The following is a 122,154-nucleotide window of genomic DNA, read 5'->3' on the forward strand; positions in this document are numbered from 1 at the left end:
TAACAGACGCCATTACACTTGTGAATTTATCTAGCTGAAAGATGTTTAAAATAGGCGCCTGCATTCAGTCTAGATTCCGTACTGCTAATAGATTCATGTAATACAAACAAAAAGAAGAACTACTAATCTCTATTTGTAGACTAGGTATTCTAGATTGGCTATTTTGCATTCTGATCTAAACTGGATACCTGGGTTAGCTAGGATAAGCTTGTTTTGTATAATGTTAGTAGACTCTTGTTTAACTTAGAAAGGTTCCAGATGTGTTTCTAAGTAAAATACTTAGTTATAGTTTTTCACTTATTTTATCAGGTTTCAGCATCTACCTCTGCAGTGGATTATCTGCTCTTCTTGCATGCTTTTCAGGTCGATGATTTGAAAGTCAAATATTCATGTTTATTTACAAATACTTTATTTTTTATTGTACTCGGTTATTCCTTCATCGATTACTATTAGACAATTAATAATTCATGAAACTTTAAAAAGTACGTGTATTATCTACGTGCATTTATCAACGAGATATTAAAATGTATCTTGTTATGAAAACTTACATAATAATTTGCACAACTACTGCTTAAGTCATTTATGATAAAAGTTAAGTTATAATTTGTACTAATAATATCACGAACTATAGTAATTAGCAACTACGGCAATCATTCACTTTTTGACTTCATAATTAGAACACTTAAATGACAGCCTCAGTTATAAACCTCCAGGTTATTTACTTATTACGTGGCTTCCGCGCAAGTTGATAACTGCATTATTTCACATATAAACAGGTATTATCTTTATCTGAAGTACCTGAGTGCTAATGTGCACTTGTCTCGAACATCAAAATCAAAGCTACATGGAATTGCGCCTGATGTTATCGCAACCGCAAGGCGTGGGTGCTATATTTAACTCTCAAGAAGTCTGTCAGGAACCTAAGCTTGGAGCTGAATTATACTGTTAAAATATTATGTAAATACTTAATGTGAAACATTCATACCGAAACTCTAACTTAAAATTGTTACTTTAACTTAGGTAATACCTATTTTAATTTAGGCGTCAAACTGATTTTACTAAAAAAACAGACATACAGTAGGTGCAGATGAGATCGTGTAGCTAGTTGTTTTAAAGTGAATAATGACTTTCCTGCAAAAGAAGTTACAGATATTAATCCTTTAACAAATTAAATTTCGTTTAATTCACACTTTAATTAAATATAAACGCCTGTGTATTTCTACCAAGCAATCGTTTGCTCAATACAGTTCTTGCTTATATTTGAGTTGAAAATTTATAATAATTTAAAAACATTTGCTTGCGAAGCGCACTCGAATAGTTAATGTACCACTGTACCACTGTAACTTAGTTACAATTTTATTAAAACAAACAAATAAAAAAATGTCACAACGTCAAATAATTTAATTACTTTCTGCAAACTGAACATCTCAATTACGATAGTAGTCAAGTTATCTGTTTCTGTTTATATTTGCGTAGTATAATAACTTTAATCTTTGAGGTCCAACTCCCGACCCAATCCAAATAGGTACCTACTGCGTAACGAACAACGATATTATAATTACGAAGATTAATTTGATACTACTTTTTTTTGTTTCTTTATTTTTCTTCCAACGAAGATATTTTGTTGTGATGGAACCTATAAACTATTTAAATAATACGAGAAATGGTGAAATATGAATATTAAGTCCTAGATAAACTACCTACTGAAGTGAGTAAACAAGTGGTTGGTCTAAGTACCTAGCTAGAAAAGCTACATAATTATTATTTAATCATGTTTAAAAATAGAAAAGCTATCCATTTCTATTGTTATTGATAGGAATGCGGTGAATTTGCGATCAATAGAAATATGAGATTTAGTATCGACGCATACACACCACACCATGATGATACACCATGATCCTACTCAACAAATGGACTATTGCGTTATGCTTGTTTTCCATAAGTTATTAGTACGTAATTTAGTTATTATGGAAGTAAATAGGCAATCTTTGTTTATGTAATAAAGAGGAAAAACAAGTAGGGAATTTTAAAAAATCCCTTAGGTACTGGTAGAAACAGTGTTTTTGAGTGTCATAATAGTATATTTTAAAAGCTTTTCGATATTGTACAATAGGTCAAATCAAGTGGCAGGTTCATTAAAACGACAAAATAACGATCTTTCCGCAGATTTTTTTAAATTAACTTAGGCACAGGCCATAAAAACCCGATCCTTTATAACATGCACGCAATTTCAGTTAAGACAGAAGGGTTGTCAGACATTGAAATAAAACTTGTTACCAATTACCTACCAAATTCAATATGTTTACTGTAAACAACAAAATATTTGCGACAAATAATAATTAACACAAACAATACGCAGAAATGTATCTTGAAAGCAAAGGATATAAAATACCTAGAATTCTCTCCCGCCAAAACCATTTTCGAATTTCGAAGCTCTATTTCAATTACAATGGCCGCTTTTGTTGGCCACTTATCTTGATTGCAGAATCCATTAACCACAGTCCCAGTGGAATACCGCTTCAAAGTTATTAAATTTTCACAACAAAAACTTTCAAAATATTTTCAGTAGAATTCAGATTTTTTATTTATCTACATTCATGAAAGTAATAAAGTTTAAAGAGGTTGAATACGCTTTCATAGTGAAAGAAGGTTTGTCATGACAAAATCCGCAGACAATATTTTTTTAATATTAGTGTTGAGACCTAGTAAAGAACTAGAAACAATCCAAGTTAGGCACCATAGACAAATATAGACATATATTTTAGGTTACAGCCTTGATCTGAATTGTGACAGCCTTGAACTATATCCTAAAGCGTTGATCAGTAGCAAAACATGATATCATCGTGGCAAGGGTCGGATAACACATGGCGTGATGGTCACGCGCTGTTTCTATTACCTACAATGGCCGCAAAACTGTTGTTTCAGTTCTTTGAAACCTTCAGGTGGTTATGTAGGCAGCTGGAGGTTTCATAATACCTGTAACGAAAACATGAACGAGTAGTTCAAATTGATAAACAAATTGAAGCCTGACTCGTAGCTGAAGATTTAGTTTTATTTTTTTTAAGTAGAAAAAAGCTTCGATATTGTTGTTCAGTTTTCCTAGAAAGAGGTTTATGTGCCTCTATTGAACCTAGTGGGTGCATTGGAGAACAATAGTTACCGTTAATTAAGATCTGTGGGTGTGTAACACGAAACCAAAACTTGTCCAAATTAATATTTAACTAACAGTTATTTACAGATTCATCTACCTACGCCCGGCATTAAATGACTAAAGCCTCGCTGAAGAGGAACTGATCTTAGTTTACAGTACGAGGTAAACACGAGGTACCTCCAATTCAATGCACGTCCAGATGAATCGCGCAAGGCCTTTGTTCATATTTGTCATAGACATAACAACGTCTCTCTATGGTGAAAATAGCAGAATGCTGCACCGTGTTTACGTGTCTCGTAGCCTGCTTCCAGACAGCCCGGCACCTCACACAATTCATCAGAAACCTTTATTGATTCCAACATCGGTCGGCTTACGTTAAACGATTGTTATGAAAATAAATCGCTTCTTCAGAAAGACGCGTTAAATGCCGCAAAGTTAACACTTCGATTCACACGCTTTTTGTTAAGACCTTATTCCGTAAGCATTAAAGATGGTAATTGCGCGTGAGTTGATGAATTCTTTTTAGTTCGACGGAACGTGGAAAATGCTGAATGAAGTGGTGAGTACGTGCGTGCGTGACTCATAGTGGAGCCTCAAGTTACGGATTCCTAGGTAATGGTAACGGCCAGCACGTGGTCGAAAACACTACATTTACAGCTCCTGAAAAGTCAATAAGTGCGTAATATTGCATTGTACACAACCGGTTCGGATAACAGTCATTAGTCAAACAACGTAAAGGTTTTTATGGGTAATAGAGTGCTGCATTACAGAGTCGTATAACATGTGTTTTATAAAGTTATGGTGGCCAGTCTTACCTAAGAGTATTGGGTTGCCCGGGTTACTGCCCCTTGTAAAACACTGGTGCTAGCAGGTTAGCTGCATGTGTTTATAATGTGCAAATAGAAATACGAAACACGTAAAGGAAAATTGAAGCAACATAGAAAGAAAATTCATTCATCATTCATTCATTTTTTCAGGCTCGAAGTGCACTTAATCAACACCATATTGATCGAAACATATGTAAAGTTCTGCAATCAAAGCAATAATTTTGTTTATTGTAACAGGACAGGAAAATTAAGCAACTTAGAAAGTACATAAGTCCTTCTGTATTGTTTTTAAATAAGCAGAAGAATGAAACGCTCTCAATTAGATACTCTGTGCATTTTTATATGTACCAAAAACCTCCTACTCCTCACTCCTCACCTACTCCTATTCAAAAGTAGGTAACATTATTAAATCTAAAATAAACACGAGAAATGCGCATGCACCGCAAATTACGTGTTAAACATCAAAAAGCAATGTCTATAATAGTAAACAATGTATCGATATCACTTCTCCTATTTCATAGATCGATCAATATTTCCAATAAAATCGATAAACAAGCAAAATGACAGACGCAGCTATTACATAATTCAACTCGCTTACAATTCGGTCGCGGAAATGTTCTAATTATTCTCACTGAGTAATTTCTACGTAATAATAGACTAATGTTATGAAATATATGTTTTGTTTGATGACTGCAGTCAGCATCCTTCGGCCTAGAAACTAGATCAGCGATTTTAATAGGTAAATATTATGGAATGGAAACTGCGTCTTTAAAACTAGGCAATTGAAAATCGCGTGGTAAAATGCAACGCTTCAATACTAATTCAAAACAAACAAGAAAATACCTTCTATAAATCAACATTGAACTAGATTGGTACCTGTCTTTGGGAGCAAAATCAGCTGTTTGGAAAACATGCTTGAAAACATTTTCTATTAATCCTTGATCAGTGGGTCATCTTTCTTGTTTCAGGTTCACATTCACCTATTGCTGTGAGATTGTTCGAAAACGTTAACGCGGCACTGGTACCTAAAGGGCTTAAGAAGAAACATGGTGGGTTTTGGATAGTAAGAGTCCGACACTCCCTCACGCTGCACCCGCAGCGAGACATTTGATTAAGGTGCATCTACACGGTGCAAGTAGCTTGCGCAAGTTACATGCATTCTAAAAATACCTACCCACATGTTTTTGACACTTGTCACTTACGTATGTTAACTTGCTCACATGCACCGTGTAGAAGCACCCTTTTTTCCCAAAAAAAGAGGTTGACATTCACCCTGTATCCCCGTTTCTGGACGGTCAGTCTTATTAAGTAGAATCGTGTTGGCAAGGTGACTAAGCTGAGATCAAATATTATTTTAATCAAAGCAGTCAGTCTTAAAAATTATGGTACTCAACTACATTCCACGAGATTGCAAGCAGGCCGCAACATACATAGTTCAGATAATGAGAAGCAGATGATGAATAGCCTGTTTCCTTGACAACTTACGTATAATTTCATGAAAAATATATTTAAAAACAAGTGCGGTCGTTCAACTTGTTTCTGACTTTTCTGATATATTTTATCAAGCAGACAAAAAACACAATAAATGGAAAATTATTTTTTACTCGATTAAAAGGGGGGGAAATATTGCCAATGTAGAAAAAAATCTAGCTCTCAACTCGTACTCCTGCTCGGGCGCCAAAACAAACCTCATTTTCAATTTGCAAGTCTGCTGACCTCCATTTCATCTTCGAACTAGAGTTAACATGTAACGTGACCGCCATTTTTTCAACTTTTTGTCTTTCGAACAGGCTTTCACTGGGGCAAAGGAGATGTGACTGAGCCTAACGGTGCGACCTACTTACACGAGGACCACAGTTATAAATAATAAAGAGAATCCGCTCTGTGTAAATGAGTTCCGAATTTTATTTACCTTTGTTCCTTGTGAGAATTTCACCATCCCTATTTTCGTAATAGGTACGATAATAGTAGTATGATGGAAAAAACATTTTCAATCTTTAAACTGATAAAAAATACCTTTAAAAATCTCTTCCATTAAAAAAAACAGATCACATTAAATGACTGACATTGCAGTTTACAAAGCACAGCCACAACAAAGTGATTCGTTTACCATAAACATGAAAGGGGTTTTTTGTTCGGAAAATATTCTGCGCGCACGGATATAAATTCATACAGGCTGTCGCGTGCACTCGGTTTTCCACTACGTTACGACAGCTTCACTCCGCCCGAGGTCCACCTGTGGCTGTTTTGTATGTCGCTTTTAACATGTTGGTATATTACTTATGTATTTTATTTTTTTTAATACAAACTTCAGAATTGAGAACCTCCTTTTTTTGGAAATTCGGTTAAAAACAAAAGTAAATCTTACTATCTACTTATACCTAATACGCAAGAAGTAGGTAATTATGAGGATATTCGTTATTCTTTCACGCTGAAACTACTGCACGCTTTTTGACAAAACGTTATACGTCGAAAGTAATAATGAAACATGGGCTTCTGCTTACCCTGGTGCGAATTGCAGTAACCACAGGGTGGGCTTGAAACATGGTTCTTTCTGTACGGTGATTAATACCGAGGTCCGAACAGGAACAGCTAGTAGATAATCCTATTTGCAGGTGAAAAATTTGTAGTTAGCTCTTTGAATTACATATTTATCAGTAACAAATGCCCCAATTTTTATACCCCCATGTACCTACATAACATATACCGAGGAAACACAGACGTCTAACCAGTTTAACTTGATCCCGGTTAGATTTTCAAGAAAAGAAATGAAACTCGCTAAATTAAAAGTTTATTTGAGTCATTAATTACCATTGAATCACAAGTATGATTAATTACCTAGGTACATACTTAGGTACTAGGTACCTACTTGGTAGGCAGGCGCCAAAAGGCACATATTTGTATTGTCATTGCAGTTGCAAGAATTTATGATAAAAAAACTACTGAGATATAAAGATTATCTCTTATCTCCGGTAATTGCAATTATCTGAGTAACCTGAGTTGACTTAACCCAGATGGCATAAACCTTTAAGTAATTGTACTTTTATTTTTTTTCTTTTTTTCGTTTTCATTGCTCACATTTCACCGGACACATTTTTCATAACAATTTATCATCAATAGGTATCTAAACTGTGACTAGTGATAGGGAAAATGGAAGAAGAAGACATATGGCGCCGACCCTAAATAACATTGAGAACAGGGCAGGAGGAAGAAGAAAAAGGTCTCTATATTGTTTGTGATCAGCTACGTGTCTATGAGGCTTTTCCGAAATACAAGTCAAGTAAAACTCATTTAAAGTCCACAAAACAGATTAACAATGAATAACAACGTTTAAATAGATAAATCTGTCTTTTAAACTAGACTTAAGAAAGCCAACGAAAAAGCAATAAAATACCATTTTTCACTCATGATTAAGAAACAAAACACAAACATCCTTTTAAGAGCCTTCTCCTTTTTCGGAAGTCGGTTAAAATTACAATACTTCAATGAACATCAACAGTAAGCAAACATTGTTCCATTAGTCAACCTATTGACACAATCACCGTTACGATCACGTAGTACAGAAGCCTACATGAGTAAGATAACGTTGGCTTCAGAAAACTACTCGTTCAGCACTTTAGTTCATTCAACCTTTTTTCTACGTTATCTGAGTCATAGGCCGCCTTAGAGCGTTTAGTCAACCGGAGCGGCCAGTAACACAGTTCTGTTTGCAAAAAATCTGCCAATTCACAGATATGCTTATTGCTCATGCTTTTTCGATCACATCGGTTCCCACACACACACACACGACAAAATTGAGCAACACAATCATACATACTCTTGACGTATACCTGTATGTACTCATACGAGTATAACCGTATGCCAGCGCTCGGTGCTGGTCCATTCTGGTAACAGCTACATTTCCTTCGCGTTGCTTCAATTTGCTTTATGTAGCTGTTACCCGAGTTGACCACCACCGATAAGTGATGGACCACCTTTACCAGCTTTAGGGTCTTGTACCTTTAGCAGAAGGAGATGAATGCACGTCAGTGGCGTCTCCGATTAGTTAAATGCTCTAAGCAGGCCACGGCTCAAACTTGTGCATGCCGCTATTTCGTAACAAGTATGTTTTACATTGTTTGTTTCGCATGAATCTAGCTGAAGGAATTTGCTGAAATGCGTTTCCTTTCGCGTTACGCAGCGGATGTCACATAGACCCGTGTGAACGTCACGCCATAAAAACTTTCGACTTTTTTGTTGCAGGTATAAACTCATTAATTTGCTTATTGCATCCTTAATTTAAGCTAATTAGTATAGAGCTAATAAAAACGCAAATATTTCTAAAAACAGCAATCTGTGAATCCAGTTTTATATCTTTATCGAGTTTATGACAGGTGAAAGTGACTGTTTGCAATTCGAACGGTAAATGTACCAAAATACACTCATAATTCTTTAGGAGGTGCTTGACCCTCATCACAACAAATGACAACTTTATGACATGTCTTCTCTCCTACTGCTTAGTAGATACGGGAAGTTCCTCACACATCATGCTGCCCTGGTACCTAATGATATCCAAGCAGCCAAATAAAACTTCCAAATTCAAACCAGTTCACAACTAGGTCAATTTAAAAATAAACAAACTTTGGCAAGTATGGACATAAACTGCAACGCAACGACCGTAATCAATCGACAGATACTGTAATCTAATCACTACCTGATAAAATCTGTGCAAAAATGTGGCCAATTTGTACATCAAAGATCTGGTTCAGGTAATATTGACACACTTACTTTCCCAAATCCTTGAAAATCATTACCGGTACCATCAAACTCTATGATCAAACGAACTTTTCGTCAGAGGTTGATAAAAGTAGGTTAGATCAGTCTATCTATGTCACGTTTTGTCAACATGGCCATAACCTAGCCATAACAGAAATGTGGGGCAAATGCAGAGAGTCATTGGAGTTATTGGAACAGCTAAGCTGCAACTGTCAGGAAACAAACCTGCACCAAAGCTGTCGAATTCTTACAGCATGATTCGTTATTATTGCAACATTGATCAAGAAAGTTACATCTGCCGGCTTCTACCGTTGTAACTGTATCTTGGAAAATCGAAAGTGATTATCGTGACACATAGATTTTTGTATCTATTAATAGATCCATCTAAACACACAATTATAAGAAGACGACATAAAAGATTAGAGGATCGTTAGAACGATCTGTTAATTCTAAAACTGTGGTGACGATATACATAGAAATGTAAGTTTTATAATTCCTAGCAAAAAATACACTGAAAGCCATCCCGCGATTATAGTAGCACACTACAAATAAGTTATAAGAGTAGCTTTGGTAAGGCCACACAACCTCATACGAACTTAAATTAAACCACCTGTCCTTTGGGCAAGATCCCGCCCACTTCAATTGATACTAATTTAAGTTTAATACAGGGCCCCGATTCTCCTAAGTTAATAATGTCAAAATCGAATAGAAATCGAATCACAATATGATCGTAATAGCAGTTTTAACCATATCGGACATTCTGCTACTAATAAAAGACCAATCGTATTCGATTGACATTTGATTGGTGTGCGATTGGTCTGCTATTTTGATGATTTTGGTATATACGGTAGTTTGCTGTACAATCATTTTGCAATCGTAAATCATTTGCAGACAAAATGATTCATAATTGAATGACAGAAAAGGATAAAAACGTTTATTTAAAAAAAAAAAATAGCGGAATGCCACATACGCTTCAATCGTATTCGATTGGATCTCAGTCGAATCGAGTCGAACGTCAATCGAAGGGCGCTTAAGTAAAATTAGGAGAATCGGGCCCCAGCTTACCTCTATTCCGATTTAGGTAAGTACGTACTTGAGATGGATAGGATATGTGTGTCATACATATCATAGTATCGATAGATACATATAGAGGAACTATTAATGCGGTTTTCATTGTCTGTTGTATCATTGATGGCGTGAAGCCTCAAACAAGTTGCCATAGCTAGGTACTTTTAAGAAGAAGTACGAAATACTTATTCGGAGTCGTAAGTTTTTGAATATCTGATGGAGATTTAAGATCAACGAAGATCAAGGGAAATTCACTTGTTTTAGTAGCTTTCAATAAGTGAATTCCTCTCCCATTATTGCTGCAAGGAAGAGGTGGTCATGAACAATTTAGGAAGCCATAGTCACGAAGACAGTTAAAAAACTTAAATTATCGAGGCTCATAAAATTATTTTACTTATCCAGGTAATTGCATTGCTGACAATAATTCTGCATTGTCGTTACCAAAAACAAAAGAGGTCAGTGTAACAAAGCAAGGTTCTTATTGGAATAATGACTGTTAACATAGTGCATTTGATGCGTGAGTCAAGTCAGACTGCCGTCCCCGTGAGTCACGCAGCTCCAATTTCTTCACCAAACATACACTCATTAATTATTCTAGGTAATTATAAAACTAATGTGATCGAGACAATTATCGTTTGTAGTTAGCTGACGGTTCATATTTAATACGCGCGTTAATTTACTAATTATGTACTGCTTTAGCTCTTAATTAGGAAATGGAGTTGGACAAACACAAAGGGATCGTTTGCCCAACGCGACATTCCTATTAAAAGCTAGTGAGAATTCTTTTGATTACTATCTAGCCTATTGACCACTAATAATACCTTCTACTGATATCCTGAGCTTAGTGTATACAACCTTTCATCTAAATCGGTTCAATGAAAGCCAATACCTACGCTTGCCCAGTTGCCCTCCGTGTGAACCCAGCAATCTACTAAATCTAGTGAAATCGGATTCTATTCTCGCCCTAGCTGTAAAAACATGGTTGGTATGTACATAACTTCGCGAAATCTTATGGTGCACTTGGGCTCGTGCAGAAATAGAAGCGTCTACAGGGCTGGCTGGAACTTACTCGGGATGCTATGGACTAATAATATTTTAAAGCTAGCTTATAACCGTGATTGCACTCCCGTGGTATTCCTATAAAAATTGGGAATCAATTTTTAGGTTTCAGCATATATTGCTAACTGCGAACCTCATTTATTTTTACAAGCTTAATAAACCAACCTCCCTCGGTAGACCACCAAACAAACATTTTTGACAGACTTCGCAGCCATGAGGTCAGACGCGGGGAGCCCAGCACCGCCAGCATACAAAATGCTGTTGGAAAACAGATAATGAGCAAGACGGCAGGCAATGTAGGGGAGCTTATTATACTTAGTGGTTTTTCCATATTTATAGGCAACATAGGCCCCTTATACCTACAAACTACTGTCGGTTTCACTAATTAATTTTTATCATTTTACTGTCAATTTTGATTTTGTGTCATTTTTCCTCTTTCTTTGAAATCAGCGAAGCCTGCGCCTGAGTGAAACGGTCCATCCACGTAGGCAGTTAGTAGGATTTGTTTTTTCCCATACACAACAAATAGTTTCATAAAAATCTCAAGTAGGTAGACCCCTTTGTTTGAATAACGACGCATTAACGTTCAAGTAGGCAACTACTGGGTGTGTTATTTTTTCTATAGAAGCCACCCACCACTTCCTTCACGTGGCAACATTTGCAGATGCGTCTGTAATGTTTTTCTAACATTCCACAATAATAACTGATCAATAAAAATAATTACAGTTAGTCATTTTATTACGTACCTACTTATGATAATTGTTTATGACTATCATCACTGTAGTCTTGGACTTATTAAAAATAACTAAACACGAGATACCGGGGTAAAAAAAGACGCTGATGCAAAATTCAGCTAAATACTTACGCAAATAGAACGTGCCTGGCTATAAACGCATGGCAATATTTACCACTGAAAGATGTCCAAAACGGTCGCTGCATCCCTAAAGCAGACTATATCCGTCACAGGCGAGATAACTAAGTCTGAGACGGGAGCAGCTGGGCCTGCATACCAGCGCGAATTCGCGACAATGTTTCTCAATGTGCATTACTACACGAGATTCCCAATCACCGCGTTTGTTTTGTGAACCAAGCACGTTTGGGCCACTGCCGTTCGGGTAATCACCTGGCGGATAAGGATTTTGAGAAACACGATTGGCTAAGCCATCATAAAGGTAATATCCAGGTAAAGTATTAAAAAAAAGGTTGAGCTTACAACAATGTCAAGTGTTGGAGTCCATTGTGATTTTTACTGCAAGACCCAGGCCATAAAATAACTTATGAAATATTTAAAAATATCTAGGTTGAAGCACTCGCTAGATATTTAGTCATTAACATTTTTGTGGTTTTAAATAAGAGATAATCCTTTTATTTACTTAGCATCAGAGCCGAGAGGGCCACGAATTATATTAAAACAGTGACATCACTATACCTACTTACCATTTTGGTATGCCATCGAGGCACAAATTGTCAATGATATAAAAATCCCCGAAATGTAAAAATCTTATCACCCAGCACCCATTTTTTTTTTGGTGAAGGTACGAACCATTTAATAAAAATACTTGGTTGATAATGTTCAACTGCTTATTATAGTACCTATCTATAAACTGTTTCCGTATTCCTTATAATTTTGAATTAAGAAGAAATTTAATAAACAATAGACTAAAGACTTGTTTGCATGAGTAATTAGTCAACATCGTATCTGCATCACTATTTGCTGAATGGGTTCAATTTCAGTATTTACCTACCGTGTTTACGAATAAAACCTTTATAAGCATGCATGCCTGTACCATTTCATTAGTAAAAGCTACCCACCGTCCAACGGCAAATATACCCCCGCTTGCTAATCGCGGTCATTCCGCATTCACTCGCTCGCTAGAATCACATCGCTGTTCGTACGCTCAGTTCGAATTTGGCGCGCAACCGGTACCGGTCAGGCAGCAGCGACTTGCGCGCCCTTGCAGAAGTTTTATAACGAAACAAGTGAAGGACCGTAAACTTTTGTTTGTTGTGTTGTGTTTACTTTTTTATTTTCGAAGTCACCGAACTGGTTTAACTTTATTAAAGAAGACTTTAGTGTAGTGTAAATTATAGTAAAGTATTGTAATAATAGATAGTAAATACCGTGCCAACGGCTATATTGATGGTATGTAATGTGTGTTGTGATTTTTTATCAACAAGCGGTTATCATGTGCGGTCAGTGTGAACTTATTTGAGCTTTACATCCTTTGTTTAGGTATCTCCGGCGACGCGTACGCTTACGCCCCAATAGTAGTACATCGTACTATAAACAAGTTATCGTAGTATTTACTTACAATGGACGGCGAAAGGAAAATCCATATGAGCGAGGGTGTCCCATTGAACTCACCAGGTGCGGCTAACATTTTTCTGAATACTGGTAAAAATACGAAAGTAAATTCACCCGAAGGGACTGTCATACATCTCAATACAGGTGACTTATTAATTAAATAAAGTAAATGAAATGTATAAAACTGAATTGTATGTAAATAACGTGGTATTTTATTTATTACAGAGAAACCGTCAGACCTCGGCGTGCATATAAATACGACGTTCTCAATAGCGTCTTCCAAGAAAATAAAGCTTTTGTTCGTGTTGAATTTTGTGTTGAGCGTAACATGTATGGTTATAAGTTGTTCCATAGCGTTCTTCTACTGGAACGAAATGATATCGATGAGGAGAGAGCTGGACATGATAAAGGACCATTTTATCATACATAACTTAAACCAGGACAGACTGGTGCAAAGTGCTCTGGTGGCGCGCCCAAGGCCGTCGAGTCTCGCCGAAGCGCGGGAGCCACGAGCGAGGTCATTCGAAGACGACGAAGTCCCGCAGAATGCCAGGAAATACTATGTCGAGGACCTGGGAGAAGATATGTTGCTGGTAGACTCCAAGAAAAAAAATGCAAGCAAAGACAATGCTCCTGTTTATGACTTAACATTACTACAAAAAGGTTGTTATTATGTTCAGTAAATGTTTAATAAAATTTATAAATAGAACATATGTGTCATGTTCAGTACAATAATGGTTGTTTATATTGAATTTCAGAATTAGTGGTGGCTCAATTCAATGGTGCTATCCGAGAGTTCAATTTGGGGAAAGAATGTGAGTATCCATATGGATTATGTTTTTTATTGTTACATATAGTAAGTATACTACTACTAATAAATGTGTAGAGTTATAATACTGGTTATGTAGACAAAGCTACATTATTATAAAACACGTTATATAAAAACGATACAACCATAAACCAGCTGCAGATATTTTATGCCTATTAAATTTGCATATAATATAAATAGATGTGGATGTAGGCACTTCATGACATAATAATAATGCATAGTATCAACAGACTAATCACAGTTTATTCATCAATCATAATGCTAAATAGTCATTACTTTGTGTCTAAGCTTCATACTTTATAAAAGTCTTGCAAACGCCTGGCCACAGATGCCACAAGGGAAACTTTAGCATCTGTTTGGTATAGACCAAATGAATATACAATTCTCAATACTTACTACTAAAGCCGGCTGGCAGCTACACCTTTTTTTGGTGTTTAGAACTTCATATACAATACCTACATAGTTTTTTCTATTCCATCCTGACTGCTTTAAGACCAGTAAAACAAAAGAACAGAGATTTTTATATAGTTGTGTTGTGAATCAAACTAATACAACTGCAAATATGTGATTAAAATGATAATTTATGTGTATGTGACACAGACAGGATACGCCTAGATATTTGCATTGTGTACAAGTCAACTACATACAATTTTCACCCTTATATCATGCCCATAAAGTAGTTATTTCAAAGTACTTTTAAGTTACAAGCCTGACATAGTTTGTGTAAAGAAACTTGGCTCACTTGACTATGTGGTTGTAGTAATTAATCCCCTCATAGTAATTAAGCATCCAGACAATGTTACATAATTCCTTTTGTATATCATCTGCATTCATTAATTGTGGCTACCAATTTATAGCTAGCTGTTAATTAATATTTATTTAAAGATCTCGCTTAGATTTGAACCGCGTGTTCTTAACGGTTTTGCGCGCGAACATTTTTATTATTTTTGCTCTTGACCTTTAGAACTGTTGCAGTAGTCAAAATAATTTTAGTCTACACAAGTCATTATGCTTTGTTTATTCAGTAATGAGGGCAAATTGACGTCTATTGATTCGAGTATAAACTTGTAGCTCGTAGATACACCTTTTCCTTGAAACTGATTGACCCCATTCAGCGAAACTCTGCCAGTTACAAATGCAAAATAATTAACTTTGGTGCTAGAACAGAGTTACTATGATAAATATAACACAAGGTCATTTTTATCAGTATATACCTATTTTTTAACAAGGCATTATTATTTGTTTGGCTATCAGGGGAGTCCCCTGAAGGAAGTTGACTACAATAATGAATACTAAATCGTTTTAATGTTTCGTTCTGTAATGCATCCTGAGGCTACTGGATATTTTAGAAGCATCAACCAATGCAATAAATCACTGTTTAAAGTAGAAAAAAATATCCAAGCAGTGTTGCCTGTTTAAACAATTTGCAATGTAAATATCTTATTGAATATTTCATAATTGGCATCAATAATGGGCACTTGTGAATTTCTAGATAACACGGTAATTGGAATTGCTATCAAAAGTGAAGCAATTGTCAAGAATAAGACAAGTGGCTCACGTCATTGTACTACTTACAATACGACAGTGTTAGCAGTATTGATAGAAATTGCCTGCTATTTCTTGAAAAGAAAAACTATTTTTAATAAGCATATAATTTTTTTTATCTTCTTTATTTAAGCGATTTTTGCAGATAAAACCTAAAATATAGTTAATGTATTGGGTTTCTATATTTTGTCCCTTTTAATCCTGGCAAGACTGCATCATATGGATTAGCCCGAGCATTCGAATTTTAATAAACATAAGTATGATATGTATTTTTGGAAAAATATGTTAGGCATACTGATTCTTAAATCCCTTGAACAAAGCACTTGCAAAACGAGTTTCTTATTAAATTAGCATTGGTTACTTCAAGACTGTTGTTTTAAAACGATTGAATTAAAACTAAAATCCGCCTTTATTGTCAACTTTATTAGTCTTGAATGTAGTTTACCCTAAAGGAGGTTGAATATAAGGCTGCTTTTCAAGTGGGAGTATAATGAACGGTCCGCTTGCCTAATTACATTTAAAAAAACATAAATTAAACATAAACAACCTGTACTAAAAATCAAAGCATCAAAGTACCTACTTAGCATTAAGTTTAAAAAAAATACATTGCCTATTCGTGAAACGTATTCAATCATTGAAAATAAGAATATGATATAGGTACTATGTCTAAACCATATCTAAACACACTGACCTCTTTTACTTTAATCTATTACGATTTATTTACTTGCGTTATTTTCCTTCTGATAGCGTAAAAATTACATAATTGATGATTGCTATTAGCATGAGTTTTCAATCCTTAATATTAAATTGATATAATATTAAATGCTAATAATATTTAATGACGTACCTACATGCTTACGAAAAAAATTGACAGTTCCAAATGAATAAGGCTACTCTATTAGTTACACAGTAACACATTTTTTTATATGTAAACGCTTTTAATTTGTAAATATTTTGTTCTTAGCTGATACCAGGGGAAAGGCCCGCTTATTTAATCTCTATCCTTATTTGTTTTAAACATTTTTATCAAGTAGTAATGGGTTCATACGGGTCATGCGAATTTTATGATACGCTCTCCAATGGAACAAAAAGCTCAGAATGCAGTGTTTTGCACGGAACGATACCCAGCTTTATAAAATTTTACGTGTCAACGTTCTTTAGGCACTAATCATATTTAGTCAGTATACGTATGCCTGTCTCGTACAAATGTGGCAAACCTGTATGCAACACAAAACCTAACGCGACTGAATGAAATTAATATTCAGAGCCGTTATACTTATTTTGTCAAGTTTTTTAACATGGTGTTTAATATTATTAGCTTGGGAATCCTACGTTACAATAGCCAGTAGTAAATCGATGTACAGTCAGCGTCAAAAGGAGCTGAACAAATTAACATTTTCAGAAGTGTCTAACCACGTGAAGGGTCGTAACTTCTTAACAATACAATTACCAACATTTACTTACATTTTAAACTTAAAACAAAGTATATAAATACACCCGTAAGTTATCCAAGACACAGTGCTAGCAGTTTTGAAAATTTAGATTTGTTCAACAACTTTTGAAGCTGACTGTACAAACTAGTTATTCTTCTAAATAAGTACTAAATTATACACCTCGGAATTAATTACCATCAGGAAACCTCAAAATTAATTTATCTTTCACAATTTTTTTCCCACACGAAAATAAAATCAACGTGAATTAAACAAAATTTGCATATCATAATCCAAGTATCCAAAAACGTTAGCAGCTTATCAACAAGCGCCCGCGCATATAGAAAGATCACGAACTGTGTCAGTAGAGCACAATGTGTCACTGTTTACTATCGTTACTATCGAAACCGATATATTTTTATACATTATTTTAAAACGCAAAACGATAATACAAGATAAGTTTAAGAAAGTGTAACTAGGTATGCGTTACCTGGACAACAATTTAGAGCGAATTTTACTACTTGTTAATGTATGAAAAATCTTACTAGGTATAGAACTGTAAACTTTACGATTTTTTATTACAGGCTTACATACGAATACTAATCTCTTTCTGGAAAACTTTATAATTTTAGTAATTTTTAAGAATTTACGCTGATGCTAAAAACAATTTTTAGGATTTTTCGCTGACGCTTTTAATAAGAGCAAAAGTATCAACCCTCTAACCAATGTTCCAAAAAAACCTTGAAATACCCAAAACCTTTCTATTCTAATATCATTGGTCTTTGTCCTCAGCTATCATGGGTCCTTGGGTACGCGACATGGAAGTCTCGTCGAAGAACAGCGAAGACAAAATCGAGCTGAACTCGAATTACGTCACGATCAAAGAAGGCGGCTTATACTTTGTCTATGCCCAGGTATGTATAACTGCATGCTTATCGAGTTATGAGAAATAAGGAAATCTTCACTTGACCTTTTTTATTCTTAATGGCATGAGCTATGTAGGTTGCCAGGACTTTATTGCTAATATGTTGATGTACTACTTCATGGATAAACTCTAAAACTACTGGGCCGATTTTAAATATTCTTTCACCATTAGAAAGCTATATTATCTGCGAGTAAAATAGGCTATATTTTATCCCGGTGCGGGCAGTAGCTCCCACGGGACGCGGGTGAAACCGCGAGAAAACGGCTAGTAGTAGATATAGTAACTAACAGCAAAATAATTACAAAAATATCCGAAAAGCAAAGAAGGGCTTAATTTACTTATTTTTTTAGTACGAACTAAAATATCTTAGTTCCTAATATCCGATAGTGCCACAGACGAGTTACGTCTGTCGTATACACAATATTATAGGTCATTGATATTTACTAAAAAACAAGATCACTGATATTTGCTAAATGATAACAGACTATCGATTTTATTATCTGTACATGTTGGTTATAGACTAGACTAACAGTCCATTTCAAATAGAGTACAACAATATTTTTTTAATAATTCATTCTTGAACATATTAAGCCATTTCATATAATGGGTAGTAACATCATATGTTCTGCCACGAATCAATGGGATGGTTTTACAAGTATATTAGGGAAAAATATATTGAAAAACCGTTTAATTGTGTCTTCTGAAGCTGCCTACTTCAACCACTATTTATGAAATAATTATTACATAAACCAAACAATACTACATATGTATTTGGGTAGTAATATAAATATTCAGAAGCCAGAAAGTCTGACACCAGTCTAACCAAGGGGTATCGGGTTGCCCGGGTTACTGGGTTGAGGAGGTCAGATAGGCAGTCGCTTCTTGTAAAGCACTGGTACTCAGCTGAATCCGGTTAGACTGGAAGCCGACCCCAACGTGATTGGGAAAAGGCTCGGAGGATGATGATGATAAATATTTGTTTGAACTTTATGATTCATTGACCTAAACCAAATGAGTATTAATTATGTAATGGGAAATTTGAAGGGCTTTCAGCTGCGTGAAATACATAGTGGTTGGTTAAACCGCGTAAAACAGCTGTTCATATAATAAATAATTTAATAGTTGATTAATAAAGTAGGTCTACATTATACGTCAGCAATTAATCAAACTTGGAGTTTAAATATGACTACCACACATGGATAAAAAGAAGCTCGTACATGTTATTCTGACATACAAACTATATCCAAGTTCAATGAAATTCCATCCAGTAGTTTTAGCGTGTAGGTGCAACAAACATACAGACACATACATACATTCTTTTCATAACAAACTTTCACATTTATAATATAAACTAGCTGTTGCCCGCGACTTCGTCTGCGTGGGCAATATAGAATTTCCAATTTCGTTTATTTTATCGTTCATTGCTCAACTCCTGTGGGTGATAGCGTGATAATATATAGCCTATGTGTTGAACCGGCCTCCAGGTAATAGTTATGCAAAATTTGATTTAAATCCATGCAGTACTTTTTGAGTTTATCCGGGACAAACATACAGACAAACAGATAAACAGACATTCAGAATCGATCATGGATCACCCCCCAAGTATTCTTTAAAAAAAATATTCAATGTACAGTTTTGACTTTCCTATCATTTTATTATTTATAATAAATAATAATACATTTTTACGTGTATTTATTACATTGTTATCGGCAGGTGCCATAGTTCCCGTAGTTTCCCCATTCCTAGTCCATTAGCATCCCATCACAATAGCCCAAGTAGTTTTCATCCATAGTTAGCAATAGTTTAGCACAGAACCGGGGATTGTCCTTGGGTACATTTCTATAGTGTATACAGGGATAATCGTCGGTTTTGTGTCACCATTTCATTAAAGTTGTCTCAAAAGGGCTTCAGCGTGTTGGCTTCGGCCCCACGTTCGCCTTCCAAAAATCCGGGACTCTGTAGTCCCGTGGTCGGTTAGAGACATACAAAATAATAATAATATAATATAAATATATAATATATAATATAAATTGGTTGTAATTATTTTCCTTTGGATCTTATTATTTATAAAATATATTTTCCCTATACGTAAGCAATCGTAAAAATGGGGCTTAATAATACCACAAATTGATGGGGAATTTTAAATTGTACTTACTTACCTATTTATCACAGCAACGTAATACTCTGTGGTTTGCTACGTTACATTTATTGAGTAGTGATTTTGTAAATTATATTCTGTTATTCGGTTCTTACGCATAACTATAGATATAATGAAGCCTTAGGCATATTTCCCTCTATTGTTAAGTTATCATACAAGACACCATAATAACAAAAACCTCTATTATCTTCTCCAGGTGGTGTACCTAACTAAAGCTCCAAACTGCTTCTTCGTTTGGGCGCATCTAACCGGCAAGGAGCCTCGTTTACTCTCCACTTGCGCGACCGGCGACGACACGAGCAATCGCTCACTAAGCAGGTCCCAGATGTCATGCTCCGTTCAAACCGTCGCCAGGCTGTACAAAGGAGATACCGTCAACATTGCCCAAAGAGAACCGAATAGGACAGTGTTGCTCCGACCAGGGTACAGCTACTTCGGCTTCGTCAAACTTAGTTCCTAATAGGCTGTGAATTAGTTAAGGTAAGGAAACTTTGAAGCCCCGAGCGTTCAACTGTGTGAGTCAGGATTTACGCATACAGTGGCAACTTTACCACAGTGGTGGGGGGTATTTTTTCTAGGTCTCAATATGCCTAAGAGGTCATTGCCGGGGAATTAATGAGGTTTAAGGACCGAGTGATGGGAATACCAAGTTGTGACATATTTTGAACTGTAATTCTGAACTAAATGAGACTTAGCTCATGCTTACTCCATTATTTAAAATAATAATCTGAAAACAGAAAGAATTTCCTCAGGCTCAAATCGTACTTTACGTACTTAAAGTGAAAATAATAGCTAACTTAGTTCTCTATGACTGTCTCATTAGTTTGCTTGAATAATTTTCGCTAAGTTAAGTGGGGTGTGATATTCATCACTGCCAGTTTGAAGAACTACTTAAAACTTATTGCTCAAAAGCATTTTTTGCATTGATTTTTGACATGTAATTATACAATTTGTAGTTTAGTTTGTATGCAATATTAATGCTGTAGGTACTATGCTGAGTTATATTTAGTATAGTCTTAAGTTACCATTGTTTGGTATTCACCGTTTAGACATAAGGCAGTAGACACAGATAGAATGCCGGCAACATACACTAACTTTCGTGTCTTCGAACTATTCTGGATAAAAACAACAATTTAATTACCCTCTGTGGTCTACTGTAATAATAAATTAGAGACCTTACAATGATCTTCATATACATGAGTATTTAACTATATATTTAAGGTGAATGTGTTTTTATCCAGAAATTGAAACACTATGATGTTATTGTATGCACAATAAGAATTTGCTATAACATGGCATTTATCAAGTCTTTCGTTAATTTCATGGGACATAGACTCATTAAAATAATCCACATATTCTTGCAAAAGAGAGAGCTTACGACTTCTTACGAATTAGCTACATATTTAATTTTTCATTGGTATGTGGATTATTTTAATCTTGCCATAATACCCAGTTGGTGCTGATACTAGTTTATAAGTTAATGTTAACAGTCAATTACAAGTAGCTAAAGCTACTATTTATTGTGCCTTATAAATCCAGTAGTAGTTAGTTAAGCCTAGGTATATATGTAATTGTTTTGAAGATGGAAACTACAATTCTAAGAACCTCTTTGTAGAATAGGATTTTATGTTTGTATAGGATATTTGTTTGTATGTGTATAACGTAAAACTAGAACTACATGAGCTTTAGATTTTCAGTGTAAAATATTTAAAAGTCAGTATGCAAATACATTTCCAGTTTTGTTTTCGAAATGATAACTTCGCATTTATGTTAGATTTAATTATGTAAAGGACTCAAGTACACAAACAAGTTTGTTTGAAAAAGTAGGATTAATTGTTATAGAAATGTCTAAAACTATTCTAAGTATAACTAGCTCAAAATGTACGATATTTTTTTAAATCTTGTATATTCTGAGCTTGATGGAACAAAACGAATATTCTGATTCAAAGATGAATCTGAAAGTAGAAATAACTAAAATAAAACTAAGTTTTGTTTTGTGTGTCACAAGTGATAAAAACACACATTTGTAATTACATTGAGTAATTATTTAATTATAAGTTTTTATATAAAAATGTGATGTTGTTAAGAATTAATTGAATATGTATAATTTCTTAAATTTCATTTTGTAGTTATTTCATTGTCTACTTAAACTTATTTGGAATATGTGATAATACTTGTCTTTGTGTATAATAATAATTATTATTTGGAGATTTCTCCCGTCCACAAATAAATGTGCCATATGGTGCCTTACCAGTAAACTTTGTGTATTTTATCTCCTTACCCCAACAAACCTCGCAGATATCTGCTGAATGAAAATAACGATACATATACCTATTGACATAAAAATTGCATTTTTTTATCATAATTGAAACTAGAACTTATGTTAAAGAATTCGTGATATAATGGATACGTAGAGATCGTGCAACATTTGTAACGATTGATATAAATGATTACAAAATACGGAAATCCTTATAGAAAAACAAGCCTTTGTGTGAAGTCAATATGATGAGCAATCTACCTACAAACGTACATTTAATTACCTAGTACCTAATAAATATAATTTCTACATTCGAATTAATAACTACCTCCTTTTTTAAATCGGTTAAAATCAAGAATTGTTACGAATATTGTACTTTTGATTGTCAAATAACGTTTCGTTTCACTTTAGTTTTACCGATTCAGAATCACGCGAAACTTGACATTTCCAAGTGTCACTTTGGTTGAATTGGAACGACGGATTTCATAACCTCAAAAAATTGTGCATCTTTCAGCGATATTGTGTTTTATTTAATATTTATCTGTTCATTAAACACATAAAGATGCTTACCAGGTATACAATTAATTTAAATTGCAATTGAAGCACATTTAATATGAACTCATTTCGTTAGTACCACCTTTATTTGTTATTTAAATTCCTTACTATTAATTTCAGGCTTCGATTCAGAAAAGACTTTCGGCTTATAGTAAGATGTTTAGCAGACAAACCTTCAGACGGTGATGGAAAGGCACTTGAATCGAAGGCTGCACCAGCAAAGCCACAGAAGTCTTCAGATAATGCCACGGAAAAGATTCAAGAGTTGCTAAAGTTAATGTTGGCTGAACCTAAAATAAAAGAGAGTGAATATAAGCAGTTCGCGACTGCGCCCACGATAGAGAGAAGAAAGAAAGGAGATGGAACTCAAGTTACGAAGGAGAAAATAGGTAAGAGTAGAAATTGATAAGTAAATACTACAAAAAAACTGGTATGTGATAACATGAGCCAGTACATAAAACAGTGATTTCTCTATGGAAACGATTTAGTTTCAAGTAATTAATAGGTATATCTCATGACATGTTTTGAGGTAATTACTTAACTATCAAAAGAGGATATTGTTTTATAAGTTTTTCATACTCAACATTTCTTTAAAGTATATTCTTAGTGCAAAATATACTGCAGTTTTATTTCCTACTAAAATATTCTTGAATCTTTACAATAAAAGATCAACAAATTGTTGTGTTTTCAGAGGAGAGCATCACAAAAGCAGCCAGTGACGTGGCTCAAGCTCTTGGTGGTGATGTGAAGCAGACGGAAGCTGAACTACTGTCCCGGGTACTGGGCAAGATCAATCAGACTTCTACCACGCTCAGGTAATATGGAAAATGGGTTGATACGTCAAAAATTTATTGGTATACTTATTTCTAGGGTTTATATGAGACTTATTTTCTGCAGAAAACACTTATGTAAACAGTAATCAATCAGTGAAGCCAGCACGACACATACAGGCTAATTCAACAGCATTTCTTTACTGTATTGTATTTCTCCATTTATCACTACACTATCAAAACCATGGTGAATGGGGACACGAAGCAGGTATATAAACCTATCTGGTCTCTGTGGTTTCACGTGCATACTGACAGAATTACTGGTTGCATCAGGATAAAATGCAGCATTTGTAATATTTTGATGTGCAATCTACATTGCTATTTTCATCACACATTGCCACTTTCAAAACACATACGAAGTGGTGAAGGACAGGTGTTTTGGGTGCTGATTTTGACCTTCAAAAAGTGCTGGTTTTGCAGCCTACTTTGAATAAATTACTTTTTATCTTTATCATTGAAATTTATCAGATTCTTTTGTGTGAAACAGATACATCTATCCAAATCGTAATAATATAACTAACATATATTGTTTATCTATTCCAGTGATCTTCTAGTAGGCATGAAGGTAGACCGTACCAAAGAGCCTGAAGACCTGCAGAAGCAGGAGACACGAGGCCAGCAGGTTAAACGTCTGGTTAATAAGAACAAGGTCGAGGCACAGAACACCAGGTACTATCAGAGGAAAAATAAGACTGCTGATGGCGAGGAGAGAGGAGGAGACAGGAGAAGGACGTAAGTTAAACAAAGTCAATATTTTTTACGAACACACCAATAAGTTTTAATATGTTCATGTAATACAGCTTACGTCAAATATCATTGCATCTCTGAAGACTAGGAGGCTTGTAATGTTTTATGACTGTAGATTCGGATTTCTATTTTGTTCATATATTTTGATAGTTCCCTGGCAGTGAACTCTAGGTTAGGAAATACAGCTAACATTTAATAAATATCAGCTGCAGTTTTCAACCTTACAAATAAGTTGCTGCCTTTTCCAATATTTTCTTTTTTAGGGTGCCGCATCCAAAAGGTAAAACGGGACCCTATTGTTTTCGTTCCTCTGTCCGTCCGTCCATCTGTCACCAGGCTGTATCTCATGATAGTTAGAGAAATGAAATTTTCACAGATGATGTATTTCTGTAGCCGCTATAACAACAAATCTGAAAAATAAAATCTAATCAATATTTTGGGGGGCTCCCATATAACAAATGTGATATTTTTGCTCGATATCGATAACGGCCACAGGTAGATGCGGTTTTACAAATAATGGTACGGCTAAGGGTAATGTGCTTGTCCGACTCGCACCGGACTCGCATTCGGCCGGTTTTTATTAAAATAGCCATACATCAAAACCTACTTGTAGCAAGAAAATAATTGGAGATTCATATGTCATGCAATATATTCACATTGTATGCACAAAAAATAATCTTACCATTACTTACAGAATGTCAACAGCCCAACCAACCACAGTCAATATATTCAGTGGGGAGCCTCTAGGCATCTTCAAAACTAAAGAAGCTAACTACGGAACCAAGCTGGACGTCTGGGAGAACTTGCAACAGCGCGAGTTGACGCTGGCCACCTCACAGCCACCCGCCAACTACTTCCAGAAGATGATACTGTGGACTGAACAAGGAAAAGTCTGGAAATTCCCCATTAATAATGAACAAGGTTTGTTTTCGTTGTATAAAACACTAGCTGTTAACCTATTTTTTACCTGTGTACCGTGGAAAGTACTTCCTAAATCTGAATAACATATAGTCTATGTAACCTGGGTATAATGTAGCTTCCCAAAAGTGAAAGAATTCAAATCGGTTCAGTAGTTACAAAGCCTTTATGGTACATACAAACATCTTTTCAATGAAAGACTGTTCTGCAATAATAGTATAAATAGACAAATTTAAAATGATAATTACATAACGTGACAACTGAATAATAATAATACAAGATACTGTTTCAGCTTATTTTAATCCATACCTCATACTTATTTCCACAACTTATAGGTATTTGTTTTTTCTTTACATTACAGGTTTAGAAGAAGAACAAAATGTACATTTCTCAGAGCACATATTCCTTGACTCCCACCTGGAAGGTTGGTGTCCCAAGAAGGGCCCCATCAGACATTTCATGGAGCTTGTATGCGTAGGTTTATCCAAAAACGCATTCTACACGGTCAAAGAAAAGAAAGACCATATAATGTGGTACAAAGAGTATTTTGAGTCCAAGAAGGATTTATTGTCAGAGGTTGGCGCTTGGGAAGGCCAACCAGCCAGTGCTGAAGCTACTCAGAGTTAATTTATAAGTTTAATTATTATGTATTACACGAAATATATTAGTTTTACAGTGTTGCTTTTAGTTTTTATTTACACTTTTCCTAAAAATTCTGATAAATAAGAAGGAAATCAATGACTGACTTGTACTTTCTCAATTCTATTTCTTGAGTGACAAAATCAACTGCGAAAACAAAAAGGCTAAAAAGCAAAAATTACGTAGTGATTAAGAATGGTTCAGTGATAAATAAAAGACAATATTCATTTTACTTCACTTTATTGCACCTAAGGAAGTACACTTCGTTGCATATTTCGTTGTTTCTGGTCACCATCGATAGTGAGCCAACAAGTTAGTTTACGAATACAAATATTATTATGACGAGAGTGCTACGACTCGTTCGGCTTTATATTGGACATTAAAAAGTCAAAATCGACTTAAAACTATGGATCAATATTGTAAGAATGTTTTCTTAATTCTACCTCTACGTCGAGAGAGCATCAAGACACTACAGAATGTATATTATACATAATAACAATTACCTTTACAACATCATGTCGAAACGACACAATACAATGTTATTTAGTACAAAAAACCTACCCAATCGTTTGTTAAAAAACAAGGAACTTGTTATATCTAAGTACATATTCTTACTTAATCTTCGTATACTTTAAAAGCCTCCAAAAACGTTCCAATATTTAGAGAGAAAAAAAACAAAATGTACAAAATAAAAATGTACTTAAAAAATCACATAATTTTGTACAATATGTGCAAAGTGCACTCAATAATTTGAAATAAAATCTTGCGGCTATGGAAATGTTTTTGAAGTCTAAAAATATTTTTACCATAAAAAACGAGAAAACCATATTTTTAATGGTTAATTATTTAATGAATTTTCTCCGTGTGATATGAATATAGGAAGTATTAGACATAATAGTTAACCGGTTTACCTAATGTTACAACAATAAGTTACTAGAGTGGCCTGAGTATTACTATTTATTAGAGAAACATTGACTGGTCGCAAATATTAGTATTTATATCGTAACCAAAATCTGTCATTTCGAAATATTATGCCTGAATACTCAAAAGCCACTCATATTTTGGGCAGTAAGACCTTTGTAAGTTATACATTTGAAAAGACAAAACATAAATGGCGATTGAGCATTTATACATTCAGTTTACTTTGACTTTAACTACGTATTTGAATATTACATTTAAATAAGTTTTAGTACGTAGGTAGTTTGTTATTCCATTGAAACTAAAAATTACTTCGTCGTATGTCAGTACATTTGTGCAAAATCTGGAAGTTTCAAGGCAAAAAAGTCTTATTACTAAATACATAGACAATCAAACAGAACAAATGACAACAAGTATAGAAAAACAGCGGAAGACAGAAGGAAGCTAGATCAGTCCAAACGGACAAATGATTAACAAATTATTATTAATGATGACCAATTTATAATCGATTAAAATATTTCATATCGATATTTTTTTTTTGTTATTTTATCGATTTACTACCGGGAAACGATTTTTCGTAGATAGAGTGCTTTACTTATTGTTATTTTAACGATAAGTATATTTAGAAGAATGAAAGCGAAAAAGGAACATAATTAAGACACCATTTGGCAAGATAAAACAATTATTATAAGCTGCAAAACACAATAGAAACTTAACTTCCACTAAAAATAGTTATATGTAATGTATTTAGTGTATATTTTGTCTTTTATTTCGTTACGTATGAAAGTTGAGCTAGTTACGATTAAGTTACATTAAGCAGTAATAATCTGCTGAAAATTTTGAAGAATTGAAAGTTATATAATCAAATCTTAATTTTGACAGCTTTGATCGGCTTACTTACAACTTTCAACAACAGAATTAATTTAGTCAAAATTGAGCGCATATCGTTTTAATAACTATAAAAGGGTCATACGTAAAACTACAAAATATTAAAACGGAATGATTTAGTTAACTTTGTAGCAAATTCGTTCTTATTACGAAAACAAAAATGCTTGAAATTGTACTCAAAAATCACTGGATAAAAAGTATTGAACTCATATATTAAGTTTATTACATAGTTCCTAAAAAGTATCCCGTAAGGTTTCTAAAACCGTATACGATACGTTATAAAATTGACATTGGAATGAACTTCTAATGAATGAATGATGTATACAGCGACTAACAATGTTGATACTTGAATATTGAAACTACGTATTTACCAAAAAGTACAAAATTACTGGATTCGTATGATCTGAACTTGTACACAATAGCCTAGCTTGGTCTTTATACACTACATTTAAAAATCAATTATGGCTTTTATGATATCAGTTTACTTCACAAAATTGTGGTCATTTAAATATACGTCACTTAAAAAGACGCAAATCTTCTAAATCATTTCTTCGCAGGAACAACTTCAAAAAGAAAACTATGAGAGGGCTTACATATGGGACTGGTATATCATCTTAAAGTACCCCAATTAAAACAGGAGAATTCTAAAATGAACTTGTGTAAAGTTGGGCCAACATAGGCCATTGTGTACAAGCCAGTGGTAGCAAACGCTACATACAGTCAGCTACATGGAATGACGCGGCGTCGCAATTGACTTCGCTCCTGTGGACGGCTTGTTGTGTGCGAGTCAACCGGCCTTACATCACCTGGAAAATAGATATACAAATGTTATATTACTATGGAGATATTTTATTCCTGTAGCTCAAAATAAAGTGAGCTTGAAGTAAAAAAACAGATAAAAGATCAAGTCAATTTATTTCATAACGAGTTTCTCCATGTTTCGGATGCCACGTTAAGTCATGGGTCCCCAAGTGTCATTTGTACATTTTCGACAGTCGTTACGAGAAGCTAGAAGCCAGGAAATCAGTCAACCAGTCCTACTAAGGGGTATCGCGTTTCTCAAGTAACTGGATTGAGGAGATCAGAGACAGTCACTCCATCTACATCATTTGTAGTAACTAGCATGGTGAGAATTGGAAGTCGACACTAACATAGTATTTGAGCAAAGACTATGCAGACGATCATCCTCTGCCTATGGGTAATCTGATACCTTGGTAAGAAATGCTAGACAGACGATTTGGGCGGTAAAATATTACCATCAACAGCATGTTGGCATTAACTTTCTAGACTTCCTCAATACCCTTTAATTGTATAACTTCCTTGAGGGACAGTGGTATGTTACCTGCAGTATCTGGCTGGCCTCGAAGGCGGTGCCGGGCAGCAGCACGATGGGCGCGGCGACGCGAGCCGCCTCCACGCACACCATGTTGGGGAACTCGTCGTCGCCGAAGTCGGGGATCTCCTTCGCGTACTCCGCCCAGGGGTTCCAGATTACTGTGGAATATTATGATGAGTTTTACTATATCTTACTACCTTCCGCCCGTGGTTTTATACTATGAGAAACATTTCCCCCACCCGGATGGGGATAAAAAGTATACTATGATCATCTCCCGGTTCAAGCTACCCAACAATTTTCAGTGAAATCGGTTCAGCCGTTCTTGACTAATGAATGGAGTAACAAACTCAACTTTCATACTTGTGTAAGTATAGATTTATTTTAGAAATGTAGACCAATAACTCCCATGTTCCTGCACGATCATGAACTCGTATGCAGAGTTCAAGAACACAGCACATCTTAAGACCATATGGTTGATTTTTCCACCATTTGACCACTTTCTAAATACATAGATGGAAATGTTTGTTTTCTTTAAAGTGGTTGTATCAAAATTAGAATTTCCATCCTCGCTCGAAGATCAAAAGGCCCCCACAAGACTAGACGGAGGGATGTAGAAGCGAAAGACATGAAGGAGTGCCATGTGTCCCAGAGCAATGTGACAGATAGAGCGAAGTGGAGAATAAAAAATAGGAAAGCCGACCCCACCACTATGTGGGGTACATAGCAGGAAAGAGATAGGTCGTATCAAAATTAAAACGTAGACTTACCAGTATCAGGGAAGTTATACTTCTGTATCCTCATCTTGCGTCCGCTGACGACGTTAGTGATGATATGCTCCTGCATCGTGTTCTGGTAGATGCGGTCCGTCCACTCGTTGATCGTCACCACCTCCCGCGTCTCTTGGTACACGGCGCCTTCGCGAGTCTGGAATTTAGGTAATAATTTGAGTGTTAGTAAAGAATTGTTCTTTGAGATTTTAAAATTATTAAGAGAATATAGCTACATATCTGTACTTAATCTATAGAATAAAATTGGAGTCAGTTAGGCTCTAGACTCTAAGTAACAATGTAGGTACCATGTAGTATGTACTAATATTTCATCATACCACTATCTAATAGTATTTTACGCGGCTACCCGGTACAGCCAGCCACATCTGGTTAGACTGAAAGCGATCTCAATAATTGTGAATTATTGGGAAAGCGCAGATGTAAGTCATATCATACCATTTCAAATATGTACAACATACTGCTGATATATTTTTTTTCTCAAATAAGGACCAAACATCCCACGACAAAGTTTTTAAAGTTCAATATAATATTAACTATCTAGTCACAACACACAAACGACACTCACAATGACATTGACCCCTGAAACAGTCACCTACGATTGTTTAAACAATGTCAGCTGTCTTATTACATAACAGCATCAAATTATTCATTAAGTAGGTACACAAATATGTATTGTATTATTTTATTTTTTTTGTAATTTCAACAATGATTATTTCTATTTATACTTTTCTTTTTCGACCTACACACCTCCCAAAGATTCATTTACGTTGGTTACAAAAATATCTCAATGGATACCTACCAGGAAATTCTCATTATAATTCGTGAAATATTTAGAAATAAATATTGAAGCAATATGATGATTGATAGGTATAAATATATTTTGCACTTGAGAGCAAAAAATACGGATCCATTACGAAAATATTAATATCTAACTATAGTGTCAGAAGGTAATTATCTACATTCTAATTTTAACCAGTTACCTACCTACTTGTATTGTACAAAAATAAATGTGATTTTATAAATAAAATAATATTCTTGTAGTGCAAAAATAGCCCAGGTTCAAGCTATTTTAAACATCTGTAGAGCGTGGGTAAATCTTGCAATTTGGACGAAAATAGCATTCTTCTTATAACAAGTCTACAATTAATGAGTTTCGCTTAAATATATTATTATCTGATATGAAAATTTAACATCAAACCAACTATCCTTGGAACCTCTCATTATAAATTTTAATTATTTATTTTACTTGTAATAATATATTTATGTGATTAATATAGACTTATGGCTGATTTTATACGCTGTATTTAATTCTCCTTATTAGATTTATTTAGTCTAACTGATTATGACATTGTATGAAGGTATCTTGAGATGGAGTCAAGGTTCATCCCTTGTAAGGGAATCAAAGGATTTGAACATCACAAAAATGATAGTAGAATAAGCCCTACAATTTTAAAATAACTTATTGAGGTTTCTCAAAACTGTTCTTCACAAGATTTTCACAACAGTGAACTGAACACCCTCTCCCTCCGAGTCCTAGTACAGCCGAAAATGACCACTGTTGAACAAAGGCATATCCCAAGCTGGGAAGATTTGCCCAATCTCACCGCGCTGGGCATACCTCTTGTTGAGCGAAGTGTGGGCAATTTTTAGCTAGGTAGCCTCTGGAGAAAAGAACGCAATTTCTAGCTTCGTAGTCGCTGAGTAAAGCCTCACCTTATCAATAAACATACAGCCGTGCATGCCGGTGATCTGGCAGCGGCGCACGTCGGGCACCTTGAAGTAGGTGTGCAGCAGCAGTTGGCAGCTGAACGTCAGCTCCTTGCTCGGGTTGTACACACCGATGTTGAAGTGCAGCTCCTTCTCGCGGAGGATCAGCCTGTAGGTTAATCTGAACCTGGAGAGAAAAGATTATTACAGAAGTCAGTCAAGGAAAGAAGAAAGCCAAACTTAAAGATGACAGAAAGAAGTACATACTTCTAATACTTCTACTTTCTACATACTGCAAAGGTGCTTCTTCGCATTAAAAAATCATAAGACGTACAGAGGATCGTTTTTGCGACCTGTCTCATGAGTCTTGTACCAATTTTAAGCTCAGTAATGAAACATGCTTTGGAAGCATATTCGTACTAATATTAGGTATACATATACAAATCTAAGGGACGACAAGTCCGATTTGAAAAATAATTTCAATGTTATCGTATGTATCGACATTAATCGGGGAAGGCTACAAAAATATGTTTTATCAGGGTACGCGAAGTAGTTCCCTAAGGTCACGTTAACACTGGTGGAAGCTAAGTTATAGTGACAGATATCTAATACTCACTGGAAATGCCACATGGACCTAGTGAAGTCGTCATCCATGAGGCTGAAGACAGCCTCCACGTCGCCGCTGGGCAGGCGCTCCGGCATCTTCTCGACGTGCCAGCGCGCTATCCGGGCGAACCCGTGCTGCGGACCGAACGCCCATTGTCCGAATTGAGCTGAAACGCCATCAATAAATTTAGGCTTTGAACCTTATCGGTCTCAGTAACGATGGAAAAACTATTATCTGTGGCGTTCAACGTGTTAGGTACGCATTTTGGAACTGACTACTTAAATAACTAAATATGCAATTACTTCTTTTTTGATTCAACTAATTGAATGGTTCTTAATGTATGGTAAAGATAAGGTCTATGTTTGACACTCATCCTAAAGTTCGGCATTTAGTAACTTTGGGTTGTAAAATATAGAAAGTGGACGAGAGAGACTGAAGTTTTTAAACTCTACTGTGTAACTTAGGACGTTCAAAATGGTAAAGATGATTTGCACCTTGTAACTATAACGATAGCCACACTACTTATTTGATCAATGCGAGGCAGTTTGACAGTTGGTTATGATTTGGTTATCGCAACCCATCCTAAGATTAACGGTTAGATGCAAATTAGTCCTAAGTAGGAAGCCTCCAAGACTTTAAAGCGACGTCTTATAATTAAGCCACTTATTACTAAGCCTGTCGATTTAATGTTACTCATTAACTTACAATAAACATACACCTGATAATAATGTTTATTAAAAAGCCGGCTGCAATAACCGCGTACCCAAAGACCAGTACAAAAAAACGCAGTAAATAAGAACACATGCTTAACAAACAGGATGACTGGATAAATAAAACTTCTCATAGCGTAAAATCTTGAAAAAAGCTATCTGCCTATTAGTACCCAATACGTATTAGCATAATAATTAGTTACGATAGAAAAATGTGTATTCTACTCACGGAAAACAAACGGTATCCCTCCTCTTATCGCTCTCTTCCCATCAAATACTGCTTGTTTACTGCAACGAAAGAAAAAACACCACGTTGTTAATGGCAAACAAATTCATCATCATCATCAGCCTATCGCAGTCCACTGCTGGACATAGGCCTCTCCAAGTGCACGCCACTGAGATCGATTTTCGGCTTCTCGCATCCAGCTCCTGCCAGCCGTCTTGCGCAAGTCATCACTCCACCGTGCCTGAGGACGTCCTACACTACGTTTGCCGAGGCGCGGTCTCCACTCTAGAACTCGTTTACCCCAACGGTTATCGGTTCTTCGGCTAATATGGCCAGCCCACTGCCACTTCAGCTTGCTGATTCGGTAGGCTATGTCGATGACCTTGGTTCTCTGACGGATTACCTCATTTCTGATGCGATCCCTCAGAGAAACGCCGAGCATAGCTCTTTCCATAGCCCGCTGAGCGACTTTAAACTTGTGGACCAGCCGTACCGTCAGTGTCCACGTTTCGGCTCCGTAAGTCATGACGGGCAGGACGCACTGATTGAAGACTTTTGTCTTTAGGCACTGTGGAATCGACGATGTTAGGACTCGACGTAGCTTCCCAAATGCAGCCCAACCCAACTGAATTCTCCTATTCACCTCGTCCTCAAAGTTGTTTCTACCTAACTGCAATGTCTGCCCGAGGTATACATATTTCCGAACAACTTCGAGAACGGCGCCGTGTATCGCAATCGGTTCCGGTAGAACATGTTCATTGAACATGACCTTGGTTTTGTCCAAGTTCATCCGTAGGCCGATGCGTAGAGAAGATTCAGCCAGGTCGTTAACCCTTAAATTGGCAAATCAATTTATTACAAAAATTTAATTATTTTTTGTTATTTCCTGGTTTATTACGATGACAGACGACTGAAAAAAATCAAAAAAAAAATCTACCTATTACAGTTTTCGCGAAAATCTATGTACTCCGGGGAGTACGTTGCCAACTATAGTGGTTCTTCTGTTCGTACTACGTGGAGTACGTTGCCAAAATATGAATAAAACACATTTTAGTAAAATCTTCACTTTATTAATCATAATTCTTATCAAACTACATAATATGCATTTATTGCGTGTGAGATTCGCGGAAGCAATTTCTTTTGTTACTTTCTCCTACCATAAAACACAAGAGCACATTGCATTTCACGCAAAAAACTTTAGTTCTTCTATCTTTGCAAAACCTACAGCGTGATTGCTTATCTGCTATTTCTGGAAAATGTCCGACAGCATTTTCTGACACTGTCCACCGGCCGTTCAGCTGTAGGTTTCTGAATTATTTTCTCCTTCACCTACCCAAATTCCACCATGTATCGGACCCCTTTCAAGAGCCGACGTCTTGAAAGGGGTCGGGTACAAAGATATAAGCATATCTGCTAAATCAGGTCGTTTCAGGTTCAAGCACTGCTGAAAAAGAAAAAGAAGATGCTGTATGACATACAATTCACAACACAACTGAAGTCATTTTACATAAAAACCAACAAACAAAGGCTAGTTTGCATTTCTAAGTAATAGGCAATGTACTCCGTGTATACCAAAGTTTATGTTGTGGACTTCACTACGTACTTGGCAACGGTATTCAGGGAGTACATACACAGTTATGAACTTATAAAATTGCGATTAGATTATTTACACACAAAATTACGAATGATTGATATTATTTATAATGTTCCTATGCAATTTCAAAGCCAAATAACCACAAGTCCCATCCAAAAAAATGTAGAAAAACACAAAAAACTTACCCGTGACCCGGATACACCAGACCGCTTCGAAGACATTTTGAATTTGACAGCTATTTTTCAATGGAACCACATTCAAATATTTTTTCTACCAAAATATACAATAATGACAAGCCAAAAAGAACAAAAAAATGTATTTTTTTTAAAGATTGGTACTACATTCGATTTAAAAAAAGTTAATGTCTTTTGTGGAGTACACTGCCAATTTAAGGGTTAAGCATCTGTTGTAGGTCCTGCAGCGTTTCCGCCATGATGACGATATCGTCAGCAAATCTCAAGTGAGAGATGTGTTCGCCATTGATGTTGATGCCGCGTCCTTTCCAGTTCAGCGTCTTGAACATATCCTCCATTGCATTAGTGAACAGTTTCGGGGAAATAACATCCCCTTGTCTCACTCCTCGATGCAACGGTATGGGCCTTGTTTGCTGATTCTGTACTTGGACGGACATTGTAGCGGCTTCGTAGAGACATCTCATCACTTGGATGTATCGCCAATCTACTTGACAACGCTGCAGGGACTCCAGAACAGACCAGATTTCAACCGAGTCAAAGGCCTTCTCATAGTCCACAAATGCTAGACACAGGGGCTGATTATACTCTTCGGTCTTCTGTATAATCTGCCGCACTGTGTGGATGTGGTCTATGGTGCCGTATCCGCTCCGAAACCCAGCCTGCTCCGGTGGTTGGAATTCGTCGAGTCTTCGCGCAAGTCGGTTCGTGATCACTCTTGAGAACAGCTTATAGACGTGGCTTAGGAGGGAAATGGGTCGATAGTTCTTCAACTGGGTGCAAACAAATTGCATTGACAAAATATGTCATCATATCGGCACTCATCAGGAATACTAATTTGATCAGTTATTTTCAAAGGAATAAGGCAATAAAAAATGCAATAATTGCTGAAATGTAATGTCATGCTTGAACCACCTATAATTATAGGAGCGATAATTATTGTTTTATGCGTTTAATTCAATTAACACAGCACAAGACAAATGACGGACAGTTAATTTCTTTGACAGTTTTAAAGTTCAATGCAAGTTTCTAGCATGCAGATGTTGTAATGTCTCTAAATAAATACATTACAATATGTCGGAGACTGTCAATAGTACGGACACTAAACGTCACGCAAGCGCGCCCTCTGGTGGCGTTTCCGGTGAAACAACATTTTGGCGCGCTTGGCAGAGTAGTGATGGTCGGCGTGGCGTCCGCGGAGCTCAGTCTTGGTCGAGTCGTCGTGCTGCGCACATCTCGATACTGCCTTTCGTTACGTGTAGTGTACCTAGTGTTATTGCCTAGTGTTGTAGTACTGTTGTACATCCATATTGTAAAGTGTGTAAAGTGTCTTTTGAAATTAAAGTGTAAAGGTTCTTCTAACCTAACAGACAGACATGTGTTGCTGGGGAGTTTGTTCCGCCACTTCTTCTCCCCAAGCCAAAACACATAGGAAGTGGCGAAGGGCGGGCGTTTTGGGGGCTGTCTTTTGTTCTGACTAAATTGAATAAACGTTTGACTTTTGAGTTCGTTTGAATTTTGAGTTTCTTTGAGTTATCTCTTTGCTTCATTACCCTAACTGATGTCGGACGATAGTGCCATCCTTGATGTTCGCCTCCGACATCAGAAGTGGGATGTAATCCGAATGCCCACATGTGTTAAGAATTCGCCATGCGAAGATAAAATTCTGCCCATTGACAAAAAAAAAATAGAACGTCGATAATTTCAAATGTGAGTTTGTAGTAGAAGATTTATTGAGAATTTCAGCGAAGGTACAAGTATGGTAACCACGGTTACGGTAATGGTGTATCGGTTTCCATTGTTACATGTCAAGTTAGTTATTGAGGGTATGCTAGAAAATTAACCGAATTTGTCTTTTTTCATGTTTCAACAATGGCGGTCGTTATTGTGCAATATGGCGACAAAATTACTGCGGAGCATCTCAGCTGCCAGGACCCTGACGTGTCATCGTGAGGTCGGAGTGTTGGTGCTCGTGCATCTCCGTGGCTTCACGTCCGCGAAAGCCTTGCTGTACTGCGCGCCATAGCGATGTGCGCATCGTCATGCGCGTTGAGGTGTTGAGTGGAAACCCGATAACATCTAAGGTGAACCGAGCCTGGAGAACAGGACGAGGTCCACTAGTCAAGCGGCGCGCGAGGTGCGCTGCAGTTGCTGTTTGGAGCGTCATCCTCCCCCGGATTCGTCGTGGAGGCCGTATGAGTTGCGGCAGGCCAGGACATCGCATGTCATCGCACAAGGTGAAAGCATTCTATTGCATTGAAAATGTTTAGATTGATCAGACAAACTTGACAATGACTAGCCTGTGTGGCAGCTAGGAGCCTGTGTGGCAGCTAGGAGCCTGTGTGGCAGCTAGGAGCCTGTGTGGCAGCTAGGAGCCTGTGTGGCAGCTAGGAGCCTGTGTGGCAGCTAGGAGCCTGTGTGGCAGCTAGGAGCCTGTGTGGCAGCTAGGAGCCTGTGTGGCAGCTAGGAGCCTGTGTGGCAGCTAGGAGCCTGTGTGGCAGCTAGGAGCCTGTGTGGCAGCTAGGAGCCTGTGTGGCAGCTAGGAGCCTGTGTGGCAGTTAGGAGCCTGTGTGGCAGTTAGGAGCCTGTGTGGCAGTTGGTAGCCTGTGTGCTACATAGTGGTCAGGAGTGGCCGAGGTTGTACTATGCATACTGTGCTGTGTTTGTGTTGTTGCAGATTAACCCACGAGGACGTGGGTCTACGCAGGATGGCCGTGTCGGAGACTGTCAATAGTACGGACACTAAACGTCACGCAAGCGCGCCCTCTGGTGGCGTTTCCGGTGAAACAACATTTTGGCGCGCTTGGCAGAGTAGTGATGGTCGGCGTGGCGTCCGCGGAGCTCAGTCTTGGTCGAGTCGTCGTGCTGCGCACATCTCGATACTGCCTTTCGTTACGTGTAGTGTACCTAGTGTTATTGCCTAGTGTTGTAGTACTGTTGTACATCCATATTGTAAAGTGTGTAAAGTGTCTTTTGAAATTAAAGTGTAAAGGTTCTTCTAACCTAACAGACAGACATGTGTTGCTGGGGAGTTTGTTCCGCCACTTCTTCTCCCCAAGCCAAAACACATAGGAAGTGGCGAAGGGCGGGCGTTTTGGGGGCTGTCTTTTGTTCTGACTAAATTGAATAAACGTTTGACTTTTGAGTTCGTTTGAATTTTGAGTTTCTTTGAGTTATCTCTTTGCTTCATTACCCTAACTGATGTCGGACGATAGTGCCATCCTTGATGTTCGCCTCCGACAAATATAAAACTTTTATTAAAGGGGCAAATACAGTAGCTTAATTTGAAAGAAAAATCGAATAATTTAATGGTTAACCAACTATTTAACACTTGAATTGATAAGTAGTCATACATAATATACTTTGGCATGAGAAAACTTTGCACAAAGCCGAAATTGAAAGGCTCTCTCACTAATTCTTCAAGGAAATTAACAAAATTCAATTTATTATGTAGATCCTTATTCTTGGTAAAAAATCTGAACTACAATATCTCAAAAAAACAATGGAAAATTGCTACCAAGATCCCGACGGAAAACTCCCAAGTTTCTAATTAGTCATGAAAATATTTATCTTAAGATATTTCATAACATGCGAAACGTCCCTTTCCTTTGCCTGCTTATTTTGCGAGCGTATTAATTATTCTTATTTTTATTTCAGAAACAATAACCGAGTATTCTAATGATTTAAGAATAAAGAGGTTTCTTATGCATGCAATTTTGGCCAGTCATAAGGAGGTAGGTATGTTATAGAGTGCGCTAATGTATTCAATGTAAATTCATGCTTCAAAAACCTAATGGATATATGGTACCTAATGGCAGGCATAACTAATGCTGCGTGCACGTTTCTCGACTCGGATCGGATGTTACAATACATACATATGAGTCGCATTAGGCTGAACCGCAACAGTTTAGCCTGACCGCACTGAGCAGCACCAGCATTACATCTTCAGCTCACGTTTGAAACATGATCAATTTTAGCGGTTGCATTCCAGCGCCGCCGGGGGACGATGCAAAAAGCACCCTTATATTATAAATGCATCAGTGGACAGGTCGGCCGCGACAAAAACGGAGCTCGAGCAAGCCACGTATAAATTATTTATGCCATTTTTAGCATTTCGGAGTTTGCGAAACGAGTGGTCGCGAATGATGACCACGGTGCGACGGGCTCGTCATCCGAACGGGACGCGACAGGAATTTGCACTTTGAGTCACCAAGCTATCGCCAAATGTTGGACGTGACATTTCAAAACATGTCCACTAAACGAACACTAGCATACACGCCTTCATCACAATTATAATTGTAATTAAACACTCGATACATGATTAGATAGGCCAACTTAATTTATAAAAGTCAGAAATAAATATTTTTGTTATTCGAATTGCGTCATCAAACAAATTAGCAAAATTAAAACGGAAATTAACTATCGATCTAGAAATCGGTTTTGCTATTAAGTGCATAAATCACAACTCCCACGTTACCATAAATTGAGCGCATGTATTTCACACGGATTAGCTCAAGTTGAACTAACAGTATCCAAACGAAGTTTATTTATTAATATTTTTATACAAAATTATATATTTGAGTAGTCCCTGCCTTTTGTATTATAATGTATCTAGTTATCAACAAACAAACTGCTGCAAAAACTGTTAATTGACACACAAATATTAATAAACGTCTCCGATGTAATGTCAGGCACCTTTTTACTGTCCACCATTTAAAGAGTTTTGAACCCTTAACATGATGCAGACCGGTGCACCGTTAACACTCATCCCACTAAGATACGAACCGTTTATTACCTTACAATGTCTTAACGATAATTGCATTTTGACATTGATAATACCCAGCGGTAAACGACTCTGTTGATTAAACTGGAACCAATCAAATAGAATAAAATGTAACGTAGTGGATAAGCCAGCGGAATACCGATGACGCCTTTAATTTAAAATATTTTAATAACTAGCAGCTCAGTTCGAAATGGCAATTCAATAGTACGGTTTCCACGAAACGGGAGAGGGACTAGATAAAGTTTTAATTAGAGATTCCGGATGAAATTCCTCCATGAGTCGCCGGGAGCCGATACATTCCCGCTTCGGCACCAGCCGAGTTTTTACCACCACGCAAACTCGTTCCATCCCGCCATTCTCCGGCCAGATAAATAGCGACAATAAATATACCATTGGAGCCAATTGCTTTCTCTATATAACAGTAACAATAAAATTTCCCAAATCGTGTGATTTTTGAACCAATTAAAGGCTTGGTATTTGTAACGACCCCCATAAATCCGCCCTCCCGCAATGGAGTAAATACTTTCGGACCTTTTGCACACAATAGCGAATACTTAAGCCAAATTTTTTGGATACTTATTATTTTACATAGTGTCTTATGTGATATGAAACGACAGGAGAAAAAAGCAGTGCATATCTGATGTTTGTGATAAGCTTAATCATTAGACAAAGTAGGCCTAGGATGCTGCCCATTGTTTGAAGCAAGACGAAGATGATACCGCGACGGTTTTTCACACAGTATTAAGATAAAAAGCTTCAGTAGTTAAATTAACGTGACATTTATAATTGATTAAGTTTTTGCTCTCGAGAAAAATGTTAATCAGCATTTTATTGGGGCGCTCACGCGGCCGCGGAGATCACAATATTGTGCAAAAACGCTATGACCCGCGACAGTTTCTCGCGGCTAGCTCTCATAGTCATTGTTCTCTACTTTCATGTAACTATTGATCACATAAGCTCGTCACGTTTCTCAACATTGTTGTGGCGTTCTCGTGAGATGGGCGAGCGCACCCTGCCGCCGCCGGGGGCGACACACGCACCCCGCACGATAACATTATAATTAACTAGACGGCCATTTTTATGTGCTGCATCAACCAGTTATGTCCATGAATGGAATTTCATTAATATTGGCTCAACGCGCGCATCTATTCCTATCACATTTGCAGCGCACCAGAGGGTGAGGACGAGAACTTATTGAGGTAATTTGAAAAACAAAGCAAGCCTCAATAAAAATGCAAAATTAACCAGTTTTCATTACGAGGCACAGGTGAGAATAAAAAGTCAACAATATTAGCGTTCAGCAAGTAGAAAAATATTGATAAGAAACGCAACAAAGCAGTTGCAAAGTGAGTCGCAGACATGTTCCAATGGACACCCTTCCTCATATTTAATGAATCCTCTAATTATTTTAACTAGCGAGCTGGTTAAAAAAGTGGCGTTGCTATCACAAAAAGCGTAGAAAAACCTATTTGAAGCGCTACCAAGTTAATGGCTCGGAGCGTGTTACTTTGACATATTAAGAGAAGACAGTAAACTGGTTTTGGAGAAAAAACTGTGGATAAAGGCAGGGCTCCTGTGCATCAACAAATTAAAGGTCGCATAAACGATGCGACACTATAGGACGCAATTAGATCTTTTTAGGATCAGCGATCCCGCAGCCGCTGGCCGGCTGGGTATATCATTATCTACTGCAAATAACCGGTAGCCGCAATAAAAAACTCTTAAAAGCAATATGACATTAAAGTGCAGTGCATTTTGCCAGTATATCGGCTCGCTGCTGCTGTGTAATGTCCTAGTACTGGTACTTAATCCGACACTGCGACTAGAATTAAACGCGATTTAAGATAAAGATTGTCATATTTGCTCATTAAAGCGAGATATTTTTATGAGCACAACTTTAGAGCAATAATAATAAACTGATAGGCTAATAAGCATTAACAGAACTTAACTAACTGTTATGGATATTGGTTTAATGTTCGCTATCAAGAATTAAGTAATTCAAGATTACAAGTAAATTGTATAAAACTAAAAATACTCTAGAGTGCGTCTTGTTCCACAGTAGTCTGCGAAAAAAATTGCAGAAATGAAAATTCTCCGATGTAAATATCTTACATCGGAGATACATGTAAATATATACAAATACCGTAATTCAGAGTAAGATTGAAGAAAATCTGTTCCAAGATGAATAAAATTAAGTGAATGAGCATTGTATTAGGCACCGGTGCTCATAGTGTCAATTGATTGTGTTTTATGTATCCCCTCACTATAGTTACCGAGGTGTGCTATCGTAACATTGCGTTACATCGCCAACGCATCGCTCAGTGCCAATCACAATATGTAGATATGGACAAAAGGACCAAATTTTATCGAAATCTACAAAACTAGTCTTTTTCTGCCGTTTCATCCGCGTCCCTTGGGAACAGCTACCCGTACGGAGATAAAATATAGCCTAAGTTACTCGTGTACTCGTGTAGAGTGTAGCTTTTCAACAGTGTTTTTTTTTTATTGATTCAGTTAAGGAGCCTGTAAAGAACAAACAAAAAAAATCCTCATTATAATATTAGTTTACTTAGATGATTCAAAGTTACCAATAAATACAATTTAATAGCAATGGTAAATAGACATCAACTAATTTGTTACCTAGTGGTAAATTAATCATCAATTCTTTGGATAACTAGATGTTGAATTAATTAACAATTCGTCTCCTTCATCGCAAAAGGCATGTAACTTCTAAACTACCTATATTGATATATTCATGTTTTCCATTCGTTATTTTCATGTGAAAGATTTTCAAAAGTTGACCTTCTAAACTAACATTTTATGTTAAAACGTAAAGCGTCGTTTATTCTCACTTCTAACTTAGACATCTGGATTAATGTTAACTGGGGTCAGATTACGTCAGCACAGTTAATGGTTTTCTAAACACGTATTTCTTAGACATATTGAATAAGGTCCATGCCTTGAATATTATGTTAATATTATAAAGAAGATTTATTGTTTGTTTGTAAAGGTAAAGGCTCCGAAAATAATGAACTGTTTTGCAAAATTCTTTCACTATTGGGAAGCTACACTGACTATCCCCGGGTGACACAGGCTATATTTATATGGGTACGGGAAACAGTTAAATTCTACGGGACGCGGTGGGAACAGCCAGATATCGATTAACTAGACTGACTATTTAATAATATACCTAAGTACAGATATTATGAGCAAGTATCTATGCAGCAAATTATTTAATTTTATAAACAGTAACTGATAACCTACATATCAACGTGTTACTTATCTATTTTGCAGTAAAACTAATTGTTTAGACTTATATAATACCTCAGTAAAGTCTAGTTTAAATATCTAGCACATTAATTATTCCTAATGGTATGAGTATGAAACCATACTGCACTTTTGATGATGATGTGATATTTATGCAATCGTATCTATAGACCATCACAATTATATTGGAATCCTACTTACTAATATTATAAGCATCGCCAGATTATAACCAACTTCTTTACATAATAGAACAGTCCCAGAGATAAGTCTCTTGGACACGCATGAAATTGCAGATGTATTAATAAAATTAACTCTAAACTAAGGTCTAAAAGAGTTTTGAAATGACTCCAACTATCCCTTAGCAAATCTTACGAGTACTTAAGGAAGAACTACTTAAAATAACCCAGTTCCATCACGTACATAAACTAAGTACATGGCAACAGAAGCAATATAACCTTGCTTAGTGGCAGACCATGGCCGCTCAATGAAAGTGCACATTGCCGGAACAAGCGTGGGTGCCCGAGGCTTAGAGCACGTGCTACAAGTACCAACACCTATTGATAACCACTTCTGGAGTTTTTAAAAGCCAGTTTCGAGAAGAATGAACCTACGTGACGAGTTGACAAAGGACTAACTGGAGCGTAGGAACTAGACACGTGTCAAATATACCAACTAACTTCCTTCAATAGAAGAATCTAGACAATTTGAGTACATTTCGCAAATATCCATTGATATTCGTCGAAAGCTTCAATAAAACAGTACCTGTACAGATGTGGTGCCTGCAACAGCAGATTGCTGAGTAAAAAGGTTTCGGTTCAATTTACTCCGCGTCATCAATTAGGAACACTTTTTAATACTTTCCTACATCAGGTAGGTAAAACGAACCTTTAGTTTTCAACCCAGTTCACCCTCGACAAACCCTTTACCGTGATTATGATCATAATGTAGTGTTGATCCAAAAAATCACGATAAGTTACGCATTTTGGTCCTTAGGGATTATTTGGTCCTTTGAGTCGGGATTAAAACGCTCAAAAATATTACGGCGTTTTTGCGAATATTTTTTCATATTTACCAAGGTCAGACTAAATAAAAACCCAAAAGCCTCACCAATATCCTATTAGATAAAGCCACTAATTATACATTAATTACATTTATAAGCGTAATATTTTTAGTTAATTTTTCAATGGCGTACGCTGATTGATAGCGCGTGTAACTTCCTTGTACCCTATTAGTACAGTTACATGAATAAAATCTAATTACATAAGACTTTTTGCATCAAAACGAAGCGGCAACGTGTAATTTGTTAATACAAGATTTAAGTTGTGATTACAATCAATTACGTCTGAGAGTGACCTTAAGTTAAAATTAGCTCTTCTGTTTGGTGCTTGTAGTTGGAAAACTCATTTTACTAATGAAGCAATATTAGACTACACAGCAAGACTACTTAAGGAAATTGTATTAGAAAATCCTAGTGTCATATTAAACATTGCCTCAGATCTAGATTTCTAAACTATCACTACTACTTTTGTACCAAATAAATGGTTGGAATTTCCTCTCTTTTACAGTGAGACAGCTATGCTTACTAGTTTATTTTTCAAACCGCGGCCCAGAATAAGAAGAGTAATTTTGTAACTTAGCCAGTGAAGCGGAATCCCAACTAGTTTGGACAACTGCCTCTAGCGAGCAACAGATACAATAAGACAAATCACGAAATATAACAACTCACCGTTTAAGAGAGTTGGTGCTACGATAGGTCGAAAGGACCAAAAAGTAATCCCTTTCACCCTTGATGTTGTAATAACAACGTTTAAACTACATCATAAACGACAATTGCCTCAGTTTATTCAATTTACATTTTATAGCTATCCATCATTGCAGCTACCGGAACCGAATCAATAAACTTAAACATGAAATGTACTATAAAACTGACATTATTAGTTATTACTTGTTATATTACGTAATCGTTACAGGTAGGCTTTTCATGGTACATTAATCGTTCCCACATTCAATTAATATGCTATAGGCTTTAACATTTGCTTTATGGCTTAAATTAAAACATTAATTTGTCTGTTTTATTAATACCTCTTCGATAGAATACTTAAACAAGTGGAACAACATACTTTTTTTGTGATGAATGTAAAGTCACTTTATCAAAAAACTATATGGATATTCAAAAAGCCTCTTTGTAAATAAATATGCCTTTTACTCCTGTGACTTATTCACGTTGCATGATTTGGTCCTTCTGCCTACCCGAGCGTCTCGTCTCAGGATTTACGATCCGCACTTAATTAATGTAACGTGTTGTTTGAAAACGGGACAGAGACAAACGTTACATACAAGAACTAAGTGGTCTTGCAACAAAACTCCTTTTGCCGACAGGGGTCAGGGCTGTAAATAGCGCTAGCAGATGGCCCGGACAGCCGATTAATAAGACGGGGACTCCGCCCCGGGGCTGCGGTGGCGACTTAACAGCGCCAATTTAACAAACACCACCCTACCAGATAAGCCGATTACCCGAATCTGGGAGACAAACAGACGTGCTTACGGTACAGATAATGTGGCTATGCTAATTGTGGACACTGCCACTGATAAACGCTTGCATGTTTAACTACATGTTCGCTGGTATCTTTGAGCTGTGAGGTCGAGATTACTGCTGTGTATTATCTTGTTTGGCGTGTAACATCTTAACCATTTATTTTTATAAATGTCTAGATCACTAGTGTTACTTTCACAGGAAAAAAAATAAACTGCACAGATTTTTTACCAACTTTCCAGAAAATCAAATTGTTTTTCCTTAATTAACTAACTGCAAAGATTAACAACATCAGTGTGATTTCAGGAAAGCTTTGTAGGTACTCCTTTAATTTTTGCTACCGTAGGAGATTCAATAAATAAATAAGTACTTTTTGTGCAAGAGTTTTGCATGCCTTTAATTACATTGCCAGACAGTTACAAATATTTACAGACGTGTGAGAAATGAAGACCAACTCATTTTCCAAAAAAGGCGCTAGACGTTAATGACGAAGACTGCAGTTATTTCCTTTTAAAACTACATATGACACCTATTTATTCCGTTAAACCTGACTTTTAAAGGTTGTTTCATTAGCCACAGGATACAGGACCAATACAATAACAAGGAGCGAAAATAAAAACGACAACTAGTATTACACATTGACATAAATTACGAGCTCGCATAGCAGCATCTTGCAAACTGACTAAAGATAAATGCTACAATGCAAAAGAAACACAAATTAGCGAGCTTATCGTCGCCTAATCTTAATTCATGTAAAAACGTACAAGCTGCAGTGCTGACACACTGAGGGGCAAAAAAATATATTTGACAGCACGCGTTGAATGTGACCATATTTAGCCGGATCCCGAACTAAATATCGCGTCACGATCATTATCAGCTGTTACAAGTGTGTAGCCGATAGATCATACGCGATGCGACCATGTAAGGCGGCACGAGACATATTCTGATGATGTCATGCCTCGCGCAGACGCTAACTAACGCCCGGTACCCATGACGAACAACTACTCGGTTAAAAAAATTAAGCGGTATTTGTTACCAGCCAGCGTTTGGTGAAGCCCTCCGCGATTGCTTCGGAATTTACTGGCAATCACCACTTTAAAGTGTTTTCTATTAAGCGAAGAAGAACTGGTCGAAATATACAAATTATCACATCAAGGGGATCTTCTACCCTCAAAGATCTAACTCAAACTAAGGTATGTCATATATGACAAATGCAATTTGAATGACATAACGAGAACTAACCCTTCCCCAATTAGAATTAAGTACGCGTAAAATCCTGAGCGCATTGTCAATATTTGCGCAAATGACACGTGATTTACATTTAAAAGAGCAATGCAGACAAATACAAACGACATTAAAATGTTCCCACAGCAAAGTACGAAAGTGGTTGCTTCATAAAACTCACTCCTATTTCTTTTGAGTCAACTTTGAAACATACTTCAGAAGTCGGGAACTTTCAATTCGCAATTCGCATAGCAACTTGTCGACAATTGAGAGTAAAGGTAGAATTCCGTGGGTCGCGGCTGACGCAGCCGCGCGCGGCCTACGACAGTCGTCGGCCGCGCGCGACAATAGTCAACCTATGAAAATGTATGGCGCCGCTGCCGAGGTCCGCGACAGTCGCGCGCGGCCGACGAATTTCGTAAGCCGCGCGCGGCATTGTGTTGAAATTAGTAGATTTTGTTCTTCCGTTCCCTCTAGTCGAAGTGCTAATTGATATCCTTGAAGAAGAAGAGGATGACGTATTGCTGTGGCTGTATTATGAAAATAGATTACCAATCTACCCTATCTTTAAAAAGTAGAAATGATGAAGGATACTACCAAATACTGATTCAAAAGCATTTGTATTGTAATGAAAACAAAAGGAAGTTTTGCCGACTAAATAAAAAACAATTCAATTCTGGTTTTACTAAAATTCTATAGATGTTATTAAGCGCTAGACCATGTTGAGATGCATACGGCCGCGCGCGGCTCACGAAATTCGTCGGCCGCGCGCGACTGTCGCGAGCCTCGGCAGCGGTGCCATACATTTTCATATGTTGACTATTGTCGCGCGCGGCCGACGACTGTCGTAAGCCGCGCGCGGCTGTCGTAGCCGCTATCCACGGAATTCTACCTTAAGTTGCAAAACTGCTAGTACTTTATTCAAATGAGTTATAACATCTGGAATAGCTGGAGGGTTAAATATTTCAACATTTGAAGGGATGTTATTGACTGGTAACAATGAATTTTGCTACTTTGTTTTTGAATTGTAATAGATGAATAGAGCGTTGTCCACATAGCGTGCGCATTCTTACTCAACTTACATAATTACACGCCTAAACAAAATGAGGCAGAGCCATCATGAACAGACGAAAATTGTGATCACCACGCAATGTAAGCGTAGGACGATAATAAGATAACTAATGATATACACAGACAACCACACAAAGTAATTTCTTTAATTCTATGATCATAAGATCATAACGCGATTTGGATTTACCATTCTAGTCAAGATCACTTCGGCTCTCTTGACGTCTATGTTCCTTTATAATAATAAATAAATCTTTGGAAAATCCTAGTCATAAGTGGCTTTGAATAACTCAAAGGTCAAGTACCTATATTTCTTTAAGAATTCACCACAAATTGTAAAGATCTCTTGATTGTGATAAATCATCTTGGTAAACGTTAATTACAAGTTCGGTTAGATACAGTCACAGTGGGATATAAATCATGTCCGAGTTAGCAAACCTGCAGGATAATTGTACTAAATCACCGACTAAGCAATCAGACAATGAATATTGTAGGTGGGTGTTGCTTGGATTACTAAATTACATATCGGTCGGCTAAATCTGCTGCGGTGGATATGACTAGAGCGGTTCGATCCTCTAATATTTCACCGCAGCTGTGTAACGAGTGGAACAATCTTTGTCTTGGGTGTCACTGGAGACGCCAAAAAAAAAGCGCAACATGTGTACAATGTCGACGGTAATGGAGCAAGCACGTGCAGTGGACAGACTTCGTGACGCTTCTACTTTATTAATGACAACATGGCGAAACGACGAGAACTTTATTTCAGCAGATTGACGTTAGAAAAACGTACGTTCCTAGTTTGGCTAGAGGATTGATATCGTTGGGGTTAGGTATAATTAGCGTTACAGCGCTCGGGGTGTCTCCGAGCGCTCAAATCAAGATTTATCAAGTGAGCCGAAGGCGGGAGATAATGTGACTGTTGCGGAGCGGGCCTGACTATTCAGCGGAGTCAATGGCGTGTGACCGACGGCGGTAGAGAGGTTGCCGGGCGCTGGCCGTTGGGTGACGCTGACATTCTTTACCCACGTCTTATTTCATTTTGTTTTTTTGAAATGTTAGTCCATTCAGTTGTTAAGCACGTAGCGTCGCCAGCCGCTACCGGTGCTTAGATTAGAAAACGTTACCAAAGATATCAAAGTCGATTTCGCTTATAGTAAACAGCGCTATTGTATCTGCGCTGGAAACGTGCAACCGGAGAAAATAATTGCGAGCATCATCAATTTCCACCTAATGGAGCGATAAACCCGTCTCAGCCACCGTTGATCCGTGAAGCTGAGCATAAAATAAAGCTTGCACTCATTGACGCGCGTCGACGACGATCGATGGGGTAATCTCGCGGTCATCCCATCCCGGCTTTGTCTGTGCATCGGGAGCGGCATAAAATTATCTGGGCATTAGCGGGCCGGGGAGCGAGCGGGGTGTCCGGGGACCATTTGTCATCGGCGGTGTGCAGGGGAGTGGGGAGCGCGGGAGGGGGCGGGAAGAAAGTGGCGGCGACTCGGGGCGGCTGCAGACGCGACCACAAAAACAAGACGCGGAGAGCAGGGGCGGGACTCGCAGCCACCGCGCTGCCACTGCCACCCGCAGGGATGTGCCGCGCCGTGTCACGATTCTCTTATGTACGACATGCTGTTTGGACACTGCTAACTTTGAATTATGGCACTACATACAACTTTAACGTTACCAGAGTTTACTATATTTACACAGCGCGAACAACTTCGTTCTATCTGAATTCCGCGCAGTGGTCAAGCAATACGATAAGCAGCTGTTACTTTACTAATAATTCAGAATAAACGGACGCTAAGTGTTTTGTTAAAGGAAAAGAGATGCTGATATAGGCATTGAAAACGTTTAAATACTTAATTATTTAATCAGTCAGACTTCACCGACAAAATTATTATAAGAAACTTCATAAAACGTGTTATTTTTCGGAGCAGCTTTTACATAGAGATTCAATTGCGAGTTTGTTAGTTAATCCCGAATATAAAATCTGTTACTAAATATTACTCTCTCTTAAGCTGCCAACTATTCGTTGCCCAAAACTGTCACCTCCATAACAGCCAGTTGGAAAACTCGGAGCCCTCGAAAAATCCCGCAGTCATAAAAGGGTCAAGCGGTTGCGTCACGTCGGCACAGCGGAGGCGCAAAAACACCAAGAGTACAAACTATATTGGATATTAGAACAGAAGGCGCGTGCCGACAAGTTTTTGTCCACCAGGGATCCCTTGGACATCGCTTATTTAATTTACTAAATTCCCAGCGAAATACTGATTAAAACTGTTTTTAAAACAAGACTTGGAATTAAGGGGATTCATTAAAAAAGATCACATAGAGATGAAAGGATTGAATTAGGATTTGATAATGGTCGAAGGAACTGAAAAAATACGATCATCTTTAAGCATAAGTACATTATAAGAATGAATGCGTTCAAAGCACTTCAATAAAAACTATAATTTATACTACAGATCGGCACTTTATACTATCTCAATCCGCACCTAATCAAAAAGTAATTAATTTCCAAGGACCTCAAGCTGTCACTTGAAAACATCTTATCATTTGTGAAGCTCATAGTCTAGTTGTAAATAAACTAAATTATCTTTAATGTTAATGATCCTATTAGCTCTGAACTGGGGAAAATTAATACAACGAATCAATTTGTAGGTAATGATACTGCCATCAAATGTGTGGCTACACTGGCTACTGGTGACTATACGTAGTTATATATTGTGCATAGAATCATTAGTGGCAGTCGGTCGTTTGTTAGAGCCATTCGCGGCCCGGAGACGGGTTTTTGTCTCAACGCCAAATTGCATCCGCACAATACGTTGTCAGTAAATTGATTTGGAATTAATTGCGGCAAAATAAGACATGGTGTGACTTGTACAACCGTAATGAATCAGGATTTTATTAATTATCTCAACTTTTATAGAAATTCAGACAATAGGATAAGAAAAATGGTTTAGAAAAATGTGCGCGCAGGTAAAGCTATCATTAAAGACTAATTTAGCCAAAATTATTCAACAATCATTTTTATTTCAAGACATAAGACAAATCTTCATAGAAATCATCAACTTACCGAGATGCTGCAATACAAGATGATGTCTAATCTATTTTGAATGTCTAGACAAGGACATTAAACATCCACTAATGATTTTAAGCACTTTCAATTAGCGTCTACTACATAATATTTCTCATAAAACCGTAATTAGGAAGCCTTAATACCATGCACCCACAACTCGAGGAAGCTATATAATTGCATTTGGAATTACTGAATTAGACAAGAATTTCTTTTCAGATAAAACGGGTCTTAATAACGAAGCACAAGAAAGTTTTCCAGAACTAACTAAGTATGATAACAATCAGTGCAAAGTACTCTAAAGCTTCAGATACACACAATATCCATAATCAATGTTATGTATGTACATTCGTAATATAAAGAGATAAGCAAGCACTTCCATTGTATTCAATTAACTAACGGATATGGAAGAACACTGAATCGCATTGTCTTCATCGATACATCGATATTAATATGATTTAATGAATTTCCGATTGCTGTAATCATCGCGGTTCTGAGAGCTTTTTGACTTCAATGAGCTATTTCATAGTCATTAAGTTGAATAAAAGAAACCTTGGTATGAGACCGTATTATTATGGCGTGTTACTTTTGAAGCTGTTGGTTTGTTCACGGGTTTGTCATTATTGCGTTGTCTGTGCTCTATAGACGAAGGCACTATGGTTCTTTGGTAAAATTCTTCAGGGGGTTATCGTTTAAATATCGCAATAGAAAAATTTAAGAATCCCCAAAATAAGACGATAAACATCAAGTCCCTAATCAATATTGGGAATGAGGATGAAGAATTAAAATCAAAAAGTGTGGAAAAGGATAGAAAGCTGACACTACGGCAATCGGCAAACTTACTTATTTTTTTAATAAGGAAGTTTTTGAAGCAGAAAAGCTTCTGAGAACTACATCTGTCAGAAGGTATTATCATCAATTCAGGTTACATTTTCCTGCAGTAACTTAAGTACCCGGGGCCTGTCGGGGCCAAAATCCCCACTAATCGAGCGTGGCTCATTAGCGGAAGACGCTCGTTTCAACGCGGATACACTTATGGAGTGTGTTTTTAATGTTCTCCCAGACTAGGGAAGGCTTTAATTGTTAGGCTATTACATTTTCAGCTATTGGGTTTAGCAATTATTTTAACCATTTACATTTTGCTATTATTGTTTTATAGCTTTCATTTGCGAGCTGAAATTGGGAATAGGGATCGCCTCTTTTTCCGAGGTTAGGCTACTTATTCCTTCTAAACATTTTATGTAAAGCGGTACTCTCGCACGTTATTAAGCTTCATGTCCATAATGTTCAGAGCATACAGGCTAACTTCAAAAGTACGCTTAATTGCTAAATTAACAAATAACACGTTCGGAACTCAAGTTGTCCATTCTCCCGCCGTCATTGAACAGACATCTTCACGGGCGCGCTATTGTCTATGATCTAACCTTACTCGTTCCGAAAGTCGCTCATTGTTCATCTACCTAGGATTTAAATACCTGAATACAGATTAACACAGATGCTTCACTTTTAGATGTAGGTAACTTTAAGCTAGTTAATTTTGCCAAGAACATATCTACTGATTCTAATATGATAATATACGAAAATTGCTGTGTGCATATTTAGGTTTGTTACGCTTTGATGGGTAATAAAGTTGTGAAGATAAAATTCGGTAGCAAATGTAGGAAAGGAAATCCGATACTAACTGAAGTAGATAGATACAGTTTCCTCATAAGCCGTGTGAATAAATGGCAAGCAACTATTTAGAAATTACAGACAATAAAATCCGCTACGATCAAAATTTTCACGAAGCAGAATTAAATCGATATTTCGCGATCGTTTTTCGATACATACGAGCATAAAAACATGAGATATGAATTTCAAATGTAAACGGATTGTCACGCTTCTCATTGATACGCACCTAGTGCGATCAAAGATTAGATTAAGTGCAAAAACTTGATAAATTTTCCGAATATGCTTTCTAGTGGCGATAATTAGTACTGCATTGTCATTGGTTTGTATTAATGGAAAATTAATTAATTTTAGCTTCGTTAAGAATGGAAGCTGTCAAAGATTAGAAATGTTAAATAGGGCAATTCTTTTATTTCAATGAGAGTTCCTCTGGGGTCAATAATAGGCTCTATGCATTTTAATTACAGAAGCTGTAAAAAATACGCAATATTTTTTACAATATTTCGAGCTTACATTTCACCTTACGATTGTTAGAAGGGTTATGCATAAAAAATATATTTCTTTCGTTTAAAATAATAGATTTTTGTACTATCGTTCTGTTTTGAGTTTATCAAAACCAAGAACCTTAACATTAGATGAATACAGAATACAATTTTAGGACAAGATTTTTGAAAATCTCGTGACTTAAAACATAAAAATTTTTGTTGATGATGAAATTAATTATTTTTGTACACTTTGGTTGGCCACAAATATTGGTCATTAAGTATTTTAACAGGAAGCAGTGGAGTTGTAAATTATGACCACTTTGTCAGATTCCAGAGCATATTAATTCATGCAAATACATATGGCATATGTAATTAATGCAAATGAAATTACTAGCACAAAGACTAATTACACCGTGTCAAAGATGAATTAATCAGTCAATGCTAATTTTAGACAATGTGTTCAAGTGTAGCATGTGTGCTTATATGAGACATTTTTAAATACACAGATATGGACAAATAGGTATATAGGGATATTGGAGAAATTAACTTGTTATGAAATAAATAACACCTGTCTCAAAATAAAATCGAATGAAAATTAAGGTTCCTATTATTCAGTATGAAAATATGATGATATGTTTTTTTTTCAATACACAAATTCGAAATTTTGAATATTTTGAATAATGGTTGTCTAAACAGGTTCTAGTTCTTGAGGTTCTATGACTTATTTCATGTTAGAATTTAGTGTAATTTTTCCTTACCTTACAAATAATTGTTCCTGATTGTTGACTCTCCATGATACTACCGTAGCACCTAGAGCAAAAAAAAAGTTTTTATTGAATTTCAAGTTTAGAAAACTTTTTAAATAGTCATGTATGACTTGTGTGGGTCTTTAGTGGTTAATGAGATTAGGAGTTTTATTAATTATGCAATAGTTTTAATAAAGATAGATTTTTTTTATGATGCTATGGTTGATGCAACAATTAAATAGACATCACATCTAAGTTTAGAGCTAATCTTACAATAATGTTCATCTCCACTTCCTAATGTATTAGCCAAATTATTGCTAGAGTATGACTTATGATTATTTTTTGTGAGTACATCAAATACCAACCTACAATTTAAAAGCAAGTATCTACAGTTTACTTCCTACAATCCAATAGCCAAGGTCAGAGCCGTCGCAGACAACTTATTCTATTCAATGTGAAAAAACTAGTTACCTATCCACTAAACACCACCAACTACGCTACGTACTCCTTACATAAATATATTCGTGAACTTTAACATACACTAACGCAATCTTGTTCAATACAACATTTAAGAATTTCAATAAAAACATTTTTTTTTAAGTTACGCGCGTCGTATTTCAAAAATAAATAAAGAAGTTTAGGTTATGCGGCTGCCGCTGTTAATGCTCTGATAATTAACAGAATGGCCATGATTTGATAATAACACATCATAGTTAACTCAGAAAAATATTAAAAACATTACTTACCGAAAAGATTTACGGTACAAGTTGTATTGTTGCCTCTGTCGAGAACGACAACACTCGTCGCTGCCATTTTCGGTTTGACAGCAAAGCCAACTGACAAAAAGCCGAGATATTGGTGTTACCTGAGGTAGTAGTAAATGTTCTACTAACCAACTAAAACTACCATAACAGTCAAAACAATACGAGATACAAATGCAAGTAGAGTTTATAAATAGCTAAAAACGGGACTTGAAAGAAATCTGTTAAAAAGCTTAATTTTATCATATCAAATCTTTAGATTTTAAATAGTTTTTCTTGTGCTGAGGATACAAACAATAAAATATCAGTTTGTTAAGATTATTGGTATGAACAAAAATTCTAGAAAACTTGTTTAAATGATTAATTTTAAACAAAAGTTAAAAAAATACAATCACATGAAGATGTGCAATAAATGTATTAAGAAAGGCTAACGTCTTGAAGTAGAGAGCCACTAGAAGGAGAATAATCTCGATTTTACTGTAGTAATTTATTCTTATATTAATTATGTTAATTACTTTTCTTTGTGCCCAATTAAAACAGTACAAAACCCCGCTGTGATTCTATTTAAAGAAACTTTTGATTTTGGGTTTTTGTGTGTTGCTAACGTCCCCACACAGTAGAAATTGTATTTAATGGTAAACTTTGGTTTTGTTGTAAACATTGCATAGCAAATGATAAAATACTTTACCGACATATTAATTACAATAAACATACTGAGTACAATGTTGTAAAATAAGATTTTTCTTATTTAATTATATATTCACTGAAAGATTTCATGCAGACGTTAATTTCTGAACGCAGTGAAAACTGACCAATCAAATTCAGCCAACGCTGTGCCGGCAAGTGTCATCATCGGCATCATACGTGTATTTTTCCGGTCCTTGTCCTCTCTCTCTAGCTCTACATACTTTTCTCAGCTCGAGTTGGACGGCGAAGAATCGCGCACGGTTTTACAAAAGTGCCGATAAAAATTCAAAGATGCTGGGATCACTGAAAATTGTATTATTATTAGGTGTAATTTATTTATGTAGAGCCGCCGAAGAAGATGTGTTGGAGCTTACAGATTCCGACTTTTCGTCGGTGTTAGCTCAACATGACACTGCCCTAGTCATGTTTTACGCACCATGGTGAGTAATTAATGATTTATCGTAACTGTAAACTTATGAATGGCGATTAATGGGTTGGTTGTTTGAATTGCGTGTGTAATTGTTGGTTAGGTGCGGTCATTGTAAGAGATTGAAGCCTGAGTACGCGGTTGCGGCCGGCGTGCTAAAGAACGATGACCCCCCTGTCGCGCTGGCGAAGGTGGACTGTACCGAGGGCGGCAAGAGCACTTGCGAGCAGTTCTCGGTGTCCGGATACCCTACGCTGAAGATCTTCAGAAAGGGAGAGGTCTCACAGGAGTACAATGGCCCCAGGGAGTCAAGTAAGTTCTAGAATACATTATCGATGTTTTTACGTGGCCAACGACTTTTTTATGTTAAGTGTTTCTGTAGGTAGATTATTAATTATTGTTTTAAATACAAAGATGGAATGATATGAAATTACAGAAATATTTTGTTACTAACAATAAGAAGCAGGTGCCAGATTAACTATCACAATCTTTTTACATATCTTTTCTGAAGTTTTTTGAATTTATTGACTGTATACCCACAACTACAAAAATATCTTACTTATAACTGTATTACTAGAGTTTAACAAAAATACCCTCATATTTTTAAATAATTAAAATAAAATTAGCAGATTAAAACTAATTGGGATAAATGCTTATTATTAAAATACAACTTTGAACTTGACCTTCATTCATCAAGCAGAGTTCAGTTAATTCACTGAACACTACTAAACAAATAAATTGCATGAATAGTTTCAACTTGTAATTTTATAAGAAACAGAACCAGTTTATGAATCAGACTAGAAACTTTTTGGTTTATGTGTCCAAAAAGAGGTTGCAATCAAAGATGTTGTTACCACAGATTAATAATAGATGAATTTCCTCTTAAAGCAGGAACGTGATGAACCAAAAAATATAGATGTTGGTATAACTGATAAAACCAGTTATGTATTTTAATTTCCTGTTGTATTGATAATACATCCCACTGATTAGGGATGGTTTTTATTAGAGATAATATTTTATCTTATGCCCATTCAGTATCTGAGTACTGAAAGGATACAGAAAATCTTCCATCTAGTTAGAAGGGAAATTAAAGTTGTAATAGTTTTCTAATCTATAGTAAACTACTTTCATTACTTTTCTTGATTAATTAAGATGGTTTCTTAACAAGTTTGTTGTGATAATGTTATCTTTTTATCACTACACTTAATTTTGTCACTCCATCATTATAAACCTTTTTCATTATCCAGCAAAAGTCATTGACCTATGTTACTTCAATAAATCAATTTCCATACCTAAGTCTATGTTTTCCCCTACAGACGGTATCGTCAAATACATGCGCGCTCAAGTCGGGCCCAGCTCCAAGGAACTCAAGACTGTTGCTGACTACGAAGCATTCCTGAACAAGGAGGAAGTGGTCGTCATTGGCTTCTTCGAGAAGGAGACCGACCTCAAGGGTGACTTCCTCAAGACTGCTGACAAGATGCGTGAAGAGGTCACATTCGGTCACTCTTCTGCCAAGGATGTGCTTGAAAAGGCTGGATACAAGTAAGTCAACCTTTTTTGATATTACCTTTTTCAGAAATTCATTTAAATACTGGCCAGTATTCTAGAAAGGAAATTGTTAAGTAGCCTTTAAATATAATTATGAATTTGAAAGTCATATTTGGAACAAGTATGTATGCAGTAGTGTCCTCATTAAATTTTTATAGTGTTTTGTACTTATGTGAGTACATATAATATTTATGGCATACTGTAAGCCTACGCCATTATTCACGGTATCTGTCGATACCTGGCATGGAAACATGCAACAATTGGTAATTTATGCTGCATTTCCGTCACGACATATGTACACGCATAGGTATATTAATAATATATTTTTAGCACAATATTTAAAAAAAATTAAGAATATAAAGACAATAGGATTTTTTAAAAACTTGGAATCGCCAAGGAAAAGGAATCAATCGTTCACAAATCATCAATTCACTATCAATTTGATATACAAAAGAAATTAACACTTACTTAACAGTTTTACAAATAACGTTTCAAAGTATAAAGTGCTTAAGTTATTTAGACAGCTGCATATTATAAAATTGTGTATGTCTATAATACATATTATGTACACAAGTGTTACCACCCAAGCAATTTTTTTAACTTTTCATGCATTATAGAATTTATTTATGACATTTCAATTGATAACAACACCGATAATATTTGTTATCAACTGTTATGCGAGTTTTACGGACTACTTTAAAATGTTTAACTATTGTTAAACTTTAGTTTAACTGTATTTTAAAGAAACATACATTTTATTTCAATACAGGAAACAGGCATTTTAACTTTATTTAATAGTTAATGCTCAACATTTTATTACGTTAACAAGCCCTCCTCTATGCAACATTACATAAATCAAAATCAAAGGGGAATGATTTTATCATCTAAACAGGACTCGGAACATACCGGTTGAAGCTTTTTTCTGTACCCAGTTAAGCTATGACACATAAAATATTATCCTGAATTGCACTTGCCTACGTTCGAAGTGGCTAACTAATTTCCCTACATGTTATAAAACTTGTATTACTAATTTACCAAATAATGACCCAATAAGAAATCATGTAATTCCCTACAAAACAAGTTTCTAAATCGGAAACAAGCCATCCTTAGTACGTAATTTAAATTAATAAGTGTGAAACTGCGGCAAATTGCATCAATGCCGGTGAAACGGCTGCAAATGATCCTCATCCGTGACTTGACACGTCATGTATTGATATGATCGTGTACATTGTAGACTCCAGTCATAATAATATATGAGCATGCAGACCTGTATAAAACGGAAAATGATATGAAAAGTATAGTGAAAGTATAGTACCTAGTAGCTTTTTCAAAATGAAATGGGTTCAATTTAGATTCAAACTGTTAGGTAGTAAACTGTTCATTCATGTATTGTTCAGTCTGGTATCCGACTCTCTCAACTAAGTTTGTAAATAAGAGGGGCTGAATTTTTCTCATTACAACACAAAATAGGTATCTTCTTTCATGCGGAATGAAAGTACAATTTAAAAATAATCCTTCGTAATGAAAAATCACAATGTTTCAGACACTTAATGGTTCTGAAGAGAAAGCCAAAATAAACTTCGCGTAACATTCCTTTTACGATGTCTTTATAACTTTTACCAGACAACATTTAAAACCACGTGTACGTTTGTGAGTGGCTTCGACAAACTGGTTTACACGTACGAGACAATTTACATTAATTCATTTACTTGTTGATTTCATATCTCGATGTTGCTTGGTATTGATTAATTTATATTGACTTTTTTATATTTATATTTTTCCTAGATAGGTACTGATCATGGTTGTTTTCGTGTATAGCCCATAGAGGTCAAGAATAATAATTTAAAGATTTTTTCTTAAGACACGTTTTCTGGCATCCATGAAAATTTTAATTGAATGCTATCCTATAAGGTTCTTCTTATTTGGTTTGTAACATGACTGTAGCAATTTTTTAAATCTACTTTTTGTTAAAACTACCGCAGTAGATACGTTGCGTGCGGTTATGTAGAAGTAGGAGTAAGTCGATAAAAACGGATTTGTTTTGAAACCGTTCGAATATCACAATTAGCGTGACGAACGATTAACAATTTTGCACGTTTCACGTTAATTTGGAAACGTTAATAAGCTAACTGCCACCTACGTAACTTTATGGCGTTGTTATGCACCAGCCAGCTCTATTCTTAAGGGAAGGCACTATACAATAAGTACGTATTGTATCGTCGCCTTTCAGTAGCTGTCATCGTAATACTATCCTAGGTGTGCATAAGTTCCTCAAAGCGTGTCAGCAAAGTGTTCGAAAGAGTTACCGGGGCACTGGTACATAAAGGCCTTAAGAAGGAACATGGTGGGTTTTAGTCAGTAAGAGTATGACACTCCCTCACGCTGCACCCACAAAGGGAGGGAGGGCAAAACGAAAAAAAAACAGTGTGCAATAGGTTTCCTATTTTTTTATGTTAGTTTGTAATTTACTCAGAATCGGGTGTGTAATAACACTGTTAATGGTCATCATAAAAGCTTAAAAGTTTTATGAATTGTTCCACAGTTTTCTTACTTCATTGGAAGTTTAATGACTTCATTAACTATGGTGATAACACACCAACTTATTTTTCAAACCAAATAGAATGACTTTGTAAAAATATTGAACGCCCCATGCCACGGTCATCGACATTAGAATTTAAACTTTTAGCACCTAATTAGAGATATTGATTCACATACTGGATTTTCCAAAAACCTACATGAAAATGTCATAGTCGGTCTAAAAGCCTTGCTGACAGCATTACAGTTGCGTAGTCATGTATTTAGTTAAGTTACAATTTATGTACTATATGAAACAACCCAAACCCAAATTAACTATTTGTTTCATCATCAGCATATTCCTTTTTTACACGTCTTATATTTTAAACATTCCGCAAAGGACTCCCCGAATCCGATATCATTAGGGCCTTAATTAGACGCATCTTAGTAGGCACTAGTAAGACAGAGCATCAATTTACTTCCATACCAGAATGTTTCCAAACTTAACTTTCCTTACTAAATATAGTAGTACATTATAAACCACTTGAAATGTTAATTACATAGTTTATTTATTTCGAAACAGGAACGACGTGGTATTGTTCCGTCCCAAACGCCTGCAGAACAAGTTCGAAGACTCGTCCGTCGTGCACAGCGGAGACACCGAGAAGTACTCGCTCAAGGCTTTCATCAAGGAGAACTTGTAAGTGTTTACTGTGTTTATTGTTTATGGTACAGTAATATGATGTTGGTTCTTGTTTTGAAGATGCTTGCCTCATGCAACCTTATTTGAGGTCGCTTCTCTGCATCCAAAACTAGTCATCTGATTCGGCTTACCCGATACCGAGCAATTGGTGAACTTAGCCAAAATAGATTATGAGATTTTGGAACCCTGATATTTTACCACGCACATGTCATTGTCGATGTAATATGTAGGCACTAGATGGATATGACAACAACAAAAAAATTCAGAGTAAAAAAAGAGCGTCCAAGTACATTCTAAAGCCGTGAATAACCGTAAATATATTTCCTCAGCCACGGTCTGGTGGGCATCCGTCAAAAGGACAACATGCGTGACTTCACCGACCCCTTGGTTGTCGCGTACTACGATGTCGACTACATCAAGAACCCCAAGGGCACCAACTACTGGAGGAACCGTGTGCTCAAGGTACGTGTTTTTTTATACATACTAATATAATAAAGGGGAAACTTTTTTTGTTTGTGCCGTCGTTTGTAACCTAAAGGCTCCGAAACTACTGGACTGATTTGATAAATGATTTCACTGTTGGAAAGCTCCCGAGTAACATATTTTACCTAGGTTCCGGCCAAAGTTCCCCCGGGACGCACGGAGCCTAGAATGACTGAACTGGTCATCAGTATGTATAGTAATGTCGATATACATAATACTTTATTTAGTCCCGTTGGGATTGGCGTGCCGGTACACATTTAGTCATCCTAATATTTAGAAAATATAATATATATACCTTCATACGCACTTCACATTTAGATATTTGCATAGCAATAAAAAACTTACATTTTAAACAAGAAACTTTGTGAATTAAGTTCAATAAAACATTTAATCAGGTGTACCAATTTCATGGTTTACTAGCTATGAGTTCGATACGGTGGTTTTTTCAGAATAGTTTAGCTTTGAAGTACCTAGTTGTAAAATAAGGGGTACAAATCTTTATATTGTACCATAGTTAGGCAAAACAAATAATAATATTATATCGTCTCATGAAAACAAAACGAAAACTTAGGCAGAGCTTGAGCTTGCCTCTCTCACATATTTCTCATATCAGTTTTGTCCCATTTCTTTTGTTTGGATCAAGTGTCAAAACGATAAATGTTTAAACAATATATAAAAAAAATACATATAACCACCTGTTATACAGTTTTATAAATATCGAGCTGTTCCCCGTGCCTAATTCTTTATAGCCTATTTTACTCTGGGATAGTCCTATCTTCTAAACAGTGTAAGAATTTTTCAAATAGTTTCAATAATTTCGGAGACATTATTACGGTATATTAGTATAGATTTTGACCCCCCTGCTAACTAACTAACCCACCATTTTCCCCCACAGGTCGCCAAGGAACTGTCCGAGGTTAACTTCGCAGTGAGTGACAAGGACGACTTCACCCATGAACTGAACGAGTACGGCATTGATTACGCTAAGGGTGACAAACCCGTCGTCGCTGGCCGTGATGCTGATGGCAACAAGTTTGTCATGTCTACTGAGTTCAGGTAAATGTTCGAAGAAAAATTTCATCATCTGTTTAGACTTTTCCAAGTATATTGGGGTCAGCTTCCTAGTGTAAAGGGATGCAACTGAGTACCAGTGTTAAACATGGACCAACTGTCCTATTTGACCTCCACAATACACTCCGCTCCACCAGAGCAACCCCTAATAAGATTGAAAGTAAAGTAAAATAAACAAGCAATGCTATCACTGTATGTGGTTGGGTCATTTGATATAAGAGTTCATTTATATGTATTCAAGAATATGAACTGTTTTGAAAGGAACATGGAAAGTGTACAGAGAATATTGCAATTACAAATATTAAAAGTAAATTTAGTTTTATGCTGAAAATAACTCTCGATCTCTCGCGGTGCACTCTATATCAGAAGGAGATTTAAATATTATTTAAACAAAGGTCTGAATGTGACTGTCTGCTTGTCTTGGATAAAATATGGAAAAACCAGTATACCAGAATATAAATTAAATGGGTTTAATATTTGTCTGGAAAATAAGGTAGGCCGAAAAGCCAGATTTGTCCGGAAAAATCTGCATGATAGTACGCCTACACGCGAAACGTAACATTTTAAAAATAACTCACAACCGCATGCATGTACGACTATTTTGCATTCTTACTCCACAAACGCAATGTGTATGATTAAAAACGTGCGTAAGAATACATAAAGCTATAAAAATGGCTTTCTTTATCAGTAGTCAAGTCGATAGTGCTGTAACTACTATCGCTAAGCAATTAATATTCATTATGACTGTCTTTACTAATGTCTATTACACTTAACCAGAAAGGATTGACCTATATGTATACATATAGCAAAAAACCTGAGAAATACTCGAAAGTTCAAACAATTAATCTCGTTTTTAGCAACTTAATCAACAATCCTTAATTAATTGACTAAACTTGGAATCGAGCCAAAATTCAAAAATAACATGGCCACACAGTGCATAAACACTTGAAATATAAGATGTGCATAATTCCAATGTTTATGGAACTGAATATTTTTATGGTCACGTTATCGTCGGCCGTTGTTTCGTGCGATTGTTTCACGCCCCGTTAACTTTGAAAAGCATAACTTGAAAAATGATAAGCAGGCGACCTACTGCTCCTTTTAAACTGTGTTGATTGACTTTCGAACATCTGAATACAATGGGGACAGGAAGTTAATGTAATTCCCGCTTGTTGAACGGATTATGCACGGTTTTATAATTTTGAAATGTGTGTAGTCTCAATCTAATCATTCAAGTTCATATAAAACGTAATCAATGCCCATATTGATTTTGCCACAAAGCACTGCAGTATGAAAGTAATATAAAATGAAATCGATCATAGTGATACGATCTTTAGATGAGTTCTTTCTCCTTTTATAATTAGTTGGCGACTGAAAGTTATACACAAAACAACAAGCAAAAAAATCTTGATTACTTGCTACACCATCCAGTAACACATAAATTACTTCACAATGCATCCTAACACGTTAATCAACATCTTACAGCATTGAGAACCTGTCGGCCTTCACAAAGGACTTGCTTGACGGCAAACTGGAGCCATTCGTCAAGTCTGAAGCCGTTCCTGAGAGCAACGATGGCCCAGTCAAGGTTGCTGTGGGCAAGAACTTCAAGGAACTGGTGACTGACAGCGGAAAGGATGCTCTGATTGAGTTCTACGCTCCCTGGTGCGGACACTGCCAGAAACTCGCTCCCGTGTGGGAGGAACTTGGTGACAAGGTGAGCTGTCATGAGTATTCGTAATAAAAAAATACAGTTCCTGATTTGGAAGTAATAATTGTATGAATCATTATTAGTTATTCTCAAAAACTATGATGTTTGTTACTTCTGTGAAATGTTATTCGTAAAAATTCTTGTCAGTGACGTGACTAAGTGTAATACTCATGTTTTTGCACATGAAACAACTCATGAATCAAATCATAGCTGGTCAAATGTCAAAATAGCATTATTATTTGCAACAATTTCTCTATGACTATTGGATTAAATAACTTCTGTTCTATCAAAATCTTAAAATCAATTTGCGTTAACAGCTGAAGAACGAGGCCGTAGACATCGTGAAGATCGACGCGACCGCCAACGACTGGCCCAAGTCACAGTACGACGTGTCCGGCTTCCCCACCATCTACTGGAAACCCGCTGACAACACCAAGAAACCCGTCAGATACAATGTAAGTTTATAAGATGAAATAATCTTTTTGAGCACTCATATTCAAATAATTATAGCCTTTTGAATTCGTGCCTATTGCCTGTTGTTTGATGAGATGGTTTGTTTTTTCCTTATGCTTGCTTTAAAGTAAAGCAAACATAATACTCCAAAGAAATGAGAAGTCCAGTTATGTTAACCCCAAATTGATATCTGAAGAAATCTTCAATGTGTATGCATCTCTAAATAATCTCAATTATATTTGCAGGGTGGCCGCGCTCTCGAAGACTTCGTGAAGTACGTCGCGGAACAGGCGTCCAGCGAGCTTCAGGGCTGGGACAGAAAGGGCAAGCCCAAGAAGGAAGAGCTCTAAACAGTTGTGATGTAAAACTTTCCATGAAAGATCTGTGTGCGAGTGGAGCGTGAATGTGTGAGTGACCGTTCAACCACTGACATGTCAACTTGTCATATCCACCCAGTTGTCAACGATCATCCAAGTTAGACGTGTTGGTTTTATAAATCTATTTTAGATTGATCTAAATACAGTAATTTTGAATGCATTTCTTTATATAGTGTCGGTGGAATTAACAAATAAATTAGGTTGTATTTATAAGTTTTGTGGTTTTATTTTTACCTGAATCATCATGTTTTACCCCTACATCACACTCTGCCTTCATTATGATTACCATGGTGGGTAAATTATCAATAAATTTTGAGTCCTATGCAGGTCCTAAAGATTATAAAGAGTTACGACTATACACTAGTAACACTTTTTTAGGAAAGCTTATTTTAAGAAAGTTCTATGTCCATCAGACAACATTACATTTATAACAAGAAATCAAACCAAGCAAATAATATAAACTATATATTTTCCTCTTTCCACCTTTCTATCCACTCTACAATAGTCTGAACATTTTGTTGCAACTGATCCTCTGTGTCATTCTGTAGCTGCGTCACTATTTCTGGCTTGTATGAAGACTGAGCCTCCTCCAATAGTGTTTCAAATATCTCGCACTGGACGTTATCTTCTAGCTTCTTGCCTGTGTAGCCTCTACAAATAATAAATTAAAAGTTTATATAAAAACGTATGTGTAATAAATTGAAGCATATTATGTATGTATTCTCCATATTGGTTAGGCACATAGCAAGAGGAAAATAATATGAATAGGACTTTTTATACAAACTACTGCCTAAAAATGATTCAATTGATTAGGAATGTTTAAAATGAGTTTTTAAATAGGAAGTTTTATCAAGATCTTCAGATAAGTGCCTACTCAAATGAAGTATAGTAAGAGACGAATATTAATGTACCTACTAAAAAATATACACTAACCTGGCTGTAAGTCTATCAAACAGTGTTGTGTTGTTTGTTCTGATGACAAACACACCATCAAACCATCGCTCTGGGAAGAAGTCACAGCCGTGGTAGTCAACTATATTACCACCTTTGGCCATCATACCTTCCATGATATCCAGTAGCTGGAAAAATTTAGGATATATAGTTTACTTGTAAAACAAGTTATTTCATTTTTAAGAGGCAAAACAGCTGTGGACTTAGAATTACTCTAGAAAAAACTTAGTTGGGGATTTTAAGACCATAAAATATTCAACGGTGAGTGTGTATAATGGTAATCGGGTGGGATGTAATAAAATTTACCTTATCCTCGTTCAAGAATGGGCACTGATACTCCGGATCATACTCATCTAAACAACTGTATTCTTCAGCTAACTTAGAAACTTCGCGCCAAGTGAATTTCGTCCTGTCAGCCAGCATGCGCGACAAGGTGGACTTACCTACTCCAGGTGTACCTACAAAGTATTAAAATTAAATTATTTAAGTTCACAAACTAAGTAATAAATATCGTAACCCACACACGTGGGTTAATTTTACAAATCAAAGATACTATTGAATTTACCTGTAATCAATATGTTAGGTACGCTTCTCGTGGTATTAGCCATGTTCACTTATCCTATTCAAACTGATATTTTCGGAAACAATATATCTATTTATTATTTTTTGCTCTTAAATTCTAAAAAATAAGGAGCACAAACTCCGGTTTGTTTTGACAATTTTAATAAGTTGTCAATGTCAAACGCCCACATTTCTTTTATAATGTCGTAACCACACATATGCTGTAGTAGAGGTGAGACAGTAGCAATCACAATCGAGATTTTGTTTTACGGTTTCCAATGATCAGTATGAGCACATTTAATTTTTGTTCTTCAGTCGGAAATATTATAAGACTTACGCTTACGTATTTAAGAAAATTAAAAACAAAGCATGTAAAGTTTACTGTGACATATGCTACAAAACTAAACATTTATGAAATTATGGGGTTGGAACGCTCTGTGACGTAACCAACATAACCTCAAAATTTCTGCGAAAAATAATTAAAATGAAGTTTTGTTTTTATTTACTCCATCAGATCTGTTTCTGTAACTAAATTATGATCCGCATTTATAAACCCAAAGGGATCACAAAAGGCCAGATAGCTTTAGTGACAGTACTGGGAGTATTTAGTGGAATATACATCTGGAGGCCCCTATTTGACGAGTACTACAAGAAGCCCAAGATTGAGCCAGCAGTTATTGGCGAAGATAAATAATGGAACACGTTAAAAGATGGTTTAAAACCTCCAGCCCTCTTATGAAGATGTTGATGGCCATATCCTTAACATCAGGAATGGTAGTTATACATAGGACTTATTACGCTCCTTACGTTAGACGTCAAAGGTACAGGCAAGCAGAAGAGTGGGCTAACATGATAATGGAGCAGGAGGAAGCTGGAGAAGGCGGCTCTAACAATATATCTTATTAGCTATTAAATGATGTAAATAGTACCTAGAATAAAAAGTTAAATAATTTTGAGTTTTAGTCATTTTTATTCACCCTAATTAAATTCTTAACCCCTATTTAATCCACTACATAAAGAGGTAAGCTACTTACAAAGCGCCGGGCCGTGCGCTTATTCTAGTCACGGACTGTCCAGTGTCCGTTTTTGCCAAACGGTTGAACTCCTGCCTACAACCTATTCTGAAGGCATGCAGGCAGGTGATCTATGTATGAAGGAACTTGGCTTCCTATTGCCATTTGTTTGACATTGATAAGAATTTTACCGATAACTTTTTCCTCATATCGGCTAAGTGCCTACTTATAGGGTTTTTTTCCTAAGAGGGTCAGCAATAGTTAGTTACCTACCTATAAATTTTTGAGAAGATATTCAAATTTATAGAAATCTAAACATTTTTCCAGATGCATTACCTAACATGAGGTAAGTTCAAGCGCAGTCTTACCCTTGATCTTTATCCAGGGGTACGTCTGTGTACGTATCTATAGGTAGGTACAGAAAAATCAGAACATTAATAAACTATATGTTTTATCAATCCATAAAATAACAGACTTAAATATAAAAAAAAATACAACGAGAAATCGCACGACGAATTGATCGACACGTGGTTTGCACTTCGAGTAAGGCGTTTTATTATATCCCATTTTTCCTATAACCACATGTAAGTAATTAGTATGAGAGCATGCGAATCCCAAAATCTTTATCCTATTAGCAAAGTACCTATACCTTAACCCTTTCAAGGTAAAATGCCTGAACCGATTAAGATGAAATTTTAATTTGATTTAGAGGTACTTATTAAACGCTGGAGACAGTCGAGTTTAATCCAATTTCGCAATGTTCCCCTAGGCCACCGGAATCAGATTCCATTATTATCATGCGTTGGCTTTCCAGGAATAATATTGTGCCGTTGTTGCCGATTACTTGGAAGTCCCACTTGGAGCTCTTCCGAATTTCCAATTGCGAATATGTTACGCGACTGCCGCAATGGCCATGTGAGTAAGTTAATATTGGCGTAGCTTTATAATTTACATAATATACTACATATAGCAACCGCGCCTCTAATTTTTAAGGTCGCGGTCATCTACCTGCTATCGAACCATTATATCGCCAACCGTGTGAAAGGGCAATGACCCTCTAGATTAGACGGGGACTTAGGAATAACATTATTGATCCCGTTGAACACTACATATTTACTCACCTCACTCTGATTTCTTAGTATGAAACTATAAAGGAACCTACACCACGTTGCAATTTCCGATCCTCTTATCAAAATTCAATGTTGTGTAACACAACTGAAAGACATGCCTATTTAATTAAGTAAGTGACTAATATATTTGTTTGCTGTCCTATTGCACAATTTGTTTGCCTATAAAATTGTAAGCAGAAAATATTCTTAAAATTTAAGAAAACCAAGTAGACTGCGTAGACAGATATGAGATTACAATCAATTATGTTGTTAGGATTTACACAAGCTCAGCTCATCAATGACCTAAACTATGTGCGTGGGATTACAGCAGAACCCACGGACTACTCATCTTATACAGCCTGAAATTTTCCAGGGCATTATATTAGACACCATGACCTTTTCATTCAGCTTTCATTTACCAACCCACTCAATCTGTCCCCGTCACAGACATCTCTTATAAACGGGATTTAGTTTAGTACCTACTCCTGCAAATTAACATTTGCACGACAGACTATCCATGCAAGTAACTATTTTAGAATTGTTACCTAGTAAAAATTTAACCAATACTTCGTAAGGGTCGTATAACGACGGATTTGGGTATTGCTTTAACTATACTAGCAGGCACGTTGTGAGCAATGTGTCGCCACGTGAGATCAGAAGAGCTAGACTTCAAGACACGTGTTCATGACGTTTACGCACAACATTATTGCAAGAAAATTGAAATGTACTGAAATATTTATTGCACAAATAACTACCTACTTTGATCAATCATTAGAATAATTACAAAATCAATCTTAATTTCGGTATAGGTACCTACTATAGTAAGCTAGTAACATTCACAACAAAGGTAGTCACTCGCATACATAGCTAATTCTTGTAAATATGACGCACTTTACATACTTGGTCGTGACGTAGATACATATTGAGGTGATTCACCTCAACTGATGTTTTCAGAAATTAGAATAGGTCAGAGATTTTATACATGTACTTAGTGTAGGTATCTACCTAAGTCTACCATCTAATCTAAGATAAAGTTAACAGTGGAAACCCTAGTCACTAGGCATTGTTTTATCACTGCCACCCAGGTAGGTAACTAATACTGTGGCTATTTCTTGAGTTCGCTATTTGCAATCGTACAAACGATTAAAAGTAAGAGCAAATAAAAAAGCTGTAGTTAACTTTACGGCAAGGCTTGCGCTAATTCGAGTGATGAATGAGTGACTCACTACCACTACTGGCTCTTTTCAATAGAAGGTACCTAGGTAGTTACCTATGCATCTGGATCATTTAAGTTATTCGTGTGATTCGAAATAAGATTCACAAGAAATATTTCACCTAGGTACATGCACATACCTTATGAGATGCATATTGCATGCATAATCATGCATTAAATGTCATAATCAATCTAATCCTCAAAAAATACTTACCTATCTCTTTATAACGTGAACTTAACACGGTACCTTCGTTAATATTATAAAAATGCAGTTATATTTACTCAAGCACATTTAACCTTTTCACCGCCACGCCATATCGGTATTCCTATGCCCTGTACGCCAAGCCCGAAAATCTTAATTAAATATCCACTAAAAAATACATAAAAGTAATGATTTAATAGGTTTATTTTGTATTTTTCTGCGACCTGTTTTTTGTCGAGTATAGCCGTCGTTGGCGCACAGGGCACGCTTGCTCATGTCGGCTATAGCCGACATTGGCGTTCAAAAGGTAATAGGTGTCAAAACTTAAAATACCTAGAATCAGTTTATTAGATTATAGTGCATAGGTATCTATGTGATCTAAATCTTGTCACGTGAAGTACCTACATGTTTTTGAAACGATAGTTTCATTTGTAGGCTACTTAGGTATATTAGGGAGGGTAGAGGAACAGAATTAGTTCCTCTAAGTCTACTTAGATAGGGACCTAATTTACCTACCATGAACAAAGAATTAGGAATCTACCTATTTGAAAAACAAAATTCTATTAGACTGCTTTAGATTGCAAGTCCTCATAATAGCCAGTCTATTTATACCATGAAGTTTTAGATGCTTTGACGAGGCAACTTGTCCTCACTTTTCCTGTTTTCAGAAATAGTTCAGAGTTCGTTAACCTCATGATTTTGGAAGCACACGAGTGGCTAAGTCACACTTCTCAATTTGCTATTGAACCATTTATTTGATAAACTATCTAGGATGAACTGCTGTGCTTATTGTGTATTAAATTATAGCACTTGTCACCTTGTATTTGTTTTAATTGTTCAGATTAAAAGGGTATAAAATAAAAAATAAAGATTTTTACTGGAGGCTACCTTTATTCTATGAATTTACACATTAGTTTGCAGTTATAACAAAATAGTTCAGATATAACCTTATATAAATTATAAAATAATGTTACAGTATAAGCCTTGTAAAAAATATAGAAAAGGAATGAGTTTGTAGCCCTTCTTTCCTTCGGAACACCTTGCGGTGAATGAAGTATCGCAGTTGAATGAAAAATTGTGCTGTTAACAGCGCTAGCTACTTCTTGCCCTTGGTGGCCTTCTCGGCGGCTTTGGTCACCTTACCGCCACCAACTTCCTTGAAGTTCACTGCCTTGATGACACCCACAGCGACCGTCTGCCTCATGTCACGCACGGCGAAACGACCAAGGGGAGGGAATTCCTGGAAGGACTCAACACACAGAGGCTTGGAGGGAACCAGGTTGACGATGGCGGCGTCACCGGACTTGATGGACTTAGGGTTGTCCTCAGTGGATTTACCAGTACGACGGTCAACCTTCTCTTTGATTTCGGCGAACTTGCAGGCAATGTGAGCTGTGTGGCAATCCAACACGGGTGTGTATCCGTTTGAGATTTGACCGGGGTGGTTGAGCACGATGACCTGTGCTGTGAAGTCGGCGGCGCCCTTGGGTGGGTTGTTCTTGGAGTCACCAGCGACGTAACCACGACGCAACTCCTTGACGGAGACGTTCTTTACGTTGAAACCAACGTTGTCACCGGGTACGGCCTCCTGGAGAGCTTCGTGGTGCATCTCCACGGACTTGACTTCAGTGGTGATGTTGGCGGGGGCGAAGACGACAATGGTACCAGGCTTCAGGATACCAGTTTCGACTCTGCCTACGGGCACCGTACCGATACCACCGATTTTGTATACGTCCTGGAGGGGAAGACGCAGGGCCTTGTCTGTGGGACGAGCAGGGGGCAGGATGGCGTCGAGGGCCTCAATGAGGCATTTACCTTCAGCCTTACCCTCCTTGCGCTCGACGTTCCATCCCTTGAACCAGGGCATTTTGGTTGACGCCTCCAACATGTTGTCTCCGTGCCAGCCAGAAATGGGTACGAAAGCGACGGCAGCTGGGTTGTAACCGATCTTCTTGATGTAGGAAGATACTTCCTTCTTGATTTCCTCGAAACGGGATTCACTGTATGGGGGCTCAGTGGAGTCCATTTTGTTGACGCCCACAATCAGCTGCTTGACTCCGAGGGTGAAGGCGAGCAGAGCGTGCTCACGGGTCTGTCCGTTCTTGGAGATACCAGCCTCGAACTCACCAGTACCGGCGGCGACGATGAGCACGGCGCAGTCAGCCTGGGAGGTACCAGTGATCATGTTCTTGATGAAATCTCTGTGTCCGGGAGCGTCGATGATGGTGACATAGTATTTGGCGGTTTCGAACTTCCACAGAGCAATATCGATGGTGATACCACGTTCACGCTCGGCCTTCAGTTTGTCCAATACCCAGGCGTATTTGAAGGAACCCTTACCCATTTCCTGGGCCTCCTTCTCGAACTTCTCGATGGTACGTTTGTCGATACCACCGCATTTGTAGATCAAGTGACCGGTGGTTGTGGACTTGCCGGAGTCGACGTGTCCAATGACGACAATGTTAATGTGAATCTTTTCCTTGCCCATTTTTGGTTAGTCTAGAACAAAACAAAAGAAACTTGTTAAAAGACAGTTATTGTTAAAAAAATTGCAAGGGGTAGAGTGATGCGAGCCGGCATCTGCAAGGTCGCAACCTCATGTATCGCGCGGCCGGCAATATGGCGGCCGCATGGCCGCCTCGCCCTATCTTGACATTTCACAATGGATGTCAGCCATTACGGCGAATGCAAGAAAATTAATGATTTATAGTTACTGCGTGGACTTCATAAACTGGGGATTGTGTTGTATTTGAGGGTACAAACTTACAACAATTTAGAGAAAAGAGAAAACAAGTGTGTTTCAACCACGTGGTGGCTAGCCGGTCGGTGAACAAGTGTGACGCGTAAGCAAACGAGAATCATGTTAAATTCGACATTTGAATTAAATAGAGAATGATAAGCTAAACAAATGCAATAATTAAATCATTTCACAAGTTAACGTCACCATAAGGTGGATGTAAAACGTGTAATCTGAAAGATTAAAATTGCACCACATTATAGATTTGAGATAATTACTGTGAAATGGAGAGATTACTGCGAATATAATTGGGGAACACAATCGTTTATGCTTACGGTAAACTAATAACACTTAAAACACTGCACTAAACAATTTCTTCTGACACTCACCACGGATTACAATCCACGTGTAATATCCGAGATAGACTCCAACAGAATGGACGAGAAATGGTTGTTCTTTCAGCTGGCTGGAATCGGAGGAGTCACTTCCGGTTGTTAGTGTTGTCACTCTTCAGTATATTATTACCCTTTTTTAAATAATCTTCATTTATTAATAATTGTTATCGCAAAGCAATGAATATAAATGTATATTAATTCATATTATGCTCCTTAAAAGTCATATGACGCTTATGTAGTAAAAGCAAAAGCATGTGAGTGTATGTAACAACTTGTTTGTTAATTCTACACTCTCAGGAATAATAAAACTTACCTATCTAAAACAAAATACATGCTACTTTTTATATAGTTCACTTAGGAACCGGGTTAAACTGCTGGCGGAAGATGGTTTACTGCCGCACCGGAGGGGTACCGAAGGGCAGATCGACCTAGTATTGTCAACAACTGTTATTAAATAAGAGAATCCTCTTTTAATTTGATGAAGAAAATCCATATAGGGATGCCAGTTAGGTATCTTTAGCAAGATACTAGCGACCCACTCCGGCTTCGCTCGGGATATATGTTATACACATAAACCTTCCTCTTTAATCACTCTATTAAAAAAAAACCGCATGAAAATTGGTTGCGCAGTTTTGAAGATTTAAACGTGCAACGGGACAAAGGGACAGGAAAAGCGACTTTTTATACTATGTTGTAGTGATAACTTAAAATAATAGTTTAAAAAAACTAAAAAACACGCTTTTTATAGAAAAACGAACTAAAAAATAGGAAATAAATTTTAATGAATTTAAATTAAGAAAACAGTGTTAAAAATTTCAATGAATATAAATTAATAATAGTGTGAATACAAAAAAAATATTAAAAAAAAAGCGTGGGGTGCATGGTGTCAATAGTCATAAATATTTTATTGACAGATATGAGTACAGTGATTTTCATTTCGATAATATCTTAAAAAGCACCCCACGCTTTTTTTAAATATTTTTTTTTTGTATTCACACTATTATTAATTTATATTCATTGAAATTTTAACACTGTTTTCTTAATTTAAATTCATTAAAATTTATTTCCTATTTTTAGTTCGTTTTTCTATAAAAGCGTGTTTTTAGTTTTTAAACTATTATTTATTTTCTACTTTTTAGTTTGTTTTCAAACTATTATTTGTTTTGTAGAATTAAAATTCTCTTTAGTATACAAAAATTTGTCAATATTAGAGAAAACGGCTAAAGATAATTATTGGAAATAAAAATTATAATCGAGTCCTGCCTTATCGACTGTAGAGAAAAATTCTAGAAAATTTTAATTAATTTTCTTACCTTATCGACTATAGATGAAAATTATATAAATTAACAAAGATCATATTTTGCAAATTGAAAAGCCTAGAAGTCGGTGTCTAATGGATGTTACTAAGTTAATTTTGCCACCGACTTCTAGGCCGATGCACCTAAAATTAGTATTTTTTTTGCTTTTCAGTGTTTTGGGAACTCGGTTTAATTTTTTTGTAAAAGGTTATTTATTTAAAGCTTTTCAGTGATACGAATAGTTGTCACTATCCATACAAGTGGGAAGTTTTCACCAATACAAAGAATATAAGTCCAAACGAGGTATTTTACATATTCAGTTGTCGAGTTCCCTTGACTTTCTCTGGTCTCCATCATCAGGTCAGCTCCAAACCTTTACTGTTGCATAGGTCTTGTCAATACGAATAATTTAAGCCCAAACACGAGGTAGTTTACATATTCAGTTGTCGAGTTGCCTCCATTTTCTCTGGTCTCCATCATCAGGTCAGCTCCAAACCTTCACTGTTGCAAAGGTCTTGTCAATACAAATAATTTAAGCCCAAACACGAGGTAGTTTACATATTCAGTTGTCGAGTTCCCTCGACCCTCTCTGGTCTCCATCATCAGGTCAGCTCTAAATCTTCACAGTTGAATAGTGCTTTTAGGCGTACACCTAAGTGTCAAGGTCTTACCCTATGTATGCCTACAAGTTTTGAAGGTTGCCCTCGATTTCTCAGGGTTTCCATCATCAGATCCTGACCTGATGAATATGGGACCAACTGGCAGCTATTCCAAGTCGAACAAAAAAAGAATCACGTAAATCGGTCTATAAACCTCGGAGTAATCGATGTGTATGTGTAACCTCCTCCTTTTTGGGAAGTCGGTTAAAATGGAATAATTTTATCAAATTAGTGTATTGTCATCGGTCCTCAATAAATCTACAAAGTTTGAACGAAATCTGGCCGTTTAAAGTGGGTCAAAATCGCGCCCAAAGAAGTCGGTTACAAACAAACATACAGGTGAAGCTAATAAAAAGCGTGTAAAAATAGAAAAGCCGATTTCGCGTGACAATAATGAGATAGTTTGTTATTTTCAATCTCGGAGAACAAAATGGCTAATCATCAAACCGCAAAATCTAAGAAAGTAGGTTGCCAAAATACGGGTCTTCGGGGGACGAGAAACTTTACTAGCAACGCCTTCTTTGGAATCGAACCATTTTTTAAAACCAAATCGCCAATCAATCAAGACCCAATCTTTGACAGATGTCTCAAGGAACACGAATATCTCATTAGTTGAATAGCTGGCTGTTTTGGTCACGCTTACCGTACGTTATTTGACCTACAAGAAGGCGTCTGACCTACTTATTATTTCAGCTAAGCATTATTATGTAATTCATCTATACATATGACCACAACTTAAAAAAAAAACAGCGGACATCTTTTTAATATGTTGACAGAGCACTTAAGATTACTCTGGTGTCTAAATAGCTTAAAATAACAAATTATATGAAAACCGGTTCAAATTTAATAAAATAACCATAACATAGGGAAACTTTATTAGATCTGGTAACATGAAGTTTGAAACGGATATGATGTTTCAATTTATAACTTCGTTCGGAAATGTATAAAACCTTATTTATTGTGTGACAACACTGCACTACTGTAATTTAGAAAATTGCCGAGAACAAAGATATAAACCAAATAAAAAACCAAAACAATAGCATTCATGTTAGTAGTATTAATTATAACGCTTTTTTATTTGTTTAAATGTGCCTAACACGTAGTATATTATAATGATTGTGAAAATCGATAAGTTCCACGTGTGCCCATTGGACACTACTGACTTGTACAAAATGTTATAATTTTATCTTTAGTTTTATGATTTTATTACTTCGATATAAGTTATAATATAGACTACCAGAAACAGGTATAAAATTAACCAAAGTAGAGTAGCTATATAGTGATTAACTGCCGGCCACGTAATTACTGAACGTGCGAAATTAAGAACTGTCAAATTTTCTCACCCCCGCACCGCACTGTCCGCACCCCAATCGGGTACCCCTTCCCGTGTCGAATCGAAATCGAAACGAAACAAATGAAATTTTAAATGATTTCAATGGAATCAAAATTAAGTTAGCAATGCTTTGTTTAAATAAAATGTTTTACTGGTAGAAATGTTTAACGTGTTATTGTGGTAAATAAATAGTAGGCAGCATGTTCAAAAGCCGCGGAGATATTGTTTATAAATGTACAGTGAGGCTTTTAGAGGATACAGAAATATTAGAATGTGAATTTCACGTGAGTATTTTCGTAAATAATTAATGTTTCTTTTTATGGATGGATAATAAATGGCGTTTGTTTTTAGCCGAGTTACAAGGGCAAGTTTTTGTTGGAGCATGTATGTCAACAGTTGAATCTCACTGAGACTGATTATTTCGGGCTTCGGTATGTAGACGCTGGTGGCCAAAGGGTGAGTTAATTTACAAATTAACTATCTACAAGATGAACATATTGTCCCAAGTAGGTTTGATATGCACTAGACATGAAGAGCAGCCAAAAGGGATGTTCAGTTTCCAAACAGTATCAGTATTTTGTCTATTTCTTCATCTGATAAAATATTAATAAGAATTTAAAAAATAACTGCATTTTATGTTAAGTAATATCATAATAGCAGACAGCTGAGAGTGTAATTGATTAGTTATAATTCAGGTGTTGTCATTAAATATTTGACAAGCATATTAAAACTCTTATTGGATTTTTTTCCCACACACAAAATATTGTCTCCTCTTGACTTTTGTGGTTTGTATTACCATCTGGTTACTAATAATGACTATTTTTAAACTAATTTAATTACTAGTCCTCAGGAAAATCTGAAAACATATTTACAAAGTTAAAATATATACCATAAAATAATAGCATTTTTTTTCACCTTATGCACAGATTGAGTGAGCATCTGCACGAAACAACACTGATATATTCTTGCATTCATGTTTATTACGAACATCCATCAGGAAGTTATCTTCCTACAAAGATAAAACATATTACATTAAAATAATTTATTGCTATTGCCTAAGCCTGCTGATTTGATCTGCATTTCCCCACAACTGAATGGCTGTTCCTACTTTATATTCAAGTGAAGTAAATTAGGCTCTACATCAAACATTCAGTTGGAGAGTGTCCAAATGGTGCCATTATTTTATTGAAAGCTCGGCTTGAGGTTTCTGAGATGCCAATTCCAAAAGGAAGGCAATAAGGTTTAGTATAGAATTATAGATAGCGGAAAGTAATTGCCGGGCTTAGAAATGTTTTAGGTAAACACAATTTGTTTAAGCCACCATTTGGTGGAAATAAATAATGTCTTGTGAATTCTCAACAGTCCTTCCAAAAAAAAAAAAATTGCTAACTTTTTTAACTTGAAAGTCTAGAAACTACTTCACCAGTCACCGTCTACATAACCATTTACCAATGTTTTGTCTATATATTTGTTTGTGTATTACAGTTAAATCATTCTAATTTATTTAATATTATTTCAGCACTGGCTGCATATGGCAAAGTTAATACTGAAACAAGTCAAAGGTTAGTGTCATGTTTACTACATGTGTTTTGTTTTGTCTACTCACTTTGTAAGTACCTATTCAGTAATTAGATACTGAAAGTATTACATATCTTAATGGAGCTGCCAGTTGTTACCTAGGTTAGGTAACCTTAATCTTCCTGCTTGAAAAACTTATTATTATTCTTTTATTGTACACAAAAACATTTAAAAGACACACACAACACAGAGAAGACATGTACAAAGGCGAGCTTAACCCAGAACTGGGTTCTCTAACAGCAAACCTTAGAGCGATAGAGAGATGCGATAGGGAAGAGAAAATTTAAAGTGCACAACATTAAACAAAACAGAGATGAAATTACATAACATAAAATATAAAATATATACCTATAAATAAAACATAAAATATAATAAATAAATAAATACATACATACAAATAAGGTCATGTTGACAGGAAATGTTCTTTAATTCGTCTCTTGAAGACATCTAACGATGTGCTGTCACGTATACTGTGAGGCAGAGCGTTCCAAAGCCTCACAGCGCGAACAGTGAAGGATCCATCATAACGGCTCGAAGTATGAGGAGGGATACGGAGTAAAAGAGATGAAGAGGAGCGACAGGGTTTGCCTCTAGGAACAAGGAACTCAAAGCGTTCCCTAAGATAATTTGGAGCGTTGGGATTGTGAAGAAGAGAGAAAGACAGAAGATATGAGCATCTCGACGCTGCCGAATTGGCAGCCACTTCAGCTGGCTCCGGAATTCAGACACATGGTCGTATTTCCGGAGGCCAAAAATGAAGCGGATGCACAGATTCTGCAGACGCTCGAGTTTGTTAAGAAGTTCCTCAGTCGCATCAAGGAAACAGACATCAGCATAATCTAAAAGAGGGAGAAGAAGCGACTGAGCGAGAGTAATTTTTGTTGAAAAAGGCAGGAACTTCTGGAGACGTTTGAGTGACTGAAACGAGCAAAAAACTCTTCTGCTTACTTCTGCAACGTGTGAACCCCAGGATAAATGACAGTCCATAATTACCCCCAAGTTCTTAACCGTAGAAGAGTATGGGATGGCAACGCTATCATATGAGACCGGTGGTGGAGAAGACAGCTTATTGAGGAAATATCTGCCACCAATAATGAGAGCTTGTGACTTGGCAGGATTGACCAGAAGCCCGAAATCCTTAGCCCATCGACTTATGTGTCCAAGATCATCATTGATGGCATCAATCGCTCTCGGAAGCTCTTCAAGTTTAAAGTGCTGATAAAGCTGCAAGTCATCTGCATAGAGATGGTAATGTGAAACTAGTGACTTAGTGATGGCGTTTATAAAAACGGAGAAAAGTAATGGAGAGAGAACGCCACCTTGAGGAACACCCGCAGCGAGTTCCCGCCACTCAGAGGAAACCTCATCAACGCGGACCGACTGTGAGCGACCCCGAAGATAAGAGCTGAACCACTCGACTGCAGAAGGAGATACATTTAGTGAGGATAGGATACCCAAGAGGATGTCAAAATCAACTGAGTTAAATGCACTGCTAAAATCCAGCAAAACCAATACAGTTAAAAGCCCCTTCTCCATAGCCAGCCTGATGTCATCAGTAATTTTGATGAGAGCAGAAACTGTACTATGGCCAGGGCGAAAACCAGATTGGTATGGACTTAGCAGGCTGTTAGAGGAGAGATAACGAGAAAGTTGATTGTTGACAACACTCTCAAGGACTTTAGATAAGATGGGAAGTATGGATATAGGACGGTACTGAGAGTTTATTCCATAAATAAACTTATGTTTATTTATGGAAGTTATATCCGAGTGGTTTTGATCATTATCTTTAAAAATAGATGCATAAAGCTTCTTATTTAATTACACATCATCATAATTTGTATCATCCCGTTGCTGGGCACAGGCGTCCTCTCACATGGAGAAGGATTGAGCGTTAACCACGCTTGCTCAATGTGGGTTGGTGATTTCCGACTTTATAGTCCAGGTTTCCTCAAATATACAAACACAATCACCTCCTATTTACTACATTATGACATATCTGAAAATTAACATTGTAATCTGTATATTATCTTGCAGATGCATCGCCAATACTATTTAGTTTCCGAGTGAAGTTCTACCCTCCAAACCCGCTGCTTCTGAAGGAAGATGTGACTAGGTTTCAGATATACTTGCAGCTGAAAAGAGATCTGTTGCACGGGAGGTTGTATTGTACGGCTAACGAGGCTGCTATGTTGGGAGCATTAATTATACAAAGTAAGATATTTTAATATTAATTCTGAGATAAACTTTTAGGTCAAGAATTATACTAAATCTTATTATTTTCGTTAAAATATTTGATATCCTGGATATTTTAGCATAGCAGGAAAAGGTAAAACCCTTTTTTATTACTTATAAAAAACACTAAATAATTATTAAAATCATCTAAATGCATTTTAAAAATTGGATTGTGTATTCTGAACTTTGATGCGATTAAAGCGATTTGATATTTGCCTAAAAAAATATGCTTCCTTTTTAGGCAATTAAAAATATTCTAGTCAGCAGTAGTGCAGCCCAAAATATTTCCATCTGATCTTAACATTTATGAGAAAATAAAATTTCACTATCAATGTGTATCATCTATTGGGTTCTAAAACGTGGTTGTCACATTACTGATAAGAATAATGGGCTATTATGTGTATTTCGCCGTTCCGTAACCACGCTTATATAATCACGAGAACTCTGATAAGAATACAGGAAGTGGTTCTTTTATGTATAGACAACTTACATAATATGTGAATTGATAGTCGTTGATAGTTGATACTAAGAAATGCATATTTCCGAGCTGTTAAATGGGTACTGCAATCATTGATATACGCCTATGTAATTGAAATTAATTATCTTCAATCGTCATTTTCAATGTAAAATTCATAAAGGAAATGTATGCACCGGTCCCGTATTCAAGTATGGAATGGTTTATTTCATGTTGCTAGAACTTAGAATCTGTGACAGCAGGTACAGTTCTCGTAAAACAATAACAGTCTGCTACGAAATTAGAATCCTTTTTTTTATAACTTACACAATTTTTAATGTGGTGAAACAAACAACGCAATACACATTTTAAACAATAGTTAATGGTTTCTAAGAATCAGTATACTGTTAACGGGAACATTGTAGTCTTGAAACAGGTGTTTATTTTACCACTCCTTTGTATTTCCTGTATCCATTCACACAAAAATACCACAATACTGTTCACGGGCTTCCCCTGAAGCCCGATCAACAATAGACAACCTTTATTGTGTCAAACCTACTTGCTCCTTCAAAAAGTTTTTGTTATAAAACCTTCAACCTACTTGGTCCTTCAAAGAGTTATTGTTGTAAAACCTTTTTTGTCTGCAGTCGAGCTTGGGGACTACGATCCGAATATCCACGTGGGCAACTATGTGACTGAGATGAGGCTGCTGCTTAGACAAACGGATACCATTGAAGCCAGGATACAGGTGAGAAAGAACATTTAAACAAATTAAGAATTTAATTTAGTTTGCAATTTGATTTACTTTATCTGAAAAAGTTGGTATTGATGTTGGAATGAATATTTATTCCTTACTAGCGACCCGCTCCGACTTCGCACGGGATAACAGTTTTCCTCATGTATTTATTTAATGTATGTTATTATACATATACCTTTCTCTTCAATCACTCTCTTAAAAAAATCGCATCAAAATCCGTTGTGTAGTTTCGAAGATTTAAGCGTACAAAGGGATATAGGGACAGAAAAAGCGACTTTGTTTTCTACTATGTAGTGACAACATACTAGGTCAAAGAGAAGGTTCTTTTTCCATATTTAAAATCAGGGCAGATTTACCTATGGGCTTTTGGTGCTGCAACCCAGGGATACAGGGGGTTACCTAAACATCTAGGTGTTATACCTACCTTCATTGGCCACAGAACTTCGCAAAAAAAATCTGTCCAGTAACTATGTATTTAACATAAAAAGTAGTAACCCTGCAAGTTTTGTTACTCTATGTATTGATGATTATAATATGTATAATATGGTTTTAAATTAATTACCTATTAGTTAAAAGTGAATCTAAGCCATTTACAGAGAGTGACAGTTTGATAAGCAATAATGTTATCAATGAGCAATCCAAGTTCACAGCACGAGGGAGCAAAGTTGACGCTCTTTAGATAACTTGACAATGTTGAACTTGATATAATGTGGGGAACGCGTGTCGATATTTATAGTAGAGGGCAATATATTATCTAATATTAGGGGAATTTAAAGTATGTAGGTAGGTAATCGTTTTCCTTTCAAATCTTCCCTTCAATTTTCAATTCTTTTTGGATTTGAGATGGACGACTTTCTATTTGCCAAGTGCTTCTCACGGTTATAAACAAAATCAAAGTAACTTTATTGTGGGCATATATGTACTCAGATATGACAGATATAAACAGAGTAGGTATGTATGTATATACTTTTGTCTTACTTTATATTATTCTGATGTATATGTAGCTCAAAGCTATATCCCAAGTCAAAGAGAAATCCGTTCAGCAATCAACAGTTAATGCATGAAGAACTTGCACATACGCAAGGGCTCTCAATTTTTTATAACATTAGCATGGAAGTAGAATTTTATTTATATGCTTATAATACTTTATGCACATTTTGTACAACGGCGGACTTAAAGCCTTAGTCGATTTCTGTCAGTCTACCTTTGGGTGGTGGAGAAATAGCAGTGTTAGGATATATTTTACTATGTTAGAGGTAGGTTATATTTTATTATTTTGGTTTTAATTTACCAATTTCCTGTACCTAGGAGCTGCACCGCGAGCCGGTGGAGGGCACGCCGGGCGGGTCGGGCGGCGTGCAGGGCATGAGCACGCAGGAGGCGGAGCGCGCCTTCGTGAAGATCGCGTGCCAGCTCGACACCTACGGCGTCGACCCGCATCCTGTCAAGGTTTGGGTATATGTGTTGTTTTGTCTTCTATGTAAATTAAGTTCTAATTTTAACCTGTTTTGCCTCTAAGTATGTGTAAATGTTGTCTTAACTAGTTTTTCTTTATACTTTTGTCATGGTAATCCTACAATATTATTGATGGCGGAGGGTGTTCGGCAGACTATTAGAGCCAGTGCGAGATGAGATCGTGATCATTAATTCGTACAAATTCCATTTTGTAGTTTTTTACTTTGCTAATTCGAGAAATTGACATTAAAAAAAAAATACTACGAAAACTGTCACAACTTCTTATAAATCTTTTGATTTTTATGTGACTCAACTCTATATCTATACATATAATAAAATGATAGGAAAGTCAAAACTGTACATTGAATATGTAGTTTTTAGAATTTTTGTCTGTATGTCTGTTTATCTGTTTGTCTGTATGTTTGTCCCGGATAATCTCAAAAAGTACTGCATGAATTTAAATCAAATTTTGCATGACTATTACCTGGGGGCCGGTTCAACACATAGGCTATATATTATCACGCTATCACCCACAGGGGTTGAGCAATGAACGATTAAATAAACGAAATTGGAAATTCTATATTGCCCACGCAGACGAAGTCGCGGGCAACAGCTAGTGACTAATATACTCAACTCGCCTACCTTCACAGGATCACAGAGGCAACCAGTTGTACCTGGGCATCAACCACAGCGGCATCCTGACCTTCCAGGGCAGCCGCAAGACGCACCACTTCAAGTGGTCCGAGGTGCACAAGATCAACTTCGAGGGACGCATGTTCATTGTGCACCTTAATTATCCCGAGGTAAGTTATGTTGCACCTACACAACCACAGCGGCATCCTGACCTTCCAGGGCAGCCGCAAGACGCACCACTTCAAGTGGTCCGAGGTGCACAAGATCAACTTCGAGGGACGCATGTTCATTGTGCACCTTAATTATCCCGAGGTAAGTTATGTTGCACCTACACAACCACAGCGGCATCCTGACCTTCCAGGGCAGCCGCAAGACGCACCACTTCAAGTGGTCCGAGGTGCACAAGATCAACTTCGAGGGACGCATGTTCATTGTGCACCTTAATTATCCCGAGGTAAGTTATGTTGCACCTACACAACCACAGCGGCATCCTGACCTTCCAGGGCAGCCGCAAGACGCACCACTTCAAGTGGTCCGAGGTGCACAAGATCAACTTCGAGGGACGCATGTTCATTGTGCACCTTAATTATCCCGAGGTAAGTTATGTTGCACCTACACAACCACAGCGGCATCCTGACCTTCCAGGGCAGCCGCAAGACGCACCACTTCAAGTGGTCCGAGGTGCACAAGATCAACTTCGAGGGACGCATGTTCATCGTGCACCTTAATTATCCTGAGGTAAGTTACGTTGCACCTTGTCATCAACCATCGAAAAATCCTGAAAAATGAGGTCAAACCACATCAAATAATGATATTTTATAAGATGGTAGACACATTTCAAGAAAATTGTAGGTTAACTTTACCGGCAAACCGGCAAATTGATATTTTTCATGGAACCACTCCACACACCTGGATGAAAAGTATGATAGAAACCTATACGCTTCCTCGATAAATGGGCTATTTGTCATTGATATCATTTTTCAAATTAGTCCATTAATTCCTAGGATTGACACGTTCAAGCAAACAAACCAGTTCTTCAGCATTGATATATGAGTTTACATGTAATGTCGAGTTTTTGAATTCCATACAAATTGCATGTCGTGCATGCAGCTGGACCAAAAAAGTATTGTTTAATGTTGTAAAAAATACAATCTTGATACCCTTTCACTGAGCATTAAATAAATCTTTTATCAACTGCATTGACCGTTGAACTTGTTTTGTTATAATCTGGATTTAATGTACTCATGTATTGAGCTAACAAAGGTATTGAAAATAAATAAAAGTATTTGTAGAAGGGTTAATACAAGACCTGCATCTGCTTTATATGACCTTGAATTTTAATCTCAAATTATAGGGAGTCTGGCTTTTTAAATATGGCGGTACCCTTATGGAATAAAATAACCCCTACTTTATTCATAAAAATGCGTATAATTACAGATACTTGATATATTAAACTGTTCATAATAATATGTATTGAATTATACTTACCAAATTGTACCTAGAGTCTAATGTTGCAAATAATGAGACTTTTTGAAAAGTCATTCTAGCGAGTATAAAAAGTCTATTTATAAAAGTAAAGTGCCTAATTACCTAACAAGCGTTTGATGACCGCTGAACCGTTTTACCTGAAAACGGGTCCTCAAATAGCAAGAAGGCAAAAGTAGAATAAATTATAATAATTATTATTGTGTAAGTAGATTTTTATCTCACGCGTACAAAGTTTTTAATGTGCATTTGGCTAATTACTGAATTAAACGTGAAACTATTTACAGCTTCTACCTAATTAAAATTATTGTACTTAACTTTATAGAAGATATTTGTGCCGTAAGCACCGTTTTGAATATCTTGAATATTTCTGAGTAAATATTCGAATAGGTTTGATTAAATAGGTTCTTTTAAGAATCAGTTTTAATTCAGAATTGGTGGGGGTTTATAATGTCTAAGGGGAGTAAATTGTTACGTATTTTTCAAATGTGCGGTTTTCGATGTCCATCGCGTAGCTCGCGAAAAATTCGACGTTGTCAATACAACATTTTGTTTTTATTGGTATAAAATAATATCTTAGCTATTTGATTTTAGAATTGCACAACTGTTATTAAATTGGCCTAGTATTTCTGATTTTATCCCTGAATTAATTATGCAACTGAAAAACTTTGTTTTAGTGGACAAATTAACAAAATTACTGCCAAAAAGAAGAGTTATGTTTTTAATGTCCATATTATTGTGATTTACAGAAGAAACATACAGTGGGTTTCAAGTGTCCGAATGGTCCCGCTTGCCGTCACGTCTGGTGCTGTGCTATTGAACAGATGCTGTTTTTTACGTGAGTACATCTTATACACATATAAAAATGTATCTGTATGTTCATCTACGGTACGGTCTAAAAACACTAAAGTTAGCTTAATTGCTGGGACTGGGGACTTCGATGTGCTATTTTTTCTGCCCTGAAAAAACACATAGGAGTTAAGTGAAGGGGGAGCGTCTTGGGGACTGGCTTTTGTTTATCTAAAAGTTTTTTCCGTAATCCCGAAATGAAATGTATTAGTTTTTATATACTATAGATTAAAACATGTAGCTGGCGTTGAATCATGCAGATAAAATAGCAAAGCTGTAGCATATCTAGTTTATTTTTTGTTAGAAAATGCCCGTTTTTTTCTGATAGTTGTAACTTTGTAAGTAGTTATGGCGATTTGAGAAGTCAACGTCCAGACGTAACCTTTCAATATAACTGTTAAATTGCGTCTTAATTAATTTGTAGATCATAAATTAATAGTGTCTATTCTTTAATGGAGAATTTTTAACTGGGTTCAAAAATATTTTTCTAGGTTTATTGATTGTATCATATTTATCGTTCAATGAACCACCATGTTTTATTTATGAATTGAAGTACATAAAGTTTTTGTGTATGTTGTTGATATATGGTTATTTTTGGTTTTAGTAGGAATGATTAAAAATGTAATGAATATGTGCTAAATAAATAAATGAAAATAAAATCATCCATTATACTAATTCTATGATGATTTCTTGATTCAGATGTTGTATTGTTTAATTCAGAGTTGTAGATGCATTTAAACATTTTTACTTACAGGTAGACTAGGAGTTTTTTACGTGATTTCATTTCCAGAATTTGCAAAACGGACTTTTCCTCTTTAAAATGTAATTAACTTACTTAAATAATAATAATTATTTATCCAGTTTACCATCATCATCTGATGCCTGCGTGTACTCTGGCGGCGGGCTGTTCTCGTGGGGCACGAAGTTCAAGTACTTCGGCCGCACCGAGCGCGAGATACTCGAGCGGGACGGACTGCTCGCGCCCAGGGACACACAGGTCAATATAACTATTATTTTAGTGGTTAAAAAATTTTCGCCGCCTTCCATTCTCGACGGATACAGCTGAGAACCAGTATTCTACATAGAGCTGCTGGATTGCCTATCTGACCGCCTCAACCCAGTTACCTGTGCAATCTGATACCCATGGGTAAGACTGGTTGTCAGACTTTCTGGCGTCTGACTCCCTGTACAGACTGCCGAAGATGTTCTAATAACAGCTGGTACGCACCAGTTTATCGTGCCTTCCGAAACTCGTCTTGACGAGGTGATCTTCGGACCGACCGCACCAACCGTTGCGTAACACCTAGGTACCTTATGATCGATCGAACCACGATTATTTTTGCCATATTTTGTATCTATGAATGAATAAAATCTCAATAAAGGTGTTCTTGTTTGTTCCAGAAGGAAGGTTCAAGCACAGGTGGTAAGAGGAAAGCGTCTAGCGTGCCGGCCACTCCGTCCACCCCCATGACCGGAGACTTCGGTATTTATCGTACATATCTATTTCTTTATCTCTTCTTACACTAGGGCACTTTCCTATAGTTCGTTGCGATGGAATGTGACGTGCTAACTTAAAGTATATGAGGAAATACATATTAAATACCGAGGTACGTATTTTGATGGATAAGACCGCTTTTACGCTAGAGGATTTGGTCGGGCGTACACGCTGTCACACCCGAACGAATCGTTCGGAAAATCCACTACTGTGAAGAAAGCACTGTAGGAAAAAATCATTGACTTGTAACTTTGTCATCATATTGTATATACTTGTACATCACATCCTATCATAACAAACTATACCTTGGTCCAACATAGCTTAGGACATCAATCACAACATGTTCAATAAAACGTTCCGTTTGACGCTTAGGTTACAGCAGCCTGCCTCGTTCCACGCACAGTGCGCCGCTGGAGGAGAGCGGGCCGGACGATACGTGTAACGGAGCGTGTCTGCTGAGCGGGCCGGCGGTGGACATCGCGCTCGCTTGTAATGATCATTTGAGGACTGTGCAGGAAGAGGCTAAGCCACCAGGTAATTATTTATTTTGTTATGTATGGTAGGAGAGAAAATATCAATATTTTTTCATAACTCATTGATGTGTTTTTAACCAATTTAATTTGATACCATATTTCCAAAATAAATGGATTCTTCGTTGAGTAAAACGAACAGGTTTGCTTCTTCACTTTCCTTGTCAAAGGATTATATATCCAAATAAAATTGGCTTACTTAGTCTTACCTCTATTTTTAACCCCCGACGCAAAAACGACGGGGTGTTATAAGTTTGACGTGTCTGTGTGTGTGTGTGTGTGTATGTGGCATCGTAGCTCCCAAACGGATGATCCGATTGTAATGCGGTTTTTTTTGTTTAAAAGGTATGTCAGTCGGGAGTGTTATGTTTGGTGGAAATCGGTTCAGGTCTTCAAGGTCATCAGCTCGTTTGCTAGATGTGATAGGAATGTTACACGCTCAGTTTACTTGCAAGTATATGTGGGATCTGAAATTTGAAACACTAATGTCTTTTGGAACCACTGAGCTGGTCTGCTGTTAGGGCACGAAGGTAGGAGACGTAACCCTGAAATGCCTTTTACCCATCGAGTTTGGGCTCGTTGAATTTGTCTTGACAAGTTCTCTTCATATTTCTGATTGACGAGAACCTGATGCTGGAAATGGGATGTGGCGGATGAAACCCTGGAATGCCGGAATGAAACGGATAAACCGATTTAAATTTTTGCTGAAAATCTAGAATGTCCAAAGGTTAATCTTTATTGTTTCTCAATCTGTGCAATTCTCCCAAAGCCAGTTTGTCATGAGGATTGTTAAACAGCTTCCTTTGGCCGAAATCGCATATAGCGACCCCATCTTGAGGTAAAATAAATTAAATGAAAGAAGGAAAAATTAAGGAGCTCCTTTAAAAAGCATGAAATTAAATAAAATTATAAATAAAAAAAAAACCCCGACCCAAAAAAAATACGCAATAATTATGACAAAAGGTTAAAAACGCTAAACCCTATAAAAAGCAAAAAATAACTTTTAACACTACGTAAACTAAATTTTGACGTGTCGGGGGACCGCTTTTTACCTTCATAAATACTTACATAAATCAAATGATACCTACCTAATTACAACATTCGTTTAAAAAAAAAACACGTATCTAAAGTAATGAATTAGCCCGACACGACAAAATTTAGTTTACGTAGTGTTAAAAGTTATTTTTTGCTTTTTATAGGGTTTAGCGTTTTTAACCTTTTGTCATAATTATTGCGTATTTTTTTTGGGTCGGGGTTTTTTTTTAATTTATAATTTATGAATAACAAAGAAACCTTTATCATTGTTCTTTTATTAAAATAAACCACAAAAAATATCTTCCATAACGGATGCCAATAACGAGATCAGGTGTGGTGCATGTTGCAGCTCTCCCCGCTGAGTACAGCCGCGGATCCTCCGCCGAGGCCTCATCCACCGAGTCAGCAGGGACACTACTCCCTGCGGAGCCCTGGCCCGGCACCGGACCAGCTAGGTTTAGTCTACTCCGAGCCTTCGTGCCGTCCTTCATGGTCGTATGGCTAACCCTCGCGTTGCTAGCTATCCTGGTGTTGGAAACCGACTGGCCCCCCCTGCAGTACCTGCGTCGCAAGCCCGAGCTGGTGGCGCTGCGGCGGCAGTACTACGCGCCGCTGAAGGAGTACCTGAAGCGCAAGGTGGTCGAACTGTTCTGATTCGCGGCCCCGTCCACTTCACCAGTGTCAAATTTTAACGGCGCCATCTTTTTAGGGGTTGGTCTCACTAGATGTAAACACAGTCTTCTGTAAATACTGTACTGACCAATTTCAGTACCGTAATTTTCAATATTTTCTTCTCTTTTATTTATTTGACTTGGCTGACCATTACGAGCTGTGAGTACAACTAGTAGACATGTTTCAGAGTCTTATTTGTACAAACTCTTCGCGTACTTAGACGTAACTCACCGCTATACGCTTTCTTATAGTACAATTAATTTGTAAGCTATCACTTTCTTGCACGGCACAAGGATTTGTGGGGTCTCTACGTTCCTAATTGTTTTCATTCGGGCCTACTGCGTAGATCGGCCTGACTTACACGGACTTACAAATTGTTAGATCTGTTTATATACATTTTTAATGCTCAGCTTACAATCTGAATCTGCGATATGTGAATCTCATAATTTTATACTACAATTTTCGCCCAACATTCCACTTAATAATTTAGTCTTCCAAAAGTATTGTTTGTAGTAATTTAAATAATTTATTTTTATAGTACCTAATTAATGATTAAGTATTCGCGCACAAAGTATTTAATATTTTATTTTTAGATGTGCCATAATTATAATTTTCTACCTAGTCATAAACAGCTGGTTCTATATACTTTCTGCACAATTATTGTATAAGTTTACGATAACTATGTTGTCTAAGTGTTATAAGTATTTTTATTAGGGACACATTGATTAAATTATTTATTTATTATGACACGATTCAATGTTGTTAATGCCTTACTAGAGTGAGTGTGTTAGACTTAAGTACTTAATTAGACGCTTCATTTTGCCTAGTCACTATGTACATGATTCTCAACATTAATTATATTAGCACTAGTTGTAAGGTACATTACAATTGTACATCATGGCGATTCGGATATTTTTTACAAGTAATAAGTATATTATGTACTTAAAACTGTGATGGCCATAACAGTCTGCATTGATAGTTAAAACTAAAATATTTTTCCTTCCTAACAATCCTATTTAATTCATTCTATTTCACATGTCTCTTATTATCAAGATCTTTATGCCTATTCCTAAATATAAAAAGACTATGCTTTATTGTCTCTACTCCTTCAATCTATTGTCTTTTGGTTGATTAAAACCTCCTTTTTAATAATCTTTTTTGCACTGTTGTGGCCAGTACCAGTACAGTGAATTGACTAAAATAAAATTAACAGTAGATAACCTGTAGTTATTTCGTACTTCAGTACGTACAAACTCTGCTTTCCATCACATCACATGGCTTTGATCATAATTTATTAAAATTGTCAATTAAATTAATAAATAAACTGACAAAAGGTAAACAAGTATGGACTGCATCGCATTTAACTAGAGTAACTTGTAAAAATGACAGAATTACAATTTCGTTGTAGTCTATAATACTCGTAGCCGGTAAAATAGAACTTTTATTATTTTCTTTGTGGACCAACATGCTATGGAGTTAAGTTTGTATGTACCTAAAAACTTATTTTTATACCGTTATTGCTTTTTCAACTCTTATTACGCTTAGATTTAAGAATCTCTTTATAATGTTATGAACAGGAATGAAAGTTGGACATGTTTTGGAATGTTATAGATGGTTTATTTCGACAATGTTTAGATGCCAAACTGAGTTTTTACAGATAGGTATGTGTGTGAGGCGCCGGCTGCCGTCGACACCACATCTCGCAAGGCGCCACTACTCTACCACCATTGTGAACTTGTTATAAATAATGTAACTGTAGACTAAGAACAAACATAGCTTTTAGTTAACATTTTTGAAAAATCATAGAGGTTTTAATAAAACATCCTGCCGAAATCGATTTCATCTTTTATTATTAAAATACTTCCAAAATAAGCAACAAACAAATAACAATGTAAAAAGAACATTCTATGGTGCTATATAGACCTGCTATTTAAAATTAACACTGTAATGATTATTATTATATGCAATTTTATCACTGTCAAACTTACAGTATATAATTATAATTTTTTATCCATTCATATTTTAAAAATATGGCACTTGGAAGTTGTTTTAAAAGTAATAAGAATTACAAAATATTAGGTAGCTTTTTATTACAAACAAGTAAATAATGCTATTAGTGCTAACTTACATTTCGTTTCATTCAGTTGGATCTCTCTAGTACGCCTGCGCAAACTATTCTGTCATTCATTTTCATCATTTGTATAGCATTGCGAAAATTTGCGAATGTGGGTCCTAATCGATTACAGTGTTGGAAAGCAGCAAAATTGACACGGTACGATCACAAAAAATACTCTTATAAATTCAGATTCACCCTTATCATAATGTAAAATATACATTCATTTGAGCTACGCGGCGATAGTTTTCGTATACAAGTCGATGCGCGCAGACGTCGGGCCGCGGGACGGCGGCGGCCGGCGGTACCATCGGTCCACAAAAATCACCACCGCATAAACGGTATACAACTAATATAATTCCATATCCACCCATAAAATACGTAGGAGGTACCTAAGCATAGATAATATAGCGGCGAGTAGGGCGCGGCGGTCAGTCCACGATGGAGATCTGCGCGAAGCCGAGCAGGCTCTGCTCGTCCTCGGGCTCGGGCGGCGCGGACGCCAGGCGGAAGGTGGCGGAGCGCGGCGGCGGCGCGGCGCCGGGGAACAGGCAGTCGTCCACCAGGCGCTGCAGCTGCCGCGCCGTCACGTCCGCGTCCCGCGCGTCCAGCAGCCCCGCGCCCACCAGCTCCGTGGCGATGCCGTCCGCCGAGTCCTTGCCGGCCGCGAACTCGAAGCGGATGTCGTTGAGCTCGTTGCGCGCGTTGCGCATGCGCAGCACGAGGTTGATCTGCGGCTGCTGCGCGGGCGTGCCGAGCGAGCCGATGGTGAAGGCGGCGCGGTCGTCGTCGGAGTCGGAGCTGTCGGCGCGCTCCAGCGTGTTCATGGGGCGGTCCCGCGCCGCGTCGTCCTCGTCGCCGTCCTCCTCCTCGCTCTCCCACACCCACTCGCCCGTCTCCATGCGGTGCAGGCGCCCCGACGCGCCGGGCTGGCGGCGGCTGGCCTTGTGCACGCGCGTCTCCATGCTGGGCCCGATGGTCACCAGCGTCGACACTAGGTACTTGCGGTCGCGTGCCTTCTTGAAGAACGAGTGCTTCAGCAGCTCGGTCGCCGTCGGCCGCTTCGCCGGGTCTTTTTGCAGACACTCGAATATCATTTTCCTGAATGTCTTGCCGTACGCTTTGTATTGATCCTTCTCTTCGGCGCCGGTGTCCAGTGTCGGCGGATCATTCTGTAAAGTGAGCATGAGCACCTTCATCGGAGGGTACTTGTGATATGGCGCAGTGCCGGTCGCCATCTCTATGGCCGTAATACCGAATGACCAGATATCGGCTTTGAAATCATATCCATGGTTTTGCTCCATTACTTCGGGCGCCATCCAGCATGGGGTGCCCACAAACGTGTGCCGAACTTTCTGTCGCGAGAGATCGCGTCCGGTGGCCAGCCATGCTGATACACCAAAGTCGGCAATTTGGACGATACCGTCATCTCCTAGGAGGATATTTCCGGCTTTAATGTCTCTATGTATCTGTCCGTTTTGGTGGAAATACTCAAGTCCCTTCAGCACCTCCTTCAATACTGTGGCGATGGTCGCCTCATCGAACACGCCGTGCTTGCAGTTTGATATCCTCATCTTGTGTTTGATGATATCGAGCAAGCTGCCGCCCTCGAGCAGCCTGAGCACTAGCCACAGCTCCTCCTTGACGACGAAGCTGGTGTAGTACGTGACGACGTTCTCGTGGTTGCAGCTGGACATGGCTTGGATCTCCTTGAGCAGTTCGTCCATGGAGGTGTTCCACTTCTCGAGGTTGATGCGCTTGATGGCGCACTTCTCGTTGCGCGGGCGGCAGAAGGCGGCGTGCACGACGGCCGTGGCGCCGACGCCGATCACGTCCAGCAGCTCGTAGTCCTCCTGGCTGTTGGGCCACGTGTGCCCGGAACCCGCCATCTTCTCGAATTAGTATTGTTTCGCGATTAGCTGTAAACTTCTACTATTTTGTATGTGTACTGCTAATAAGGCCAAACTTTAAGGCGTGAACGGGAACTACAAAATGTATACTAAACTTCACAAACCAGTTGGAAAGACTTGTCTTCCATATTGATGTGATGTTCAGGTTTGTAATTGTGTATAACAAATTGTCTGATCTCCTTTCCTGCTTCAAATCTATGGAGTGTTTGACAACTCTTCCTTAACTCTAATATAGTTTGGTCTATATAGTTAATAGTATTGTCGTTGTAGTCTACACTTGAGGGGTATAAATCATCACCTGAGGATATAAAAAAACCAAATCAGTTATACACAGTACAACAACTTATAAAAATAAGATATAAATAAGGGTAACATTACATACCCGGTAATAAAGATAATATGCCATCTTTTACTTTTACATGTACTGGATAGGTTAGGTCAACACCATGTCCACTCCTCTCCTTGGCGAACTTGATAAGATCTTGTATGTCCTTCACATGGGACAACCGGTTCAGCTCATATATCTGCGGTGGTTGCAATGTCTTACCACTGGTTAATACTTCTGCTGGAGTCTGCCACTAAAAGGAAAAGTAAAAAGAATACATAATTAAGCATAATATGACACACTGTTGAATAGACATAAAAGTGTATAGTAATAATAAGGTAGCAAAAATTAATGCTTATATAAAAAAAACCAGCTGAATAGTAAATCAAACAAAATAATGTATAAAACATACCTCAACATTAACAACTTCAGAGCTACTCTCCAAACACTTGGGTTTCTCTTCTATTCCTGCCACAAAGAAAGCGGTGTTAAACCTTTTTGGGAGGTTGATGGGAGTCAGCCAGTTACTCCAATAATGCAGCGACCAGATGTCGGGGTAGCACTGGTGTTCCTTGCAGAGGGTAAACCAGTCACCAGGATCCTTTTGTAACTGAAAATGTAAAAGCGTCATAGCATCAAAATTATACTGGCTTGTAAAGTGCTGTAATTTGATTCATTGCTACAATATAACAAGAAAATAATGCTTCAGTTGTTTTTAAGCATTTGTTACAGATTTTTTCTACAATTCACGATTACCTTGTACAATCTAGACTAAAAGCAAAAAATGGCCTTAGTAATGACTCACAGACTTCATTGATATTTTCATTTATGCACTTTTTACAATCGGCTTTGATTTGTGAGTAATTAAGACACAACATAAATAATTTATTATGGGCTAATGCATAGGCATTATGATGGCACAGAACACAAATAAATTATAAACAGGTGTAAGATTACACAAAGACAAATTATACAAGGAATTCAAACAATGTAAGGCCCAACTTAATTATAATTAGGAATTAACTCACTTATAATAAGGCATTAAAGAATAAACTTACCCGATCTTGCCAGTATTTAACATCAATGTCCTCTATGACTCCAGCCCATAGCCCGGTCCTGTCCTCCTTCCGCGCCCGGCTGCCAATCAACAGCCCTAACTCTTCAAACGTCTCTCTAATAGCTGTTATTCTCAGCTGTAAGTGCCTATAAACCAATTGCAACTATGAGCTTAATCTTTGAAGTAACACAACAATAGTTCATAACTTTGTACATTAGGAGCAAATCTGTCAATGAATGTCAAACTTATAGACACATACTGGAGTATAATATAGCATATTATTAAGACGCATTATTAGAGGCCAATATATTTAGTGAGTACATGCTAGTCACAGCATATGATTATATTGGCATCACTGCTGTTGACTCAATTAGGAATCAAATGTCTTGATTCCGTGGTTTGTTCTCTTTGTGGTTTTGGTTGGCACATAAACATTTATGAGAGTAATTTAGCTTCAACAAAAACAAAGATTTGACACCAAATACCAAGTGGAACAAGAATGTTAACTACCTTTTAATATTTATAAAGAACAAAATTATTTAAATTGAAGCCAACCACAAACATGGAAAATATGATTTTAATTGGAGCTCCAGCATTAATTGTTACTTTGCATAACCAGTTAGATAGTACCAGAATACATAATTAATGCTTCAAAAAATAAGCAAAAGACTCACACACCAACTGAACACAAATAATGTTAGAAAGTATATGTCCAGAAATAATAAAAACAGCAGCAGTAACATGTATCACTCCTATACATAAACATATGAGTTAGGTAATGTACACAACACATAAAAATGATTGCAACAGCACTTCACTTGGAGTTAAATATAAAGTGATATACGAGTGTATGAGCATTAGTGTTTACTGTCGTTATCATTTAGTGTGCGACTGACGAAAACGTCAGCCGAGATGTCAAGGTCCACAAATATTACCTTTGTATGGGATTATTTTGAAAAATTTGCGTGATAACACTGTCAGGGCGGTGAAATACTTCGAAATCTTTCTTCGTGTAGCCGAAGGAGTTGAGGAGCTCCAGCCAGCGGGGGCTCCCGTCCACGGACTCAGTGACTCCGCCGGGAAACACCACGCTGTTTGCAAACGAAGCGCTGCGCGTCCGAGTCTGCAACAATATGTCGTAATTAACACCGCCACGATCCTCAGCGCGCGATAACAACTTGCTATTCCGCTTTGTAAGCACTATTAACGAAGCAGAGTCACGCCAACTTTTTCCAATAATATTTTTCATGACTGATTTTAACAGCAACGCACAGGTAGTAACAGGGTTAAAATACAAGGTCGACTTACGCGTTCTACGTTACGAGGAAGTCTATGAATGATTATCGAGTTCTTCGTTCTTATCGTGAGTGATAAATTGTTTTGCGACACCACAAAATGGAATTATAAATACAAAAATAGCACAAATTGACATTCACTGCACTCACATTTTTTTTCTGTGTCAGGCTCGATTAGAGTTGGGCAACTGCGGAGTATCGATTGAATAGTGTTATTAGTTTACTCGATGTTTAGTAAGAGAAATAAAATTGTAATTCAATATATCAATCACATAATTGAATTAATTTTCTCCATCATTTTTTATTGCCGAATACTAATAAGTAGGTTAACAGACACTTTTAAAAGACTATCTTTATTTCAGAGGTAAGGCAGTTGAGTTTTTCTGCAATTAAACTTTAAAAACAATCACTTCTTTAGTGAACTGTATAATACTAGTATGATTATGTGAAAATGAATGAGTATTATTTCTAGTAATCGATTTATTCATAGAGCCGGAGCCATCACATTTAGTTCTATGGTACATCACTATTGCAGCTTTGCTTACTTTTTTGAACTTGGATAATAGTCTTTTGGCGAAGGCATGAATACATGATTCTTTTGCGTTAAAGCTTAAAGAATTTTGAGTACATAGCAATAAAAAATAAGGTAATTTTCATTTTAGGTATCCGTATTAGAAGGTGAAGGGCATTCTTAAAACATGTCGTGATCTTGATCGTCATTCTCTACCCGTGTAACGATCGTCCCCGACTTTCCATAGAAGGATTATACCTATCTTCGTCTACGAGTTTTACTTATAAAGTACTTCCTGACCTCGAACACTTACTTGCCTGTTATTCAATTGCACCATTGCACATGGCGCACACTGTTAGTAATAACTACTCGGTGTTTCTCCCTCACTAATATAATATACCTACTCTTTGATTTTTAAATCGTTTCTGTAATCTAGAGATATAGAGATTTCTCAGTACAACCTCACAAACTTTACCCCTATAATATTATGATGGTCATAGCGATTTCGTCATAATGTCCATTTGTACACGTTCAAATCGCGAATATGAAAGCTGTCGTGCTAATTTATGATCATAATCGATGCTAATCCGTTTGACAAGATAGTAATTAACGTTTGAATAGATAATTAACCATTAAGTAGGTACTGCTTACCGGTACATTTTGTAAAATAAATTAATCATTGTCAAAATAAACTTGGGTGCCTGCCTAGGTATATTTATAGACAGGGAGGTACTTACCTTGTCGATACAGATCAGGCACTGAGGGGGTTTTCCTTTTGATCATTGCCCTCCGCCACCTATTCATTAAAAATAAGGAAGCAATACCTTGAAAGGCCGCAAACGCGGGAACCATTAAATTGACACAAAAGAGGAATTTGCTCTTCTTAATCAGAGGATTAAGGGCACGAAATGCCACCTTTGTAATACGAAACAGGTGATGGCGTAAGCCCCCTCTGTGTTTGAAAACCTTGGAGGAAAGAGGAGTTTAAAATAGATTTGGATTTTTATCTGTAAACAAGATGCTTGTTTGCAAAAAGTTGCCATTTGCGTTTATAAAAATTATATAGGTAAATGTCTATATTTTGGAGAGCATTAAACCATTCTGGGAGATACCTAGATCCTTTGGTAACTGATTTTGGTAAGTAGTTTTCTGTGTCTTAGTACCGCAATTTTCCAGTAGGGGTTAAAACAAAAGCCAAAGCTTTTTATTAGAACTTGTTATCGAAACCAATCAAAATTACCTGTATAGGCCGTGCCCTAGTTTATGATGAATTGACCTTTTATGTAAAATCCGTGTACAAACTTTAAGCATAGGTGGAAGGCGGTAGTTAATTGCATTCGCTTTAACTTTATTTTTGGTTTATTGCGTAAATTATATTCTGTCCCGGTTACAATTTCAGAAATTCAATGATTTTTAAAATGATACTATGTATTATTAGAAGCCAAGTAATGGCAGTGTAAAAATGCTTAAGTTACCAAGAGATATTTTTTTGTAGAAACATATTTTCATAACGCTTTTGTTCGCAACAAAATGCATTTTCGACTTACATTAAACTGAGAAAAATTGAAAAGGAAATTTTAAAGAAGCCTGAAAGTTTTAAACGGGCAGGCTGCAGGCTGTCAGCTTAGCACAGATAAAGTAGGTTTTACTTTAATAAAAGGCGTTAGTTTTTTAAATGGCAATTTTAATTTGTGAAAGGTTATTACGTGCAGCTTTAAAAAATAAGTTGCTTATTTAATTAAACAGATTGTATGCAATGTTTTCGTTAGTATCTGATTAGGTAAGTCAGTAAACTGTGATGGTACTGTACCTGTTACAGTTGGTACAAATGATATATTTTTAGGTAGGTACTTACCACATTACCAGGTAGGTAGCACTCAGTGCGATCAAGTAAGAAGTGGGATTCTCCTATGTATTTTCATTCACTGTTAAAAATGCGTAATTATACAGTCGGATAGATGTACGAGTAACACTTTTCGAGTTGATCTGTTAAGCCGATACGATATGCGCCGCGACTCCGCTCGATAGCTTTATGGTTCATATTGCGGCTTATCTTTTTCACATATCCTTTTGGCTCCATACGTTGGTGCTGTAGGCCAATATTGGTGCCAATGTGTGGATGAATCGCTGACAGCAGGACGTAACTATATCTATAGACTTTAAAATATAAAATTATTGTGCATGGTGCATGGCGTTGGATTATCGAACAGAGGGGCCTATATTTGGATAATAAAGAGGATCAATAATATCTACATAACCTTTAGGACTATTCTCATAAAGCCATAACAAATGGGTGACGTGGTCATCGCACTCAATTTACTTACTTTGATTAGCACTGCTTGGGAATTAATCCTTACCCTATTTTATGTAATATCTATTCGTAGTAGTAGTACCTACTAAAACTCAAAGAAAAAATAACATAAGTTTGTATCAGTTTTCAACAGTATAGCCTGCAGGTCATCCACTTACCTACATATACATATTTTGCTAGTAGGTGCCTACTGCCGGTACTAATGTTCAAGTACAATAGAACCATCAGTAGCACAAACCTAGACTAAAAGCTGTTATTCGGAAAATTCTTATAAGAAAACCCAAATAGAAAACTATGCCTGAAATGGAAATAAAATCATGTTACTACTCAGCAGCTTCTAAAAAAATTGTTTGGCCTTTGTTTGATAACCGATTTGAGGACCTAATTTTGGGAAGTCGGTTAGAAAACGTATACGTTGGTACGTTTCGCTCCCTCACGCTGCTAACCCACAGCCGTCATTTGATGATTTCCCACCAAAAAAAAAGTACGTTCCAAAAAATGCATGTCTATGTTCCAAGTTCGAATACCTGTCATTCGCGCTACGTCACTTGTCGGTTCATCAATCACAGTTCCTAGTCGGGTGACCAACGTTACAGCGGGCGGCCAAGCGCGAGCTGAATTCCAATCACGGACCATATTGTCAATTTGCAAATATAGATACATCCAGCTAGAATAACCTCGAGGTTTGGAGTTAGAAACTGTAACCGAGTATCGTAAAGGCAAATCACCCGTTTTTTGACGTTATCATTTTGACCTCCTTGGATGCGAGTCGCTTATTTGAAACTTAAGGTTTTATTATTCAACATCGCGACGAACACTGAATTATCAAGTGTAAAGTTATTGCATAAAAAAACCCGAACACTTTTCATCTTGAAAAACATACTCCGTAACCACGGTCCTTATGTAATAGGATCGCTATTGAGTCCGGATTGTGTATTTTAATATGATTTTGAACGAACAATCGCATCACATTATTCGATTACATTTAAACAATAAAAGCTGCCTTAATCAAAATATATTAAAGTAAAATAAATAGCTGAAAACCAATTTAAAAATAATTATTGCATCAGTTTAATATCTCGATGTGGTTGGTCGATTACACTTTAATAAGCGACTGCGTTGATCGGTTAATGAATTTCATAGGGTTTTCCTTTTGCTACGTCTGACAATGAAACAATTATGATTGTCAAAAGTTTTGATAGTTGTTTACTTTAGGTCCATAAGTACCTATTTTCTGCGATAATTTTATTTTCTTATAAATATCTATAGTACCTACACTAAACAGACCATTTGTAAATCTGAAAAAAGGAAGTGTAGGTTTCTACTTAGCAATGGAACTAGTGACATCATTAGGCCTCAGTGTGAAAGGGTTCAATGAAGACGAGACACGAATTTTAATTCAGAGTTACAAATGAGAGATCATCCAATTACTATTTCCTTCATTCCTACCATTGCCATCCAATCGATTTTTTGTGAGACATTGATACCTACCAGAAAAGTAAAAAACTCAATCTAAACACCTTTTGTTAATAAGTAAGTACTCTATGGAACAATACCTCCGTGAAACAATTTTCATATCGACGATGCAGAATAGAAAGAATTTAAATGAAATATTTGAATTCCATTCCATTCTATTTTTAAAATACTTTTCATTCGCTCCAGAATACATTTTCAATTAATTTAAATACTAAGCAAAAGAAAACAAACAGTGAGAACAGTCGTGAATTTGTTCTCGCTTGATTTCACAATGGAGTATTTGCCGGCTCATATTTTTCTACATACGCTTATAAAGCTTTTGGCGCCTTTGTCCCGCTTTTCATAAAGTTCGTGTGGATCGGAAAATATTCCTTTGACTAGCTATAACTATTTATATTACAAGTTGTTGATTAATTTTCATACAAGAATGCGGCACTGTTTTTAATATGTTGCGGATAATCTGGGTAGGCTTTGTGGTCTGTGGACATACAAAATAAAAAATCTGCCTAACAACTGCTTTTTGTGAGCCAATTGTTGTTACCAGATTCTTTTTTTTTATGACGGAAGTTCGTTCCCTAAATTACATAAACAATTGTTTTTTCTGCATGACTTAAATGTTAGAAGCAAATTGAAAGGAAATGCCATAGTTATCCTATTAGGTGTAACAACACTCTGGAGCAGTTAGTAGAACGTGCAAGCACTCAATAAAAGTCAGTGAATTAGTCCTGAGTGCTAGATCTAGTGTCGTCAGTAACACGACAACCTGCGCAAGTGTAGTGATCTATTCTTAGCTCCGGACGAGAGCCCCAGACCACACGGATATCTAATTACAAAATCAACTGCGAGACTCAATCTATTCTCAACAATGGGAAAGTTGAACTGCGTCCTTGAAGCTCGTCGCCTGATGCCAGATATTGCTACCTACCTTTGTTAAAGTTATGTACCCAAGATATCAGTAACGCTAAAAGGTACGGGAGCTAACAAAAGGGTGCATAATGGCGCGGTCATCATCGTATCTTTATCGTCACTACGTTTATGGGAGCCTGGCAGTAACGCGCCTGATCGCGCCTCACCTCGGAGACATACAGCCTCAGATACTGACTAATATAAGTTGAGCACACTTCAGGAAACAATGCAATGTTATCTGCGCGGCTATTATAGAACTAATGGGGGTGGCAATAAGGGCAGTAATGGCGTTCGGGCGGGCTTGCATTTGTTTGGAGGGTGCGCGCAACAAGTGCGGCGCAGGTGGAGGGCGGCGGGCGCGGGGCGCGGGGGATGCTCATTGATCAGCCGGCGCCTGTTGCTCGACCTGATGCCCCCCGCCCCCCACTGACCTGTCCTCCCCCTCGATGGGCTCGATGTGTGTAATCAAACTGACATGTGGGAATAAGGGTAGAAATAGATTGCGCTCATCATCATATTATATTTTGAAACAAATATTTGAACTCGAAGGGAATTTTTATAGCGTTAATCCGATCAAATATGCATGAGTTGCCCTGTAACAAAGAGATACGCAGGTTTCAAATATTCCTTTGATGGAGCTGTGGTTGGGCTAATTTTAATGATCCTCTTTTGGTCCAATATTAAGTTATTAATACGTTGTAACAGCTCAAACGAGTAATTTTCGGTGCGTAAACAACGTTTGATGAGCTGCTAAATCAACAGTTTATTGGGTATAATCGGAGAGCCAAATGTGTGGTTTCGTTGAGTGTTTGTTGGTAAATAATAATGTAGTAGCCTAATTAATTGCGTGTAACATTAAATACGGTTATTTTTATCGTATAATTCCGTTTATTGCGTGGGAATCTGTTGTCTGTAGTTACTAGGTAGGTATATTTGTACGTGTAAACCATACGTGAAACTTTTCCCGCGTCTTTATTTTTCTATGCTAATTTTCGAGAGGCAAAGGTATTAACGTTCTCTCTGCCTATTTTCCCGCGCGTTTTGAGAAGAAATCTTGTTACTTATGTGGTAGATACAGCGGAGATCATACCTTCTCCCCCATACCTACATAATTTGCAATAAAACTTTTGTTGAGATATATATTCCGAGCTGAATCTTATTTAAACACAGATACGGCAAAGCATGCCCAACAATAAACCTCACTTAGGAACCGATTTATATGAAAATTTCACTGCTCGATAATGGAACGATTGAGTAAATCGTTCGAATGGTATTTTTCGCAGTACTACTGCTGTTTATTTCGTCATAAACAGTTGGCTTGTCGGAGAGCCGAGCTTAATAAACTACCGGCCATTTTATAATCTAATTGAAAGAGAGCCGACGAGAAATAACGTTAAAACATTTTCAGCGTAACTGGATTTCCACTATGCGATAGAGGGACTACGTTTATTGCATTTAGATTTAGAGAAAGTAAACTGCATATTGTATCTGGCTTATCCAACTAGCGCGGGGCCCAGGGAAGCCGCGCTCCACGCTAATAGGCGGTTATGGCGCGCAGCGGGAAAATGGCGCGAAACAATACTGATAACTATTACTAATGGTCCGTATCACTGGGTATCGGCGGACCAACATATTTGTAGCTCCTTGTTCGCAGTAATTCTTGGCATAACTCCTAAATGAATGTTTGTTCATACATATTTATACATCGGAAATGAACGTGTCGCCTCTACGGTGAGACGCCACAAAGAGCTCTCTGATTTATTTCTCTCGCTTCCCGCTTCCGACAAAATGAGAAATAAAAACTCACACGTGGATACTTAAGTGTGGTCTCGACGTATTTTATTATATTTCGTCCCCAAATTCATCATTGTCTCTCTGAAAATGCCTTCTAAAATACATTTTCTTTTCTATTCAAAGGTAATAAGATCTGCATGTCGATTCTATAAAATATCACAACTCACTTCGACATCACTCTCACTTCGACTTCGATCTAAAGGTAGAATTCCGTGGACGCGACAATAGTCAACCTTTGAAAATGTATGGCACCGTTGTCGAGGCCCGTGACAGTCGCGCGCGGCCGACGAATTTCGTAAGCTGCTCGCGGCATTGTCAAAAATTTAATTCTGGTTTTACTAAAATTCTATAGATGTTATTAAGCGCTAGACCATGTTGAGAAGCGTACGGCCGCGAGCGGCTCACGAAATTCGTCGTCCGCGCGCGACTGTCGCAGCCCTCGGCAGCGGTGCCATACATTTTCATAGGTTGACTTTTGTCGCGCGCGGCTGCGACAATCGCGACCCACGGAATTCTACCTTAAAGTTTCGTGATTGACATTGTCAAACTACACTAGCGCTTCACTATCGAGCGTGTTGACAAGTTGAACTAAATCAAAGTCGAGATTTTGACAGATTTGTCAAAATCTGTCTATCTATAGGGGAGGTAGGGGAGAGATGGGCAGTTGGGAGACATGATCAAATCAGAATAAAAGGGGGGTCCTATTATTCTGATTTCTGATCATAGTTTTGTTTTTTTTTAATTGGGTAGTTTACGTTACCGACTGGTAACGGTGTTCATCCATAGACTATCTGTCATTTCTGTGAGTTGTCAAGAACAAACACTCGTAAAAGTACTTAAATATTTTGTTGCGGTTTCGGATCGTTATAAAGAGAAAACTAATGAAAGGTATGTGTATTTTCTATTATTAATTATTGATTGTCAAAATCTCCAGTTACAATTATAGTAAGTCGATGCAATCCACACCTATTATACCTTTAGAAGAGAGTACTACAGCAATAGTTAATGGGCCCCACGTTTTTATTTTAGTCTAATATGACCGGGACCACCTACGTAGGTTGACAGGTAAGTAACTATTTTTTATTTTCTAGTTTTCAGTGCACATAAGATAAAACCGTTTAACTTAAAAGTTTTTTTACCGATTTCAAAGTCTAAGTCAAAAGTGTCCAATGCTCTCTATGGTAGGGAGGCTTGGACATACCATGTAATGTATAATTTGTAAATTTTTGCTCTTCTTCGTCAGTGAAAATTTGTGAGGTTATAAATCTGCGCGAAAAATCCTTTATAGAATCTTGTTTCAGGTACCGTTGCCAACTTGATCTAGAGACTATTATATTTAAAATAGTGTTTAAATAAAGTTCTAAGTGTTTTAAAGTGATTAAGTGCCTACATTTAACGATGGCTAGAATGTTTTTGCTTAAATCTTTATTAGAAGAAGCTCATGCTTTAGATAATTTAGAAAAGCGTCAACAATCTGCTAGAATTCGTAGTTTACCTTTATTAACTCGCGATGATGACTATGTGAGCATATATAGATTGTCAAAGGAGCTAATTGACCAACTGGAGTCTGATTTACTGCCCCTGATAAAGCCCACAAAACGTCGAGGCAAAGGACTTACAACTCGTGTAAAAGTAAGTATTGACACAGTTTATAGTTGAAAAATTGTAATCAAGCACACAATAATAAGAAAAACACTTAGTTCTTAATAAGGAGTATTCCCTTTATGTGGTTTCCCCGCCAGCTGATATGTTTTCAAAAGCCTCTGTACTTCAGTCATAATATTGGTATTCTCTTAAGCATGAAAATAACCAAATTGGTCTCAATTTTGTTTTCACTAAATCCAGATAAAGTAGGTATTACATTTTTTATTGATTTATTGTTTCACAGATACTATGTACTTTATCATTCTTGGCTAGTGGCAGTTACCAGAAGGTTATTAAAGAGGGCATCAGAACTTATTTATCGCAACCGTCTGCATCTCGTTGCATAAATGAAGTAGTGGAAGCTCTGAACAATCCGGCCGTAGTAAAAAAATATATAAGGTTTCCTCAAAATCAGCAAGAAGTCAGCAAGTTAGTACCTAGATATAATATAATTTTAATATTATTATAATTAAACTGACCCTTTTATTTTTACAGTTGATCATGTTAGTGATTATTGTAAATTACAGGTTCTACAAAAGGTTTGGGTTTCCAACCACCATAGGCTGTATTGATGGCACTCTGGTGGCAATGAAGAGACCAGCAGAGAACGAAGAACGGTTTTACTGCCGCAAAGGCTACCATGCAAGAAATGTGCAATTGGTAAAATGGATTTCAATGTTGTAATCAATTATAATTAGGTATAATAGAGTCATTGTAATTTATTTCTTTTCGAATTTTATAGAATCGACGTGCAGGCAGGCCTTGGCCCTGTTGCGCCCCGCTGGGGTTGCTGACAGTATTCTACTTGTGTAGCCCTTTCATTTGATACCCATATTGAGGGGGCTGTGCCATTTTGTGCCGGCGGCCATATTGGATTTAATTAAAGGTGTATACAAAATTTCAGACCAATCGGTTGACAGGAAGAGGGTGAAATTTGAATTACTAAATTTGATCCAAGAATAAATAATAAAACAAACGGGGTGAGCTAAATAAAACCGTTTAAATATCTCGTAATGTTGAAACTGATTGTAATTTTTAGGAAAGCTCTTTCATTATATCTAGCCGAATATAAGAAATGGCAATAAAAGTTGATAATGATCTGTAAAATCTGATTTTTTATGCAATAAATTGTGAAAAAGTGCCCATCCCTCCCCTACCTCCCCTAAAGTATGAAATGACATTACGAATCGAAGTGAAATGCGAGTTGTTGATCGAGTTTTATAGAATCCCAGTACTGTATATTTTACGACCGTTTTCCACATAAAGTCATTTTAAACGAGCTCATCTGACTTAACAATCTCTGTAATCTTAACTTTCCTGAAGGCTTCTACGTTACGAGCATTTAAAGTAAAGTGTATTACTCATAAGCTGCCATTTTGAAACCTTGTAAACAAAACTCAGTCGTTGCTTACACAATTTTTTCTGAGGCACTGTTGAGCGCAGTGCTCTTAATAACCTCGTTGTAGCTACAGACGAGGGCACTTAAGACGTTCAATCTAGACAAAAATGGGATACAACGGACCTAAGGCCACTGCAGGGGGTTAAGAGATCGGGCAATTAGGGAGGGTTGACGTGCCGTGCGGAAGGAAACACGACTACATACAAAATATGACAAGATTCAGACCGAAGACAGATTGCCGGGTAAATTAATTGGAGCAAGGAAGTAAGCCGCACGACGTCTAATTAAAAATTGAATTCTGTGCTTACTGCATTAACTAATATATCGCATTGATAAATAACAATAATATGAAACAAAATGTAACCTCGATTGTGAAAAATTGCTCCAAATTGCTCCGAAATATCAAACCAGAGAGAAATAGTCGAAACAACACCTGCTCTAAATCAGGAGCGAAGTGTCATTAGTTAGCAGCCAGTTAAATTCACGTTCGCATTTTGCGGAGCATACAGCAAAATGGCGGGGAGGTGCCGTGGGTGCAGCGACGTCTGGGTCAAAGGGACGTGTCCAGCTACACCCAGCATAACTAGACCCCTAGCTACAGCCACCAGCCATGATTTATGGGACCTAGACCCACTGGCCCCCATTAACCAAAATTAATGGGTTACGATGAATGAATGAGGTACATTTCGCTCAAGACGTTTGTTACAAGAGGTAAGATGGTAAGACACCCCTCATTAAGTTTGTATAGGTTTATTCATTTTGTGGGCTCAAATATTTAGCTGGAGGATTTTAGGGGCTCTATTTACGTCACGCCGATAGTTTATGTGGCGCGCACGAATGTTTCAATTATTCTACGTTACTATTTTACTTTGATCCTCTTGAAACTTACTTGTTTGCCTTACAAAATGAAAAATGTGTTGGTAGAACGGGGATCGAGCTATCGACGCAGCAATATCACGTAGCTCCCCACAATGGACTACGTGGTGGAGTTAACTTCAGTTTTCTTTTGTGTCTAACTGTAATTTATCGTTCTAGACCAAAGTGGTCAATTTCAAGAGGATATTTCAGAAGCGAAACAAAAGAACCCTCGACAAGGATGAAAACTTCAAAAAATAAAAGCTGAAGGAATCAGTGCTATATTCTCACATTTTAAATTTCTTAGCCGGTCGTTGCAAAGTTTGAAACTGCATTGCAGCTTCGTCTTGTCTCGCGGAATTTGGATTCCAATCTGGCGTGTAATACAATCAAAAGTTTTTACAACTGTCGTTATCTTTATGACAGGACAAGAGTAAAGTCTGTAAACTTGCTTGAGTGGCATATAAAAGGAAGTTCTTTGTATCCTAGATAGACGTTTATTTCCTGGCCGGCTCGTAACATGTTGTGTTATTTTCTCCATGGCAGCGAGCGCACTTTTGTTCTGTGACATTTACTTATTATATTATTTTATAGCGTCGTTCTTAGAGGAGATTTAATATGGTCGTGAAGAGAGCCACGTATACTTGATGTAATAATGTTCTTGTTCTCATGTCATTTCAAGTAGTAAAGCAAAAATAACTTCATCGTGTGTTACATTGAAGTTCAAGTTATTTTTGCTGGTTTCTTTAAACGTGGCATCTTTTACTTTTCACGACTCAAAGGATAGATTCTTGTTTAACATTGGCCTTTCAACCTGTTTTCGCTATCATTACATTCCATTTAAGAGTAAAAACATAACACATACCCACTAAAGAATTCCAGTTATTTACCGATATCTTTCGGTCATTGGTTTCAAGTACCTTTCAGCCACAGCGCTAGATATTTTCAGATATTGCTTTTAACCCCTATTCAATGACTTCCAGGTCCGGATATAGCGGTACGTGACCTATGGCCATTATAGGACCCTAAACTGTAATGAGATAGATTGTACAGATATACAGGTTGAGGTCAGGGTACGCCTTTATTAGAAGGTAATTATTATAAATTCGTATTGCCCGAAATGAGCTGTTAACCTCTTTGGCATGTTATTAAGTGTTTTATGGCGGTGAAATGCTAATTTAGGAAAATAAGTTTTATTTTTGGTTATAAAATCTCACTTTTCTTTATGCATTGACTACTCCATAAGTAATTTTCCAGAAAGGCTCTAAGTATTTGATTTAGCTTTCAATGAAGTTGAGTAAATTGCTGCCTCATATGAATAGAAAATACATGATGGACTTCTTGATACCCTTTTAAACCTATCAGTATTACATTACGTACCATTACTTCCTAGAGAGTGACATTGTGGTCTGAACACTACTATCTACCAAATTGGAAAGCCTGTCCCTAAATTATCGACGTCTGAGAGTTGGGTAATACCCGAGCAGATTGACGGGTGTCGCCGACTTGGGTTAGTGCGGCCACTGCGGGTATCGCTGTCAACCCCGTCACGCGACTAGTGCTAAAACATAAAGTAATCAAAAGGCCCGACCTCACAGCAAACACGACTCGGCTCCGTTGACCCGGCACGCTAATAAATTCAAAACTTTTGACGCCGCCCGCCCGACAATTCTAAGCTTGAATTCCCCTCCCTAATTACTCCGAAGGGCGCCTGATATCCGGATATGCTATACTTCCAACATTTTAACGAGACCACAAAATTATATTAAGTCAATTATATTTTTTGGGCTTCAACAATAAATGGTTGGGGTGTCGGACGCCCCAAGCAAATTACGGAACGAAATATTGAATTGAAGCGTCCGGTAGACTTGCCCCGTCAGAATGGAAGTTATCTGTGCTCCTACTCGTACATTTTCAGTATTTTTAAATACGAAATGACAGAATTATGCCATTTCCCTCACTTTTATTCCACTTAAGTGACGGCGTGAGATAACTGGCTTAATATTTATTCCATTGAAGCTTTTTAAAAGTTACGAGTCTTTTTTCGTTGAAACATTAAACTTGGTTTACTATTTCTCGCAGATTTAATTAAATTACAGTAAATAAAGACTGGGTGTAAGTAGTGTTTTCAAGTAATAAACGTAGCAGTTGTCGAGTAAATAATAACTTATGCTTTAAAGTAAAATTAAATTAATACTAACTTTGAAACGGGTAATCAAATTTTCCTTTGCCTTTGGGAGGAGGTACTAGGGTCACATAAGTATCTGGGTGGTTGCAGTATGAAACATGTGATTGTAGATCCACCCTCCAGGGAACACTAACGCCCGCATAAAATATATTTATTTATTCTCTCTGGGCAGTTGTTTTCATTTGTTATTCGTCTCCCGAAGGCTATATCAATATTAATAGTGCAAGTTGATAAGCTCTCTGGTGATCAATCAATTTGTTTCGATGTAATCAATTACAAAGTTGCCTTTTTGTTCAGTGGGAGTTGTTTCTAAATGTATTACAGAACTTTTAATTTAGACTTTGAATTCAGGATTAGGTACCTATATAGCCAATTTTTTTGTTAAGTCCACAGCTTCTATTTTGTGTCAAAAAATCGTATTAAAAGATCTGAACACAAATTATTAGGGTAAGTTTATTATCAGTACCATATCTCAGGGAAACTTTACAGTAAGGAAATCAGAATACTGAAATGATCCGTAACTTGGGGTCGTACTAAAGTTGTTCAGTCGTTACAATGTACGTTAATACCACAGCAATAAAGATAACAATAATCGTTAACATTCCTCAAACGACGATTGCGTACCTTCCGTCCACAAACGGAAGCCAACATAAAACCTGGTAAATATTATTCCTCCTTTATATTCTCCAGATCACACCAATATACCCAAAATAAATAATAAACCATCAATAAATATGTAGGCAAGGGCTCAAGGGTGACATCCCGGAATAGCTCCTGAGTAACCGGAGCCAGAGTATCTTTAGTGTGAGGGGGGGGGGGCTCCGCCTGATTACTTATGCATGAGCCCCATCCCTCATGGCATGCTCACTTTACGTGGCTTTAAGGACACCAACACTCTTTATCATGCCGTAACTTAGTTTGCCGTAGAGAAAACTGTAAAATTGTTTTGTGTAGATATCTGAGGTGAAAATAGTGGCTTGATTTGAGGAATTTGTTATATCCTTGATATTTTTTTTTCGTTATTCCCGTACTATAAGAAGAACTTTTAATTCATACAGCGAATGTAAAATTGAAGCCTGTGGAAAGTTCAGGTAATCTCTGTTATGACGTGCAATTCGTAGGTAACGGACTATGAAACCAAAGTGTAAACTATGAGCTAGTTGTGCAGAAATGTAGCATCATTTGTGAAATATTAATCTGCATCACTTGAGAATTGCCGTACTAGATGAAGTACTTTACAAGATTTCGTTATGAATTCCGGAGAGAACAAAAATACTTGTATTTTCTTGAAAATAACTGCTATTCTGTAGATCTCTTGTTACAAAGTTTTTAAAGGTCAGCAAAACATTTGTTAAGTCAGCAAACTGTAAATAATCCAATATTGAGAAGTTAACAGGTAAATATTTGTAGCCAGGAACAGTTTAGTCACAGATAGTCCAATTAGCATTGTGTTTAGGCTAACAGGATTACTTTCGAACTATGTCATTTCAAACGTAGACAAGTATAGGTACGTTACGTATGCGAAATAATTTACATGTTAATAAGTAATTTACTAGACAGCTCTCGCGTAGGAATTTACTAGCTAGTAATTTGAATAAAATGTTATTTCTGGCTTAATTTGAGCTGTGATATATTCAGGTACGTGCAGGATTTTACTACAAGTTTTTATAGTAATATGTGAGCCTCTGAATTTTAGAGTGACGTTTAGCGAGCTCGGTTTAACAGTGTTACATTTTACTAGATTTTGCCGGCGGCGGCGTAACTACGTATATGTACGTACAAAGCTTTTGGGTATTTCACGTCACATGCCGCGAAATAACGTAGAATGGTTGCATTTAACGATAATTATCTTTATAAATAGCTACTGCAAAATTTGAAACAATACCATGCCATGTAAATAGGAGCATAAAAATACATGATTTCATAGCTAAAAGATTAGGGTGTAATTAGGTAAAGTATGTTTTAAAACGTGGCGAGTAGTGGAAAAATAAAACCATAAGCTTGGAAATTACCAATATAAACCAATAGGTATAGTATATTATATAACTTGATCTTTTACACCATGATTACAAATACCTAGGCAGTAATCGATAATCTGACCTCTTTCTTTTTAATTTATAGGGTGCCGAAATTCCCAGAACTAAAGTCTAAATAAATAAGTGGAAATTTTCGACTTTCCATTACTTTCCAATCCAATAACTCCGAAACAACGAATAATTATTTAATTTCTTATCGAATCCAATGAATTGGAAAGATGAGCACGATCACTAGATAGCTTTAAATTTATTGAAGACGAAGTTTTTATTGAAATGGATGGATGTTGCGCGATTTATCAAACTTTTGTCAAACTTGCGCGATCTGATAGGTGCTTATGACTTATCTAGTTTCAATGATAAATGTCTGATTTTAAGTTTTTGACTTATATTTTCTAGGTTTCTAGTTGATTTTCTTTTCGTACCTACTACAACAAAAAAAACCGGCCAAGTGCGAGTCGGACTCGTGCACGAAGGGTTCCGTAAATTACAGTTAAATCAACCTATCTCAAAAACTATAAGAGATACTTTGATCAAACCAAAAATCGTTGAAAGAGTTAATTAGCATGCATCACCTCTATTTTTTTTAGAATTTTATACCCCGTAGTTATAAAAATAGAGGGGGGGGGACATACTTTTTACGACTTTGAGAGCTGATATCTCAAAAACCGTTCACTTTAAGAAAAATGTTTTTTAGAAAACTTTATATCATTTTAAAAGACCTTTCCATTGATACCCCACACGGGTATGTACATCGAAAAAAAAAAATTCATCCCTCAGTTACATGTATGGGGGGCCCCACCCCCAATTCTTTTTTTTACTATTTAGTGTCATATTTTTGTAGCGGTTCATACAACACATATTCCCATCAAATTTCATCACTGTAGTACTTATAGTTTCCGAGTAAATCGGCTGTGACAGACGGACAGACGGACAGACGGACAGACGGACAGACGGACAGACGGACATGACGAAACTATAAGGGTTCCGTTTTTGCCATTTTGGCTACGGAACCCTAAAAATCACTGTTTATGAAGTGAACGTAGCCTCTAATCTACCTCTGTAATTCAAATTAAATTAATTGGTACTTAAGTAGGTTTCTTCCTGCGGAAATAGAATTAAGCCTAGCCGAATTCTACCTAACATATACGTATCTACCTATCACATCTTTATTGACACTACGCTTAAGGTTTCCACCCACTGCCCAGCCATATAACCCGTCAGTGTCGGCTACCTCCATTACTTCGTACGACATCATAGTGTGTCATCTTGTACGTCATTTTCGTGGCCCATTTGTCTCTATCAAGTCGTGACGTCACGAGTGATAGAAACGGATCACCAACATGTGCACAGATGTAAGGAAACCGCTATTTATGTCTTCCATGTGTTACGTGACTAGTGACTAAAATTCATTGCCTACTCGAAATTCGAAGCTGTGCGGAAAAATATCGTTCTATTTTTGAAAAGTTTCAAACGATACGAATCTCATGAAATGGGTAAAAAAGGTTCAATGTGGACATAAAACAAAGGAGATCTGGCGATGGAAAAATCAACCTTCTTTATTCAAAAGGTCGAGAAAAAGTTTGAACAGTAATTTGAAAAAGGAACAAAGTTATTCATATCTCTTCTGCACAACAAACTCGAGTGGCCCGTACGACGAACAGTTCATAAAGTTAAGTTTAAGGAGTCTTTATGGCTTCGAAATGTTTGCGGTTAAATGCTTTGAAGGCGGCCACAGCACCTTGCAATTGATAGTTTTACATTGCAGTTTACGTGACGCTTAAACGTTTTCTTCAGCAAATTAGTTATGAGTACAAAGAATTGTATACCTACGTAGATACAAGTTCTTATAATAATTAATTTGAATTATCTTTTGTTGCAGCATCTTAAAAGTACTTGTACATAATGGAAATTCATGAAAATCAATGAGAATAATTTGTAAGACCACCCTTTTACTGCATACAGTTATTTTTAAACACATTTTATTTAATCTTTCATTGTAGCCAGCAAGTTATTGATTGTATGGCAGAGATTCCGGACGAGCCCAATTTAACGGGCCCAATCCAATCCTGAGCTGCGACTGAGAATTTTCTATCCGAAAAACTCAATTGCACTTTGGCTGACCGAAGCGAGCTTCGCGATCAAATCGAATGAATCGAACTTTACTATGGTATGATGTAAGTACCAACAGAGATTTTTATGTTTGTTGGAATCTATTTGTTAATGTCAGTATAAAAAAAATGCGGTGTGTCTCTTACATTTTTATCTTGTTCGTATACCTAGATACAAGTTGTACGGTTACTAATGAGCCTACGCAAGAGCCACTAGCTCGAAAAGTCTGTACAATACGTCAGAAAACGCGAGCTAGAACTGCGCGTAGATAAGTAGCGTCAGCGGCCCATTATGGCCCATTGTCTACAAGCATCACAACAACCCATTCACCTCACTTAACTTTTACAACAGCCACCAAATGACTAGCATATTTTTTTATTTTTCTCTTCATTCTGCCTGAAGCCTACAACCAGCCATCATTATCATTAATCAAACATTTACCTTATTTAATTCCCAAACTAAAAACTGGATTGAAATTCATGACAGTTCAGTAATTAATTCAAATTGCTACAGAATTCAATTTCGTATTTCAATTAGCTCTTTATAGCGGCCCATCTATTGGTAAAGTACAATTCTGGATTTTTCAGGAGCTTAAATGAATATTAAGGGGAATTATGAGAAATTTTATTTGGCAGGCAGGCTTTTGATCTTTCAATTTATTTTTAACTAGCTTTCCGCCCGCGGCTTCGCCCGCGTGGAATTCGGTTATATTGCGGTATAAATCACAACTATAAGAAAACTTTTAAACGACACACAGCGCCATCTACAATTCATCCATCAAGCAAACAATATTTTTGTTTTCCCTCGGGAATATCTATTTTTTTCGGGATAAAAAGTACCCTATTATTTAATCCGGACTTCTAACTTTACGTCTGCAAAATTTCAAAGCAATCGGTTCGGTAGTTACGGCGTGAAAGCGGAACAAACAAACAAACAAACAAACAAACAAACTCACTTTCCGATTTATAATATTAGTAAGGATACATCGTGAATTTTCTGTGTTGTGTAGATATTCGGCGTTATTTATCGTGGGATAGAACCACCCGGAAAGAAATTAATTCGTGTACAGCACACCCCCGGTGCGGTGTATGTTTTATGATCCCGGGGGAGCGGCGGTCTATCCGCGCGAATCTGTTTTAAAGCGAGAGATTTCCCGAGTATTTTCGAACATCGCACTTCATTTCTTTGCGGGAAATATGTGAAAACTTTTTGACGTCTTCAATTCCCGAAGGTATGATGAATGTGATGGATTTTAAAATCACATTTCCTGTTGAGAATTCTGTAGGGAACAATGTTTAATGTTGACGCATGTCTGGAGTCCATTAACGGATTACTAACGAGTTCGGACGGACCGCCCGGCCACTGTATTAGCGGCACTTATACGCCACTAGTCCATTCAAGTGGTGGACGATTAAGGGTAGGTAATATGTTCATTATGTTGAGTTCGCTGCCTAAAGATAAAGATATTTTGTTTATCTAGGTATTGCTTCTGATAAATAATAGGTATGCTTTCGTCCGTAATATTGCAATGTCTTCTATTAGTGTAAAAACCATTTGTTTTTCTGCTCATTTTCGGCGTGAAATATAATCTTAACCGAGATGAGTTTGATGTAAGTAAACGCGAGTATATTTGCACTGGTTTCCCTAGAGAGGTAGATAAAAGTGTACTTTGGAAAATCCACCCAGTTACATGGCTTGTAACTGAAGCCTAAGCTTGCAATCAAGTGCATCAAGTTTGCACAAATCGAGGCTGCGGGCTATTATGGAGTAATTTCTTAAGTAAAGCAAATAAAATTAGACATCTGTTATCACTAGACGCTTACAAATGTACAACAACTTTTGAACTTATTAACACCATAAAACTCGGTGAAAATTGTTTTGTAACAACCGTTTAGGGATTAATTCTTATTGCAAAATTATTAGAACCAAAATCTTTTTAGTAAGATCTAAAGTTTGCAAAGAGTTGGGTCATCTATTTTGAATGTTTCACAAACTTTATGTCGTACAAGTCCTTCATAATAGTCAACATTTATCAGTTTAAAAGACCTAAGTTTTGAGGTTTTATCAGATGGATCGACTTACACCTGACCTCCAGCCGTAATAGCCAGCATAGACAACTCGATATAGAGGGTAGTGATCTATCTAGTCTATGCGTACGTATTACGATGGCCATAACCTCTCACGTGGAAAAATTGCGTAGCCCTTTATAGCCTCACCGGCCCACGGCAGTTCCAACTATATTACCTCTGAAAACCAATATTAATAACTTAAGTTTTCTTAGAAAAAGAAATAAGTATTTCACAAAGGTCAGTTTGGTGTCAAATATATTTTTTGTAACCATGTCGGGTCAGCCGGGTCACAGTAAACAAAGAGGTTTAATGCGACAGTATTAATATTATGTTACCATAAACACGCAAGTATAATGTTAAGTTATTTTTGTCGTAAATTGATCGTTATCTTAGAATTAAATATAGTTTTACTGTTTCAGTTCGTCGAAGGCGCCAAGGACCGAATCAGCCGGATCTAGGTAGTTAGTTTATATCCTTTGTGTTTGCTAATAAAAGGGGTTTGTTTGTGCCTCGTTATATCTAAAAGAATGGTTCAAGGCGCACCCTTTTTATAAAATAATGTAACAAAGTTATAAAGGTTTATTTGAATAACATATTTACTTAGATTATTTGTCTAAGCTTTCAAGAAACACTTACCGAACTTTCATTAGTTATTCCACTCGTGTGGCTGGAAGGCTCTATAATAACACTTACGTACACGTACACAGATATTCAAGGTTAATAGGGAAATGCCAATAAGACCCCGAAGGAAGGTATAGGAAGATATCAGAGCACTCACATTATTACGTTATTAAACCAACTGCACGGATTTTCCATTCGTTATTTCCTGTAAACAACAAATGAAAAGCGAATCCCGGGAGTTCACCACCTTTAACCAAGTTATGGAGTAACAAATTGTACGATTAAACTAATTGAACCATTTGGGTGAGTCGGACATAATGTACGCGCGCGGCCCTTAAGAGCTAAGTGTAATTTTCCGTAAGCGTCCCTTCTGTGCGTTTCCGCGTAATTAATATTATAACACGTGCCAAACTCAATCTGAACTTCAGAGGTTGGCTGTATAATTCGATGCTTTGTTGTTGGTTTTTTTTTCCAATCACGTTTTCAACAGCCTGCCAAATTTTGTGCGTCGAACGAAACTTTTCAAATTGTTCCGTGTTCTCTTTGTTGGAACGGTCCAGTTTCCATAAATTAGTTTAATGAAGAATGAGTGCTTAGCATATTTTTAAATTACAATACTATATTTGCATGACAAGTTGGAGCACCTAGTCTTGTTACTTTATTATTAGAGTATAGAGCAATATTGAGTTGTGTTAAGAGAGTTCATTAATCCTCCAATCCACTTTTAATTTCGTTATTAGTATTTGGACGAAATCGTTTGCACAGCTGACATGTCACATATTTGAGTAACAAAATGTTCCGTGCAATGGAAGATAAAAACAGAAGCGGATTGTTGTTTATCTGCCGACCCTCTGTTCCCGGGGCACAGTTTACACAGCCGAATGACGTACAATCCTGGAAATTGGAATATGAATTAGTGTTTGTCGGAAATTATGAGCGAAAACAGAAAGTTTGGAACAGATTACATGGAAATTACGCTGATTCTATCGGAAAATTCGGTAAATGGTTGATTTAAGGCGCTGTACAGTGTAGGCGACTGAGCTAGGGTAAAATTAAATGTGATAAAGCGAGCAGGATTCGAACGAAGACGTTTTACATTCCAACATGTTTGGCGAGATTGTTCGGATATCTTCGTTCAATATAAGGCACTGAAGGGAAGTAGATGAAGCACCTACATTTATTAACAACCAAGAGGAACGCTTTAACTATACTCGGCGCGATATCCAGGTACAAATAGAAGGGTATACTTTGGCGCCTTTCCTATCCTTAAGGTAAATCCTGTGAGCTTTTCCTTCGTTTACTTACGCGATTTGGAGCATTACAGACATCTGTTATAGGCGATTTAACTTTCGACGTATGCTATGTAGGACGGCAAATGAGATGATACTTGAGGGAGAAAAAAATCTGTATGCCTACACGCGCCTAAAGTGCAAAAATGACGAGACTAATAAATAACCCTTAAAACACAAAATGACTTTATGGAGTTCATCTCGGGGGGTAAAATTATCCTTTATCATTATGGCATCGTACCTGAGTATACGCTGGGGACTTTATCAAAGATTATAAAATTTTCACTTAAAATTGAGAACGGTTGACTACGGGGCCACCTGATGTTAAGTGGCCACCCAGGGGTAACGAACCTGCCCTAATTGTGGAGAGATACTTCCAATGTTAAAGATACCCGAAATAGGACGACCTTCCTATCTTTATGGTGTCTATTTAAAGAAGCTGGATCAACTTTTCTGTTGAGAAGACAATCCACGTATTCGCATTCATATTTTATTATATGAGAGTAACAAGTCTGGGTCTGTGGGTTTTACGTCAAAACTTTATCTTGCTTTCAAATAACCGAATAAAGCTCGGTTTGATATAATATTGTGGGGATATTCAAAAATTCTTGAATAATTGGAAACCCTATCTTTCATCTGAACGAATATTCAGTCTGAAAATTAATTCGACATGCCTCCGAGGGCAGGTTGAGATGACACGGCCTAGACGAGGCCACAATGCCTTCAGTCAAATAGCTTAGCAAGCTTTCAGAGTTTCGGTTAAGATGATTTATTACGAGGGACTCCAGGGGTTTGTTAGCGGTACCGTCAGCTATTAACAGACACAATGGACCCGGGAACACTCCAGATTGCATTTTGGACATTTTAATTTATGTAATAAAACATCCTGGGTCGGGAACATGGGACAAGACGATGTGGTCGAGAAATATGAAACACCGAAATAGGTTTTCGACTAACGCTTCTGCTAAGGACAGCTATAAGTTTCGTTGGTAATCTTGCGTATTATCTAGGTTACATTTCGGTGACGAATATTGATACAGCTATCTTACTTATCTAAGGAAATAAATTGACGCTACATTGATTTTGAAGAATAGTAGTAAGTTTATCTGCAAGTTGGAAATCCCTTTCACTACAAGCCACTTTTATCTCAATAACTTAGGTGTTATTTGTATTTCTTTTTCTGTTTTTCACTCTACAACAAAACTAATGCAACAAACGGACTAACTTCATCAAACTTTCAGCTCCGTTCTACCAGGAAAGCATAAAACGAAACTGGCATCGCATTTTTAATTTTCCAACAAAATTCACAGTATGAAAATGCTCTGTTGATATTTCACGGTCAGTTTAAGTGACGTCAGCTGCAACCCTTTCACCTCGCTTCACCCTACTGCGCCAAATGTTCTATGGAAAACATTATATTTCCGAAGCTTTATTTGGAAGGGTGAATCCTTGTGTCTCTTCTGTGTAAAGTAGCAGGATTATAAATATAGGTCGCCAGCGAATCGGGCACGATGCAAAGTGGATTGTATGCTCGGGTTTTGAATGCAGTTAGCAATTTCGGGATAACGGAGGACTATGCATAGTGGGAGTATAATTTATATGACTTTCCCCATCTGAGATGCAAAACGTGTAGACTGATTTATCTTCTACTTGGGTTTATGTAGAGCAGCGGAACTTTAGGATATTTCAAGAACTAGAAAAACAAAAAATGGGTACAGACTCCACTATTTTTTTGTAAGATGCTTCTTTTATTAAGTAATGCATATTATATGTAGACTAAGGTTTAAAATTACGTATTTTAATTAAACCAGCCAGCAGCAGAGGTTGTTAAGTAGATAGTAACTTTCAAGATTTCCTTTCTAACTTAGCAGGTCGCACTAGAAAAATCCACACTATTCCTTAATGGTGTTCAATTAAAGTAAGTTCTCTTTCAGTTGTAATTAAAATGTGTCCAGCACGAGCCACGGTGTTGCCAGCTGTGGACCCATCCATAAAGAGTATCTCGCTAGGATTTATCTCAGTATTTCAGACGAGCTACGTCAGCCATTTTTAATACTTAGTCATAGTGGAGCACAAACTATGTAGTTCGTAAACAAACTCGGCTTAACTAAATGCTGTTGGTGATAACTTTAATATGATGCATTTACATTTTTAATTTTGTTAATTACGTTGTACGTAGTTCGTCGTGTAAAGTTTACGTAAAAGTTTGTGCAGCGCTAGATTATATTTTAGTTTCAGAAAATTGTAAGTAATTTTTGAGAGATTTTAATACTATACTACAAAACGGTTTTAAATGGTGAATGTGTTTTTTCAGTTTTAAAAGATACATAACTGGATTAACTCCCTAATTAAAATAAAGAGCTTATACGGACAAATCGGTGTCAAACATAGAACGCATTACATTACACAGGTAACCCTCCAATGAACTATTACCAAACAGAATACGCAATCCGACGTAATCCCTCAAACGCCAGTCACACTTACGACATGACATTTCACATAAATGTTGTTGTTCATAATTCCCGCCGTTTTCCTCTAATTACGCGCCGAATGTGGTGATAAACGTCGGAACGGCCAGCAGTGAGAACTGCGGATAATCCAATTATATCCGCACACCGCCTGATGGAGGGTTAAGTGGACGATGTAGTATTTCACAGAAATTGTTGCACAGTTCCCCAAACTTTTACAGTTCGTGTATTCCTTCGTTATTCGGCTATTTCAATGTTTTGCTTTTGGATTTTCCAATTATTTCCCTACCTCCGTGTGCCGGGTTAAGTGAACGTCAGGGACTTTTGAACCACATTGTTGCATCTGGATTGCAAACTTTTATAGTGCTTCAACTCTTCGTTATAGCGTCAGTCTTTTGTTTTGTATTGTTAGCTCGTGGATTCCAATGAGTGCACAATAAGTACAACACATGTTTTAAAAAAAGAACAAATAAAATGAATAGAAGTATTAATATCAGAACAGTAAACATACATCACTGTTGCAGAAAATTATGTGCAGCAAGGAATTTAGTCAACAAATACCACTCAGCATTCGCTACTCGCGTTTACACAGCTGTGATTTCAGCTGCTCACCGAAATTATTCACTACATTTTGTAGCTGGCCATTTAAAAATCAATGCCATTAAACCCTGGAAGGTAATAAAAATCTAATTAGTACCGTGTGGTTTTATAGGTGTTTTAAATACTAGTTTACCTGTAACTATTATGTAAGTCGATGGGGAATACTTACAATGTAGTACAACGTAAGGTACATACAACGTTCACTCTCAGCGTATCTACACCGTGAAAGCTCCGAGCTCGAAAAACCTATTTATTTCTTGTTCTTTTTTCGGTAGACTCTGCATGCATGAAGCCGGGGGCGTTTTCTGTTTCACTAAAAGCAGAGATTTCCATCAGCCTTGTAGTAGTGTCGTAAGTACCTACCTAACCATGTTAGACTCAGCTTTCAGTCTTAAAACTCGATTAAAATGTCTGTCTCAACAATTGTCGCTGAATATCGGTGTTGGCACAAAGCGAGTGCTGCCTAGTTTCCGCAAATCAACTGGCGGAGCCACCGGTGGCAGATTAGCGCGTCTTGAAGCCTGAGGCGTCGAGCAAATGCCTATTTCCTTTACTTATAAGAATAGTTGGGCTTCATTTGTGCTTAAGCGGGCGATATTGGAAATACTTTCATGTTATCGAAAGTAGTTAGCTGATATTTTGAAACTATAAATATATTTGTTTTGCACAGAATCGCCTTATAAATGAATTTAATAATTAAGACGAGAAATCTCAGCGGACGTAAGTACTGCACGTAGAATATTGAAAGTTGATAAAATATTCAAGAAAGGTCGTCTCCTCGATTAACTCTTCATTAACTTGATTTAAAAAAGAAACAGAAATACAGCACGTAGTCTGTGCTTAACTATTTTATTATCTGTTAAGCGGGAGCAACGTTTTATGGACCATCCCTGCTTGGAGAATTTGTAATTAGCAAAATTAAATCAGCTTCGTGGACTAACATTTAATTAAGAATCTGACGAGCTAGCACCAATAGTTGTCTAAATTATGACCGTAGTCGACATCTTCTTACTTTGTAAATTAACTAAAATATTTCATTATTTCAGTAAAGTAAAAGTTGTTATGACTAAGTAGTAATTTATTGCCCTCTTGGGAAAAATAAAAGATGCGGAACAGGAAAAAAATATCCAAATTCGTAGTGCGAGATTATGAAGTTTCCCCCTTTATCTACTTGTAACATTGTTATAGATAGTAAAAGTTGGTATTTTCATTTCGGATTGTAGCCATGCTCGAAACAAAGTGCGCGCCGTGAAGCGCCCTCTCCCACGGCATACAACTGCTACAATAAAAATTTGAAAAGTTTCACACTGAATATCTTCAAGTTTTCAGAAGTTAAGATTTAATTTCATCTGCATTTATTATGAGTGTAGTCTCGGAAATATATGAAGACGAACTCCATTTGTTCTCGTTTGTTAGTAATTGAGCAGAAAATTAATATACGTATTGTGTTTGTCGGGGTAATGAAATGGACAAAAAACTAGCCGACCTCGTTTCTTGCGCGCTCCCACTGTTTTGTTCGCTCGTAAAACTGCGAGGGACTCCTAAAATCTGTTGCTAAGCCGCAGAGAATTCGTTAACTATTTGGATTGCGTATTGATACCATGTTTGTCGATGATACAACTTAAAATTGGCTGCGGGCCGCGGCTCCCACGGCGCGAGCTCCTGTGGAAATGGATTTCAGAATATTTTCCAATAGCAGCTCGTACGTCTAAATTGGAATATGTTGCGATCGTGCATTACTTATGCAGCAATAACGATCTCAAGTAGACGGAGCTCTGCGAGAAAAAACATAAAAAGCCTGGCTCACATTTATGCTAATAACATGGAGCCGTAAAACAAACTATGAGCCGCACGAGTACAAAGGAGGAGGGTTCCCCCTGGTGTTCCATAAAAAATGCAATAAAACATAAAATTATGGACCGCTTCAATAAAACTGTGTGAAATTCTTCTTCTTTGCGGCCATTGTTCGCATCGTTTGCAC

General features: G+C 37.0%; 9 protein-coding genes across 12 annotated transcripts; 4 read left to right on the plus strand and 5 right to left on the minus strand.

Moving 5' to 3' along the window:
- Positions 1–12,669: 12,669 nt before the first annotated feature.
- Positions 12,670–22,310, plus strand: LOC110372913 (uncharacterized). Of its 2 annotated transcripts, none has more exons than XM_021329932.3 (6): positions 12,670–13,003; positions 13,094–13,228; positions 13,391–13,828; positions 13,924–13,980; positions 17,762–17,883; positions 20,249–22,310. In XM_021329932.3, the coding sequence occupies exons 2-6, from the start codon at positions 13,174–13,176 to the stop codon at positions 20,510–20,512; spliced, it is 936 nt and encodes a 311-aa protein (XP_021185607.1). In that variant the 5' UTR covers positions 12,670–13,003; positions 13,094–13,173; the 3' UTR covers positions 20,513–22,310. The 2 variants fall into 2 exon arrangements, with proteins under 2 accessions (XP_021185607.1, XP_021185606.1); XM_021329931.3 differs by having other exon boundaries at positions 12,671–13,003; positions 13,094–13,309.
- A 447-nt stretch (positions 22,311–22,757) lies between these two features.
- Positions 22,758–26,039, plus strand: LOC110372908 (small ribosomal subunit protein mS31). Its single transcript, XM_021329926.3, has 6 exons — positions 22,758–22,882; positions 22,985–23,253; positions 23,556–23,679; positions 24,238–24,426; positions 25,136–25,362; positions 25,721–26,039. Exons 1-6 carry the CDS (start codon positions 22,872–22,874, stop codon positions 25,984–25,986), a joined length of 1,086 nt encoding a protein of 361 aa, XP_021185601.3. The 5' UTR covers positions 22,758–22,871; the 3' UTR covers positions 25,987–26,039.
- A 182-nt stretch (positions 26,040–26,221) lies between these two features.
- LOC110372909 (uncharacterized) lies at positions 26,222–54,695 on the minus strand. The gene is made up of 8 exons (XM_021329927.3): positions 54,560–54,695; positions 53,826–53,877; positions 33,182–33,240; positions 32,252–32,408; positions 31,642–31,822; positions 29,908–30,064; positions 29,147–29,298; positions 26,222–28,610 (listed from the first exon to the last, which is right to left on the minus strand). The coding sequence occupies exons 1-8, from the start codon at positions 54,624–54,626 to the stop codon at positions 28,602–28,604; spliced, it is 834 nt and encodes a 277-aa protein (XP_021185602.1). The 5' UTR covers positions 54,627–54,695; the 3' UTR covers positions 26,222–28,601.
- A 739-nt stretch (positions 54,696–55,434) lies between these two features.
- LOC110372896 (protein disulfide-isomerase A3) lies at positions 55,435–64,764 on the plus strand. The gene is made up of 9 exons (XM_049836250.2): positions 55,435–55,701; positions 55,792–56,000; positions 57,005–57,233; positions 60,337–60,453; positions 60,786–60,918; positions 61,835–61,995; positions 63,496–63,727; positions 64,039–64,176; positions 64,420–64,764. Exons 1-9 carry the CDS (start codon positions 55,553–55,555, stop codon positions 64,522–64,524), a joined length of 1,473 nt encoding a protein of 490 aa, XP_049692207.2. The 5' UTR covers positions 55,435–55,552; the 3' UTR covers positions 64,525–64,764.
- A 239-nt stretch (positions 64,765–65,003) lies between these two features.
- On the minus strand, positions 65,004–67,220 carry LOC110372897 (adenylate kinase isoenzyme 6 homolog). 2 transcript variants are annotated; one of them, XM_049836251.2, is made up of 4 exons: positions 67,098–67,220; positions 65,809–65,960; positions 65,485–65,630; positions 65,004–65,202 (listed from the first exon to the last, which is right to left on the minus strand). In XM_049836251.2, exons 2-4 carry the CDS (start codon positions 65,923–65,925, stop codon positions 65,013–65,015), a joined length of 453 nt encoding a protein of 150 aa, XP_049692208.1. In that variant the 5' UTR covers positions 65,926–65,960; positions 67,098–67,220; the 3' UTR covers positions 65,004–65,012. The 2 variants fall into 2 exon arrangements, with proteins under 2 accessions (XP_049692208.1, XP_021185590.2); XM_021329915.3 differs by lacking the exon at positions 67,098–67,220 and adding an exon at positions 66,068–66,236.
- A 3,251-nt stretch (positions 67,221–70,471) lies between these two features.
- Positions 70,472–72,882, minus strand: Eef1alpha1 (eukaryotic translation elongation factor 1 alpha 1). Of its 2 annotated transcripts, none has more exons than XM_021329969.3 (2): positions 72,727–72,882; positions 70,472–72,099 (listed from the first exon to the last, which is right to left on the minus strand). In XM_021329969.3, the coding sequence occupies exon 2, from the start codon at positions 72,086–72,088 to the stop codon at positions 70,697–70,699; it is 1,392 nt and encodes a 463-aa protein (XP_021185644.1). In that variant the 5' UTR covers positions 72,089–72,099; positions 72,727–72,882; the 3' UTR covers positions 70,472–70,696. The 2 variants fall into 2 exon arrangements, with proteins under 2 accessions (XP_021185644.1, XP_021185645.1); XM_021329970.3 differs by having other exon boundaries at positions 72,673–72,814.
- Positions 72,883–76,013: 3,131 nt separating this feature from the next.
- Positions 76,014–91,034, plus strand: LOC110372942 (FERM domain-containing protein 5). Its single transcript, XM_064043667.1, has 12 exons — positions 76,014–76,306; positions 76,374–76,478; positions 77,542–77,584; positions 79,635–79,811; positions 80,934–81,034; positions 82,352–82,492; positions 83,149–83,301; positions 85,366–85,454; positions 86,327–86,462; positions 86,867–86,948; positions 87,333–87,494; positions 88,857–91,034. The coding sequence occupies exons 1-12, from the start codon at positions 76,223–76,225 to the stop codon at positions 89,177–89,179; spliced, it is 1,596 nt and encodes a 531-aa protein (XP_063899737.1). The 5' UTR covers positions 76,014–76,222; the 3' UTR covers positions 89,180–91,034.
- On the minus strand, positions 91,031–93,199 carry LOC110372940 (STE20/SPS1-related proline-alanine-rich protein kinase). The gene has a single exon (XM_021329977.3). The coding sequence runs from the start codon at positions 93,197–93,199 to the stop codon at positions 91,742–91,744; it is 1,458 nt and encodes a 485-aa protein (XP_021185652.1). The 3' UTR covers positions 91,031–91,741.
- A 110-nt stretch (positions 93,200–93,309) lies between these two features.
- Positions 93,310–95,904, minus strand: LOC110372941 (acyl-coenzyme A diphosphatase NUDT19). Its single transcript, XM_021329978.3, has 5 exons — positions 95,538–95,904; positions 94,604–94,748; positions 93,958–94,155; positions 93,603–93,798; positions 93,310–93,518 (listed from the first exon to the last, which is right to left on the minus strand). The coding sequence occupies exons 1-5, from the start codon at positions 95,849–95,851 to the stop codon at positions 93,310–93,312; spliced, it is 1,062 nt and encodes a 353-aa protein (XP_021185653.3). The 5' UTR covers positions 95,852–95,904.
- Between the last annotated feature and the right edge of the window lie 26,250 nt (positions 95,905–122,154).

This window comes from Helicoverpa armigera, chromosome 3 (genome assembly GCF_030705265.1).
Source record: "Helicoverpa armigera isolate CAAS_96S chromosome 3, ASM3070526v1, whole genome shotgun sequence".
NCBI classification, from domain to species: domain Eukaryota; kingdom Metazoa; phylum Arthropoda; class Insecta; order Lepidoptera; family Noctuidae; genus Helicoverpa; species Helicoverpa armigera.

Bases quoted from the DNA above. Each gene is read 5' to 3' on its own strand.
- LOC110372913 (XM_021329931.3), top strand. From the start codon at position 13,174: ATGGACGGCGAAAGGAAAATCCATATGAGCGAGGGTGTCCCATTGAAC. The intron at 13,310-13,390 runs GTGACTTATTAA...TATTTATTACAG, and splicing joins TGTCATACATCTCAATACAG to AGAAACCGTCAGACCTCGGC. The intron at 13,829-13,923 runs GTTGTTATTATG...ATTGAATTTCAG, and splicing joins CTTAACATTACTACAAAAAG to AATTAGTGGTGGCTCAATTC.
- LOC110372908 (XM_021329926.3), top strand. The intron at 23,254-23,555 runs GTAAGAGTAGAA...TTGTGTTTTCAG, and splicing joins AGTTACGAAGGAGAAAATAG to AGGAGAGCATCACAAAAGCA. The intron at 23,680-24,237 runs GTAATATGGAAA...TATCTATTCCAG, and splicing joins CAGACTTCTACCACGCTCAG to TGATCTTCTAGTAGGCATGA.
- LOC110372909 (XM_021329927.3), bottom strand. From the start codon at position 54,626: ATGGCAGCGACGAGTGTTGTCGTTCTCGACAGAGGCAACAATACAACT. The intron at 31,823-32,251 runs GTGAGTATTAGA...TTTTCTCTCCAG, and splicing joins AGGTCCATGTGGCATTTCCA to GTTCAGATTAACCTACAGGC. The intron at 29,299-29,907 runs GTAAGTCTACGT...AATATTCCACAG, and splicing joins GTATAACTTCCCTGATACTG to TAATCTGGAACCCCTGGGCG.
- LOC110372896 (XM_049836250.2), top strand. From the start codon at position 55,553: ATGCTGGGATCACTGAAAATTGTATTATTATTAGGTGTAATTTATTTA. The intron at 56,001-57,004 runs GTAAGTTCTAGA...TTTCCCCTACAG, and splicing joins CAATGGCCCCAGGGAGTCAA to ACGGTATCGTCAAATACATG. The intron at 60,919-61,834 runs GTACGTGTTTTT...TTTCCCCCACAG, and splicing joins GGAGGAACCGTGTGCTCAAG to GTCGCCAAGGAACTGTCCGA.
- LOC110372897 (XM_021329915.3), bottom strand. From the start codon at position 66,110: ATGGCTAATACCACGAGAAGCGTACCTAACATATTGATTACAG. The intron at 65,961-66,067 runs GTAAATTCAATA...AATACTTTGTAG, and splicing joins ACCTAACATATTGATTACAG to GTACACCTGGAGTAGGTAAG. The intron at 65,203-65,484 runs GTTAGTGTATAT...TATTATTTGTAG, and splicing joins TTTGATAGACTTACAGCCAG to AGGCTACACAGGCAAGAAGC.
- Eef1alpha1 (XM_021329969.3), bottom strand. From the start codon at position 72,088: ATGGGCAAGGAAAAGATTCACATTAACATTGTCGTCATTGGACACGTC.
- LOC110372942 (XM_064043667.1), top strand. From the start codon at position 76,223: ATGTTCAAAAGCCGCGGAGATATTGTTTATAAATGTACAGTGAGGCTT. The intron at 76,307-76,373 runs GTGAGTATTTTC...GTTTGTTTTTAG, and splicing joins TATTAGAATGTGAATTTCAC to CCGAGTTACAAGGGCAAGTT. The intron at 86,949-87,332 runs GTATTTATCGTA...TTTGACGCTTAG, and splicing joins CCCCATGACCGGAGACTTCG to GTTACAGCAGCCTGCCTCGT.
- LOC110372940 (XM_021329977.3), bottom strand. From the start codon at position 93,199: ATGGCGGGTTCCGGGCACACGTGGCCCAACAGCCAGGAGGACTACGAG.
- LOC110372941 (XM_021329978.3), bottom strand. From the start codon at position 95,851: ATGAAAAATATTATTGGAAAAAGTTGGCGTGACTCTGCTTCGTTAATA. The intron at 94,156-94,603 runs GTAAGTTTATTC...TTACATTTTCAG, and splicing joins TTAAATACTGGCAAGATCGG to TTACAAAAGGATCCTGGTGA. The intron at 93,519-93,602 runs GTATGTAATGTT...TTATATCCTCAG, and splicing joins CATATTATCTTTATTACCGG to GTGATGATTTATACCCCTCA.